This window comes from Cottoperca gobio, chromosome 17 (assembly GCF_900634415.1).
Source record: "Cottoperca gobio chromosome 17, fCotGob3.1, whole genome shotgun sequence".
Taxonomy (NCBI): Eukaryota; Metazoa; Chordata; class Actinopteri; order Perciformes; family Bovichtidae; genus Cottoperca; species Cottoperca gobio.
Genome location: NC_041371.1, coordinates 11,544,351 through 11,685,864, shown reverse-complemented (window position 1 = coordinate 11,685,864; position 141,514 = coordinate 11,544,351). Strand labels below are relative to the sequence as shown.

General features: G+C 38.6%; 12 protein-coding genes across 18 annotated transcripts; 3 read left to right on the top strand and 9 right to left on the bottom strand.

Moving 5' to 3' along the window:
• Positions 1–1,723: 1,723 nt before the first annotated feature.
• On the bottom strand, positions 1,724–6,672 carry LOC115021978 (zinc finger protein 484-like). The gene is made up of 5 exons (XM_029452738.1): positions 6,259–6,672; positions 4,678–4,771; positions 4,470–4,587; positions 4,168–4,384; positions 1,724–3,881 (listed from the first exon to the last, which is right to left on the bottom strand). The coding sequence occupies exons 1-5, from the start codon at positions 6,535–6,537 to the stop codon at positions 2,553–2,555; spliced, it is 2,037 nt and encodes a 678-aa protein (XP_029308598.1). The 5' UTR covers positions 6,538–6,672; the 3' UTR covers positions 1,724–2,552.
• A 7,360-nt stretch (positions 6,673–14,032) lies between these two features.
• LOC115021976 (angiomotin-like 2a) lies at positions 14,033–20,901 on the bottom strand. Its single transcript, XM_029452736.1, has 10 exons — positions 20,715–20,901; positions 19,368–20,171; positions 18,756–18,924; positions 17,113–17,257; positions 16,930–17,019; positions 15,944–16,239; positions 15,665–15,840; positions 15,255–15,553; positions 14,916–15,047; positions 14,033–14,442 (listed from the first exon to the last, which is right to left on the bottom strand). Exons 2-10 carry the CDS (start codon positions 20,084–20,086, stop codon positions 14,357–14,359), a joined length of 2,112 nt encoding a protein of 703 aa, XP_029308596.1. The 5' UTR covers positions 20,087–20,171; positions 20,715–20,901; the 3' UTR covers positions 14,033–14,356.
• A 16,658-nt stretch (positions 20,902–37,559) lies between these two features.
• On the bottom strand, positions 37,560–45,172 carry aire (autoimmune regulator). Of its 5 annotated transcripts, XM_029452763.1 has the most exons (13): positions 44,756–45,172; positions 44,323–44,497; positions 43,824–43,970; positions 43,677–43,742; positions 43,467–43,589; positions 43,052–43,185; positions 42,822–42,943; positions 42,651–42,717; positions 42,368–42,505; positions 42,113–42,234; positions 41,200–41,281; positions 40,966–41,049; positions 37,560–39,908 (listed from the first exon to the last, which is right to left on the bottom strand). In XM_029452763.1, the coding sequence occupies exons 1-13, from the start codon at positions 44,945–44,947 to the stop codon at positions 39,828–39,830; spliced, it is 1,533 nt and encodes a 510-aa protein (XP_029308623.1). In that variant the 5' UTR covers positions 44,948–45,172; the 3' UTR covers positions 37,560–39,827. The 5 variants fall into 5 exon arrangements, with proteins under 5 accessions (XP_029308623.1, XP_029308619.1, XP_029308620.1 ...); XM_029452759.1 differs by lacking the exon at positions 44,756–45,172 and having other exon boundaries at positions 37,560–39,911; positions 40,957–41,049; positions 44,323–44,555; XM_029452760.1 differs by lacking the exon at positions 44,756–45,172 and having other exon boundaries at positions 40,957–41,049; positions 44,323–44,555.
• A 2,798-nt stretch (positions 45,173–47,970) lies between these two features.
• Positions 47,971–55,122, bottom strand: LOC115022003 (ras-related protein Rab-6B-like). Its single transcript, XM_029452783.1, has 8 exons — positions 54,930–55,122; positions 52,277–52,335; positions 51,514–51,567; positions 51,004–51,109; positions 50,713–50,824; positions 50,463–50,556; positions 49,910–49,976; positions 47,971–49,025 (listed from the first exon to the last, which is right to left on the bottom strand). The coding sequence occupies exons 1-8, from the start codon at positions 54,997–54,999 to the stop codon at positions 48,961–48,963; spliced, it is 627 nt and encodes a 208-aa protein (XP_029308643.1). The 5' UTR covers positions 55,000–55,122; the 3' UTR covers positions 47,971–48,960.
• Positions 55,123–55,910: 788 nt separating this feature from the next.
• LOC115022336 (espin-like protein) lies at positions 55,911–59,784 on the bottom strand. The gene is made up of 5 exons (XM_029453305.1): positions 59,620–59,784; positions 59,224–59,356; positions 58,832–58,950; positions 57,878–58,057; positions 55,911–57,575 (listed from the first exon to the last, which is right to left on the bottom strand). The coding sequence occupies exons 1-5, from the start codon at positions 59,782–59,784 to the stop codon at positions 55,977–55,979; spliced, it is 2,196 nt and encodes a 731-aa protein (XP_029309165.1). The 3' UTR covers positions 55,911–55,976.
• Positions 59,785–65,418: 5,634 nt separating this feature from the next.
• Positions 65,419–93,575, bottom strand: kif1ab (kinesin family member 1Ab). The gene is given in 50 exon segments (XM_029452712.1): positions 65,419–69,359; positions 69,695–69,813; positions 69,916–70,108; positions 70,384–70,503; positions 71,217–71,326; positions 72,436–72,507; positions 72,610–72,798; positions 73,337–73,482; positions 73,608–73,669; positions 73,794–73,927; positions 74,069–74,183; positions 74,329–74,352; positions 74,650–74,755; positions 74,864–74,948; positions 75,241–75,307; positions 75,480–75,588; positions 75,749–75,804; positions 75,918–76,036; positions 76,144–76,234; positions 76,734–76,917; positions 77,092–77,227; positions 77,399–77,484; positions 79,970–80,088; positions 80,210–80,347; positions 80,750–80,928; positions 81,662–81,810; positions 81,917–82,007; positions 82,125–82,197; positions 82,279–82,459; positions 82,996–83,079; positions 83,207–83,313; positions 83,406–83,485; positions 83,577–83,652; positions 84,143–84,222; positions 84,433–84,563; positions 85,732–85,770; positions 85,971–86,113; positions 86,483–86,561; positions 86,743–86,821; positions 86,934–86,951; positions 87,044–87,109; positions 87,233–87,310; positions 87,661–87,772; positions 87,941–88,119; positions 88,469–88,537; positions 88,652–88,774; positions 88,776–88,832; positions 89,071–89,144; positions 91,833–92,011; positions 93,198–93,575. Coding segments are annotated over 49 exon segments (5,091 nt in total). The 5' UTR covers positions 91,939–92,011; positions 93,198–93,575; the 3' UTR covers positions 65,419–69,301.
• A 3,621-nt stretch (positions 93,576–97,196) lies between these two features.
• On the top strand, positions 97,197–101,976 carry agxtb (alanine--glyoxylate and serine--pyruvate aminotransferase b). Its single transcript, XM_029452765.1, has 11 exons — positions 97,197–97,472; positions 97,970–98,162; positions 98,815–98,879; positions 99,051–99,151; positions 99,260–99,330; positions 99,777–99,861; positions 99,975–100,073; positions 100,235–100,304; positions 100,842–100,937; positions 101,114–101,242; positions 101,620–101,976. Exons 1-11 carry the CDS (start codon positions 97,197–97,199, stop codon positions 101,725–101,727), a joined length of 1,293 nt encoding a protein of 430 aa, XP_029308625.1. The 3' UTR covers positions 101,728–101,976.
• A 123-nt stretch (positions 101,977–102,099) lies between these two features.
• On the top strand, positions 102,100–105,695 carry thap4 (THAP domain containing 4). Its single transcript, XM_029452785.1, has 5 exons — positions 102,100–102,255; positions 103,810–103,963; positions 104,130–104,239; positions 104,774–104,877; positions 105,028–105,695. The coding sequence occupies exons 1-5, from the start codon at positions 102,231–102,233 to the stop codon at positions 105,142–105,144; spliced, it is 510 nt and encodes a 169-aa protein (XP_029308645.1). The 5' UTR covers positions 102,100–102,230; the 3' UTR covers positions 105,145–105,695.
• Positions 105,696–105,994: 299 nt separating this feature from the next.
• On the bottom strand, positions 105,995–115,383 carry LOC115022001 (bcl-2-related ovarian killer protein homolog B-like). Of its 3 annotated transcripts, none has more exons than XM_029452781.1 (5): positions 115,037–115,383; positions 114,186–114,469; positions 112,181–112,309; positions 107,791–107,954; positions 105,995–106,952 (listed from the first exon to the last, which is right to left on the bottom strand). In XM_029452781.1, the coding sequence occupies exons 2-5, from the start codon at positions 114,406–114,408 to the stop codon at positions 106,827–106,829; spliced, it is 642 nt and encodes a 213-aa protein (XP_029308641.1). In that variant the 5' UTR covers positions 114,409–114,469; positions 115,037–115,383; the 3' UTR covers positions 105,995–106,826. The 3 variants fall into 3 exon arrangements, with proteins under 3 accessions (XP_029308641.1, XP_029308640.1, XP_029308642.1); XM_029452780.1 differs by having other exon boundaries at positions 114,186–114,450; positions 115,037–115,382; XM_029452782.1 differs by having other exon boundaries at positions 114,186–114,427; positions 115,037–115,382.
• An 11,574-nt stretch (positions 115,384–126,957) lies between these two features.
• On the top strand, positions 126,958–131,016 carry elovl1a (ELOVL fatty acid elongase 1a). Its single transcript, XM_029452771.1, has 8 exons — positions 126,958–127,310; positions 128,058–128,151; positions 128,416–128,606; positions 128,724–128,804; positions 129,203–129,259; positions 129,375–129,480; positions 129,710–129,849; positions 129,991–131,016. The coding sequence occupies exons 2-8, from the start codon at positions 128,091–128,093 to the stop codon at positions 130,297–130,299; spliced, it is 945 nt and encodes a 314-aa protein (XP_029308631.1). The 5' UTR covers positions 126,958–127,310; positions 128,058–128,090; the 3' UTR covers positions 130,300–131,016.
• A 455-nt stretch (positions 131,017–131,471) lies between these two features.
• On the bottom strand, positions 131,472–135,684 carry LOC115021983 (cell division cycle protein 20 homolog). Its single transcript, XM_029452752.1, is given in 12 exon segments — positions 131,472–131,946; positions 132,175–132,292; positions 132,436–132,561; positions 133,319–133,547; positions 133,636–133,730; positions 133,835–133,993; positions 133,995–134,032; positions 134,261–134,386; positions 134,480–134,576; positions 134,666–134,808; positions 134,904–135,118; positions 135,542–135,684. Coding segments are annotated over 11 exon segments (1,503 nt in total). The 5' UTR covers positions 135,097–135,118; positions 135,542–135,684; the 3' UTR covers positions 131,472–131,767.
• Positions 135,685–137,049: 1,365 nt separating this feature from the next.
• LOC115021998 (uncharacterized) lies at positions 137,050–141,242 on the bottom strand. The gene is made up of 6 exons (XM_029452777.1): positions 140,952–141,242; positions 139,740–139,922; positions 139,398–139,655; positions 138,581–138,679; positions 138,261–138,278; positions 137,050–137,851 (listed from the first exon to the last, which is right to left on the bottom strand). Exons 1-6 carry the CDS (start codon positions 141,028–141,030, stop codon positions 137,766–137,768), a joined length of 723 nt encoding a protein of 240 aa, XP_029308637.1. The 5' UTR covers positions 141,031–141,242; the 3' UTR covers positions 137,050–137,765.
• Positions 141,243–141,514: the final 272 nt, after the last annotated feature.

The window sequence follows — 141,514 nt, the reverse complement described above, 5'->3', positions numbered from 1 at the left end:
AGCTAGTGAAGACAATCCTCTACCAAAAGATGCATTACACAATTATAATTGAGCAAAACGTTTAAAACAAAATACCTCCAAGCAACAGAAAAGTCTGCCACACAGCGTACCACATACTGTAGTATCCAAACGTATCACCACGTTGCACAAAGTAGCATCTAATTCAATGTTGTCGTTAATGCGGCTAAAGCAAATCTATCTGTAAAAACACCCTCGGGTGGTGCCACAACATCCTGATGGAGAACAGCTTCTCCTAACAGGGACCACAAGTGTTAAAGAGAAAGTGACCTTCCGTAATGATTGACATGAAATTATTACAAGGGAAGACTGCCTTCTCTAGGAGATACATGATACACATTAACATGCCGAGGACTCCACCCAACCTTAACAGCTCTTGGCCACCCAGCCCCTACCCATATATGGGTAGTATGGGTACATAATTTCCTGACTGTATATACTCGTCCCTTATGTTTACATTTACATTATATAATGTAAATGTAAACACATAAGGGACGAGTATATACATTCAGGAAATACATGTTTATTTAAAGTATGTATTACTTGTACAAACATGTTGATGTCTTGTCTTTCAATTGCATATACACATTTTATTCAGTGTGGGAGTCCCTAGCATCTGCAAGGGACTTGTTGTAGACAAAGGTTGCAGACTTTGCCTGCCTCAAGGCTAGCTGAAGTCTACATTATTTTTGGCGCAAAGCATTGACATCTTTCCCTCAGCTTTGGTCACTTGGTCTGTCTCCGACACAGTTCTTGTCACAAATTAAGTCATTGACAGTGTATGTTTTTGTGCCTCTTCGGCGTGGACGATTTTTCATGCTGGCGAACATCGCTTTTTCCGCCGTTTGTAAATCTAAAATCTGAATGGCACATTTTACAAAAAGCACGAGTTTGCCCGACTCTGCTTTTTATTAAATAAAGGAAGTTCTTCACTCATTTGTCTAGTTACTTGCATAAAGTTTTAACTTGTTTGGCAGGTACAACTGCGTCTCCATGTTCACTGTGACTCTCATCATATGTTCTCGTCTTCTTCTGTGTTAGTCTTCCTGTTTTCTTCTTCTGTGTTTACTGGCGGATAACGTTTTACAGCTAAAGTTAAACATAATACTGCCACCTACTTTACACTTTTTTAAATTAGGCCTATTTTTATTATTGAAAGATTAAAAATACGGGATGATTACGGGAAAACATTTAAACGGGAGGACAGCGGGACAGAAGGAAAAATACGGGATAATCCCGGGAAAAACGGGAGGGTTGACAGGTTGAGCCTCCACCTCCACTGGCTATCACATTAAAATGTTGCTTACGTTTTAAAGCAGCAGCATCAATAATGTAATTACAATTATAGGATGTATAATAATATAAACTCTCTAAAAGGGACAATTCTGCCCAACAAGTGTATTTACTTGAAGTATATGTTGATGCTAATACTTTTGTACTTTTAGTTAAGTAAGATTTTGAATGCAGGACTTTTACTTGTAAAAGATTATTCCTACATTGCGGTAATAGAACATTTACTTTTTCCTCATAAAGCAAAAATGTTTTCATGACAGAGTCGATTACTTTTATGTTATCCTATGATACTGTTTGGAAGATAGATCCAGACACGCTGTAATTTAACCCTTTGTAAGTGTATACTGTAATGATCAGTTCAACACATTGCTCGCCTCAGTAGATTTAATGTATATTAAACTGAATGCCGCATTGCAAACATGTATTTACTGTGATCTCCGTTTCCATTGCAAATGATAGCCTACCTTTGGGTAATGTTGTCAATTATTCTGATACCCCTCCTCAAAGGGTAAATAATATGAATCATGATAATAATGCATTGCATTTGTGTAGCGTTTTTCATAACACAAGGCGATTAAGGTATCTACCAGGCAGCAGATAGCACTGATTTAGCCGACTCCCCGCCGGATCTTCAAACTTCCTGTTGCTGCCGTCACACAGGTGAGACCCAGCCGGCCGTGACTCCCGGTGCTGGGATATACGCCTCTGTATCCGAGCCGCCGGAGCGGCTACATGCTCCCCTACCGGGAAGCAGTATTGTTTTGGCGCAAGAGTGGAAATAAAAACACGATTTGTTCGCTCATCTCTGCCGCCCGGACCCAAGCCAATATACAAACGATCAACATGGACCGTACAGCCCCCAGTCACAGTAAACACACAGATATGTAAGCTCCACGTGAAGATTATAAAATATCAGTGTTATTGAGACCGACTCTCAGAGTTTCAGCACTTTGGTCGAATTTGACTGACAGACTTACACACAATCATACACAGTAAATATATCAACACTGTGCTGTAGAATACAAATACCAATATAAAGAATACACTATAATACTCGAATACAATAAACTACAACAACTAAAATACAAACAGGTTAACATACTCAAGTTGTTTTTTAATAACTGATGGTTTTGATGATTGATGAATTTAGATCGTATGGACCTCGTAGTAGAGGTGAAATACTGCCCCCTATGTATTTGGAGCCGGTAGCTCGGAATTACACATTGAACTTTTAAACCAAATTAATTATCTTCTTTAAGATGTGACCTTGGTCTTACCCTACGCTTGCTCTGACTGCTGTACCTCTTTTTGTTTTTTTCTTCTGGGTCAAAATCAGAGTCACTATCAGGATGCTTTAGGCTTCCCCTTCTGCTCATTGTGTGCTTTTTCGCCTTCTTGCTGCTCTCCTCTTCTTCCTCCTCTTCCTCCTCTGCTGAATCAAAGGATGTGTCGCTGTCACTCGGCTCGTCCTCACTTTCTTCGTCACTACACTGTGTTCTCTTTAAATTCGGAGCTCTTCCAGTCTTGGTGTTTGAACACTGGCCTTCCACTAAGTTGCCTGATTCGTAGCTCTTGGGCCTTCCTATGGGTCTACCTGTGCTTCTCCCTTTCTTTTTATTTCTATATATTTTCTCCTTCTGCACCTCCTCTTCTATGTCCTGTTCTTCTTCTACATTGTCAAGCCTGGAATCATCTGCACCTCTCTTCTTTCCATCACCCTCAGCATCACCAGCCCTTTTGCTGATCTTTTTTTTCTTCTGTTGGCGTCCAGAGCTTGATGAGTGGTAACGCTGATAATGACTCTTCAAGCTCACGTTGTGATTGAAGCTTTTGTCGCAGTGCCGACACTTAAAAGGCCTCTCCCCTGTGTGCAGGCGCATGTGGGACTTCAGGTGGCTCGCCTGGCTGAATCCACGTTGGCACACTGAACACTTAAACGGCTTCACTCCTGTGTGCACAGCTAAGTGTCTCTGGAGAGAAAGTGGCCAGAGGAATTCAATCCCACAAATGGGACATTTTAACTGCCGGGGGCCTCTGTGATCCTCCAGGTGGATTCTGCGTTGCTTATTTGTGGCAAATGTCTCCGAACAGTCGGGACATTTGTAGGGTTTCCCTTCAGTTAGGTGGATCTGCTCGTGAGTGATTTTTCCCACCTTTGTTTTGAATGTAACGCAGCAGTATTTGCACTGATACTCATAGTTTCCATCGTGGATTCGGCTGTGAGTATTTAGAGCAGTCTCACTAACACATCTCTTACCACAAATATTGCAAGGATAGGGTTTGATTTTATGCTCACATGTGTGATGCTTCTGTTTATTGAAAAACATCCCACACTCTGTGCAGAGCTGACTGTGTGGAGGGTAATCATCTTCTTCCTCTTCCTCTTCGGTTTCCTCCTCAGGTTTCTTTTCAAGCACTCTGGCATGATAAAAACCCTTCACCGGCCTCCAATCCTCGCCTGAATCCATGTCCCCCTGCTCACTGGAGTCAGCCGAGGGATCACTCTCCTCATCAACAACAGCAACGATCTCAGGGACTCCAGTGATATGGGTGTCATCTGTTGGCACAGCCTGTGAAACAATGACAAGAATGTGTATATGAGTAAAATGAAACATATTTTGAACCTGTACAGCAGACTATTTTAAATGTAGCTATAAAACAAGAAACAGATGACACATTATGAGTTATAATTCTAAATAAACCGTCTATAAAAATCATTTTTTATTTCTTATGCTCCCATCAGTGTGTCTGGATACGTTGTAGTATGTATATATATATATATATATATATATATATATATATATATATATATATATATATATATATATATATATATTGTGACTGTTCAAGTCCTACCTGTTGGGTCTCTGTTGTTACTTCTACAACTTCTGTCAGATGTTGATCTTCAGCTGTGGAGACTCTGGCATTGACTTGGCTTTTCCATTGGTTCCTGTAGTCACACTGAAGGCAATGTTGGTTCAAGATGATGAGCACCCCATGGATAGCCTTCTCTATCTGAAGTATACAGCCACATAACGGGCATTTGCTGCTAAACAACTGGAGGAGTGCAGTTCTAAAAATCAATGTAAATGAAATATTAAAACACCAACCTGATGTAAAAAGTAGCCAAAGTAAGCAGAACAGTTAAGAAAACTTACTTATCTGTGTCTAAATCAAAATTCTTATTTTCTGGTCGCTGCATCGGGTCATAAACAGATATAAAAGCATCTGAAGTTGAACATGAGTCGCCTCTTGTCAGTGGACTTCCTTGGGCAGCTGCAAATTAAGTGTAAAGTGTGAGAAAATCATTCGCTTTACCTCATTTTTATTAACAATTTTTCTTTATAATTAAAAAAAATAATTTACCCATTGAAGTCGGTCCTGACTCTTCAGAAAAGTAAGTTGGACCATCACAAAGTTGATCAGGCGGACAAGCAGAATCTGTGGTTTCCTCAGGCTCCTACACAAAGTAACAAAAGCAAAACACAATACATTAGACACTGAGTCTTGTCCATATTACGGAACCATATGTTTTGATTTGACATTAAAAAATGTATAGGAGCTTTGTGTGCACTGAATATACAATGTGTTTAATTACCACCTCGATGGCTACATTAGCAGGTATATGTGGACGGTGTGATATCACAGTATCACAATGTGGATATCACAAGATGTGGATTACCACTATTAGCTAGTTTGCTTATGAAAAAATGTGGATCTGCACCTCTTTCATATTGAGTACGTAAAAGGAGAGGACGTTTCTGTTGCTAAGAGTTTACTGTGTTGATATTATGCTTGTTCAAGATGTGCAGGACATCCTACTGTACTTTTACTACCTACTGTATCGCTCTGACTAATGATTCTCAAATTTGTGTCTCCGAGGGAATAAACCAATTATTTGCAATATAAACATAGAAAATGCTTACAGCATAAATGCCTAACTTGTACATCTCTCTTATTTGTGTTTTTTCGGTTACAGAGAGAAAAGATTCTTCCTTGACAATAAAATCAGTACTTTTGTAATCCTGCTTTGTTAGTGTGTCTTAACTTCATTTGATAAACAAGTAAATGCCTACTTGTCTATCTGGGGGAAAATATGAAAAAGTATTGTACATTTACTGTACTTAGGAAATCATACTCTTCACTGAACTGTTTTTCTATTGTTATTATTAATCACTTATTTTCATTTATGTATTTATTTAGCAAACAAATATGTCTATTGTTGAAAGCAACTTTTGAGTATTTGACTCAAGTGATAGTGAAATCCATGCACTTAGTTTAGGGTTTATGTATGCAAACAAAGATGTACGTATGTCAAATGTAGGATGCAGCATTAGGTGATAATGTTTAATTGAGATAGAGCTTAGTGATACTCAACTTTTGGCATGTAAGTTGGATGTAAATAAGAGTGCATAGAACGCATCAAATAGACTTCCCCAGATATAGGGCACTGTGCACATAATGTCAGGGCTGTAGAGAGGGACAGATATGCCAGTTTTGTATGATGGGATTAAACTTTGTGTAATGATGACCTTACGGGATATGTAAAGTGCAGTAGAATCAGACGGTGAGTAAGACAATTATTCCATGATGGAAATGATTCCAGCTATGTTAAAAGTTGTATAAACTCTTTCAAATGTAACCAAAGCATTTACAACTAAAATACAAATGATGGTATTTTAAAATATCTGACTCATTTACCGTATAGGTCTAGAGTCAATTGTGTCAATTTAATTTAATTAACATGTTAAGTTAACAAGTCAGCTAATTTTCATTTATGAATTTCAAAGAAAGCTGAGTTATGGACCTTTTGATGTTTAGTCATTAATGTTCGTTTGTTTATTAATTAACTGGGCCCTGGCATCCTGTCATTTTGTATAAGTGACCCCTGGGTAAAGCAAGGTGAGTATCTTCGGCCTCTGGTTACAGCTGTCAAAGCAGACTCACCACACATGTTGGGCTCTCCAGATGTTCCTGTGACCGGAGACACAGTGATGGGACAGCACTGGGCTTTAACGTTAGCTCGCTCGGTGTCAGGTTGTCAAAACAATCATCTCTAAAGTGTTCGCTACACATTGTAATATCCGTCCAGGACGATTCTTTAAATCGCTGTTTATTGACTGTAGCGAGAAACTGAACCCACTCCAGTCTCCTCTCCGGATCCTCCGGTAACTTGAACCGTTGCGCACTGCGACGCCATGAGTCACATCCGACGACCGAACACATCCTGGAGTTAAGTTCTGTCCTTACAGCTCTTACCGTGGACGGGAAGCGTTTTTAATGCTCGTAAAGAGTGTAACACGAACGGGATGAACTATCTTCCAACCTCTACAACTGCACTAAGCTAATTTGACTAGCCGTTATTGCTACGATAGCAGACAGTGGCGAGGTGGGCGGGGTTTTACCGACAGACACGCACGGTTTGTTGTCAAGCGTACACAGTGTAGCATCGATGTCTTTCAGTCACGATGTTCACTAACAGGGGTCTCTAAAAACCTAGCTGACCCAAAGTGACGGTTTCCTAGTTATAGAAGGCTTTTGTGTTTTGGGAAGTGAAATCGGCCAGATGAATTTGTTCTAGGTATGTGCATCTGTGTCTGTGTGTCTTTAAAGTGACTGACTGGAAATATGCGAAACAAATTCATGAAGAATGAGAAGCCTTGGTCAAACTTGAATACTTCACTTGCACTTACACATACATAGAACGTGTGTGTGTATGTATGTATGTATGTATGTATGTATGTATGTATGTGTGTGTGTGTGTGTGTGTGTACAGTATATGTGTGTGTTAGTGAGTGTGTGTGTGTGTATGTATGTGTGTAGCTATATATATATATATATATATGTGTGTATGTATGTATGTATGTATGTATGTATGTATGTATGTATGTATGTATGTATGTATGTATGTATGTGTGTTTGTGTATGTATGTGTGTGTACAGTATATGTGTGTGTGTTAGTGAGTGTGTATGTATGTATGTATGTATGTATGTATGTGTGTTTGAGTATGTATGTGTGTTTGAGTATGTATGTGTTTGTGTATGTATGTGTGTGTATATATATGCCTGTGTAGGTATGTGTGTGTATGTGTGTCTGTGTATGTATATATGTATTTGTGTGTACTCAGTTAAGATAACACATTTAAAATTATGTTCCTAAAATAGTACTGTGCTTTTGTAAACTGTTTTATGTTATAACTAATAAAGTTTTGTATCAGAGTACTGTTGAGATCAAGTTTCACAATATGTGTGTGTGTGTGTGTGTGTGTGTGTGTGTGTGTGTGTGTGTGTGTGTGTGTGTGTGTGTGTGTGTGTGTGTGTGTGTGTGTGTGTGTGTGTGTATAATTAAGTATGAATGTATGTGTGTGGTTGAGGATGTATGCAGGCCCATCTGAAGGCATCGTACTAAAAGTTTCAAAACCAGCTGATAAGGTCTAGTAAGTGTCCAGCAGGTGGCGCTGCATCACAAGTTATGTACTATGATCTTGACTGTTGCAAGCCAGGAGTTAATGTCGTGGTCTATGGTAGTGATATAGTGATATACGTAGGTCTACTGTATATTGAACATCACTTATTGTTCGGAAGTAAAACATTTGGGTAACTGGCTTTTTTGTTTAATATTGCCAGACTATGGGATTTAGAACTATAGGCAAATATAAAAGGCTTTACTCTATAAACTTTATTTAATCAGAATAGCTGTAAAATAATACACGATTTTGAATAAAAATAATAAATAAAAATATAAAAACATGATATGAAGTAACATTTTGATAAATAATAAAAATGAGTAATGAAAATAGACATTACTCCGTTAAGATAACACCTTTAAAATCATGTTCTTAAAAGAGTACTGTGCTTTGTAAACTGTTTTATGTTATAACTAATAAAGTTTTGTATCAGAGTACTGTTGAGATCAAGTTTCACAATCTAGACACTGCATTGGCTTCACTGTTTCTTTTAGTCACCTGGCTATCACATAACTACTCCTACTCTGTTAAAATTCACCAAACACACACTAAACCCCCCTGAGTTCCCCAGTCATACATTCCGTGTGTGTGTGTGTGTGTGTGTGTGTGTGTGTGTGTGTGTGTGTGTGTGTGTGTGTAAAGCAGTTAACAGATCTAAAACCCCAAGTCAAAGAACACATGTTTTCCAGGATGTGGAGCACATACTGTAGCTACAGTGCATGCCTCATGTGTTGTGTAAATCTGTAAATGTAAAAAATCCTTAAGAGTCACAGAATTCAGTCTTTTAACTATATAATGTCTGTTGTGGTCAGGAGTCCTAAACATGCCCATTTTTTGATACATTGTGCATATTGTATATGTCCATTAATGTAAGTTTCTTAAATGTTTTTGATGCAGGTGATTTCAACGGATAGAATGACAAAATATATAAGGAGAGTGTGAAGATTAGAAAAAACATATGGCCTAATTTTAAACGCCTCAGTGAAATTACTTTTAAATGTAACATTAACTTTTAAATCATTGTGTAGAGCTGCTGGAACCTTTAGCACACCTGCTTTCTTTTAAACATCGATATCCGTAGATATCCTGGCTTTACATCTTATAAAACTGGTGAGAGAAGTATTCAGATCATTTACTTAAGTTAAAGTACTAATACACCACTGTGAAAATACTGCTTTCAAAACCTTGAGTAAAAGCATGTAAGTTTTATCAGCAAAATGTACTAAAACTATAAAAAGTACTCATTGTGCAGTCAAATGTTCCATGTCAAAATTGAACTATTATATGTAATGTTTTAGGATTCTTATTACCACTGCATTAATGTGCACGTTGCATTTTATTGCTGTAGATGTTGACGATTGTGCTCATTTTAATCCCTTTATATACTGTTGGGTAGTTTAATCTACAGCAATATTCTATAAGAATATGAACAAAAATACTCTAAATAAGTACAAGTACCTTGAATTTGTACTTACGTTCAGTACTTGAGTAAATGTACTTAGTTACATTCCACCACTGATAATACATATTGGCTAAAATGTGTGCTCAGAGTCATGTCTGTATGGGTTTAAACATTTGGCCCCTGAACAAACAGGTTTGCCACTTAAAACTGAAGCGCTTGCAGCAGGTTCGTGTAGCAGGTGGTGACAAGTCACTCTCCCGTGTCCCTCTAGATATGAGAGCACCAATGTCCGAAAACATGCAAGGGCTTTACGACAAGAGAAAGAAATGATAGGGCTTTGTGGATTGACTTAATTTCCCGTAGGGTGTTGGGAGGATGTCTGCTTTCTGTGTATCTGACAAGTTGTTCCATGTGTCCAAAAATCAGAGCTCCATATTTCTGCCCTGAGGAGGCCAGTCGATCAATATTTCATCACACGGACTCAACATTAGAGCAGCAATAATTAGCCGACTAATCGATTAATAGGTCAACAGAAAAATAATTGGTACGATCTTGATAATCGATTAAAGTCATTTTTCCTAAAAAGGCTAAAAATGCCATTTTCAGCCTCTCAATTATGACGATTTTTTCCTTTTTTCTGTTTTGTATCATATCAAAGTGAATACCAGGCGCCCATAACTCATTTGGTAAAGCAGCTGCCTCATGTACTAAGGCTGAGTCCTCACCGCAGCAGTGCGGGGTCCGACCTGCAGCCCTTTGCTGCAGGTCGTCCCCCACTCTCTCTCCCCCTTGTCTGTGTTTGCCTGCCCTATAGGCTATAGTAAAGGGAACATTGCCAAAAATAGACTAGACTAAGTGATTAATCGATTAATTTAGAAAAAAAATCAGCAGATTAATCGATAACAAAAATAATTGTTTGTTGCAGCTCTATTCAACATTCAATTGTATCCTTGTGTTTGTTTGTATGTATATTCTTGTGCTATGTAGTGTTTGGCCTCATTCAGATATTAATTCATAGATATTAATTACCATAGTAATGTGAGTGGGGAACAATCTGCATTTCAAAAACCTCTCTCTTTACTCTCTTACTTTGATATCATCATTCACCATCAGCATATTTGCTGAATGTGCTGGAACTTCAAAGGTTGATGCTTAGAAGGAATGTGCTGTTAAACTGTAAACATTAGGATGGGGGCAATAAACCCGTCAGTTCACACAAACACCCAGTGTGAGAAGATCATTTCCACGGTTTACACAGCAACAAACCCATCCCTTTCATGAGGATCGCGGTCAATTTGAAATTCCCATATGACTTGAGCCATAGAAAGGAGGGAAGACTTTTGCAAAAAGTGAAGAAAATGTAATTTTCTACGATCTTTGAGCTCAACAGGAATTTGACCCCTGACTCCCATTTATGTTCTCTCCTCCTTCATCATATCAATTCTGGGAAAGAGAGAGAGCTGCAGTCGAAACATGTCAGCTGCCTTTCACATTCACAGAGGAATGTTGGCGAGTCTTCACAATGTTGTCAGTCAGTACGCCAGATAAGAGCTCTAAGTTCATAAATAAGATTGATGGCATTTCACATACCACCAGTTCCTGCTCTGTGTTTTCCCATACAAGCATCCGCACTATCTCACCAACTCATATCCTCTCTGCCCAAGTCCAGGCATGCTTAGGTGTTAACATTTTGCCCATTGAATTATCCAACCGCACTACAGCGGGATACATTCAAACATCTTTGCTTGTGCAGGTGTGAAAAAGATTGGAAATGTTTTTCAAAGCTGGCACAGAAAATTCACATTAATGGATAACTTCAAAAGGTTGTGTATTGGCCTCAGGATGCCACTCAATTACTTTAAATCAGGAGCCTTTAGAACGGATTAGTGATGTAATATGTATATATATATATATATATATATATATATATATATATATATATATATATATATATATATATTTATATATATATATATGATATGTTTCATTATTTGAATACTGGATTAAAAGCTCCTTTACTAATTTCAACCCAACACAGTCACATTTCAGCATTTAAGCACTTTTCTATTGTATTCTTGAGATGTTTTGATGCTCAGCTTCAATCCCACTGAGCTTTTGTGGATGTGTACACGACTACTCTAGCCCATGTTTTATTATGTCTGAACCGAAGTAACACTAAGAAATTGTGATGTAGTATAAGAGAGACATTCCACTGTTTTATTTTCTCACTCCACGGGGAGTTCAGAGCACCAAATCAGCACCTCTGGAGCTGGTGAGATTCAGTGTCGTGCTCAAGGACACTTCAGCATAAAGAATGTTTTGCACAACTGGTGGATTGTAAAAACAGCAAAACAGTGATGAAAATAAGGTCCAGGACTTTATTGTTCGATGGCTGACAAAGTCTGATATGTTGTATTGGTACCACTTTCCAATGAGGAGCCCTTTATGAAGGGTTTATAGGTTGTGATGATTACATTTCTTATCAGTTACAAACATTAATAAGAGCACATTTTGGTCAGCCGCCATTTGAAAAAGGTATAAATGTTGGTAATTAATTAATCAATGCGCATGGATTTCTAATTTTGTAATAAGTCATCGATTCTGTGCAGATGTAAGTGTAAATAAGTTGTTGATCATATTTCTAGCCTTTTTCTAGTTTTCACTACCTGGCAACCCAAAGTGTTTTCTTATTAATGGCTTATAACTGATCTATATAGCAATGGTTAATTAGTTTAACCCAAATACACTAGTTGTATCCAGGGTGCCTGTTAGAACGTGGTACTGTTGTATTTTATGAAAATATAAAATATTTCAATAAACTGAAACAACCAAGATGGCCGAAAACATTTTCTGAATAGAGCAAGTGAGTACAAGAAGTTTAGAGTGATGTGTTTTCATTTTAATAAACCAATCCCAGCTCCTGCAGGTTAAATGAGTCTCACTACTGCTTATTGCTCCACTCATTTATTACATTTAAATGTGTAAAATCTTTTCTACCACAGCCTTCTTTTGTATTTTGCACACAGTAGGATGACAGGTGAAACATGTGACTGGACACTGATGACACCATAACGTTCATTGTTATTCTCATTGTCCTGCTGCATTGTGAGGTCTCATTGTCAACCGGCTCAAACTGGTACAAGTCGATATCAGTGGCTCTGGTGTGTGTGTGTGTGTGTGTGTGTGTGTGTGTGTGTGTGTGTGTGTGTGTGTGTGTGTGTGTGAGAGAGAGAAAGACCCATCCTGAAACAGACACCACTTAACAGAGCTCTCCCTCCTCTCATCTTCATATCCAATGGCACGTCCTGAAATAGTTCATAAACACCTCTGGGCGTGAGTTCAAATGGAGGCAATAAAAGCATTTATGAATGCAGCACATGTTAGCTAAGGTGGATGGAGGCGCAGAGGAATTTCAAAAGGCATTAGCGACTAATCTGGGAGAAACCTGTCTTTGTCACTTATTGGGTTACGTGTCCCTATGAGAATGTGATCTATGTCAAGCATGCTCTTCATGGCAAGAAGAGAACAAGAGAGCAGGCCACCCGAGAAAGTTGAACCCAAAAGAATGCAGCTCTGGTATTCATTAATGAAGAGCTCTCTTCTCTGTGGTGGAACGAGAGGACAGGAATGAGGAGATAGGGTGACAATGTGAGAGAGAGAAGGGAGTGAAACAGTAAGACAACATTTACCAGAATAACTGAGGGTTTTTTAAAACAATTTTGAGCATATTTGTGATAATTCTTTAGGTCAACAAATAGAAAATATCAAAAATGTTACCCCCAATAGCAAAATCCTATGTAAATGAAACATTGAGCCATTTAATGTATATTAGAATATTTTATTGCTTTATGAAATGTTGCATGAATTCAACTGTAAAAACCTTCATATTGTTTGAAGTTCACAGAAATGTCTGTTTGAAGTCAACACTTGGTTGGTTGTGTACAGCTTGACATGACCGTGATTGTCGACACATAACTTACAACAAACATACATAAAACTTTTTGGCATCCTGCTCAAAGCACTATCATTTCTAAAATAACAATACAAACATCTGTATAAAATATAATAATAATAATAATAATAATAATAATAATAATAATAATAATAATAAAAATAATAATAATAATTAACCTGTTTGTTAGTTCAAAGCTCACAGTAAACAAAAAACCAACACGGTGTAGTTTTCAACTTTTATCCCACAATGGTGACCGAACCAGCAGAATCACCGCATCAGGAAACACACTCACATACTGTAATCACACATGCAAACATACTTTGAGGAGGAAAAGTCATCGGAAAAACAGACGATGAAATCAACACCATGATGCAACACCCTTTCAAAATTACAAACGACACCATGTCTGTTTCAGTTTGTCTTTTATATATTATGCATCTCACTGTTCACACACCTGTGAGCCTCTGCAGAACCAGCTACTCGGGCTTCAGCGATATGGACAGTGAGAACATTTAAAATCAGCAGTGTTTTATGTGTTATAAGCTTAAATTATTGAACAAAGGGAAGCCTTCCAAACAGATAAGATCTATGTGATGGGAATGAGGTTACTCAGATTGACTTTTGTTTTGCAGAGGAGGGGAATGGAGGTCACATAGATAACCTTTTATTGAATATTTATCTAGAAGAGCATGAGGCTTAAGTTAATATTTGGGGAATGTGGAAACCAGATAAGATAAATATGTAGCTTCTTAATTCACTGGGTTGGGAGAGGAGATAAAAGGGGGTAATAAAGGGGGAAAAGCAGCAATTATATATAATATATATATATATATATATATATATATATATATATATATATATATATATATATATATATATATATATTATATATAATATATATATTATATATTTTGGCATACACTCTCTGAGAACATGTTGCCCTATTACAATCCACAATACTGTCCAAGTACCTCAGAAGATTAATCTTTTCTCTCCCCGCAGGGCAGGCTGCCTGCAGCTGTCCAGCTTAGAGAGAGGGAGAGAGTCAGAGCACAGCTCTGTCTCTAAAAATGTGAAAACGGTCCTTTTTTTTCGTGCGTTGGCCTCTTTCCACGACATTCTTGCATCCAATATTTAATCCACTCTTTATTCAAAGACTTGCACTCTTCACAGATTCTCAGAATTGTTTTTTTCCTCATTCAAAATCCACCTCTCGGTTCTTTAAATGAAGATTTCCACTGCCTCTGACTCCAGCTCATCCAGGCCTCTGAAGGGGTTTAATAGAAACTTCTTAGGCGCTGCCTTGTCTGGGAAAGAAAGAGAGAATGAATAATTATATAAATGCTTTAAGGCTAAAATTGTGGAAAAATGTCCCAGATACAGCTCAGCTATCAATGACTAAAGGTTAACAGAGATTTTCCACACTCAAACAGACCACTCTGGTAAATATGCTCAGTCAACAGATCCACATTATTTCCTAACCGTGCACATTCCTCAAAGCCCACATTATGAACCATGACCTGGACAGATGGTATCTGATTGGCTGGTTAAGCAGCAGCGTGGTTAATCAATCTGAACGTCCATGAAGCCGAGGTCCAAAACTCCTTTCATGAAGAGTGTATTTAAATGCTGTGTGTGTGAGTGTGTTGTGTAGCGGAGTCTGAGCTTGTGAAGGCTTGTTTATTCATGTGTGCAAATCATTTATCACTCAACTTTTATACTGGAAGCATCATTGGCCTCGTAAACAAACTCACTCATGCATATTTGATAGATCACTCACCACTGTTGAGCTTAGTTGTGCTGGCAGCCTCTTTGGCCTTCGTCCTCTCCACCTGCCGTTCTAGCGTTCCAGGTTCAGACTGAGCGGAGAACTGACGGTTTGGCAAAGTCTGATCATCTGAGAGACTCTTACCTAAAAGACAAAAGTATCTGTCAGCTGTGCATTAAACTCTCATTGATTGCAGAGATTGTTATTCATGAAAAATCTTTTTAGTAGCATGCACTAGATGAGAAGTGTATTTGAATGGAATATACACTGTGTTTGTAATGTAAGAGATACAGTAGGCTGCTTAGCCTTAACCAAATTAATTATTAAAAAAGGCAACATTATGCTCCTCACCTCGACTCCTTGTGTTGCTATTGGCGGTGTTGATGGAGGGGGTGGAGGAGGCTGGTCGGAGAGGTGCCCCCGCTGTATTCAGGAGGTTTGTGTGGGGACTCTGTTCGTCCCTCCGCCCTTGGTCCTGATGCAGCCGCTGGTTGAGGATCTTGATCACAGCGTCTTTTTCCAAGATCTGAGCGTAAAGAGCGCGGATCCTGTTCTCCATCTCCTGATTCCTGTAGTCGGCAACTGGCAGGTCCTCATTGAAGCTGTTGTTCGAGGAGTGGCAAGGCGAGTGGTTAATGATGGTGGTGTCTCTGTAAAAGAAAAGACAATGTCCAGGGCTTAACTTAAATTCAAATGAGCTGGAAAAACTTGTGTAGATAGGATGTCCTGGTAATTTCCAAGCAAAATTCAATGATCTTTACCTCTGGGCAGCGGCAGTGGCAGCCACCTCCATCGCAAATTGCCTCATGGTGCTCTCTTCCAGGTATTTCTGCTCCCAGCGCACCATGTCGGCCTCGAGGGCCAGGATTCGCTCCTCACGCTCATGCAGGCGCTCTTGGAGGGAGCTCATGGTCACTCCTGGTGGCTGGGACTGCCTCTGAGGTGGAGGAAGAGAGGGTTTGAACCATATGGCAAGGAATACTAAAACTACTACAACAGAAATCAGGATTTTTAAAGTTTTCCTAGGACTGGATATTTACCTGTTGTGCCCTCAGACTTCTCAGCTCCTGCTCTAGTCGCGTCCTCAGCTTCATCTCCAGGGTCTCCCTCTTCTCACAGGTGGACTGTAGCTGAGCCAGCGCACTCTGAAGTCTCTCCACCTTCTCTACATAAGCCCTCTTCCTCCTCAACTCATCCTCAAGCTGGCGACCTCGACCACGAGCGGTGTCCAGGGCCTCCTCCAGTCGCTTCGCCCTGAGGTTCTGCTCCTCCGCTGTGGATCGCAAACGCTCCAGCTCCCGCTCCACACGCTCCCGCTCAAAGTTCTGCTCCTCATCTGAAGCAAAGGAGAAGCGAAGGTCGTCTGTTTAATTGCATGTTTGATGAATGGGGACACGATCATTAAATAGTAGTGTGGACACAAGGGCTATGAGAGGAAATGTGAAATTATTCCCATTCTGCCCGGGGTTCTTTCTCAAACACATATGAGCATCAATCCATAATTTCTCCCCCCCGAGTCCAACCACAGTAATAAGTACCAGAGTTGCTACATGGTGGCCGGTGTTCTTCATTTAGCGAAGCACTTCTGGAATGCTGAGAGGAAGAAGGCGGAGGAAGGGGGAGAAAGCCGCCCTATCCCTTTGACCCACATAGCACAGAGCATTCCTCATAAAGGCCATACAAACACCACCACTCTGCTTGAGTCCAGTTCCTTAAACAGACAACATAAATCACACTAACAACAGGTGGGGGAACCTCATTTCCACCACATCCACTGCTGCTCTGTGATTTAGAGTCCGCTCGTTTCCCTTTGCAAAGAGGTGCGTGGATTGAATTCCCTATTATTAAGCCTTCTCACCAAATAAGCCGAAGTTATGCAAGTGAAATTCCTGCATGCAGGATGCCCTTCGCTACAAAAAGGGCCCCATGCTATGCTACAATCCGATCTAATCAAGCATGTTGATTACAAAGGAGGATGTAACAGAGAGCCGGGGAGGAGTCTAGCCAAACACAATGACATACTTACTTTGTTCAAGGAGTTTCGCCATGATGTGCTGGTTGTGGTCTGCAGCTTCTACTTCTTTTGCAACATGCGTTCTGGCATTCTCCAAGTTTTCTGTATTGCAAAAAAGTTTTAGAATTAGACTACATTTTTAACTGGGTCTTATATTATGGTAGATGTGCTATTTTGTATGTTTGTCATCAATACCTCTAAGGTCTCTGTTGAAGTCCTGCAGCCTCCTGATCTCAGCCACTAGTCGCTTCCTCAGTGTCTGCTCCAGGTTTTCCCTCTTACAGCTGCCCTGCATCAGTGTCTCATAGGCTTCGGAAATACGCTGGATCTCCTGCTCCAACTGAAAAAGGGAAGGAAAGGGAGAAAAGAAGAGGAGATGGGGGAGGATTGGAGGAAAGGAACACAGAAAAGGAGATGGTTGAGAAGAGAATTCTTTTGGTTAACCTACTTCACATGCCAGGGAGGAGCTGGAATGTTGAATCATGTTGTTACAGTACATAGATAAACATATAGATTCAATATGGGTACATATAGTACTGTGTGTATACAGTACACAGTGTGTGTGTGTGTGTGTGTGTGTGTGTGTGTGTGTGTGTGTGTGTGTGTGTGTGTGTGTGTGTGTGTGTGTGTGTGTGTGTGTGTGTGTGTGTATGTGGTATAATTCTGAGAAGGAATTCAAGCCCGCACCACTCCCTGTGAGACTGATTTATATCTACATTCCTGAGGGCTGATAGCTCTAGTTCCAGGTGTGTGAGCGTACACGTACACAACACACCGCAAAGCACAAGTGAACATGCACACACACACACACACACACACACAGAGAGGTCTGGGAAGACTGCCAGCAGAGGGAAGGTGTGCATGCCTGTGCCTGGGTTGTGGAAACGGCAAAGAAAACCCACCATTATAGCAGTCACACAGGCATGTTTACTCAGGGCTGCGGCCTGACGGAGAAAACTTTCCAACCCCAGCAATTATCATTCTTTAAGACTGAGACAAGGCAATTGCCATGTGACATAACTCCAGCGGAGTAAGAAGTGGATTTTACAAAGATCGGCTGTGGTGTCAAATGTCTCTGAAGCTGTTGTTCCACCATGTTGAACAAGAAAATGTACTAATTTTAGGCCTCTTTGTTAGAGAGTCAATATGGAAAGTTTAACAAAAAATTAGGGCAGGAAAAAAGAAGAGAGAAAAGTGGAAGAGGTGCTGTTTTGTGAAAAAACAAAAGAGACCTTTCACTTTTTACACAGCAGCCCACCACCTGCCGTGGACCCCCACCCCACCCCCATCAGCTGTGTGCGCGGGTCACAACCCGATCGACTGCTGTCTGACAAGCCCTAGATTACTCTGAAAATCTATGGCCTCTTTGGAACTAAAGCACGCACACACACACACTCTCTCTCTGGCCTCCACAAGGTCAGCTCCACAATGAAGGGAGTGTGTAAACACAGTAGCAGGCTGTGACCTCTGTTTGTGCCTCGGTGGTATGTAAGGTAGCAGCTGCTGATCTCATCTGTCCCGTCCAGATGAGGGAGTGTGCCGGGAGTTGGACGTCGGGGAGACAACTGTTTACTGGGGTTGTGTTTCATAGACAGGTGGTTGAGATGGAGGATGATGTCTGGCTGGTCAGCGACTAAATAACTTTGGAGCAGGTCCCTCTGAAATTGAGTCATGTTGTGACAACCCCGAGTTTAATGTGTAAAGTGAAACTCCCCTAAATCAAACGTAAAGCTAGCTTGAGTTTGGGTATTATTGTCTCTTTAACAAGATCTGCGAGTGATGTCAGCTGCAATAACTAATGAAAATATGATTTTATCTAATGGATTTCCTCTCCTTACCTTCTGAATGCGGCCAGTCTTCTCCCTGTGTACTTCCAGCTCTTGCCTCAGCCTCTCATTCTCCATCAGCAGCAGCTCCACCTCGTTGGGCTCCTCCAAGCCAGCAGGTGGCAGGCTGGCGAATGTGCTGTAGCATGGGACTTCAGCTGGCTGACCAGACTGAACATACCTATGAGAGAGATATTGCTGAGTAAATAAACAAACTCGTATCTTGATTGTGCATCTTAATCAAAACGTTTAGGTCGGCCAGCTAAAGATAAAACTGTATTTTTGATCAAGGCATGTGAAATATCACTCTATTCCCGTCTATCAGCGAGCAGACAAGTTGACTCCAGTGGCTGTAAAGAATGTCAAAGCCTATATGAGGAACATACTTTCGTAAAAAGCATCCCAGGCAACACAAGCATGTGAAACTATCCTGTTCCACTATGCCAGGCATTACAAACACCTAAAGGGTTGGACTTGTTCTCCTCTTAAATATTTCAAGAAGCAAATCGGTACGTAGGCTACAGTGTGACTCACATTGATAAGTATGTGTTTACGCATGTGAAACACAATGAGGAGGTGAAAAAAACATGCACACACACACAATCATCTGGGTTGTTTTTGTACCTGTGCTGCTGTGCTTGCACCGGCTCCTGGACCTGATGAGGGATAAATCCGTGGCCCTGTATGGGGGCTGAGTACTCTGGAGGTGGGCTGCGTTTGTCCAGGCTCTGTCTCGGACTCTGGAGGACTTGCGGTGCGTAGTAAGGAAGCTCAGGATAGCTGTGAGAGGTGCTCTTGATGGCCTCTGCTTTAGCAGCTGCATCATTCCTCTCCAGAGATATCTGCATGCAATGCTCACTGAGTGAGCGCACATGGCTGCACTTCAGCTCCATCAGGTCTGCCTCTTCGTGGAAGGCCCCCTCATGCAGGAGCCCCTCATGGAGCTGCCTGATGGGGCCTGTAGGGGCCCAGTGAGAGGCCAGATACTGAGAGTGCACCTTGGCCTGCTCGTAGGTTGGCAACTCCTCACCATGTAGCTGGTAGAGCTGGTAGCCACTTTCTGAGTGATGGTAGTCACCCTGGTGCTCCTGGCCCTGGGGCTCCTGCCTTGCAGAGAGCTGAGGGAACGGAGGCTCCTCCTGTGTGAGACTCTCCAAAGACGAGCGTGGGCTCCTGCCCATGTCGCCTCCACTGCTGGGTCCACTGTTGCTTCCACTGCCTCCACGCAGGGCCTGCTGCTGGATGGCTAATAAGGTGCGGGTGTCTGTGGGGTTTCCATAGCGCAGCTGCTCCTGGATGAGCCGGTGCAGGACCGTGCCAGACGGCTCTTCAGTGGACGACATAATGCTTTGTGTACGTTGTTATCTTCTCTAAAGACCTGTTGAGCTCGTTTGTATTTTGAGAATATTTAAATAAATCAGCTGGAACCTGAAACAGAGCAAAATGAGAGAATACAGTACAATCAGTCAAACATATATAACAAGGGACAACTGATAAATACATAGCACTCAAAGTCACACACAGAAGAAAGGCTGTGTTTGAAGCCGGTAGGCCTTGGCAATAACAACAACACTTGCAACACTGACTTTATTATGATGGAAAATCATATTTCCAATGTTTTAGCTCGAGTATAGTATGAAAACATCGTAGCCTTGAGTCTACTTTACCAACAGCGACAACACAGAAATGTGGAGACATTGTCCACAGCAGGCAAAAAAAAAAAGCATGTGCCAAAAATTCCAATCTCACGGGGGAGCAAAAGCGCACAAAACCGCATTTTAAAATAGCTTCATCTTTGTTCTTTTTCCACAACTGTCGTCTTTAAATCACCGTAAATCGCTTTTAAATACCTCACAACACACTACAATCTCAAAAGATCAAACCAGAAGTTAATACGAAGCTACTTTATTCATGTTTGTGATCGTTTTTTTCTGTTGCTGTAAAGGGAGAGACAAAAGTCGCTCTTCTTACCAGCTCACGCTCTCATCATAACGAAACGGTGTTCTCGATGTCGAAGTAAAAAATTCAGAGTAATTCCACTATTTCCATGAGTTTTTTCGAGTCAAATGTGTCTCATGTTCCTCCCCCCGGACGGGCTGCCGCGGTCCTCTCTCGCTGTGAAATGATTGTGGAGAGAGCAGGCGGCGATAATAAGTAACCGAGGAGGGACTGAGGTCGGTATGCCAGGAATGTAAAACGCGAGGTCCCTCTGGGATCAAAAGCGTAAAACCACACGGGAGGGGGAGGCTGCAATGCGCTTTAGAATTACCAATGAGGAGTTAAAAAGAAGTTTAGGACAGAGCATTTGAGCTTTGAGAATAAATGAAATAATGCTCAATGAAACGTAACATATCTGTCTTGTTTTCTGGCACACAATCTCCTTCCTTGCACTATTTGTGTTGCTCTGATGAACACACTCAGTGGTGGAAGAAGTATTCAGATCATTTAATTCAGTAAAAGTTGGAATATCACATTTTAAAAAACAAGTAAAAGTTCTGCATTGAACATTTGACTTTAGTCAAAGTTTAGAAGAATCAGTAAAAACATGTAAAAGTCCTCAACATGCAAAATGCCCCCTATTAAAGCTATATGATTCGTTGGATCATTATTATTGGAACATCTATTAATATTTGAAAACATTACAATTAATCAGATTTTAGAAACTGACTTTATATTTTGCATGTAACATCTTAGTAACTATTAAATAAACAAAGTAGAGTAAAAACAATAACAATTACAATAATTTCCCTTTATGTATAGTAAGGTCAATAAAGTGTTAGCTTGGACATTTATCATCAATATTATGACTTTAATACTGTAGTTGTAGTTCATGTTTAATCAACCACAATGTTTCATATTTTATGAACTGATCACATGTTTTACATGTAAAATCTTACAAATCTTGTAAAATGTAGTGTAATGTATTTCTCTAAATGATACTTGTTTAAATGTACTTAAGTGTCTCTCTAATGTGTTGTGTGTGACAGATAGATGAAGAGTGAGCTCTACCACTCTGACCTTTGCACTCCTAAATGTGGTTGCTTGTAGTTTTGGTGTCCTAGTGGAATTCAAGCAACTGCAGGACACGAGTAAAACGTCTTCTTGTCTGTGAAAGTGTGTTGAGGCTGTGCATGCCTTAATGGTGTGTGTGTCCCTGCATGGTGTGTGGCAGCTGTCCACTGAGGTCTGCATGTGCCCCATTACTACCAACACAGTGGCTCTTTGTACCCAACATCACACTACATGGTGCAGAGCAGAGCCTGGAGAATGCCACACATGGGCACAAATCTCAAACATGCAGAGGTCGTCCTCCTGCTGAGACCAGGTTTCACACAGAATCACAACATGTATGCATGGCTGGAGGATAGTTAACCCTCCTTCCATTCACATATTAAGTAATTTCATTCACTGATTCACAACCAGGGGGTACTTCTACAGTTGCCAGGGGGTACATTGAACATTTGGGAGTAGCTCAAAAATAAATCAGCTATAACACATGAACACCATGTGTAAGAGTGTGTGAAAACTTTTTAGCAAGTGAGCAGAGAAATTGAAACACATAGTCTACCTAAAAGTAACGGCTAAATGGTTGAAATAGCTAAATGTAATGGTTAAATGGTTAACAATTAGATAGCTTAAAAGTAACAGCTAACTAGGTCGCTAAATGTAATACCGAAATGTCTGAAATAGCTAAAAGCAGGGTGCACACGCCTTCATAAACATTAAATTCAAGGACTTTCCAGGCCTCTCAAATTCCCCTAACTCCGGCATAGTTTGAGACACGGATCAAGTTCATTGCGTAAACTTTTATTGATTTGCTGCAGGCTCTGCATCGAGCCATATGGATGTCCCGTGGATCTTCAACAAGCCAGTCTTTGTAAATGTTTGCTGAGCCACAAGTCCTGGAATTAAAATGTTCCAGGCATAACTGAAGGTTAGCTTAATGTTAGCTTAATGTTAGCTTAATGTTAGCTTTCTCGCTTGCTTGAAGCTGTTTAACCTGCATCAATCGACTTAAATCAAAGAACTTCAATTTCTATACATAAAATATGTAAATTCAAGTACTTTCAATTAACCATGTTTATTTATGTCCATTTTTTTAAAACTTTCAAGGCCATGATTTTTCCCTCTTAAATTCACAAGCTTTCCAGGATTTCAAGGACCCATGGGAACCATGTAAAAGTAATAGATGAATAGTTCAAATAGTTAGCTGAAAACTTATGGATAAATGGTTGGAACTACGAACTTAATCTGCCACTCTGAGTGGTTGGTATATGAATGAGACCAAACAGCTCTTATCAATGTTAGTTCAATTGTATGAAAAAGTATTGTAATACTATCCACTTTTATATCATTGGTAGTTAATATCCAGTTTATTATAATCAAATGAACATATTTTCAACATGACGGGCAGTAGTGTTGATTAATACTTGAGTTCAACTGAAGGTGTTTGTAGGGGGTGCGTCTGACTAAAAAGGTTGGGAGCCAAATATTTAATTGGTCATACAGTTCAAATTCCTTCTTCATGTTCTCCAGATGATAAAACACCCAACACTGTGGAACATCCAATATTGTTTCCTTGAAGATATACACTTCCCGCCTCAAGGGAGAAAATAAATCTTTATGACAGGCTTTATTTCTGTGCAAGCCAAAAGACAAGACGGAGCTATTTATTACTCGCTTCAACCTAATAGCTATATTGAGGACTTTAGACAGGGACTCTGACTTTTACTGTGGGCCCTTTAAATATCAGAGATTTTAGTCATAACAGACTCATCATGTATTTGGGCAGTGGAGGGAGAGAAAGAAAGCAACAAACAGGGAGGCTTACAGATGCTATCATGCTTCTGCATAATCCACATTTTCCATCCGGACAGCAGATGCAAACACACGCAAACTGAATCGGGGTAGAAACGGGTGAAATCAAAGCACAACAGTCATTGATTGTTGTGCTGTATGTGGCCACTTGCCTCGGGCCTATTATCTCATTAAACCTAAAAATCTATAAAGCCAATGAATTGGTGTTGAACTGACAATGGTATGTGCCCATATCATTTCTTTGGCCCCTTCCTCCTTAATTAAACACACACACACACACACACACACACACACACACACACACACACACACACACACACTCACACATTCCCGTCATGTTTCAGATGCTGCATACTCTTAAACGGGCTCCTTTTAAAAAAAAACATGCAGACACTGCGTCTCTGTGGGCGGCACTCACATGGAGGCGACTGGTCAGCAAAGTGGAACATGTTTGCATTTCCCCTTCAGATCCACAGCAGCACAGTCTCCACCTTTTTAAAAGTCTGGTCATGTCATTTAACACCACCTCACGACTTCCTCTACTCCCTGCGTGTGTGTGTGTGTGTGTGTGTGTGTGTGTGTGTGTGTGTGTGTGTGTGTGTGTGTGTGTGTGTGTCTCTGCTGGTGGACAACGCCTCTGGCAGTTTTGTCCTCCATTGTGCCGCACTTCCTGTGAACTTCCAAAGGAATGCAAGGCTGACCCTTTGAAAATTATGGACGCTTTCAAAAAGTCATTACAGGAGATGAACATCTAAAATGGCGTGCCACAAAAATTCCTCAGTGACTGTCTGTAGACGACCCCAAAGCAGACAGAACTCACATTTCATGAGTTATTCCTTGTTTGTGCAAAGCAGAGTGGCTTGGAGTAAAATAAAACAAAATTGTGTAAAATCAAAATGCTCTTGAGGTTTTGGTGGAAACATGAGCACAAATGAGGCAACAGTGAGAGTCGTTAAACTACCAGTTACACAATTGGAAACAGTCTGAGTCTAAATTTACTCGTCTGAGCCGCATTAAAGTCAGTATAAAAATGTCTTTGTCAAAGGGAGGGAGGCAGGAAGACACAATGTGCGTGTGTGTGTGTGTGCGTGTGTGTGTGTGTGTGTGTGTGTGTGTGTGTGTGTGTGTGTGTGTGTGTGAGAGCCCTTAAAGGTACAAACTACTATTTCTGTTTTTGTAAATAAGCTCTTTGATAAATGTTTATTGATTTAAAATTCATAGATGTGCCTCCAGTACAAAGTTGAAATAAATGAATATGATCAAATATTACAACACATGATGTTGTGCCTACTGCACATTTAGTTGTATGTATTGTACAATATGTATTTTCTGTGAATTTCAAGAAAGTTATGAAGTTTCACTGTCATGCAGTTCAATATTTAAAAGTCCAATCTGACGCTTTTCCAAAAGGCTCCCAGGTTTATGTATGTGTTGTAAATAATGAACTCATCACTCATGTTTGGACTTGCACGCTCTGTATTTTCTACTTCCTCACTTTCAAAACACATCCTTCAGGCCCACTAAACGGGAATGAACACATCCGGCCTTTATGTACAACCCAGAAACAAATCCGTCTTTCTTAACATATTGTAAAAGGGCTTCATTAATGAATTAATATTTACCAATTGATTAACGGATTGATTGTGAAAAATAAAGTTGCACCGAAATACTTTTGTATCCTTTATCCTTCAAATGCCAACACACGTGTAAAATACAGCACTGTAACTGACGCTTTAACAGTTTTACATTTTTGAGCTTTCAACTGTACAAACTTCACACTTCAACTTCACACCTCCCAGAGTGAATTAGAAAATACAGACCATAAATATAGTGCTGTAATTCTCCACTTAGTCAACCTTTATGTCAAAATAGATTCAAAATTGATTTGGAATATAGCCTCTTTGAAATTATATATTTATTGTAACACTCTCCCTTCATTCTACATATGCATACGTTTACTACAATGTTTACATTCAGTTTATTCATTTGTAATCATTGTCTAATTTATATTACTTTAATTTACATTTTATTTATGCTATATTTTATACCTTATTTTAACTTGGACTATTTTATGTTAGAGTCGTATTTGTTTTTTGCTCGTGTGATCTTGTCTTTTCTCTTTTCTACACGTATTTAATTAGCATTGTTGGAGGGATCCCAAGACTGTCATTGCCAATGACTGCTTCTCTGTAATTGTTGTGCATATGATATATACAGAATTTGAACTTGATGCTTTTAGTACATATTAAATAAGAATAATACTTTCAACGGTACCATGAAACAATCCTTACATCTAAATTAAGTTTTCCTCCTAACCAAAGATAATTTGCTGCAGTTGAGGCTTCACATGTAACGATATGTATAGAAACGTGACGATGATAGCCGTCACTTTTCTGTCATTTAAGAGCTGCTGTTGTTTAACCACTTCAAGATATTGTAAAACAATAGGCTTGTAACAAATATAACCTACAGCACATTGTAATTAGGATCTATTTTATGTATTCTACTCTGAGATGGTTTAAAAATGAGCTAGAGGCTCATATATCATGAAACATGATATGGGCTGAAGGCTGTTTAGATAACTGATCATATAAAAGAGAGATTTGCCCTGGTGTTAAACTGAAGACCAAGATGTTTGACTCTTTTAATCTCTCTCTGTTTCTTTTTGTTCCGTCATGCACTTCAAAGTAGATTACTTTGGACTCAGGGATGATCTGAGAGTGACGGTATCTGGCTTGACAACAGTTAAAGGGACTGGATAGAACAGGACGTATGTTACAGTGTCGGGTCGTGTGGGAAAGAATGACACAGAATAGCAGACAAGGTCATCTGATACGGCAGGATTGGTGAGGAATGTAACTGATAGTGTTGCAAGGAGTGGGATGGATTCCTCTCGTTGGCTCTCACATCCATGGACGGCTTCCTCATTCACACAGTGCACAAAAGACGAGGACAAGGTGCGCTGCGCTCGAGCGGTATCCTGTTCTCAGGAAACCACTGACGACGAGCTTCCCATGTATTCGTATTTCTCAACGGCCGGGGCTGTGATGCCAGGGTTGATTTCAAGATGAAATTGTGTCGAGGCAAGTAGGCAAAGCATGATCTAACCTAATTCCTCTGTTAAGACACCTGTGAAAAAAAAATTGTCCATTGGTTACATGTTTGTTTAGTCGGCAAATCTTTGCATGTTGAAGCAGGTCGAACTACATTCAAGGGAATTTCCAGACGTTCATAGCAAACAGACTTCAGACATGAGTCACAAGAGATGAATCTGTTATTGGTGCAAAACAGATGTGTAGTGCAGTCAAAGAGGGCAGGTTTAGTTGTGTTGCCTTCCATAGCTGATTATAAGATGAAAGTAATCAATCCGTCGCCCCAAAAATTGCATTTTGAGTAACGAGCTTATTCGCTTTTTTTGCAGAGTTAATGAGAAGATCGCTCTTGTGTCTGTTCCGTAAATTGAAGGGACTGCCAGCCATCGGTTAGCTTATCTCAGCAGGAAGACTGGAAACAGAACAATACAGCACATAACCCTCCAGTGAAACCACAACAAAAATATTTTGGGTCAAAGTGCTTCTTGGACTCAAATAGTTTGTTTGAGGTGCTCTTCGGATTAGGATACATGCAGAAAAGAAAATACAAAGAAAACTCTCTTTTTAAAGAATTCAAATCCCTTTATTGTGATGGCATAAAGACAAACTCCGACACGTTTTGACCTCAGGCAAGAAAGCAAACAAGCCTATTTCCCAAAATATCAACCTATTCTTTTAACACTACTCAGAAATATTACAATGTACAACTTACAAGAGTAGTACAAAATAAATGCCATGATTTAAAAATTGATCCCCATGTTCAGGTGTGTTTTCATAGAGACCACATGCACCCAACCCCATCTGCCTGCAGAACCGGAAAATCCACATTTTTCTCCTCAGTCATGATATCTGAGAAGTATTCTTGTGTGTTGTGCTTTGCTGCGTGGAAGTCAGTGTTACCAGCATCCGAAAGCCAAAAGAAGACCAACATAAGATGAGCTCCATTTGAGAGAAATCTTACAACGCTGTAATAAACCCGTTGACCTGTGTTGGCAAGTGAATGACTGTAACATTAAACAACACAACACAGTGCGGTCTCACAAGTCACCTGTACAACACAGAGGTGCGAGCTAATTAGAGCAGATATTCAACAAAAATGGAGAGCAAAGATGTCAGATACTACACAATACATGCATGGAAATACTGCTTTATGTTCTGGTTTTTCAGCCATTAAACATGTCCCGTGACACTAGCCACCCACTCCTTTAATCCATTGTTGGGCGGTTGTAAATGTGACATTTTGGTGGACCAAAACAAAGAAAAAAGATTGTGAGTTTTCAAAGGCAGAAAGCTCCCAGATCTGGTGCACTAATAGTTGAGGTATTCATCACAACGCTGTTCTACGTAGATTTTATGGGTATGTTGTTGGGTTGTTGGTTATTGGGTGATTAAACACGTACATGTTGCAACTTTAACACATGAGATTTACATGTTGACATCTCCATGGCTACTTTACTGTTTCTTTTTTGTCTCGAAACACTCAGAATATTTGGCTTCTGCTCTCAGACGTATTACTCATACAGTGCTGAGGGCAAATAGCTGAGTGTCACTGTAATGATGTTCCCTTTTCCATTTTCTTCCCATCTGCTTATTTCTCCAGCCTCGTTTCTGTCAGTTCTCTTTGCGTTAACACAGTGTAGCTTTAAGTTAACTGTATTTCTGGTATGTGTGACAGGAACATTGACAAGTCAAGTGTCAAGATAAAAACAAGTCATAAAGTTGTACAACAAAAGCTATCTGCCACAGGGCTAGCAGCCAGACTTTGTTCCAGTTTTCTAGGTCCACTTAAGTCTCAGTCATCCCATTCATCAGAGCGAAACTGCACCAAACGGTGCACCGTTACTCTGTGGCTCCCAGGCCCTTTATAAATACCAGCCCAAGCTGCCCTTTAGAGGTGTGAAATCATATTTGCAGCGTTCGGCCCCGGAGACAACATGCCTACTGCAGACAAATGACACAGCAACAAGCCGTGACACCCTGTCCTAAAACAGCCTTCCACCCCAGCGGTCGGCTGCCTCCTGGGAGGTCACCAGAATGCCAGTCATTCATTCGGGCCCCAGCATGTGTGCCCCCAGCAAATAGCTGTGCTCCTTTGCTGCTGAGGCTGCACATAGCATGTGATCTGATGGCTGGCTTTGGCCAGCGGTACCGTGGAAAGAGAGAGAGGGGGCTCTGTGTCTGTATACGGGCTCAGCAGCTCTGAAAACGTACCAGGGGCTTTCCATGGTCCAGAAGCAATGAGGGGAATGTGGGCTGGGATGGTGAGTGGGGGGTGAGGTGTGTGTGTGTGTGTTAGGGTGAGAGCACAGGTAGGTAGGTTATGTATGTAGTAGACTGGAGAGGGGTTGCAGGAGGTTGATAAGCCCCCAACTCTAAAATAAGCAGGAAATGTGATTATGACATTACAGTTTACAGTTTTCTGGTATGTATTACTGTGTAGATCAGGGGTCACCAACCTTTTTGATACTGAGAGCTACTTCAAGGGTACTGAATAATACGAAGGGCTACTTGTTTGATACAAACTTCCTGAATAATGATAATATTATCATTAATAATCATAATAAATATTCATATATGTGAAGAGACTGTCTGATCACATGTTAATGTTCATTATTGCTCACAATGATTATTAACAAGGATTTACCATGGTAGGAAACTGGTAGGAAAATGTTCTCAATCTATTTAAACATTTGAAAGTCAGAGTTATCACATCTGATATTTTTGTAAATAACTTTATTGACAGTTTTGTATGAATGAGAACATTTGTAGCATTTTGTTCAAAATCACACCAGTTATATTTTAGTACAAAGTATCACTTCTGTAAAACAAATAAGGAAATCATTAACTGTCACATCTTCAAATCATATCCTGTTTGTACAAACACTAACTTTGTAACATCAGGAGAGTGGAGATCACATCAGAACCTTTCTTCTCATCTTTGAACAGTGTTATTATTAACCATCATTGCACCTTTCAAGACCTCTCCATCCGAAAAGGCTTTCTTGTTCTTAAAAATGTGTAGCTCTAAGTGTAGCTTCCGTTGCTTTGTGTGACTTGTTCACCGGCCTGGTGAACAGAGATGCTGCTGCCCAAAGCTGCTTTAACTCTCGGCTTGTTCTGCCCGCAGTGCTGCAGCTGGTAGTTAATTATATTAGTTAGCATGGTAGCTTTGTAACACGTACTGAAGTGTCTCCACAATGTGCCGCTTTGCCGTCGCCCCGCAAATGACACATACACACTTTTCTTTCACTGTTGTAAAAACGAATTCTTCCTCCCAATCATTGTGAAAATAGTTAGTTTTCTTTCGCTTTTCTGCCATGTTTAGCGTAAAAAATCGTAGCTAGACAGAGCTTCATGGTGACTAGTACTATTTTTAGAACATGCCCTGCTGGCGACTCACGTGGTCCTTGCGGGCGACAAAGTGCCCGGGGGCACCACGTTGGCTACTCCTGGTATAGATGTATTTCCAAAAGCAGGGAAAGCATGTTCTCAATGTATGACATGTCAGAAGTTTAAAGAGACTATCAGAGTGTTTTTTGTGTGAGTTGCTGAGTGTTGGAGATATTGGTCTTATAACACTCTGCCTTCTCTAGTACATTTCAAATACTCAACAGCAATGTCTCTTTCCAGAAGTTATGACCCAGTGACTAAAGATAATCTACACACATTATTGTGAGAAGTTTCATGTAGGCAGGCCCGGAAACACCAAGCTGACATGAGGCCTTTGTCTTGGCCAAAGAGACGCCCTTTAACACATCACAACGACTACAGCCATCAGCCAACAAGCACGTACATACAACATGCTGAAACTGGTAGGGCCGAAAAAATGCCCACAGTGCGGCCGACAGACACTCACCGACGTCCAATAATGGCTTGGTGTGTCACGGCCTTAAGGAAGTGTGCATCTACTCATGGAAGGCATTAGCTAGCTCACCCGAACAGTTGAAGAGGAGGTCATTAAGGTTAACATCTCCCGCTGTCACAAGCCTCTCGTCCATCGCAGACATCTCTGCGGCCGATATCTCCAACACTGTGGACCTCACACCAAAACAATCTAGATTGATAAATAGCACAACACGGGTTTTGTGTGAACTGTGCCTTTGTTTGAATTTTAATCTGCTGATGAAACATCAAGCTATTTTATATTATGTTTTTTTCCAGTCACTGCTCTGCTTTTTCCACTCCTTCAACAGTCATACTGAAGTTATGCAATATCACATGGATATATTGTGCAATATTACACACCAAGCCATCAAACTCTGTTCACTCCACAAACTTGACATAAACTTAGACTTAAAATGATGAGGTTTCTGCGTAAGTGGCGAAACTTAACAAAAGCACACGTGTCTGTACACGAGAGTTCACTGAATGGTTTGATGAGGAATACATTTATGTAAATCACACGCTATGGCCTTCAGTTACCAAATATAAACCTAACTGTACACCTATGGGATGTGTTGGACAGTAAGACAGAGCTCTCTACCATCCACCGTTAACAACACACCATATCAGGAAATATCTTTTGGAAGAATTGTGTTGTTTTTATTAAATCGTCTCAATTACTTCAACAACCCTTATTCCATCTTTAAGTTATAATGCTCGTATCTTAGTGTGCATACATGTATGTACTGTATGTACCTGTGGAATTATTTTAGAATAATACTTTTGAATAATGGGACTTGGATGTATTTACTTAATGTTATTATTGATTTTAGCTCAATACGAGAGCCCAAACTGTACATTGGCATGGCCGATACTATAGACCAGGGGCGGCGCACAGCATAAAAGAAAGGTGAAATGAATGGACTGCATCTTAAAAAATTTTGCTGAGGTTATGAGTTCAATAATTAGTATGGCCCTCAAAGGATGTTGTAAAAAATAAAATGGCCCTTGATAGGAAAAAGGTTCCCACCCCTGCTGTAGACTCATGTTGGCTCTAATGGGATTTCAAGGTGTTTGTCACATATCTTAACTTGATTGACACTGGGAAGTAGTTTTTGTCCTTAAAGGACACCTTTAACACTTACACACATACCACAACACTTTTTATCTTCAAATATGTAACTCCCTCTGTGGCAGCTTGTTCTTCTGCTTGACTTACTGTAAGTCTATTGTGCAAACCAAACCGTTTCTAAAAGTGTCAACTGTAAAAATCCATTATCTTACGAATGACTCGCAGCTTTGGTGTTGCTGCCAGTAACTGATGATGATTCAGCTGTGAGATATGTTAATGGTTGCAACTGAAAGCCTGGATGTGTCTGCTGACACACAAAGACACTATTGTGTTGACTAAAAGAAGGGCATTGTCTTATTATGCACAGACTCTATTTCTAGTCTATTTTCAAGGCTAGGGGGTAAAGCCAGGGGGAAATATCTATTCTGAGACTAATTCCAATAGCTAATAATACTGGACATTAAAGTTAATGAAAAGTCACGTTGTGCATTGATCCAGAGAGATAAAGTCAGTGGATCAGCTGTGTCTGCGCTGTGTAGTTAATGTTGTTGCAAAACAGCAGGAATCAGTGACATGCTTTCAATGTTGACAGAATATCATTACATATCTCTCAATTCACCAGTTGTTTTCAATGTGTGTCACTAATCTGGCATCATCATTTGACCGAAAACATTTATTCATTACAACACAACTGACCAAAACGTTCTTCAACGTTCAAATGTTTTTGTACCTAAGCCAAGCGACGATGACTAACAACTGTAAGAACTGAATATTTGACATTTTGAAGTGACACTTGAGAAGATATACGATCAGCTTCAGCGTTATCTGATCTAATATCTTTTTAAAGCCATACGTGTCCAACAAAGTGACACGGCCTCAGTTACATTACGTTTGTTGCACTAGCTTGAAATTATTCAGAATGAAGCCGTTTAATGTGAGGAAATCATTGTGACATTATTACACAGTAAAATGACCTTATGTCAACTTAAGAGGCAGGGTTATGAAGTTTCGGTCATCATGATGTAGGGATGAGAAAATAAAATGTTTGTCATAAAAATATAGAGATTGACATGTTTAACGGTGACTCAAATTCTCAATTTGGTTTTGATTACATTGTTTCATAGTCATTGATTTCAGGTGTTTTACGTTGAATAGCGTTTGAGGATTTAAAGCAGCTATAGTTGATTTATTTTATGGTTACTTTTTTGGGGGCAGCGGAACAAACTGAAAATACAACACTGTCATGTTATTATGACTTCATGAAGATAATATGGTGAACATGTAAGCAAATGCACCCAGCAGACACGGAGCAACATTATCGTGTTTCTGGCCACCGGACCAATGTGAGTCCAATATTCACTTTCTTTTAGTTCTGTTTTAGTCTCTAGTCTTTCATTTTCTTTTTTGTTTGTTGTTTGGTGCTGTGAAAGTAGATTGGGCCTACAGTTGGCTTTTAGAGTTTTCTTCATGGAAACTTTTGGAAACGAGGTTGATGTTTAATTACACTAATTAAATAGTTCTCAAAGTATGGGGCGCAGTGGCATGTCAGGTGGGGCGTGTGACCGGGCAGAAAATGTGATGTGGAACTGATGTGCTGAGGTCTATTTCGAAGCGAAACATGAACAAATTGTTTCACAATAGCAGTGGTGTTTATTCAGACAGACAGTCTGTACCTTTACAGAATTGACAGGGGCGAAAAGAAAAACAAGTAACGCTTCCGAGTCGAAGACAACATGCTCAGCTGATGATAAACAAAAGAAAATATGAGGAAGCCTATCTTATTCTTGGTTTCACAGTGAATTCAGTGGGAGATGAGGAGGCACCAGCATATAAATATGTCCAGAAAAACTGGAAACCCTTAACACCCCAGTCACGCCAATAAAACAAAGGTAGTTTGATAAAGTTTAGGTGGAAGTTGGGGTTTCTATTTGCATTAAAAAATATATATTCCTCTATAGGGAACAGAAACAGTTTGAGAACCACTGCACTAAACCGACAGTTAAGCAGCAGGCCGTAAAAATAAAACAATGATCAGAAATATTTTAAAACATTCTGAGGAGCTGAGGAGAAATGCAGGAAATGCTCTTCTTACGTTATATGAAGTCATTTGATCTGCCGGTCATTATTGCAGCACTTTCCTCCTCTTACACATAAAAAGTTGAATTCGTAATAAAACACAATTCTCACTTCAATACACTCAAACACAGCTTTCTGGTATGACCTGGAGCTTTTGGCGGCTAATGTTAGCTAATATAAGCTAATTTTAAGTACATATTGCTCTATAACACACATTATTTTACTTTATTGCTCTTCTCTACTTGTGTTACTGTTACGATAGCCAACAGCCAGAGGTCAGATAGTCACATGACATGAAATTTGTTGACGTTAGACGTTAGATTTTTACACCAATGACTCGTGACTTTACTTGTACTTGAGCCTTTTGACTTATTACTTAAACTTGATACCTTCGCCCAAAGCACAAAGATTTCAAAAACTATCCGGTAGTCAACAAAAAGAAATTGCAGTATTCAAAACGTGGGGGTTGAAATTGGTGAAAAGTTTCATGACTTGGTCCCACCTCTGCTAGCTTTAGCATAATACCATAATTGTCACTTGTTCACGCTGTCAAGTACAAGTTATACAGTCTGGCTTTAAATACTGTGTTTGAAGAAACTTCACTAGATTAAACCTCCATAAAATGATATGATCAAATGAGATTTTCAGTATGAAAAAGAATGACAAGCATCTGCTGTACTGAAATGTACCTGCGTCACTACTGTCCAAAGTTTTCAGAGGAATGTTCAACATCTGCTAGCCTCCATTCCTTTTCATATAATTCTCGCTGGGGACAGGGCAGTGATCACAGGAGGTGCTGTTAGCGCTGCTGTCCCAAAGGAAGAATGCAAACACCAGAGAAGCTCTTCCAAGAATTCCCAGTTGAGGATCTTTCTGGAATGTCCTAACGAGGTTTCTCCGCTGTGTTTACAGTTCCAGCCCGATGGCAACCCTGCAATCTGCCCTGCCAGCGTATCATTATCTGGCCTCCTCTCGGGGCTCAGAGAGAGTTAGAGGAGTTCTCTTCTCCCTAAGCAGAGGTTTACATGTTTGTCTTCCTCTTGCTGTTCAGAGCAATATGGTGAGCTCTGAAGACAGAGGCGACCACAGACAGTGACTTCATGAGTTTTAATAAATTGCTGTCCAATTAGTGAGATGTCTAGACAAATAGCTAGATGCTGGGGAGCCGCTGTCATGTCACATTAATCTTTCACGTCGTGGTTACTCAGTCTCTTAGTTCTTGTCTGTGTGGTGAAAAAGAAAAGGCATTTATTCATTGTAAAGACAAGAAAAGGGATTATTGTTTTTGACTTGTGCCTCATGTTAGGTTGTAGATTGAGCATCGCTCAAACCAGGAAGGCAAACTTACCCTGACATTTTACTAAAAGTGGAAACTTCATGTCAGGAGGGAGAAGAGGCTAAATGTTTCTTGGCAGAATGAGAAAAGCATGTGACACAGCTGTGTTGGTGGTGTTGTGGTGTGTGTGTGTGTGTGTGTGTGTGTGTGTGTGTGTGTGTGTGTATGTGTGTGTGTGTGTGTGTGTGTGTGTGTGTGTGTGTGTGTGTGTGTGTGTGTGTGTGTGTGTGTGTGTGTGTATGTGTGTGTGTGTGTGTGAGAGAGAGAGAGAGAGAGCGTTGGCAGTGTGTTCACCCCTCGCTCACAGTATGCTCTGATGTACTTCAGTGAGATCAGAAACGCAAATAAGAACTCAGACCTTATTGACTTCAGACCTTTCTTATGTAACGCAGGAATGTTGGACCTGGACCATCTCACCAGATCCAAACATTGCAAAGGAAAGGGTTTACATTTTAAAATATGTTATGTTATCTCTTCTATAAAGCAGGTACACTTTAAAATGTATTGTAATCAAAGAAACTTTCAATAAAGGTAACGTTTTTGTTTTATTTAGATTCCCTTAGAGGTGTTGATAAAAAAAAGTACTCAGATCCTTAACTTAAAGTAAAATGACCAATTACACAATACAGAAATACTCCATTACAAGTATAAAAAAAACCTACAAAAGTATTATGTACAAAATATACAAAAGTTAAAGTATTCACTTTGACAGCTTAATACAGTATTGGATAGTTTAATGTAAAACAATGCATTATATTTTATGAATGGATAATATTGTCTGCAATATAAGTATAGCTGTTAGATAAATGAATGGTGGTTCTTAGTATTTCTGTTTACAGGTGTTGGAAAATACTACTGCATAGGATTTTTAAAAGTATTTATTTATTAAGCCTTCTGTGACGCCAGAGGCAGCACTGAGACAAAACAATGACTCAAAAGCCTGTATCTTACAAAAGATAGCTCAATATTATCTCCTCTTTAAGTAATCAATAAAGCAACTCAACACCTAACCAGCAAGTGGCTTAGATATCGCTTTCCATCGATGTCTTTTGAGAGCAATACAAGTCCTATATTCTCTGTATGAGGGGGCAATAGAAATACACCCTCAGGTGACTGCTTTGTAGAATAATATGTGAAAAAAAACAGGTTTCCACAGGCGGGGTTTTACATTTCACATACTTGAACACAATCTGTGCAATATGTTTGTTACATTTGTAACCTTTGAATATTCAAACTAGCATAATTGCATGAATAAACACAAATAACAGTTTAGTTGTACTGGAAACAACTTCCAAAGTTTCTTTCAGTGCCATGTGCTCGTATTACTAAGTGGTTTAGAGAAGTAACACTTTCTGCTCTGAAACCTGTGCCAAGACAATGGAGGGCCTCTCGTTTCCTGCCCACAACAATAGTATGAACAAAAAGAGTAAGGTCCTGACTGGAAGTGCAGGCTTCACCTCTCTAGAAACCCTCAGACCATCGGATGCTCAGCAGGAACACAAACTGGACGGCTGCCCACACTTATGAAGTGCCAAAAAATGTGAAGGATGGGTGCCCAAAGCGTGGGAATTTCACCTATTACAGTTTTCCAAAGGATTCCAGGCCTGTGACCAACAGAGTCGTAACAGGATGTGTGTATGTGTATGTTTGAGGAATTTGACCTTCACACTGATACAGAAAAGTGGGTGTTTATATGCGTCTTACTAATATTATTTTAACGCTCGGTTTCTCACTTTCCAAACATGAAACTGTCATCTGAGAAACACTCAGTCCCCCAAAATAAATACTAAAATATTTATTCATCAGACTGATGAAACAGTGAGAAATGTTAAGAGATTAAGACTAAGCATGTGTTGTGTTTTTTAGTACCAATTACCACATTCAAAATCAGTTTTTTCAAGTCTTTAAAGGAGTAGTTTGTCACTTTGGCAAATTTTCCATTTTTACTTGTTAATTTGTGGGCTTTAGAGGAGCTGTAGGAGGGTTCTGTTACCATTGGACAGAGTCAGGCTCGCTGTTTCCCCGTTTCCAGTCTTATGCTAAGATAAGCAAACCGGCTGCTGGCTTCATGTTTATTCAACTCTTGGCAAGAAAGTGAGAGGGCATATTTCCCAAAATGTCAAACTATTTCTTCAAAACAGCATCAGGTGAACTAGATAGCCGAGGTTTTACGCAACGCATTACTAATACTCTTGATAGTTTTTGCGACATGTCTGTCCTTATTAGACATCATAAGGAATGCAGTGTGGCGAGAAATAAGATATGCAAGATAAGAGAGAAGATGTGTTGCAACAGCAGTAAGCAAGAATCAGTCCTACAACAAAGTACAATACATACTTTGGAGTAAAACCAAATGTCTATGTGATTATACACAAGATATTTTGGACTCAGACTTCTAAATGCTAGATGTGTGATAACTGTGTAAATGGATAAAGTGACCATTGAATGTTTTGTTTTTGAATTTGTTTTCATAAGATCAGCGAGAAGCGCCAGTGCACAGGATGTTTTTTTGCAGAAAAAGAGTCATGCAGCAGGTATAAGATCTTTTACTTTAATAACATTTGCAATACAAGAACGGCAAAATACTCCATTGCAAGTTAAAGTCCTGCATTTATAATTATACTTTAATAGAAGTACAAAGGAATAAGGAGAGAAATGTTCCAAAGTAAAAGTACTTCTGCAAAGACAACAGAGTGTTGCTATTGTTATTACTGATGCATCAATATGTTTACAGCATTTTAAGTCTGAAAATCCAATAATTCTCACTGAAATGTAATAAAGTAAAACACAAAGGAACATTCAGTGGACATTCTCAAGTACAGCAGAGTCCAAGCATCTCAAAAGGTCACTTATGTGAAGAACTTGAGTACCTTTTATATCTTTCCAGCACTGGTCTGAGTAAAGATAATCTACATTAAAACAGTACATGACCCGTAAAATGTATTTATGTTTGAAATAGTCATGACTAATTCATTTTGGTTCTCAATAAGCACAAATGTTGTTTTGTGAAAGAAAATACTTCCTCTTATCACATTGTGATGGTTTCTTCAGTTCAGTAAAGTACTGCAGAATAAATGACGTTTCACTACATCAAACACAGATGGATGCCACCTAGTGGTGAGAAGGTGTTTGCCTCTTTTTCCTTCTGAAAAGAGAGGGAGTTTTTCCATGTGGTCTCTCATGTGGTATGCAACTAGATCCAGGAGAAAGCTGCATGATGGTAAAGCAGGAGTCATCAGTAAATGCAGTTATGCAAATGATACCCCTCATTATGACTGCAATTTGGATTGTGGCAGTGCTAACTTTGACACCACCTTATGTCAGATGTATTATTCTCAGTGCATTAAATATTTTTAAATCATTCTCCTTCGTATCTTATAATCGAAGAAAATGGTTATCTCTCTGTCAGTGATGTTGCTTTTCCTGCAGGGACACAAGAGCCCTCAAGTATGCAGGAAGTTTCATGAGCCATTTAGAAAGTGGATTCATAAACAAACAAACAGAAGAACGCACGCATGCATGCATTCACGCACGCACGCATGCACGCACGCACGCACACTCCTCTGTTTTGGGCCTGTAGGAGCTGAGAGCCATGGCAACCAAATACAGAGGGGAGAAAAATCTCCCTGGCCGGTCTCCATCCCTCTGGCAGTCATGCTAAAACTCTTGAATCCCATGACAAAAACAACATTCCACATCTAAGTGATAGTCTTCAAGGAATTCCTGTTAAACAGAGGCATTTCTCAGCTTGCATACCTCATCGTATTGAAACCATCTGGTGTAACGTGTGAATGTGAATTCATCTGCAGATCCACACAGCGAGAGCGACATTTATATGTCTTTGTGCACACATGTGGAAGTTTGCATTGTCTGTTTTATTTGCCCTGATGAGACACTGATGTCCACTGACATTAGTGTGCTACAGCCTGGGTCCTGATCTCAAACTGTTAACCAGTGAGTATATTAACTCCTCCAACACTGCTTTCCTCAAGATAAACACTTTCACACACACACACACACACACGCGTGAAAACAGCTAAGACACAAGAAAAATACATAAATGATTCACTGGTTTTCCAGGGTGACAGAAGTAGAATAATGGCAGTTTGTTAGGTCAAGTTGGCAAAAGTTATCAAGAGATGTTCACGGCTCACTGCCAGCCCTCCCACATCAGTGCTGACCCCATGTCCTACACAGTTAGTCATGTTGTGATGCTGCACAAAGCAGGAGGAGAATTTGGATGTCTTGTAGAATAGGATGGGGTGAAGACAAGGATCGTCAGAAAAACCTAAAGTTGCTCCAACTTCACAATGTGCAAGAATTACAGCAATGCTGGATTACCACCCGGGTAAAGCAGGCAACCCCAGTGCCACATAAAGGTCAGGTTCACTGCATGCAAAGTTAGTTTTAGTCATTTGATTAATGGAAAACTTAAGTACAATATTAATTAAAGCATGTCCTGCATAATTAGCAAATATTTTCTGTAGAGGGCTCATAAAAGTGCTCTAGTTTTATTCTTGTTTTACTTATTTCAGTTCATACATAGATCACATGGTGCAAATACAATTCTGTTTAGTAAAAGTTTTATGCTGGTTGCACTGAACTTAATGGGAGCAGTCACAGTCATCTGAGCACATTCTTTACAATCTGTACTTTGAAAATATGTTTTTACATTTAAAATATGAAAACAAGTTAAAATATTAAAACAAATAATACCATGTAATGAGCTATGTTCATGTAATCATTGTTACTGTGCAGTATAACTTCAAACTGTGAGAGCTCATACATGAGTGCAGGTCATCTCTCTGTCACTGGAAGCATCCCGGGGAGTCTGGAAGAGGCCGAGAGATGTTGTGGAAAGCCCACTGCAAGATACTGTCAATGGATCCCTGCTGAGATAGAAAGACAGAAACACACACAGCAGGATCAATCGCTGAACAACAGACTGAGTCCTGGTGACATCAAGTGTAAAACATGTATGACACAGTATGATGTCAGTGACAACGATGATATCACACGGCAACAATCTTTACCAGATTATTACTGCTGTTATCGGATTATATCATGTTATGTTTAGTTTTAGGTCACTCTGGCAGCACATACACATTTCCTCGATGTAGATTTGAGTGGAGTCAACTGAAGAGTGCAACCGGGAAACAAAATTAAATATTTCCTGGATCTGATCATCTTAAATTTGTAAATGTGTTAGAGCAGGGGTGTCAAACATGCGGCCCAGGGGAGGACTTTGCAAAGTGTAAAGATTAGTTGTTTTGATCATAAAGTAAAATACTGTTCCAGTTACCCGTGACAAAATGTTTTGTGCCTTTGTAGAGACACTGTGATCTGTAAGTTGTAACGCACATGTGTAAATGATTAACTAATATTATTGTTGAAATTGTACTTTTTGTTCTTAAGAAATTTCAGGTTGTTCATAATGTTTTGTAAAAAGATAAAATGTGAACATCTTCAGAATGTACTTTTTTGCACTAAACGAAGGGAGAATTTTGTGTGTTGTGGTTATTTATAGGTTATTATGCTCTGATTTTACTGGTCCGGCCCACTTGAGATCAAATTGTGCTGCATGTGGCCCCTGAACTAAAATGAGTTTGACACCCCTGTGTTAGAGTTATGTATTTGAACAACAACTTTGAAAATGAAAATAAGGATGTGGTGATTATGAGATCCTAGAATGATCTTAATCAGTCTGCTTCTTATAATCATACATTTCCATCTTATTAAGAGTTGATAACATATTGAATATTGATAACAAAAGAGATCTCTTGGTATTATTAGGAAAAAATGTAATGATTAACCATGCCTTCCTGCATGCCACACCGTGAAAACTCATAACTGTGTTCAATTTAGTGCAGCCATCTTGTGTCCATGGCTATATTCATACATCACGTTTACATCTGTGTCACCGACATGTATCCGAACCTCACTCACGTCTCCCAGGAGGGAATCCAGTTCATCTTTATGGAGGACGGGCTCAGGGACGGAGGAGCTGTGATCATAAACTCCTGGGACGAGCTGGACACACACACACACACACACACACACACACACACACACACACACACACACACACACACACACACACACACACAGAAGAGATTACATTCCATCATATTCATTTTATGAAGGTTTATATATCATCTGTACACACACATGTGCAGACACCTGTAAGACTCTGGATGATTCAGCCTCCTTCCCTGCAGAGCTGCCCCAGGGCCGGGAGCAGGACGAGCAGATGGATCTCTCTCTAGCAAACACAAGCACATTGTGAGTCAGTATGGATGTGTGGTGTATGTTACTGTTAATCGATATGTGACTTCCAACGCTACAGAGGAAGAGGTTCTCGCACAGAAGCACTGAGAAAAACAGTAAAATAAGTACACAAGATCCTCACCTGGATTTACAATGGTTTTATTTGTAATTTGTATCTCTCTGGTAGTATTTAGTAAAATCATAGATCTTCATTTACACATGGACGGATTAATGAAATGACCTGCTGGGCCAGAGCCTCTGTTTGAAGTTACTGATAACAATTCTTATGGGAAAGTCACAAAGAGGCACAAAATGTCCAAAAGGAGACGCAAAACTACCAGAGAGACGCAAAATGACCAAAAACAAAATACAAAAAGACTACAAAGAGATACAAAACTACCACAGAGATGCACAACTACCACAAAGAGAAGCAAAAAGACCACAAAGATGTCTCTGTGGCTCTTGTTCTTACTTGTAGGAAGGGTGGGGGCCCTTTACATGTCTGTGCCCAGGGGCCCATTGTCTGATAATCTGTCTATGAGTATACATTATACGGTACACCCTGCTGCAGCTGTCCATTCACGATCCATTAGTCAACATTAGTGAGATAATGATCATACGCCTAATGCACATTGTTGATCAATACGAATACAAACAGGAACCCACGGGAAGGTCTTTGGCAGTAGGGACGTATGTACACACTGATGCATCGAACACATTGATGCTGAGATTAGGATTTGTCAATCTTGTGGGAGGTATGCAGGTCTCATTATAAGTCTACACCAGATAACAAAGTGATATAAAAAGTGAGCAGTGGATGTCTTACTTGGAGAAGTGACAGTGTACGTGGAAGTGCTGAAAACACTGGAGGCAGTGAGTCAGGTCTCCTCCTTGTAGGTGACAAACACCGCACACCTCCCTCACACTGAGCAGCTCTCCATCTGAACACTGGACACACATTTTATGCATTTTTGTTTTTTCAAGTAGTAGTGACACAAAATGACAAAATTCACAAAAGGGAGTAAAAACAAAGTTATCGTTCAACAAGTGAAACAAAAGCAAAACATCATCAAGTCTTTACCTGGTTTCTGCCACTGAGCTCATTCATAGAAGCTGTGACACTGGTGAGAGACGAGGGTGACAGCGAGGAGAAGAAGGAAACGTCTATGATGGAGTTACTGGAGCTCGTATTTGTAGGCTGCGGATGGGCAATGAGTGACTGTGATGTCAAATATTATGACCTTGATCAGTACTAGAAAATACAGAGCAATTTCCATCACCCTTGTAACTCATTAAGTCGTAAATCAATCATCATTATTTATTATTATTATTAAAATACATATTCCTTTCCTTTCCACACTTACTTGTAAAGGTAGTTGGGCATTCTCTGTTTTTACACTGCCACAGCACCATTCACACCGCCAAGTGCCACTGCAGATTAAAATGTAATGTGACATTAAAACCTTTCAGAGCAAGAGCTGACAAAACAACACACATCGGTGCCAATGTATTGGAAATAAATATAAAATGTTCACCATGGTATAGATGAAAGTGGAGGGTCCAGGCAGGTCAGATGAAAAGCTCGAGGACATCCATCACAACAAATCAGCTCCCCTCCGTCCTTACACACTGCACACTCATCCTCGTTGAATTGAACCTGCACACTCAGAGATTCAGAACATTTAAGACACAAAAGCAAGTACACACACGTTTAAAAGGTAAGACAGGTGACTGTGAATGAGTGGATGCTGAGAGGATCTTCTACCATGCCTTCCGTTGTCTCCCCCTTGTGGTGAAACGTGTTCTTAACAGCGATGGACTTGGATGCTCCATTCACCTCCTCTGACTGACCACAGGAGTAAAACTCCCCACCAACTTGTACACAGTTTCTGGCACTTCCTGTTGAATGACAAATCATTTTTAGAAATGGCAATAGCACCATGCACCGCACCCTCAAACATCAATACTGCTTACATGAACACATCAGTACTTAAGTTCAAATACACGTCATCTATATATCTTGTCTATATTTGCATATTTATCATTATCATATTATCAGTATCATTACGTTCATATTGTGATACTCGGATTAGGTTACTGACAACATTTTTAACAGGTAATTAGAAACTCTATCACATTATTAAAGTAACCCTCACAAGCTTGTTAGGCAGGTTGCTTACCATCAGAGCCAAACATCTGTTTGATATGGCTCTTCTCTGTGGCTTCATGGCTGACTGGCAGCTCAGTGAAGGAGGAAGACAGACTGACTGGTCTCTGGACTGAAGATGACACCGCCTGAACATCTGTGGCAGAACAAGGGTTTTAGTATTATAAAATCTTTATCTATCTATCTTTTTTGTTACATTGTAGAATGATTGATTTGTAATTACTATTTCCAGATGCTGGCTGTGGGGCTGCAGCTTCACTCTTCACTCTGTACAGCCTCACTTTACCCCCTGGAGAAAACATACATTTTTATCATCATCAGGAGCTTTGTTAGAGAACAGAGTCAGAAGAGATGTATTATGGGAAATAACCTGGTCCATTGCTCGTCTTGGCATGATACTGTGGATGCAGATTGTGTGAGTTTTTCTTTCTGTCCTCGTGGCTCCTCTTCTTGATGTGAGGTGTTTTGTGGCCTCCAGAGGATCTATTCTCACCTCTGGAAACTGGAGCATCTCGTTCTGTCAACAAAATGTCAGCAAATGATAAATAATAAAGACTCAACTGTACCGAAAGTACAGGGAGGATAGATAAGAAGAAGTAACTTCCAACCACATGTCTTAACTCTAAACTGTTTAAAATAACAGAATAAGGTTTTATTAGATTTTATTTATGATACATTTGGCTGAAAAATCTCTTAAATAAGAGATTACATCCAGAGGTATAAGGACAATGAACTCATCTGAAACTAAATGTTTGGTAAGTCCTAGAATATTAATTGAAATACTAATATCAAGTTGAAATGATTAAACACACATACTATGAACTATAACATGACAAATATTATTTTGGTGACACTTGAACTTTACACACTCGAGTGCAGGTTGGTGAGCAGCGTCTGCAGCTTTGGGTAGCTGTCCAGGTTGTAGACTTTGGACAAGTTGCTCCAGAAAGCCTGGATGGTGGATCTGCTCTGCTCCAGGACCCAGGACAGGAGGGAGTACATGGCCTTGTGGATCCCTTCTCTGCCCTCCTTCTCCAGAGTGTCCTATGAAAACAACTGAATCTGTCATAATCCAAGTAGGTGTTCCAGGATTATAATCAAATATAAATTACTTTGTAGACCTCAGAGGCATAATGACATTAAATAGTCCTACTTATCATTTAGTCATTACATTGCCTCAGCAAGTGTTCAGTGTTTGATGGTTACACAAATTGCAAATGCTTGTAATCAAAATGGGAAAACTGCTGACATTTCCGATCAAAATGAAAATACTAATTTAGATTTCCTCATTTTTGTTCTTACCTTCAGTAGTTGGTCAGTGATGATGTTTTTGTCTACCAAACCGTAGACGAGAGGGAAAGGGTCATCTACAGCCATAGCAATATCTGTCCGCAGCTCCCTCAGCAGAGAGCGAAGGTTTGTGTCCCGAACCGCTTCCACTCTGGACATGATCCGCTTTGTGTGTAAACGAGAACCAAAGTGATCCGAGATCATACAAGAGGTACTTTGGATGGAAGAGGTGTGTCCTTTTCAGGGAATAATTTATTGCACAGGTGCATCGTTTCCTGCTGATATTTGTTGAATTAATTTTCTCTTAGGGCTGCCTCTAACAATTACTCTCATTATCGATTCATCTGCTAATCATTTTTTACATTAATCAAATAGTCGTTTGGTCTATTAATGTAATAAATAGATATGAAACATGTCCATCCCAGGTTCTCAAAGTCCAAAGTGATATCTTTAAATGTTGTGTTTTGTCAGTCCGAAACCCAAAGATATTTAGTTTAATGTGATATAAAACAGAAAAGCCTGAAAACAGCATAACTTGCCATTTTCTGCAGAAGAAATGGCTCAAACAATTAATCAATTATAAAAAAAGTTGCCGATTATTTTTCTGTCAATCAACAAAACCTTGCAGTTCTAGTGTATATACATTACCATGCATATGAACAACACTGATGCCACTCACTGAGTTTTTCAGAAAGTCCACATTGAAGGTTTTACCCTTGAGGAAATCCAACCAAGGACATGTGTCCACTAACAGCAACAACTGTCTCTGTCCGCTTGTTGACCCTCATGGGGATAGAACGACAGGCTGTCCATCCAGGGGAATACCTGTCCTCTTATATTAAGAGGACTGAGTGTAATGGACTTGAAAATGTCACAGTGACAGTTTCCTTCTTAAAAGGTTCTTTCCACCACAACTTCCCCATAACTATCAGCTTTTCAGACACTGACTCACGCTGGGAGCTCAGAATTAGTGCAATAACTATGACTATATGCAGGAGAAAATGAACACTGTAAACAATTAACTGATTGACAGATTGATTATATGGTTGCTTAATTGTTACGCTCTCAGTCCATTTTTCTCAGTTGCTGTCAGTTGACTAAAAAAAACAGTGTTGCCAAATTGGGTAGTTTTCCACCCAGTTGAGAACTTTTTATTTAATTTTGTTGGTGCAAATTGATTTGAGCAGGTTGGGATAATTTGGGCTACTTTTGGTACCATTTTCCACGTAAAGTTCGGCCATATTCCAATAAAGCGGCCTCATTTGAGTAGTATGATTGTAACAAAGTACACCCATTTATTAGTAAGCGTTATCAGATCAGGGTTTGGGAACCTTTTTCATGTCAAGGGCCTTTTCTTTTTTTTTACAACATCCTTCGAGGGTGATACTAATTATTGAACTCATAACCTCAAGAAAGACACAGCCCATTCATTTCACTTTTCTTATATGCTGTGCAAAAAAGCAACTTTTTTTATCCATGTATCTTTCTGTTTTATCAGAAAACAATCCTTTATTAGTCACACAACGGGGAAATGTATCTTGTCAAAAATAGTCAGCAAAATAACATGTGGTGGAACAGTCTGTTCTTGGTGTGGTGGTCTACCGATCTATCTGTCCATGTTGTTATGTTACGCTCTGCAGAGAGCTGCTTGTTGGGCCAAACTCCACTCGTCATTCAGCTCGTGCAGATTGACATGTTTCGTGTTTCACCGCAAGCGCGTCCGCACAAACTAGGCACACTGGTTTTTTGACATGACGTGACCACGTGATGACACGTTCCGCTCGTGTTGTGTTCAAGGACCCTGACCTTGGCCAGGAAAAACAGTCAATTGCCCGTCTATTGCTGTCTAGATTTTATTTTTGTTTATGAATTACCTCGAGGGCCGGATCAAATGGTCTCGCAGGCCGTATACGGCCCGGAGGCCGGATGTTCCCCACCCCTGCTATAGATGAAAGCTCTTGATAATAGGCAGTATGTGGGAACCTAATTATTCCCAGCCCAGGTTGGTAGCACTCTTTCTCCGACACTTCTCTTGCACTGTAACTGTATCTGTTTCCAAAGCATGAACATTTCAACACAAGATATGTGCATTAATCAAATTATGCTCTAAAGGGGTCAGTTGTCATTTAAATGTCAGTTATGACAAACTGTTGGCTAGAAAATATGCTTATCTGCTAATGTTCTGGACTGTTGTTTTGCAGCAGTGACTTACGTTCAACCAGAGGAGACTCCAGATGTTGGTACCTTTGGAAAAGGCAGGCTAGCTGTTTCCCTATTTTCAGTATTTATGCTAAACTAAGCTAACCATCTCCAGGCTCCAGCTTCATTAACAGGTATGAAAGTGGTATTGACCTGCTCGTCTAACTCTTGGCAAGAAAGCAGAAAGGTTTATTTCCCAAAATGTTAACTGTCTCTGTTTCTTCAGCTTAAGCATTTCAATTGAAGACATTGATTAATTGAATAGGTATCTAACTACTACCTTCTGCCAACTATGAGCAAATGACAACATTACTTGGCAAACAGCCAATTCAAATTGTAGAGGGACAATCTGCTCCACCTGTGTCATCAAATATTAACATCCAAATATAACTAGAGCAGCAAAAGTAAAAGTACTATAATATAGGAGTTTCTTTTTTACTAATCATACTGTGAGTTTCACAAAGTGATCAATAAAGTTTTATCTTAACCTATAGTAATACATGATCAATTATTTCATGATTATATTTTCTATTATTAATCCGAATCTTCAAACTAGCTAAAGCTTTCAGATAAATGTAGTGGAGTAAAAAGTATAATATTTAGTAAGTATAAATGAGCAATACCTCAAAAATATACCCAAGTACAGTACATGTACTTAGTTACTCTCCACCACTGCATACTTCTTATGAGATGATGTGTTGTTAGAGATAACAAAAATAAGATAGCCTATTTAACATGTTCTCACTTAGCGGTAAAACCTTAAATTACAAAAATGCTTCTGCTGTAAACCACAGCCGTCAGTTTTCTGTTTTCTGTCTTTTTTTCTTCTTTTATGAAACTGCTGATGTGGTTAAAGATATACAAACCTGTTTGAGTGAAATCTCATCAAAGCCTTGCCTCTTCTTTTTGTCTTTGTTATTTGTATATTTCCACAGTGACGTAAAACTGTGTGTAAGAAGACATTTTTAGATTCAATTAGTAAAACAGGAAATACAATCCAAGATTAAATAGACCATTTTGCTACCAGGTAAATGTTGATGGTTATGAGAGTGAAGCCCTTTAATCTGTAATTTATTAATCATTAAACATTATTACATTATTCATACTGGTGAACAAGGACCACTTCTACAGAGGGACGTTCACAACATACATATTACATTATTATATACAGTGCAGTGCATTACAGTGGATCGTTATATGTGTATTACCGGGATGAAGGGATGGGGAGACTGGGAAGGACAGAGGGAAGGGGGAAAGGGGGAAAGGGAGAGGAGTGTTTGGATTGGAGGGAAGGGGTGTTGTGATAGTAAGTTGTCTTTTTATTACTTCTTTTTTTTCAACCACAGTACAGTTTGTTCTATAAAAGTTAAACTCATAGAGAGATAGAGTGCCACATTTTCACAGCTACTGTTAGGTGAACCTACTGAAAGTTGACTCTTGTGGGAATATCAAATGAGATACATTTTGTCATGAGATGCTATAGAGAGATGCTATAAAACATTCTAAGATAGTCAACCTCCTTCCAGAGTGCGGAGACCCTGGAGGGAAGGCCAAAGGTCAAAGATCAGATCAACGTGCATGCGTGCTGCAGACATTCAGACGTGTTCGGCCATCGTGAAAAATGGCCGACCCCCCACTATTTCTTCCTCTGTGTTTAGGCATCATTTTTGGTGCTTTCCCTTTTTATATATAAAAAATACAAAACATAACAGCGAAAAGAATTCTGTTGGTTGTCCCGTTTTTCTCCTTTTTAATTTTTTCAAAACTGTTTTTTGTTCGTTTTCATTTCATCATTTGGTTGGGTTTATTTTTTCCTGTTCTCCTCCAGTCACTTACATATTGACAAAGTATACAATATTTTACAACTGAACAAGACTGAAAGATAACATTTGATTTGTCCAATCAGATACAAGGCCCGTATCCTATATCCAATTAGAGAAGTCAACTGGAAGCTAACCAGTAGTAAGCAACACAACAAGCCTATGGTGTGAAGGGAGCTGTCCGATTTCAGCTCTGCATTAACATGAGCACCCGCCCTCGGGGACAGTAGGCTCTGCCGGTTTGTCCAGCTTGATGTCAATCACTGGGAAAAGTCCAGTTAAGGAAAAGTCAGATGGTAAATGAGCGAAAGTAAAATATTATGGCACGACATATGACAGTCAAATGAGTAATGCTTTAAATTACCGCCCGCAAGTTACAGTGTAAATATTTTGTATAACCTTTAATAATCTCATGATATGACAGGACAAAAATATTTTATGATATATGATGATATATATCAGATGGATCTTACTTTGCATCCCAAAACTACATTACTGTTTCACAGTATTTATCAATTTAAAATAATATAAACAGTAATTGTATAGCCACAGCTTAGCCTAATGTTTTGTTCTCAAGCTACAATCATTGGTTTTCCAATTAACACTGTCAGCACGTTTTGCCAATTATTTTGGCTTGTTACCCGGTAATAATATTACTGTAACCCATAACTATTAAATAAATACCCAGTAATTTAAAAAAATACTTAGAGTGTAATTTATGTCTTTATCAATTATTAGGCTGTAATTTAAAGTCAAATGCTAGTTGTATCTATCTTTATATTGTAAAAAGATGACATGAATAGAATATAGTAATTTCATTTAATAGATTTTCATGAATTATTTCTCTTGTATTGATAAGTATCTCTCTTTTCAATCAGACCCTCATCCATCCTCCATCACACAACCTCAGTGTATGTCACTTCCCAGACGACCACTATGTGGTGCTGTAGCTGTGCCTCCACACTACCTTCCTGGCTCTGTGCATTTCCTTTCTATTAAGCAAAAAAGCTTTAATGGCTGATGCTTCAGTAGGCTGGGCGGTCTGTTTGTACTAGCGCCAACAACCACTAAGAGATTAAAAATAAGCTGCCTATTTCTTGGCTGTGTGGCTCTCGGCACCGTGAATCACAGCGGCTGTAAAGGATACTGCCTTCAGGATTTGCATCGTCCAAACTTTCCATTCCAGGTAGGGCTGCTGCAACCCGACGAAACAGCTTGGAGGAGAGGAGGAGGAGAGGAGAAGAGGGAGGGTTAGGGATCATAAAAGTTGAAAAGAAGATGTACATATAGGAGAAAATGAGGGGAGAGCATGCAAGAGAGGATAGCAAGAGTAGGACGGTTGCCTTTGTGAAGATATTATGTGTTTTTTATGTATAGAGTGAATCATTTGATCTCCTAATTAAGTACTAAGTTACAATCCAGTACTGTTTTGTGAAGCTTGCAATCTTCAGTGTGCAGGCTACCTCTCTTTTTCCTTTGTTTGCTACTTTTGCCCTGAACCCACTCACATTGGATGTGCACAATACCTCCTTTCTGCACATTTTCCACTACACTTGTTACGACTTTTTTACATATTAACACACATTTTCTCTATTCTGGATGGTGACTCAATCACCTTGGAGGGACACAGGAATGGCAGAAAGGCTGGGAGCAACTGACAGCCAAAATACTGTGAAATGTGGTGAAACTGCAGGGATCACCTGTTTGACATTGCAGCCTGTCTTGGCACTGGTCTCGATGAACATGACGTTCAGCTCTTTGGCTCTCTGCTCTCCTTCCTCGATCATGATTTGCCTGCAGGAAAATCAGGCCACACTCAGCATCACGACGTCGAAGCATAATTTATTCAGTACTGACATGTTGCTTTTAACGACACGCTTTCTGCTCCGTTAACAAAATATCTTCATGTCAAAGACTACATTAGCTAAATATTGTATATGACATATTTACCTCTTCTCTTCCAGGTCTGTTTTGTTGCCGACTAGCATGATGATGACGTCACTACCTCTCTCTGTCCTGACGTCATCGATCCATTTGCAGGTCTGCTGGAATGAGTTCACATCTGCGTAGACCAGACACTTACTTTAAATCAAGTCTTTTCTGTGCTAACAGTGTTAAAATCCCTTGTACAAATAGAGCTTCTTTACTGTATTATTATGTATTTCAGACAAAACGACAGATCAAGAGCATAGCAGTACAATGCATACAAGCTCATTGGTAAATTAGCAGCTTGCTGCTCACTTGTAATGTCATAGACAACCACAGCTACTGTAGAGTCTCGAATGTAGCTGGGGATGAGACTCCTGAAACGCTCCTGCCCAGCAGTATCCCACAGCTGCAGCCTTACCTGCATTTACACACATAGACACAAATACACAGACACACACACACACAAACACACACACACACACAAACCTTCAACAACATCATACTACACACAGACTATACAGATGTAAGGCCTTGATGTAAATACACCAAAGGGATAAGCCAGTATCAACTTGTATTATTAAAGAAATAATATTAATACTAGCTGAAGTAGTTGATCCACGGGAAAGGCTTTGACTTCTTAGACCTTGAAAATCCAAAACAATTACTAGCAGAAATAACCTTAACATAATCGTGTTAGTCTGTGAAAACAGTTGTAAGCCAAACAAATCAAAGATTAGTGTACAAAAACATGAATTCATCTTTACATGTGTAAAGATCTTCATATGTTTACTTGAATGTTAAATGACAATAAAGGCTTCCTACTGTTCGGTCTTCCAGGTACATTGTCTTTGATAGGAAGTCTATTCCAATGGTTGCCTGCGGTGGAGAAAGAACAAAAATCATTAGTATTAGCCAGACTTTAAAAGCTAAATGGCTCCATGCACGATCTGTTGTTTCGAGCAGATTGACCGTTGTTTAAATGAAGGACAACACAAAGAGCTGTTCAGCTAAAAAAACTAAAAAAACTGCCAATAACCACTGAAATTGAATCGGACTGAAAAACTAATATAATTTGTATTACCCTCAGGGCTCAATCATTCAGACTTGTTATGTAGCTAACTGCTAAGAAAGACAAGGGACACAATAATCTGTATTCTCTTTTTAAGAGCCTTGCATTGCATTACGAACATTTCCTTTTGATAATTGTAGTGACAACATTCAAATTAACTTAACTTATATAGACCCTGATTTGTAATGTGTAATGTGTGTTTCAATCAGGCATTTTTGGGCATTATTCAGTTGTTTGTCGGTCACTATAATACCAAAGAAGGCTTAATATATTGTAGACCTATAGTGTGATAAATCCCATTATTCCATTTATTCAAATCTAACATCACAGGACTTTTGGTATTGAAATTGTTTAGAAATAATGGCAAAAAATAGATAAGCTTATCCAAGGACACCACTGTCACCTCTTAAGTACAGTTATTGACCTGATCCAGTCATCATATCGTGCATTATATTCTTCTATATACATTTCTATGTGTTCTGATCTTTTTGGTTCTGCGTCTGGTCCGAGTCTCACCTGATACGTGTTGTCGAAACTGTCATACATGAATCTAGTGATGAGAGATGTTTTCCCCACTAGAACAGAGAACAGAGGTTGATTTTTAGTTAGGTGTTAGTTCAGATGATAAAGAATCAAGATCATGAATACACAGATTCCTGAATAAATTCAACAGAATGATATAACATTTACTGTCCACTGTATTTGTTGGTGTGACAGAATTCACTTAAATGACAAAATGTGCAATATACCATTCAACCACTGCCATTGTAACATCACGATCGAAAGAAGGAAAATGTCTATTTCAATATTAGAATATGACATGAAGAGTTGAAACCATTAAAAGAAAAACCATAAGTCATCTTATGTACCTTAGAACAAAATCTGCCTCATAATTCGATATAATGTCAACAACTGTCCTTTTCCAAATATGAAAGAAAAGGGCCCCAAAAATCCTCAAAAATATACCAATAATTCAATTAAAATTATCTGAAGTTAATTAACATCTGTGATAATTAATCAAGGAGTAACTTGAAATTCATCAAATAAATTATCTTCCATGACAACAAAATACAATTCATTATGAAGTAAATAATTAACAAATATGATTCTACATTTTCTGTTCTAAAAATTCATTTAAAAGACATAGAAATTAGTATCAGTATATATCAATGATTAGGTGAAAGCAAAAGCAACTTAACATTTCACACTGCTGAAGAAGATGTTTAAATGTTCTTCAATATCAAATCAATGTGAAAGAAATGTGTGGCGAAAAAGAATGTCAATAATGAGAAACTACCTAATGGAGCTTTTTATGACTGCAACTAAAATTGTTTTAATGAAATAATCTATCAACCATTAATTTGGTTATTCAATTAATAATTTAGTCATAAAATTGCCTGTTAAAAATCGGCCAAGGTGACGAATTCGAACGTGTTGTTTTGTCTGATCAACAAGTGAAAAGTTAACAATAATACAAAACAGAGAAAAGCAGGAAATCCTCACATTGGAGAAGCTGCACGCTCACAGTATTTGACAGTTTTGTCCAATTTAATGATTGAAACATTGATTATCAAATTACTTTTATTATTAATATAGTATGATGGTTTGTGTTGTTTTGTATGTATTTTCTTTTTGAATGCAGATTAGGCTTTTAATGCTCTGGTATGTGGCATTGGTCCATGCTATAAACGTATATAAATGTCCCTATAAATAAACGGTTATATATTACATTTTAAAAATAGTTGTCGATATATTTTCTGTTAACCAACGGATCGATTGAATGAATAATTGTTTCTCTTTTATTCTATATTCTTTCTTTTATTGTGATGAAGAAAGAACAATTAGGAAAAGAGAAGTTGTGTCCAAAAAATGATCCACGATCACTAAAAATGTACAAGGCCATCCTTAAGCAGACAGACACATAACCCTTATGTAGCAGCGTTCATAATGGAGGACCAAGGTGAGCCTTGTGAGCTGGATTCTTATTTACATCCCACCCAGCACCATCTTTAGCACCATTTTACATCACATCTACAACATGAGTGAGGACTGGACTTTTCCAGCAGGCCCCGGACTCTCATGCAGAGTCTCTCTATGCAGACATCAGTAGTTTTGAAGCCAGCGATGGGCAGTGGCCACACCAGGCCTCGATTCAGCACCGTGGACAGCAACATTGCAGTGCAGGCCACACAAACACACACACACACAGGGAGGCTTGTAGTCGACACACAGCCTCCTCATAGACATGCAGTACACACACTGGAGCATCACAATGTAAGACACAAACACCAGTAAAGCTGTTGTCATATTAAGCCTATTTGTGTTTATTCTGCTGCTGTATTTTATGGGATATGAGCTCCTCCTGCCACTCTGGATGTCTGATGTCTGAACACGTATTCAGGCAGCTTTACAGCGCTAAACCATTATCGATCAGCACCTCCCGAATTTGTGCCATCACATTAAATCACACACAGTCATTCCCCACCCTAAATAAAACTATTTTTGAATAAACAGTATAATGTTGTGGTATTGTCAAGATCGTTTTTATTTCATTATGTATGGGACCGAACCGGAGACTGCGAGGTTTCGAGATGCTACAGACATCGCCAGCCTAGGGTGTGTCCCTAACTGACACATGGGGGACTGTTTATTCATCTTCTCTAAATCAAATCTAAAAAACCCTGAGATGGAGAAAAACATTACACACTGTCATGTAGTGGAATAAATGATTGTTCATGTTAGAAATAAGAGATGTGAAGGAAATAAAGCGGTTATCTGGAAACAGGCTGAGCATATTTTGTCGGTCACTGCAGCACATCAAAACATCTGAATTCATATCGCCTGCTATGATGCGAGTTATGACAATTTGCGACAGCTAAACAATCCTCAAGGATAATTAGTACAATTAGCAGTGAGTGGTCGTGATGGTAATAGTTAATCCAAGGGTGACATTTATATGCATGCGAGGTTTTTTTCTCCTTCGGTTAATCAGATTTTCTACAGTCAACGATTGTGCCAAGAGATACATGGTCATCAAATTACCCAAAGCCAGTCACATCCTTTAGATTCAGCAAAAACTTTAAAATCAACAAGGATAACATACATGGCCTTCTACGCATGTATAGCATTAGGGCAGGACAACACCAAACATCCCCAAGATCTGACTCACCGCTCTGCTCTCCCAAAAATACGAGTTTAAATTTCCTCAGGGGGTTCCCTAAATCTCCTCCAGCTGACATGGTGGCAGATAAAGAGCTCAACTTGGATTATTTTAAATGTTCTTATCGCTAGGCGTCTCCTCCGTTGTGGGTGCGCAGGGGGATCCTCCTCTCCTCACAGAATGATGGGAATGCAGCTCAACATCCTCCTGTCAATTTAGGGAGCTTGTGCGCATGCGCGACCTATTTCAATCCGTCACCTTTCTGTAGGAAACCATACGAAACTATGTTTTTTATGTAGATATAAGATTATAAAAACATGCATGGCTGTTATATAAAGGTACATGACGGTTTAGTACATTACATTTTAAGTCAGTTGTATATTTATTCAGGTACTGTACTTTCTTAAGTGATTGTACCTTAATTAGTATCTAATAAAACGTGATGAACACTATATAAAGTATTTAAAATTAGAGCTGAAATTATTAGTTGTTTAATTGATTAGTCGATCAACAAAAAATGTATCTGCAACTAATTGTTTATATAATAAAAAAGAAAAAAAAAGAAAAAAAAACATTCCCAGCATTTTCATCTTCTAAAATGAAATGTGAGGAAATGTGAGCTTTTGTTTGTCATATTTTGATAGTAAACTGAATATATTTGGGTATCTTTTATGATATACTTCATCTTTTCAAGCCCCTTGAAGTGGCAATAGAGTGCTAACACATTATAAGAATACTCTGAGATCTTAATGAAGTCATTGAATTGTAAACAACGATTTCTGTGGTAGTGCTGTCGGATTACAAAAATGATATCATAAATGGAATGGTGTTTGCAGTAAATGGATGTAAAGAAAATGTTATGCATAACTTGGATGCCTTTGTTTTTCAGTGATTGGGATGTAAACAACTAATAACTGTAATTATAAATTAAGTTTGTTAAATAATAATGCATCAATAATTCTAAACAGAATTTTATTCAGCTCCCGTCAGTTAACCAAAAATAAACACACCAACATGTCATCATTTTGTGCAAAAATTTCAAATAAAACCTTAATACTAATGTGCAAATTCAAACAGCTCTGCCTCCTTCTCCTTCCAGAAAGCAAAGCTGCGGTCAATATATTTACAAATGTCTTCGTTGTTGAAGCAAGAGAAGTTTGTGTCACTGCCACACTCTTCTGGAGTTGCAGTTTGAACTATAACTTTGGGTACGAGTCTGGAATCTGGCAACAATGATGGCGATGGACAGTGACACGGTCTCGAGTCCCCAAAGAAGCGAACTTTGATGTCCTCGAAGCCGTCGCTCCACTGTCGACTCCCAGCCTGGATTTCCTTGAGAACAGCCTTGTGGAAGTCCCTCACCATCTCCCAGGAGAAACAGCCTACATGGTCAAAGACCTCGAAGCAGAGTAGATGTCTCATCTTCCTCTCCTCCGATGACAGCTCTTGCTCTAGGATGTGGAAGTATCCCAGCATGAAGAGGTCAAGGGTCAAGCTGTCGTGGGTCACTGCAACACCATCCACGTCTGGCAGGAATTGCTCTGGGCAGAAGGTTACTCGAGGGGGTGGATTTTGTGAGGAGGACGACAAACAGGACTTTTGTGAATCTTTGAGACCTACTTTATTCCTCCAGGAGTTTAGCATCTTGTCCACAGCACATCGTTGTTGGCAGAATTGAAACATGGAGGTGATTTTCTGTTGGGGCAATGCTCCTGTCACTCTCCCTGACAGTGCTTCCTGTCCCTGTCTCCGTCTCGCTGCTCTCACTGAAATAGCATATGCAGATTTCTTCCAGTGGCTCAGGAACAGCACCACGATACGCTCTTTCCTTAAGCTAGTAGTCTCCATTATAGGTATAAGGTTTTTAGGAGGATCGCAGTGGCTCAACTCGCAGCTGAGGCCTGTGTTGGCATTCTGGTTGTTTAATTCTGGAGCTCCAAACATTACCTGGCCTCCTTTCATAACGCCAGCGAAGGGATAAATGCCCCCAATCTGACCTTCAAAGTTGGATCTGAGGTTTCTGACCGACACCCCAGACTGCTGGATCTCCCTCTCCACCCTCTCCCTCCGTGCTCTGCTATAGCTGTTGGTCTCCAATCGATGGCTAAAAGCGGACGCCATCCCTATGTGAGGAATCCTACATCCACTAAAGGTCTCTTCATGTGCTGTCACCGTCTCTTGGCCCTGTTCCGGCAATCCTTGGCCTAAATCAATTCCTAAACTATTGCTTACCCCCTGCAAACCCCTCATCTCCTCCATCATGCCTTCCACTATCCTCCTCTCTCCCCCCTCTTCTGTGGTTTGCGTCAGATTAGCCACCAGCAGCGACATACTCTTAACAATCTCTGAGACACGACTGCACCACATTGGCAAAGCGAGGGGCATTTTCCCCTCTGCGTCCATCTTTTGTAGAACCTCTTTGTTAATGGAGATGTTCACGATTGGATCAGGTAAAATGGACCGCAGCTCCTCGGTCAGCCTGGTCAGCTCCAGCTCATAGGCCTGGCAGCGCTTCTGCAGGGAAACAGATTCGATCTGCTGCTGCAGATACACGAGGTCATCCTCTGTTAAGAGCTCCCCAAAGGGCCCCAAGACTGCGTTGTGGGTTTGGGAGTACTTCCAGCTGTCCACTGGCATGTAGTCATTAGGCATGTCCTGTTAGAGGTACAAATAAATATTTAGCAAACAATCCTGAGAGATGATTTTGTCAAAGGACTAATTTAACATTTTAAATTGTTCTCTTTCCTGGTGCATGTTAAACGAGAAAATTAAAACCATTCTGTTTGTCCATTCAATATGAAGCTTCTTAGTTTGAGAACCATTAATCTAAATAGTCTCTACCTCTTGTAATCCTGTCACATATGATTGTGTACACAGATTTGTGCTCATGCATACATATACAATTACATACATCACCTACAGACTCACACACAGCCCATAAAAGTACACATGCGTACCTGTCTCCTCTGATCCTCCTCATCCTGCAGCCTGACCTGCAGCTGCCGCACCATCACCTGTCGTTTCCACTCTGCTATGGGGCGGCCGGCTTCATCGTGAGTGGGCACCAGGGAGTCGATGTCAGCCAGGATCACATCGACGATTGGTACCTCGTCCATCAGCTCATCACTGTCAAGCTTCTGCTCAACCATGTAAGACAGTCAGAGTGTCAGTGGTATAGTCGGATTAGCCAAAATAACAACACAAGTCTATTTTCTGACACTCTTTATGTCCTCTGATGAATTACCTAAGTGACCATCAACTGTGCACCAGTGGGTCCTAAAAGTCATGCAAAATTCTGTAAATATATACTGTATATTAAAAATAAAACAGTATAAATGTAACCCTAACACCCATGGTTCATCCACACAGGTGTCATCACTTAGCTTTGATACACCTTTGTCATTCTTATTTATTCATGAACTTCGATGACCTCACGTATTTCCCAGCACAGCTCCATCCAACTACACACTGAGCCAAGGCCTAATTAACTATTTGCTACACCCTCCCCTACAACAGTGATTGTCCAATTATAGCTCAGTTATCCTAGCTATGCATGCCCCATCAGTCAAGCTTTGGGTTTTTCAACATGTCGAGTGGTGTGCAAGGGGGGGTATCATGTATGTAGCCATCAAGTGCATAACTAAGATGCTTTTACTGGGTTATTGTTTTAAAATATGACACCTGGAAACATCAGAGATTGAGTTGTCAACCAACTCACAGAGCTAGCGTTAATTAGCTAGCTTGGCAGAAGTAGTGCAGGGCCTTTAATACGTGAAGATTCATATTATGGTGCATTTTTTGCAGCAGAACAAACTTCAGACCACAACATCTAATGTTCCACTCATGTAGAGAACACTTTAATGTTATTTTGTGCACTTATTACAGAGTTTATGTTTATCTGGAAGGCTCACCGTTTGTCCAGTGAAGACGGCAGTGAAGCCAGCGTGCTTCAGAGACTTAATAGACTTCATGTGGGACATCAGGGTGAGATCCCTCTCTGGAGGCTTCAGATAGCTGAACGATGTCACCACTGTAACATAATAAAGGCCAAGTGTCAACAATTCAGTTTTAAAAAGATTCAAAATGTTTTTGTTGTTGTTGTTGTTCACTTTCAGTTGTACATAATGACATTGTGGAAATGCTACGTCACGGACAGTTATCCGTTGTATATATGTTATTAGAGACATTCTTATTGACAATTATCTGTATCTAATTTCAGGAATATCTCTCACATTTTTGAGTGATTAATAAAGATTCTTCAAAAACGAGATTCTTCTTCAGAAATGGTCTCTTTGTTAATCACCTGAGGAGGCCACCTGCACATTCTGCATGGAGCCTGTGTTGTATTTCTTTGAAATGGCAGCAGGGGTCAGAGAGGAACAGGTCACAGGAAGTGGGGAAGGGTGTCGAGGCAGGGGGAGCACCTCCTTCACTGGCTGCTGGACACACACACACAGAACAGGGGTGAGCCATGCTTCAATGACAGTTCAACCTTGTTTTCCTCACAGTGCTTTTATTTCAGGCTGTTCTCTTTCACTGTTTGTACTTATATAGACTACCTACGAAAAGTAGTGCACTATAATTTGTATATCATCCACGTGAGCCAGGACATGCAGGGCTGCCTCTAAGGAAGTCAGGTGATATAGTATAGGGGTGGATGAATGGGTCAAAAGAATAAAGGGCTTTCACACAGGTGTACATTATTTGATATTTCCTCGCTCCTCGATCCTTGCTTGAACCGGAAGTCGTTCTGGTGGGCTATCTTGAAGACCTTCCCAAAGCTCCGAGGAGCGAGGAGTGAGGATGCACGAGAGCAGCCTTCACGGAAGTATTTTACCAGCAGACACGCCCCCTTACTGGACATCAGTTTTTGATTGGACGCTGCAGCTGATCAGCTACTGATACATTTCCACATCACTCGAGTTTCATACCCCAGTTTAAACAGATTAAACTCAAGTGCATCTTTGTTTTTATTATTGTATTTGTTTTCTGATTAACCATATAGTTAAACATCTGTTAATTGTTGGCCTAAACAACAAAACGGACCACGGATAACTTTCTTCATTAAAATAAATATTTTTCTTTTCATGATCTGTTATTTCTCCCATCAACTTTTATTATGAATACAATTACATTTAGAGAGAGTCGAAGAGTCTGTCTGTCTGTCTGTCTGCAAGAAACCCTTTTGACATCTATATTTTTATTTATCGTCGTCTCCATTCAGTCACATGTGAAGCTGAACATTCCTGAGCGTGAGGTTTGATACGAATTACGTATTTTCCCTAAAACATTAAGCCTAATAAAAAAAATGTCCAGTGTTCAAAATAAACCATAATCACATTGTGGGTTATTAAATAATGAGTTCACCATCAGAATATCAAATAATAATAATGCATAATTTTTATTCACGTGTTTGTTAGACAGGTACCAGGCTGCTGCTGCTGCTTTGGCAGTGATAACTGTGTGCCTTTGTTAATATAAGCAAAGTGCACGTGTGGGCACAAACTCCATCAAAAGTCTCTACAGATGTTGAAGCAGACTGACAGCTGATCAGCTGTGATCGCCGACATCAGAAGCAGACGTCCCTTAATGTGACGCTTCAAAGGAAAGGACGTCTCATTTCTCTAAAACCACATTTCCTCGTGTCCTCTCTCCTCGCGTGGTTTACTCTCCATGCCTCTCCTATGGGAGGGATTAAGACGCAAGTGAGGGAAACGGATGCAATTTAAGAGATTTAGCATGTACCCCCGACCGCTGTGCGTGTCCCGTGTCCCATGTGAAGCCAAAAGTCAACGTTAAATTATGTTTGTTAGAAAACGTACGTATGTTGAGCTAGTTAAGTCCAAAGTAACAGACTTACTTGTTTAAAACCAAACCACGATCGTTTCCTAAACCTAACAAAGTAGTTGTGTTGCATTAACAGGTTCTGCACTGCAGGGTGTTGCGCATGCTCACTGATCGCTTGTGTTGCTGTAGGAGAACTCACAAAAAAACCGTTTTGTAAGATATCATATGAAACGTTGATACGCTGTTTATTAATATGTTGATGTTTTGTGATGTGTGTAACTGACCCTGTTATCAGAACATCATTATCATTATCAGCTTGTTTTCTCCAAGGAGCTCCAGTGATTCATGTTTGCTTTGGTGCCTACTTTGCTCATCCCTGTTAACAGTAGCCTATAGGAAGGTCAGTGATGAATAAGAATGCTAATCTTATAAAGTATATTTATTTCTGTGATATTTTTTATGTAATGAAGTCTTTTTTATATATGCATTTCCTTTTTTGAGTTTTAGCACTCTTCAGAGTTCAGCAGATATTTTTGTAGGCATTGGTTTGAATCTTTTTCTAACACGCTTCCCTTGGGATGCTGAATACATTTTGACCTGTCATAAGCACAGGTGTAGCAGGTAATATTAATTATGACTCCTTTCCAGCAATTAGTGATGTTATTAGATACACCTGTGATTGGCACATTAAAGTCTCCTACTGTTATTTACTGTTATCTACACTAATGATCGGTCACCTTGCTGTTCTCCATGTTGGCTCTGTTCATTCACAGTTCGGACTTCTTAAAGCAGCAGGAGCTCCTCTTTCTGAAAAGTGACAACAAGAATAACAACATTTGATAACAACTAGATAAAGTGGGCAAAAGAGGACCCCTCCTGGAGAGAAATGTGACACACAGCGTCACACAGCAGTGAGTATAAATGATTTCAAAGTAATCTTCTAAGAGACCGAGACCTCCTTGATGCCACACATGCGCCATGTAAAGAACACAGGCTGCAGCTCGTAGTACTTCTTCAAAAACAAGAAGTGGTGAAACAGGAGCCTGGTCAGCGAAGGTAGCGTAGCCCACACAGAGTGCAGGAGAAAGTGTGTTAGCGTTTGGAGAGACATGATATCCTGCTTCAGGTAACCTTCCTTATTCACAGGACTTTCTCATAAGCTCCGCGCCATTCAGTAGCCTAAATACTACATGGACAATTACAGTGTTTCTCCCAATTAGATGCACACGTAAGAAGTCAGATGCTTAGCTTTGTAAATTGTTTTGTGCACAACATCGATTATTACCATTTGTAAAGATTTAATTTTAAGTACATTTATATTCTGATATCTTCATGACTGGGAAAAGCTTGAAATATATTTAGTGTTTTTACATGCAAAATGCATTGTATTTACTGCTTTTACCAATCTAATGCAGTCAATGGTTTGCAATATACTTAAATTAAAACGTTGTCATTTTTCATGTTGTTTGTCTGCAACACATCGTCGTTGATGCCCATCTTAGTCAGGATACTCTTGAAAAAGAGATTTAATTTGATCTCAGTTAAGCATGGCTGATTAAACGAAGGTTAAAATTTCAATAATAACATAATTACGTGTGTTTTTATTTAAAAGAAAGAAGAGTTTCACTCTGCAATTACATAAATTAAAAATTCTGTTATTTTTTGTCATATTCCAATATATCAAGTTTTGTTTTTACATAAGTTCTATAGCTCTTAATTTTTCATTCAAAATCTGGTATTATATATGTATATATATATATATAAATGCATACAGTATGCATGCAGTACTTACAATATATCCAGAAACTGTGGACTCACCAACAATGTGACAGTGAATGAATGCAAGGAGGTTTCGAAGAATTATAGAAAAATATGACTATAATGAAAAACAGACAAATATTATGGCATAAAATCCAGAAGGTGTTGTCTCTTTACTCTGGAGCAGCCAATAAAAAGTCAGACCAAGGAGCGGCATCACCTGGACCCAAACCTCAGACGGGGGCCCTTCTTAGTGTGCATAATTAAAGAAGTGGGATAGGGTGACTGCACCTGGAAGTATAGAACAAAAGCTTTGTGAATGTATGTAGGAGACGACATACTGTAGGCCGGTGGGGTGTGTGTGTGTGTGTGTGTGTGTGTGTGTGTGTGTGTGTGTGTGTGTGTGTGTGTGTGTGTGTGTGTGTGTGTGTGTGTGTGTGGACACCTCCTCACATTGTTCACATTTTCTCACTTGATGAAAGTCAATATCCACGGTTGCAGCCAAGTTATTGACTTCTTGTGGCACACACATTTGGCTTTGGAGCAATATAGAGTTTTGTATTTTTGCGTAAGTATATCAATTATTATATATTATTAATTATTCTGCCACCAGCAGTTGGTTTCAGTTGAACATGTTGCTATAACAACCCCTACCGGCACAGTTCCATAGCAGTTAAGCTAACATTGTTACATCCACCATTTTGTCAGATTCGTGGCCAAGCATATATCGACACACTTCTTTTATCTACTCCTCGTTGGAGCATTAATGTAATGGAGACCAAAGGCTCCAGAGGGGACACCACTGCATGTATTTGTATGTTTGCGAGATTAATTACTGTATTGCACTTGTTTCGTGGACTTAATGTTGATCTTTCACTGGTGATTTATTTTGTTTTTTCCTGGCATGAGAGACAATCCAACTAATTTTACAGTAAGTGGGAATCCCCATTGGGCTGGCTGGCTAACCTGTCTTCACCACGCTGGCTAACTGCAGAATCTTTTACTGAACCAAAATAGTTTTTGTGTCGGTCCATGGGAAGAAATAAACAGTGGTTGTATGTATTGATTTAATGATTTTATTCCGCCGCCCACCATGGTGAGCGAGGGGAATTTGCCTCTAGTGAAACAGGCGAGCTCACAGACGGACTGCTGTCTCTGCAGATTACGCTTCACTCAATGCAACAAAAATAGACTTAAAGCGTAAAAAGAAATGTTGGGCCAACCTCACAGAGTCAGTGTGGATTGGTATATTTAATTCAAATGTATCTCTACATACGCACGAGTGAAGGACGTAAATTAGTCTGAACCTTTTTTAAATCCAGTTTCCTTGTTACTGTATAATGTTGGAGTCTGATATGTTGGAGAAAGATTGTTGATATTTGAACTCAACGTCCCAAACAAATACTCCCTTCCAGATATACCCGGCCCTTTCGCTCTCACTGTCTTTATACATCCATGGCCTTCCCCCTGTCCTGTGCACAAGCACCAGCGCCCACTGTTGCTGATTGGCTGAACTAGTTGTGTGACTCGGTCCGTTCCACTTTGTTTGTTTCCCATTACAGAGCCAAGCCTGTGTTTGAACCCCGTTTATATTTCAGCGCGCACACAGATCGAACAGCTAGTGGACCGTGAGGAGATATTCTCTGAAATTGACAAAAACATTATTGGATTAGAATCACTGACTGCACCTTTAATTTATTAAACAAAATGTTGGATTAAATCTTTTTTTAGGTATTTTATTATTTTCTCATTTGTAATCACTATAATTGAATTTGTTGTCTACACTTGCCTTCAGGGAATAGTTTGAAGGCCAGCTGCTGCCTTCAACGTTTACTGGAAGTGTGTTAAGCTCCCTGCATAGCTCTTCACCTACTGTACAGTACAAACATATTGAGGGCATGATTTAAATATTTAACATTCATTACACACAAAAGACCTAAAGATATCTTACCTAACTTAGTGTGCATCAATAGTGTACTGTAACCTCAGTGCCTGAGTCACTCAACCTTTGTGTGGAGTCCAGTATTTCTGCCTCTGTTATAAAGGGGATTAGTCTGACTGGCCCTGCTGCAGCTGAGCACATGGTGAGTACATAATCAATAATGGAGGGCCGCAAAAACGCAGAACAACAGTCTCACACAGGCGTGCACAAGTGTTCACCCTGAGCAAAAGTACAAACTGTTATGCAACAGACATGAGAAAAGCATGATGTTGTTATCTTTATTATAGGTTGTTCCATCAGCAAGAACACTGTCCTCTTGGGGTCATGTTTATTTTCCCTCTTTGCATGCTTAACCTGATGAGACTGGGCACTAGACCTTATCACGTGTCAACCAGAAAACATAATGTGGCTGTACAGAAGTCACATAATGTGAGGGTAAATACATCAGGCTTCTTTCTGCCTCTGCCTGTAAAAAGACTTTTAAACCATTCATATTTAAGTGACGAAAGGCTGTTAGATATGCTGATATCAATATTTAAAGACATGTTTAAGACTCGGCTTTGAATGATAATTTGTGTCTGATATGGACTATTTCGTGAACGTGGTTAATCTGGCACGTAACCTTCTAGAATAAAACATGTTAATCAAGTTCTCATTGAAAGGGAGAAATTAATGCAGGATCAAGATTGTATTTAGGAATTCAATACCTGATTTTCATAATACTGTCATGGGAAAAGACCTCCCATTCTTCAAATTCCTCAGTCAAACTAATATAAACATTTAATTTGGCGGTTTAAACTTTCTATTGGAAAATAGAATAGAAATACTGTTATTAATACTGTTGTTATTTGTATTACTTACCTTTAAGAAATATGACCAACACACTTACAGCCTGTATTTATTTCTGGATTATAGTTTTTTGCTTGGAGCTGTCCATAAGGGTCTCACATACTGTGTAAGGATAAACAACAAACATCGATAAAGACAACAAACAAACACATCACACTCAGATGTTGCATAAATTTCAACACTCATTTATTTTATTCACCGTATTTTTTTTCTTGACAACTTTTGTTACGTGTCCACAGACATGAGAAAGAACTCCAGACAACTCAAAAGCTAAACGTGAGCACTGAGATTAAGACTTCATCACAGGCTGAGACCCGTGTCTGCTTCCGTCAGGCAGCTCAGAGCAAGAGTGGCAAACCTGGGATCATCTACTCGGTCCACCATCGCCACCACACACACACTGAGCTGAAATGTGCAAAACTGATCCCTGATCAGCACTCTCAACTCTGGGGTGACGCTTGACGAAGCAGCAGGCCAGTTATTCTTATTCATCATGGTATACAGAGGAAGAGAGAGTTAATATCATCCGTGTGACGAGACCCAAAACAGAAAAATCTCCATTTATATACAAGACAGAGCCAAAAGGAAGGTTTCCAGTTAGTCATACAAGGATCATGAATGACAATACTTTACAAGCAGCACTTCAGGGGGGGAAAGCTGTTGTCATTAGCAAGCGGTAAGGCAGGAGAGAGGGACAGAGTACAGCAGAAGATAAGTGGACCTGCATGCTTTGATCCAGAGCTATGACAGTTAAAAAGCAGCCAAATATAAATTAATCAACTCATTTATCTCTCAACAATTATTGGCCAGTGCACTAAAACTGTCTCACAAAGTGTTTTTTTTATTTTTAAACATAATACCTTTGAACTATTGGGACTGGAAGCAATGCAAGTCATCTGCCAGTTATACATAACAAAAAAAATAAAATCTATGCAATTTGGTGCAGTGTTGTTGGTGGTTTCGTTGCTGAAGCAAAGATGGCACAGTTTCAGAATCTAATCTTCTCCCTTCCGTATATGGTCGTAATATCTTTTTCAAACACAAACCAGTATTTTCCATACATTCATAAAACATCATCATACGAAATCATATTAAATAAAGATGCCTTGTGCATAAGTGCAATATACTTTCAGAACATAATCTATCCTTCTAAACTTTAGAAATAAAATGTTTCATTTGTCTTCTGTTCCAGCAGACAACATACAGAATATATATCTTTAAGCATTTTATAATACAAATAAAGTTCATTATACCAAAATGACCCAGAAATAAATTCTGTAATTTAGGAAATAAAGTCTGTAAAAATTACAGATAGAACATTATTTTCAGAGAGGCCACAGGTAGCTACAAATCTAAAGATAAATGTGAAATATAACCTTTCATTACTCATATTTTGTACAGAGCTTTTAAGACTTGAGGCTGCATTGCTCAGCAGGTTGGTTGGCCTGTGGCGTACAGTCCTGGAAACTTTCCGTTATCTGTTTATAAGTCAGGTTTAACAAAATAATTATCATAACCAGTCAAAGAAGAAACAACAGGAAAATAAGAAAGACAAAATGGTTTGCTGACCATGTCTTTGATAGAGATTTAGAAAAGAAGAAGGTGAAAAAAGATGCAGATAATATCCCTTTAAATGCAAATAATACAATAGAAATTGATAATAATGTCCATCTCCAAGTATTTTTAGTTACCTTTTTCCTTCCACTTACAATATCGATCTCAAACCAACATTTGGGGGTCATCTTGGTATAAAATAAAATAACATACAGCCGGTAAAAGCAACTAGAAATCATCCCTGGACATAAAAAAAACACCAAGCCAATCTGTACTAGTTTCTGACACAAGCATCAAGCTGTCAAATATCTAGCAGCTACAGTACAAAAGCTAAGAGGGGGGGGATTGCTTTTAAATGCAACATTTACAGTTAATGATAATGAGATGCACGCTGTACTGTTACAGGCTATACCAACATACTATATAGCGTCATTGATTATATTCACTCTCCAAAACATTGACATAGATCATCAATATAAAAAAAAAAAGAAAAGATTCACAGCATCTACTTTTACTCTACATAAAAGCTCAACCTTGGACACACGTAACTTTAGTGTTGATGTGAAAGACAACGATGAAGGAGGGAGAGAAGAAAAACAGGTGAAGAAAGGGAGGCACTAACTGGTGCATGGACAACGCTCCTGCCCACTCAAAGCAACTGCCTTCAACAGAGTACAGGTCCATCGTCAAATACAACTTCTAGCTACTAGAGACTTAAATAGTAAACTTATTTACTCTGCTGGCCCATAACAGACAGAATTAGTGCTTATTTTGATCAAAGTTAAACTACCTATTCATACAGAACAGTTGTCCCCCTGGTGTATTTAGCATGTAAAACATCTTAGGTTAATTGAAATATAATTGATAAGTTTGAATAAGTAGTTTAACAATTTGGGAAATATGCTTATTTGCTTTCTTGCCAATAGTTACACTTGGAGGTTATGCATATAGCCATGCTACACTTCAGTGTGGGGATTGTAAATGGACTGCATTTATATAATCCATTGTGTCTTCGCAAGGATGGTGCACTCGGGTTTGTCCTGAGAAGACGGTTAGCTTAGCGTAGCATTAAAGACATAAAGACTGATTTAAGTTGAAGGCAAACTAAATCTGGCTACCAGCACCTTTAAAGCTTGATAATTTACATATTATATCTTATTTGTATCTTTGTTTGTCCTGTAAATCGCCAAGAAATCTCAACTTTTTACACTCATTAGCGAGATATAACGTGTTATTAGTGAGCTTTAGAGGTGCCGGTAGGCGAATTTTGTTCCAGTATTAATGCTAAACTAAGCTAACCGGCTGCTGGCTGTAGCTTCATATCAACTGTATCAATCTTGTAATGTAACTCTCGGCAAGAAAGAAATTAAGTGTTTTTCCCAAAATTTCAAACTATTTCTTTTATATTCTAGAGTTCTGCTAACACAGCAGCACAGTGGGCAATTATTTGAAACAATTGAAACAAGAACATAATGCTTTGGTTAAAACAACTGAGAAAATGATACAATACATTAACTCAATAAAAGACAATAAAGTGCCATGCAACAAAACTGGTCAGTGGTCCTGTCACAAATAAATAACAGTGCAGAAAACCTACAATAGCAACAATAAATAACATTATACTTCATGGTTCTATATGCACAAGGGATTATTCCTTTTTAAAAAAAAGAAGAAGAAGCACATAACGAGAACAAGGCAAGGACATGAGTTCTCTCTCCTGATGATGGATTATTTTTGCCTTAATCTAGCCAACGAACTCAGTTTTCATGGAGTCAGTGAGAAACAAACAACAACACAGGAACAAAAACGTACCCTTTTATCCTAACAAATCCCACATGCTACTTCAATGTTAAAATGACTATCTGAAACCTCTGCAGTGAAACAAATCTCTATGCTGGAGAACACCAAGCCAGTCCAAACTGAGGTAATGTACAGTATATGACGGATATATGTGGAGCGATCATCCCTGCACTTAACACACATCAACAAAGACCAACATCCGGTTTGATGTTTGCAATTTCCCCCTTCACCTGATGACGTTTATTAGAAATACATGAATGGCGGATTTAAAACTGGGACTTATTGTCATTTATAATGAATGAAGGAGGGACTGACCACTTACTAACTCTCTACAGGGAACTAGTGGCCTCACAGATGACAGATTTCTACATGAAAGCTAATCAAAACTCGTCCCAATGCCCAGCAGAGGTAAGTTTATTTACGGGTTTGGGTGATAAGTTTGTCTTATGTTTCTTCTAAAGGTCAGGTGGGAGCACATCATGCAGGATTTGAGTTGGCGACAGTTTTGTTGGGTTTCAGGAGGAGGGATCGAGTGATGTTTGGAACTGGTCGTCATATAGAACATTATTTAAGTGGTTTTATGTATACGTTTGCTTATATGGTGTATGTTCATTAAAACAGGATGCTGAGTGGAGCTTTTGGATTGTATTGTTTTGTTTGTTTGTTGTTTTCCACCAGGCAAGTTCACCTCTCACATCCTCAGAGCGGACGGGGCCGACTGGACCGACTTTCTCCGGGAGAGCTTTGACCTGAGGAGAGAAAAAAAGGGGAAGTAAGACTAAAGAGATACAGTACCTTGAAGTCGTAGGTAATGCTTTATTTTGCAGGTCATGTAAGTTCCTAATAATTTAGGAATAATTCAATTATAATTCAAATAAAGAACCGTTACAATAATTTACAGTTACATCTCAGTTTCTTTCTATATTAACATTAAACTAAATGACCTGTTAAAGTGATATCGCAGTTATATATAAAACGTGTAAGACCAACATAAAAGGGCTGATCTGTGTTTTAAACGCTGTTTTAAACTGTTTCTTTATAATGGTTGTGTGGCTTTTCCCTTTACAGTCTCCCCACCACTCACCTGATGGTGCCGGCTAACAGAGGGTTAAAAGCGTACAGCCAGTCGTGCATCTCTTTGTCATTGGTGGCCTGCAGCAGAATCCCACGATGCTCAGTGCACACAGTAAACGTGTTGGGAGTCTGGAGACATGAGATTACTTAAGTTTATTCAGGTTCACTGCGTTACTATTTATTAATTTATCTCAAAATCAATGTTACTATTGAGCTGAAGCTCGGCCTTACCCGCAGTAAGGTCTGTTTGTCTTCACTGTATTCCACCTTCGCAGACGACAGGTTGATGACAGCTCTCTCCACGCTGTCCCTCTCGCTGCGGTACAGGTAGACGTAGGGCCTGCGCACCACCACGAAACGCTTCACCCAGCCGCTGGTGTGGGGCTCCAGGAAGTGCAGGTAACCCTTCTTTGACACAATAGGGCTGCAGACGATGAAATAAAAACATATGTAAAAAAAAAAAAAATGGAAGAATCTTCACGACAACCTTTATTGAATAATGCTTGTTCCCCAAATGTTTGCAGTTTACAAATAAATGAACTTTATTCACAGAGACTCAAAATCAAGTATTGTGTGTGTGTGTGTGTGTGTGTGTGTGTGTGTGTGTGTGTGTGTGTGTGTGTGTGTGTGTGTGTGTGTGTGTGTGTGTGTGTGTGTGTGTGTGTGTGTGTGTGTGTGTGTGTGTGTGTGTGGTCTGACCTGACACGAATCTCCTGTATGTCTGGAACAAAGGTGCATCCTCTGAGAGCTTTCTTTCTGTCCACCGGGCTGTACGGGTCCAGATCTGGAGTCGAAGCTCCTGAACTGGGATCAGTGTGTCTACACGACATAAACAAAATGTTCATAATGTGAAAAAAGGAACATTCATTTGACAGCTGTGTTACTTAGCAGATTAAGATTTTTAATACAAAACAATTTTGTAAAATATGATATATGGTCAGAGGTTAAACTACACAGTATCGAAAGTAGTAACAATCGGCTCCATGTTGATCTGCTGCAATATTAAAATACTACTTACATGTTATTGCATCAGCAATAATATTTCCAATATGTTATACATGATAATAAAACACTCTGAAAAGGAGCTAATCTGCTTAATGAGTACTTTTGACACTATAATTCTATTTTGCTGATCACACTTCTGTACTTTTACTTGAGTAAGATTTTGAATACTTCTCTCACCACTGCCAACTTCTCATGTTGATGTTTGTTGTATGATTATATAACCAATTGATACATTTAGCATATAAAAAGCATATTTGAAACACCTATGAGGGTATCCTACTTTTCCTAGGAAAATAATTGTGAGGCAGCAACAACAATGTTATCTTTTGGTAAATGAAAGATACAATTCTGTATTTTAGTGCAAAGTCATCTTCTGTCAAAGAAGTCACCGTAATCAAAATACATTTGCAAATGATCCGGTATCACTTGAATGTAACTGGAGCTAAATGTTCTTGAAGTTGCAACACAATAAAAGACCAATAAGCCGTATAAAACTGACTGACGAGTAGCAGCATGTGGTTACGTACCTAATGTCATAATTTCCCTCGACCAGTGAAGGGCAGGTAGAGGACGGAGTGAGCGTGCTCAGTCCAGACGTGGACGAGTCTCTCATTAGTGACGCGGACATCTCGGAAAGCTAAAACAAACACAGCCACACACACAGAAACACATTCACAACAAATCATGCATGGAGAAGCACACACACACGACAAGAGGGACAAATACAGATACAGACAAAACATACCAGCAAACAATTAAGCACGGACAACACAGACATGCATTCAGAGAACAATTCATTCAGAATATTTGTCATTTTCTAGCAATGTATTGTAGAACCATCTCTGTACCATAATCCTCATTATCTAAGAGCCCCTCGCTGATTAATATGTTAAAGAGGACATGCAGGAGTAACATCGGGTTAGTGGAAGCCTCGCAGGGACTAAAGAGGGGGGACAGTGAGGGATGAAGGAAAAGGAGGAGGAGGAGGGGAAACCTTAAATTATTTTAAAGGTATGAAATATGGATACATGACCTTTGGAATAAAGAGATGTCAATATTATCCTGAAAAACAGTTTCTTATTTGAGTTGAAGCTGTTCTACTGAGTGGTTATATAGTGCTGCAGGAATGAGTTTGCATTTCAGCACTTCCGGTTCCCTTGTCTCAAGTCAATAGGTTTCTTTTAATGTGTTTTTGATTAGATGCCTGAAATAAAGTCTGTGGTTAACACAAGCTTAAGGGATTTTAACGCTTTTTTTACGACATAAAATGCGGCAGTAAATACCCCACTCGTGAATTTTGAAACTTAAGTAACGTGAACATGGTGTAGTTAGTTTATAGCCTAACTACAGCCATTAACTTCTGGTAAATACCTTTATGCTTAAAAAGAAGAAGATTATCTTGCTGAACAAAACGTGTAAGTATCCAAATGTCCAAAATCAATTGGCTTTTTGCCGAGGGAAGAAGGGGCATGCTAACTTCTGAGTTGGCCTACAGACATATATCATCCCTGCAGCACTCTCTAAAGACATAAGGTTAAGACAACAGAGGGATATGAATGGGATGAGGAAGAAAGAAATATAATAAAAGACAGGAAAAACAGAAAGAAAATAAATAATAATGAATGAATACAACGGCAGAGAGTGGGTGAAGTGCGGGGCTTAAGTATTTTGTGACGGTACAGCGGTTAACGCTAAAGGTTCAGAAGGATTAACGGGCCGGGTTAGAGGGCCTAGGCTGGGGCTCACCTTGCTCTCACTGGCACTGCTGCTCACCTGGCTGTACTCCCTGTTGAAGGTGTGCATCAGCAGACGCAGACACTGGAGAGAAAATAAGAGAAAGACAGATAATGTTGAATAAAATCTGTATCCGATCAAAACAATTAAGGTACGTTTCTGGAGGCCTCCGGGACCAGTAGTCACCTTGGCAGCCAGCTCCCTCTGCCTCTGGTTGGGGCTGTCGAGGGAAGGGCTGCTGCCGGGGCTGTGGCTGAAGACGGGACTCTTTGCAAAATCGCTGATGTCGTTGCTCTTGTAGAGCGCATCCTGTCCTGCCAGCAGAGTCGCCTCGAGCTTCTCCCTCAGGAGCAGATAGTGCCTGGTCTTCTCCACCTAAAAACACAAGCACATACAAACGTCAATGGTTGTGACCTTCTGTAGGTTTTTCAGAAGATGATCCACAAATGTTCTCCTTAGCTGAGACTACATGAATGCACCGATGGTTCGCTGCTTTTATCTTCCAAATATCAAATTCCTTCTAAGGTATCTATCAAGTATAGTTTCTGTTTATGGTACATTTGATATTAGGCCGTGCAGCTGCAGAGTCATCCTTCATTTTACACCTATAACAGCTGGTGGTAATAGACATTCACAAGGTTGGGGAGTTATGTCATCATCATTTTTAAACAACAGCTGACAATCTATTTATTCAATGTGGCTTATAATTATTGTCATTATTCTTTGTTGTTTTTTACCAATTGTCTTATTTTTATTATTCTTAATGGTCTCTGTCTGGTTTATCTTTTACTTTCACTTATCATCTATGTCTTTTAAATGTCTAATTGTATTGCCCTTTTTGCCCTTTTTGTATTTTAAAAGACTTTGAGCTACAACTCTTGTATGAAAAGTTCTCTATAGTTAAAAAACTGACCTCCTGCAATAAACTGAGTTTCTCCAGCTCCCACTGGTGATCCAGGATGAGGCTGTCGCTGCGAGGCCTCCATCCAGCCAGGTTCTCCTCTCCTCGGACGTACGCCACCGAGGTGTCCAGCACACGCCTGCGACGACGCTGCATGCCTGAAGAAGAAGAAGAAGAAGAAGAAGATGTTCTGTAAGTACTGTAAATCAAAATACAAACCCTAGTGGAAAAGGAAATGCTTTTGTAATTTTTACTGATTATTTGTATTTTATTTTGTTCCCACCTGGACTTCCATTGTCCGCCACATGGCAGAGGGTGACTTCATACACTCCAGTGACACGGTTACTGAGAAAGAGACATATGAAATGATTTTAACTACCAATTTTATTGAAGACATTTCTTAGATTAAGAGGTTATGAAGTCCAGAATCATTGTAAGATTCAGACTGTACGAATCCTTAAATCTCTACCTCTCAGAGGGTCGGAGGCAGCCAGTGCTGAAGAGGTTTCTGATGGAGCGAGAGGCCGGCAGCTTCGCATCACGGGAATAAAACACCATGCAGAAATCTTTGGTGATCACTGTCGGCTGAGTGCAGTTCTCCATCTAGTTCAAATATATCGAACAAAAACAAATCAGAATGAGAAGAGTTTGATTATAATTCGACTGAATTGTTCTTGGTTTTAAACTAGTATTTTATTATCATTATTAGTTTACAAAGACAGTAGAACACATGTCACTTAGTACCTCTAAATAAGCAGTGAGGGTGATGAAGATCTTCTCCCCATAGGGAGTGACTCTGTTCAGAAGCAGAGAGTTGTGCATGGAGCTGTCCCATGCCGCCTCGAATCGGTAGAAAGTTCTGCAGTGTGAAAACAATTAATCTAGTCATCTATCTAAAGGATTTCTAAAACCAAAAGTGTCAACCTCATAAAATGCATCTGAGCAAATGTTGATATTTTATAAATAATAATTCATACAAAGATTCAAATGATTGTCATTTATACCTATGATCAACTCCCAAGGAGACGCTGGCGTTAGCAAAGGATAAAGAGAAACAGGAAATGAGTTAGAAGCTTTTAACTGCAGCTGTTAAAAGTCCAAACTCAGCAAACCATACTGATCCATGCAAACTCAAAAATGCCTTGAAGCCAAATAATATTTGGTATAAAAGTCATGTTGAAGCAATGTTAAAAAATAAAGGATTTAGGTGTGTTAACAAATTCAAAGAGGAAATTGTTGTTGAATATCAAGTATCAAATTACACGGGAAGGGACAACAATAAATACAAAAACACATTCAGTACATTTAAAATCTAAATTGTATACTTGTCGTTGTGTTTTGGCCAAAAGTATCCAGAAGACAGGATGTTGAGGGAAAGGATGTTGGGGTCTATGATGGTCTCATCAGCCTCCGGTGTGTTTCGAATACGACCTGAAGTCAAACAAGTCGGTGAGAAGAACTTTTACTTTTAAAGATTTCGTCCCACTAAAATCGAACCAACTTGGCCAAAGATGTTTTTGAATCGTCCTGAACACTCACCAATGACCAGCTCCTTCACCTCTTTCCACTCAATATCATTTCCTGTTTCGTGAGCGATGGTTACTGTGATCCTCCTCTGGATGCCCTGTGGAGTCGAGAGAAGATGAACCAGCTTGTTACTGGAGTTCAAGTGGTTAAAACTAAAATATATTCTAGGCTTAGATAAAGGAGCTGATTGGATTGGGTTTGTTGATTCTAATGCATTGTATAACTTTTTCTAGGTTTTGAAACTTTATTAGTACAAGTTCTCTCTCAGATGTTCAAATAATAGATACAGGAATAAAGCGATTTATCCAAAGCTATATCAAAGTATATCATCTATCGATATTGAACACTAAATATGTAATTGGGAAACATGATAGTGTGACATGTCAGACCTGATGTAAGAGGAATGTGCCGTGGCAGGGCATCCCATTTCTGTGGTCAACAACAGCTGGGATGTAGCTGGAGAAAGGGAGAGAATCAAAAACATGAAAAGTTTAATATTCAAATCTTGAACTGGAGATAATTATATCCACAGCAGACACAGAAACAAATATTCATTCTGCATCCAGTGTGATCTACAGTGCTCCTTGCTTTATGGTATTAAAGTGGAAGCCATAAAGACGCGACTCACTCTCCGTTAGCTTCCAGCTCACAGATCTCAAAGAAGACCATGAGGTCGTATTTGGCGTGACACGGTCCTGCGGTGGAGCGAGTCAGAGTGCTGAGCTTTGTGGCCGGCACTGGAGGAACGAAGGAACGAGGAACAGATTAAAATGTGAAACTGAGTCAACCGGCCTGTACTAAACTGAATCCAAGGGAATATCAAATGGAGGCAGAAAAACAGAGCAAGTTGCAGAGATCATATCATTAATAAATAACAACTTTTTAAACACTGCTAACCTGGTTTGGATAAGGGCATCACCCTGGGGAACTGCCTCCTGGAGGGTCTCAGGGGACTAAAAGAAAAGACCAAGAAACCAAACATGAGGAAACTTTATTTTCGTCTAAAACTATCGCGTCACAAATAATCATCAGCTGGTGGAAATTATAGGTCAAATGTCTTCCCGACCTGATCAGGTCTTTGCAGAGCGGAGGGAAGGGCTGTTTCTGATAGTGACCAAACACCTCGAAGACGATGGGCTGAGTCTTGATGTACTCGACGAAGGACTTTGTCACCTCCACTGTGATCTGACAGAGAAGAGGGGAAATTGCAACTCAAACACGGCCTTAAGACAACTGTTTGTAATCAGTGATATTTTTTAATAATAGGTCTGAATGTACTGTTGACTGTTTACATTTTGAACATGGTAGAAGCCCAGCGGAGGTCCTCTGCCCGTGTTCTTCAGCGGCTCAGTGGAGAAAGCTTCGTCATGGCGGTGGATGAAGCTGTAAAAAGAGAATATATTAGACTGACCTCCCTTTGCTCAAAAACATCAGGCTGACCATCACACATACTGATCATTTTAGTAACTGTCACGAACTACAAACATTTACAATCAGTGTACATTATAATACATATTATTGTAAATTAGAAAACATAGTGGATTGAGTTCAGCAGTGAGGACATGTTGTTTTGCATTTAGTAATATCTTTGCAGATGTTTTGGTGCCAAAAACAATTTCACATGAGCTTGTTTGTATGCCAGTTAAAAGGTGTACATGTGCATGCATTAATGTACTATTATTATTTAATAGCAGAAAGTAAAATTGAAAGAATACTTTTACAGATTGTCTTTTTTTTTTTTTCGCATTTGTATTGCACTTTTTTGCACTTATTACACCTTTATTACACCTGACAAAGACAAGAGACATTCAATAAGAAATGTGTAGCAGATATATAATATTATTTACAGGACCCTGGTGGAGGAGACGTGCTTCAAACTCACTTGAACTGGCAGAAGATGTCGGCGTACTCGGCTGAGATGCTGGAGGCCTGTAAGACGGTGACTCTGAAGGTGAAGGTGCTGCCGATCTTCAGGTGGGACAGAACTTTCTCCGGGGAGAGGTCCAGAGGGAGATCCAGACCCAGACCTGAACTCTTCACCGGGCTGGGGGGAGCCTCTAAGATCTCTACGTGGAACAGAAGAAGAAACAGAAACACCGATGTGTTTAGAAAGATTTTCCTATTATTTTAAGAATGGTGTACCATGAACATTAACTGGGTGAATATATTAATATGTGGTGGTTCAACCTAGACCATTGGGCTAGAATGATTTTCAGTGCTTCAATAGGTTTTCACCTCACCTGGACAGGTGTTGTTGTTGACTTCATCTGCAGAGATCCCAATCTCCGGGGTCTGTCCTTCTCCCTCCACGATCCGCAGCTCCTCCTGGGAGGTGTTGGAGTGAGAGAGACCAGCAGGACACGACTCAGTCTGGAACTGGAAGAAGACAGAAAACAATCAGCCTGGATCTCATTTACACCAAACATTAACATTCAAGAACAGAAATACAGAAAGTCCCAACAAGTTGTGCTTCAATTATATGAGACATGTGTTGGTTGTAGAAGACACATTCAGAGAATACCAGAACAAATCACTGGCAGTCTGTACCTTCTCAAACTGTTTGTCTTCAAAGGAGATCTTTGCAGTGCCTGACTGCCGCACACCAGAGCCATAATCAGGGGCCTCCTCATCAGCTGAAGGGAAACAAAGAGACATGACGTTAAATCTTTTATTTAATACAACAACAAAAAAAGAACAGCTACAATGTAGTGCTCATTTCATAACAAAAACTATGAATAATTATGTTGGTCAACAACTATTTTTACCATGACTAAGACGAGACAGCACCGACGTCATTTAACACCAACTGTGACTATGTCAACATGCAATGTTGTTGACGAAAAATACACAAGAATAAAATGCAGTTTAAAAAATTCAAATATTTCCAAAATCTCCTTTGTATTTTAGTTGACCAAGAAAAAAAAGGAGGTGACAAAATATTATAGACAGTTTTATTTATTTTTTCATATCAGGACTACAGCGGCAGCAAACAATGAGCGCAGTCAAGAGGACTCGGAGTTACTTATTTAAGTTAAAGTTAACAATGACAACAGGGTTGGGAAAAGAAACAAAGCAATGTTTTGGCTCAACTAGATTGACTGAATTGTTCAATATAATATGATGAGTCTGACTAAAAAAGACGGAAGTCAACTAAAACGTGACTATAATATAAAACAGGATGAGGTTGACTCCATCCATCCATCCATCCATCCATCCGTCGTCTACCGCTTATCCGGGGTCGTGTCGCGGGGGCAGCAGCTCCAGTAAGGAACCCCAATCTTCCCTTCTCCGGGCCACATCCGCCAGCTCCGACTGGGGGATCCTGAGGCGTTCCCAGGCCAGTGAGGAGATATAATCTCTCCACCGAGTCCTGGGTCTTCCCCGGGGTCTCTTCCCAGCTGGACGTGCCTGGAACACCTCCCTAGGGAGGCGCCCAGGTGGCATCCTTACTAGATGCCCGAACCATCTCAACTGGCTCCTTTCAACGTAAAGGAGTAGCGACTCTACTCAGAGTCTCTCCCGGATGGCTGAGCTTCTCACCCTATCTCTAAGGGAGACACCAGCCACCCGTCTGAGAAAACACATTTCAGCCGCTTGTACCCGTGATCTCGTTCTTTCGGTCATGACCCAGCCTTCATGACCATAGGTGAGGGTAGGAACGAAGATCGACCGGTAGATTGAGAGCTTTGCCTTCTGGATCAGCTCTCTTTTCGTCACAACGGTGCAGTAAAGCAACTGCAGTACCGCCCCCACTGCTCCGATTCTCCGGCCAATCTCTCGCTCCATCGTCCCCTCACTCACGAACAAGACCCCGAGGTACTTGAACTCCTTCACTTGGGGTAAGGGCTCATTCCCTACCCGGAGTAGGCAATCCACCGGTTTCCTGCTGAGAGCTATGGCATCAGATTTCGAGGTGCTGATCCTCATCCCAACCGCTTCACACTCGGCTGTGAACCAATCCAGTGACTGTTGAAGGTCACAGACTGATGATCCTATCAGGACCACATCATCTGCAAAGAGCAGCGATGAGATCCTCAGGCCACCGAACTGCAACCCCTCTCCTCCACGACTACGCCTCGATATCTTGTCCATGAAAATTACAAACAGGATTGGTGATAAAGCGCAGCCCTGGCGGAGGCCAACATTCACTGGGAACGAGTCCGACTTACTGCCGAGTATCCGGACACAACTCTCGCTTTGGACGTACAGGGATTGGATGGCCCTCAGAAGTGACCCCCTCACCCCATACTCCCGCAGCACCTCCCACACAGTATCACCCGGGGGACCCGGTCATACGCCTTCTCCAGATCCACAAAACCCATGTAGACCGGATGGGCGTACTCCCAGGCCCCCTCCAGGAGCCTTGCGAGAGTGAAGAGTTGGTCCGTTGTTCCACGACCAGGACGGAATCCGCATTGTTCCACGACCAGGACGGAATCCGCATTGTTCCTCTTCAATCAGAGGTTCGACTACTGGCAAAACCCTCCTTTCCAGTACTTTGGAGTAGACTTTACCGGGGAGGCTGAGAAGTGTGATACCCCTGTAGTTGGCACACACTCTCTGGTCCCAATTTTTAAATAGGGGAACCACCACCCCAGTCTGCCACCCCCTAGGCACTCTCCCAGACTTCTATGCAATGTTGACGAGGCGTGTCAACCAAGACAGCCCCTCAACACCCAAAGCCTTCACCATTTCTGGACGGATCCCATCAACCCCTGCGGCTTTGCCACTGTGGAGTTGTTTGACTACCTCAGTGACTTCCGTCAGGGAAATTGACGATGGTCCCCGATCAGCTTCCAGCTCTGCCTCTACCATAGAGGGCGTGTTAGTCGGATTCAGGAGTTCCTCAAAGTGCTCCTTTCACTACCTGATAACCTTCTCAGTCAAAGTCAGCAGGGTCCCACCCTTGCTGTACACAGCTTGGATGGTTCCCCGCTTCCCCATCCTGAGGTGCCGGATGGTTTTCCAGAAGCATCTTGGTGCCGACCGAAAGTCCTTCTCCAAGTCAACTAAAACGTGACTATAATATAAAACAGGATGAGGTTGACTACATATGATAAAAAACTAAACAGGAAAAGAATAAGTGCGATAAGACTGATATTCAACCTGTATTCGTACCTGAGATGGCCTGCACAGCCACTCTGAGGAAGCCTTTCACCTCTCCTTTCTCACTGACGATGGCCACGCGATGCACCAGGGGCACCGGGTACAGCAGGTTACTCAGGTACACAAAAGCCCTGAGGAGAAGGGAGGAAGCGATGAGGAGATTTCAGTTTTTAACAAGCATTTATTGAGCAATAAAAGAAAAAGCAGAGTTTTAAATGAATACTACCTCCAGGAGGGAGGGAAGTGACGTACCTGCCGACCAGACGGAACCAGGGGAAGCGGTCGTAGAAGGGGTCGCCTCCGGTCAGAGCTTGGTCGCAGTCCTCTACAGCACTGCTAGGGAGCTCCGCAGCACGGTCGTACATCTCCCTCATCAGGTCCAGCCTCTGCCTGCAGGAGGCAGCATGAAAATAAAAAAACCTTACTAAGGGCCTGCCTATCTATCTATATCTCTATATCTATATATATATATATGTGTGTGTGTGCAAGAATCAAAAATGGATATCAAGACGAAGCTAAAATAAAAACACATATTCTAGTAGATTAAAGGCATTGTTAGAGAATAGTTAGTATTATTGTGGTTCTTTTAAAGCTAATATGGAATATATTCTTTTTTTGCATGTAGCCACGGTTAGTCTTTTTAGTTTGTGCGTATTATATTATATTTTACAATTTTAATCAGCATCAGATGAAAAGGATGTGAACATTTCCATGATTTTATAGGCCTTACATAGACCTTGAACAAGGTCTTTAAGCTTTGTTTTTACTTTTTTTACGACAGAACCACTGTACCTGAGTTTCTCCAGAGTCCAGTAATGTGTGGCTCCGTTCTTTTGATCTTGTACTTCAACGGCGACGATGGTTCGGGGGAAAGGTCGTTTCTCCCTCTCTTTGGCCACACTGGCGGGCAGCAGGTCGGGCGGCAGAGGAGAGTAGAGAGTGTCTGTCAACAAGACGAACTGGAACTGCACCTGTGGACGACGTGAGACAGAAAACATGAGTGATTGCAGGTTTATATCCTCCTGCATTGTATCCGCAGTATTTAGTACTTTTTTAGTACTTTTTTTTTCAGCAGCAGAGAATTGAAAATATAACATACGAGTGCCACTCTTTATGCCATTACACATGCAAGATACATTCCTGAACTACAACAAAAAGAGACTGATAAGTCAGATATTTCTACTGTTGCACAACATCTGAAGTATTTTTTAGCTGCAATATTTATTATTTAAGTATGAATTCAATGTTCTGCTTATTAAAATAAAAAGCTGGGTGAGACTTGACGCAGTGAAGTTTTATTTTGGTCGAGAAAATACTTACATCATACACCTTTATTAAACAGACCTTACATTCAATATGCAGTGCTGTGTAATACATTGTGATGACTCACTGGGCTACAGTAAATCATTGGCCACTGACAGACATTTAATAATGTGCAGTCTGCCTGCAAACTCTTCATACACCGGCGTCACATGAAAATGATGCCAAATTTGCACTTTGAAAAATTATTATTCTCAACAAGTGCGAGAAGGGTATAAAAATGATTTTGAAGGGAACAACAAAAGCCAGAATTGACAAAAACATCTTTATTAAAAAAATCTGCCTTTTGTTTACCTAAAACAAAACTAAAAAAAGCATAAATAATGACACATCATATCTCACAGTGCTGAATAAGAGCATGTTTTACAGTAACAGACATCCCACCTTTTTCTTCAGCTCCACACTGATAGCATTAGCCTCTTTGAGGAAGATGGCGTTGCCCCAGAGCAGATCCCTGAGAGAGGTGAACTGGTAGAAACGCCACTTCCTGAAAGCCCACAGAGCCAACTCGGTCACACGTGACGTCCACGGCACTGAAAGGGCAAGACACATGATATGTGAGTACATTTTGACCAAATAAAAGCCTGATTCAGGTTCAATGATTGTTTTGATGAGTCAGCTAAAAAGTGACAGTATCACCTTCATCTTCAGGCTCCTCTTCTTCCTCAGGAGACTCCAAGTAGCGAGAGTCCACTTGTTTCTGAAGAGCCTCCAGTTTACTCTCGTAGTCCTGAAAGAAAACATATGATACTGATTCTGTATGCAATAAATAACACATTTAATCAGTTAAAAAAAACTCAGAATCAGGCAGCTTAAAAGGTAAATGACTGTAATGCTGTGCACTCACCAGCCTCTGCTGCTCCAACAGGTTACTGGCTTCTTCTCGTTCTTTGCGATATTGATCTTCGAGCTCCTGAAGCCTGAAAGAGATTCAAAACTACAAGTCAGAAAAAAGGGTTTATAATTAAATGTAAACATATAATAACGTATTCTCCACACACCTCTGCTCCATCTCCTGCTTCATGTCGATGCCTTGCTTCTCCAGCAGCTCTCTCTGAGCAAAGGCCCAGTCGACGGGCTCCACCGGCGTCTCAGCGCATGGCGTCCTCTCTCGCTCCAGACGAGCCTGCTCCGGGTCGTTGAAGCGGAACACGTGGCTCTTTCCCATGATGATTCGGTTCCCTAAAAAAAAGTGCACACAAAAACAATAAAAGTTCAAATGCTTTGGCATTATTTACAGAATCAGGGTGTATAAACAAGTTACATTGAATCGTTAAATTACATTTAAGACCAAAAGTGAGATGGAAATACACAACAAAAGTAAACACATTGCTGTCAGATTCAAAACGAACAGTTAGGTAACAGCACAATTCTCTGTACAACACAATATAATTATCAATAGATAATAGTAATACCATGCAGTATTCTTAATTAAGATTAGCCAATCAGAAGATTCTCAGTTGTATCACAGCAATGCATGTGGTTATAAAACAGACACTTACTGCCAACAATAATACATGTAATAAATTGTCCTCCGCAGCAGTGTGCTGTATAAGAGTGCAATACTTGCAATCACACAAACACTTGTTCTGACCTTGGCAATAATAATGTGACACAGACGTTTCTCTTCCTCTCGATACATTTCTGTTTACTTTCTTGGTACAATTGATTTGTTTTACACATTTTTTTAACAAAGTAATATGAAGCTTCACACGTACCAGATCGCAGAACAATGGGAGAGCTCACTCTCTTCCCGTTGACGTACGTCTCTGACCCCTCACATGGCTCCAGGATGACACATTCTGTTCAACAAGATTATTTTATTATTACAACAAAGTATTTAACCCATATCCAATATGGTTATCTTCATTTTGAATACGTGTTTACATTTATTTAACATTTTAATTTTGAAGAGCGCAGCGAGTCTACCTTCTCCCTGAGAGCCCGTGGTGCTGCTAAATGTGCAGTGTTCGTCTCTGATAAAATGGCCGCTGAGAACGATGTCTTGACGAGTCTTGGCATTTTCACTGCCAACCCTGAGGTAAAATGAGGTAATCCAATTGAGATACATTGTCAGAAACAGCACAGTATCTGGATTACATTTTATAATTGAAAAAGAAAACCTTACTTGGTGAGGCCATCTTTGATGTAATACAGCAGACACTCTGACATCAGTGGGTCTTCGTTCAGGTTCACCAGATGAGGCGTCTAAAAGGGGAGTAATGACAAATATGTTTTAGTGTTTGGGCAGATGTTGGAAATATATCAAACTATTGTGCAAAAGTGAGGAGCATCGCACCTTTTTTGGGGAGAAGACGCCCAGAGTGCCTCCATCTTCTCTCATGGCAACACCCATCTCAGCCAGCAGGGCCTCTCTACAGGAAGCATTTACACATGGCTAACATATGGTGCATGTATTCCTACTTTCAAAATCCTCTGGCAATCCAACAACTTAATATATAATTTAAGACAATATGTATGTATGTATGTATATATATATATATATATATATATATATATATATATATATATATATATATATATAGCTCAAGGGTCAAACCATCAAAAATAGTCCATGTAAAAAAAATGAAATAAAACTTTTTTTTTTTTAAAGCACACGCATAAGACTGCATACAATCTAGATAAAGACAAAATACGAAATGTGTCAGAAGAGGCTTATACAACGGACCTCCCCTCAACTTATCGAGAAAAATAAACAATATCAAAAAAGGGGGTGAAAGCTAAGTTAACATAAGCTTTAGGTTAAATATACTGTGTGTATAAATGCACTTGTTTATTGAGGGGATAATAATCTGACTGAATGTTATGAAACCATGAAATCATGCATGAATATGTTTGACGAACCTCTCCATACGGATGGCCTCAGTACGTCGCAGCTTCTCTTCCCATGTCTCATTGAGCTCTGCTATGATTTTCTCAGTTTCCTATTGACAAAATAAAGACAAATATCTAGAAAATTCTACAGATTGGAATTATTCACTTAGCTCAATCTTGGATTCATCACGAGCCTTTTCACCATATTTCTTTGCCTTTTCTTTCATTTTCTCATTCCTGCTTGTAATATTTCTGTCCACAAGCCCATATCTAACCTCCCATCTCTGCATCCTGAACAATTTCATCATCATCCTTCCTACCTTGAGCCTCTCGATGGCCTCTTCACTGGCCGGGCTGAAGATGCGGTCATGGAGGTTGGCGATGGACCCGGCTCGGCTGGACAAGACCGAGAGCGAGGGAGAGGGACTCATTCCTGTCATGGCATTGGACACTGCGGAGAGATCACCCCTTTGATTGACAGCCTGGCGATTATTCACAAAGTTCTTGTAATCGCTCAGGTCTGCCAGAAAGAGAGGCGTTGCATGGAAGTGAGCAAGGAAGAAAAGAAGGAAGGAAGAAAGGAAGGACAGAAGGACGGAAGGACGGAAGGACGGAGCAGACGCCGGGTAATGAAAGAGAGACATCGGGGATTGAGAGAAACACGCAGAAGAACGGATAAAAAGGAAAAAAGTAGGGGCAACAACAGGGAGGAGTACAAAAAAAAGAAGAGAAAGCTCAAATAATGGATCAAAGAAGCAGAGGTCAATTGCTTACCAAAGCCATCGCATAATGAGAGGAAAGAGCAACTCAAATTGATAGAGCACAAAATGCCAAATAGACTGAAAGTTAGAGCTTTTTTTTCTCTGACATTGAAATACACGCAGACACATTCAACAAGCTCGCAAGCATGAGAATGTTATGAGAAATAAAACCAAAAATATATAAATCACTAGAGTGCATAAAGACCAAATACAGCCGGAGGTTTTCTAATGTTGTTATGTTAGGTTTTTGTTTAGCGCAGCCTTTGGTAGCACAGCTCCTGCAGATGCAAGGCCTCTAAGCACCTGACTCATAGCCTCAATTAGCTCCACACACAGAACCAGGATGCAAAAGAGTCCCTCAGCAATCTAAAATGGCGTCCTCTCAGTCAGTCCTTTCTTCCATGATGACTAGTCTCGTGAAACAAGCTTTATGCCAAAGCTGGCTTGGACTCTGTCTGCTTTCCTTTTTTTGCAGAAACAAAGAGTTTGGCGATTCAGATTCTTAATGAACGGCTACAGGATCACAGAGCAAAGCTTCTCAGTGTAAAAGAAAATCCAAGCAAATTTAAAATGTTGTTATCAGGATGAAAGTATTAAGAGGCTGGACATCCCAGATTAAATGAGAGAGAGTAAATCACACATTACCATGGAAACCAGAACTAATGGGGGGAAAAAGGAGGCCATTTTGCAGAATTCTTGAGAAAAGAAGAACTTAATAAAGCAACTACAGAATATTTCTGTGTCACATTTATTCTCTTGGGGTTGTTAGAAAGGTCTCTGGTGTGGTGTAGGAGGAAGGGCGGCTTGGGATTCATTTCCATTAGTTGCAAAGCGCAGGCTTGCTCGAGTTATACACACATTTCAAACCAGCGATGGTGGGGCCGGGGCAGCGATACGCTGATAGGACAGAGGAGAGAAGAGAATGAGTGTGAGAGACACCCACACTCCAAGTTAAACTGTCATCCTCTGTCTTGTTGTTATGTTAAATAAACTGCACAAAGGGTCTCAATTCAGGTTTGTGTGTGTATGTGTGTATGTGTGTATACCCATTCAAGAGCATTTTCTACGAGTGAGCATTGTGTTGGTGCGACACTCACTCTCTATGATGTCTCCCAGCCCCTGAGCAAACAGCAGGTCTCTGAGGCGAGCCACCTCCTCTTTCAGCTCCCGCACCAGACGGTTGTTGGGGTCCTCGTTGATCACAGCGTTACAGCGGATCTGTTTGGCACGATCGGCGTACCTAGAGGGCCGGAGGTCATCTATGTCATGAGGCCACTAAGCTATAAAGCACAATTCCCTTGTCTCTCAATACTGAATTACAATGACCAACTAATGACAACATGAGTTTTAGATGAGAAGGAAGCTACTGTGGGTTTTACAGCGGAGGAAAAAACAATGCATTTGTTAGGATACTACACAGTCATTGCAAAATGCAAAAATGGCAGCAGGCATTTGCAAGGGTCCACAAATAATGCGACATTCTATAGGTTAAACATTTGGTATAATTGGGACATAATCTTCAAAATATTATTTCTAGGGGAAAATGCCTGAATAAATGATCTTATAAAAAATGAAGAAAAAAAAAAAAGGTTATTGAGATTTGTCTCACCGGAGGGTACTGAGGGTCTCATCATAATTAATATCAGCAGGGCTGAGGGCAGCCACCATGGCTGTACGAGAGTTTCCTCCTAAAAAGACAGGAAGTGAGACAATAAGTAAACTGACACAGAAAATAAAAGTATTTTATTTTGGTAAAAGCTACAGTTTATTCTTATTCTTATTCTTATTCTTATTCTTATTCTTATTATTATTATTATTATTATTATTATTATTATTATTATTAGTAGTAGTAGTAGTATGTGTGCATACCCAAATTCTCCCTCAGCAGCCAAGTCAGAACTGAATCTCTGTAGGGAATGAAACACTCCACCTTCTTCTTTTTCTTGTTCTGTACACAAAATAAACACAATTTTTTTCTCTAATCGGAAGATATATACAGTATATGTATTTCTTTTTATCAATATTGTATATATATTTAGTTTCAAATTAGTATTACTGACCTTGTTTGGTACCGAGTCCTGCTAGTGGAAGAGAAATATCAGCATTTGTTATTTTGACAACATAAAATAAGAATTTGTATCTGTATATGTTTATGTGTGAAAAAAGATACCTGTTCAGCCAGAGCAGAAATAACTTTTCCCAGTGTAGTCAGGGATTTGTTGATGTTTGCTCCTTCCTGCAAATAAGTATTCAGCATTTGTCCATCTATTCGTACATTTAAATGTTTTAATATTGCGGAAAAACAATCATTATAAAATGTGTTTCTATCTCCTCCATAAAACCCACATCCTCCTCTCACCTTCAGTCTGGTTCCTTTAGCTCCGGTGGAGTCGGCTCTCTCGCTGCCAGCCAGGTCCACCAGGCTGATCTTGCTGACCTGTCGTGATACAAAACAATTTCAAAATAAGATGCTCTGTATAAAAAAAGATCAAACATCCTCAGATAACATACTTCACCTGAAACTTCCTGTGGGAGAACATGTGTTACATGTGGTTATCAATCAATACCACACACATTCATCAGATAATAACATCACCACAGACGGCCTCCACTCAGGTCCTAAAAGGCAATACAATTATTTTGTAGCATCTCTGAGGCTGCCGTGGTGAAACAAGAACAATAAAACTATTCCTCTTATTGATTTGTTTGTCTAAGAAGCAGAAAAGCATCATGTCTTTCAGTCACACGGGGAGCTTTCTAAGGGAAGACTGAGCTTGTTGTCAGTACCTTTTCTGATGTGTTCTCCGAATCCATGTCGTGTTTCTTCTGCGTGAAGATGATGTTGAAGACGGCGTGGGAGCGGCTGCTGGTCTCGTTCATGTTGGTAGCAGCCACAGTCCTGAAAAAAGATTTAAAAAATAATGTTATGTGCATATTACTGATACATTATCTGCTCCATCCACTGATTAATTTATTTACACATCCCTCATCTGCGCATCTTTTCAATTCATTCGAACATGTAGTAATCTGAAAAGTCTGTCAATGTCAGTCAGCCTCGCTCTGTTACCTGGCTTTGTTTCCAGAGTCCATCAGGTCCTGGATGTCGTTGTATGAGGTGACGGCTAGTTTGGAAAGATCTTCAACGTAGGGTCCCATCAGAGGGTGCTCTCTGACACGCAGGTTTCCTTTGTTCTTGGGATTGAGCAGGTCACGCACACGCTCGCAGTAGATCTCCATGTAACTCACCTGGAGGAGGCACAGAGTCGGTTGTGTTGTAAAATGTATTTGTTAGTTATAAATCGGTTATCATTACTACTTGGTAGCTCCTGGGACAATAAAATATTTTGAAAGTGAATTTGCTTCAGATCTGATACGACAATATAATTGAAATAAACACGCTGCTCCTCAGCAATATTTTTAATGTTCATATTATAGACTATACAAGTATTTTGCTTTCACTTATCATTATAAAGTAAATGTTGATTTAATGGCTATAGAAATTGTGAGACACTTTGCATAGAAAAGCCTCCAAAAAAGGTGGAACATGTGGAAAGTAGAATACATGAAAAGTATAGTAGAGTTTGACATCACTCACCTCCACAGAGTAAGACAGGTTGTTGTCGTTATTGGTGCCATTGAACTTGGTGAAAAGGTCCTCACACATCTAACACAAAACAAAGAGTGTCATTGTCGTTGCATCTTTGACATTTAATTCACCATGATTAAAGAGAATTGGATTTTGTGTTTAATTGTTGGTCAGCAGTGCATTCTGGATTACCAGAGGTATGATTCCTTCCTGATCCTGCTCCTGTCGTCCCATCATGGTGTAGCTTTTGCCCGCTCCTGTCTGGCCGTATGCAAATATGCACACGTTGTAGCCTTCAAAGGCATGAAGCAGCATTCTCCTCTCCGATGTCCTTGTACACCTGCAACTGGGACGCAAAGTTGATGTCCTCAGGCTGCAGCGAGAGGGGCAGGGCAGCGGGAATAAAGAGGGAAAGATGAGTTAGACAAGTTAGAATCTTTCACAGTATGAAAATGCACTAATAGACATAAAAAATGCAAACACTTTTTATTCCACCATGAGGTTAAATAATAACATTTAGATCAATATTTTATATCAATTAAGATCATAAATGTTCTTATCTGACAAGTAGTTCATGTATTTAAATCTTAAAGTGATGAAGTGAAACTCACCGTGGTGTGTGACCAGTAAGAATGGTCAAAGTTGAAACTTTTGTTTTCTTTGGGCTGTTTGGGGTTCAGGATCGCTAAAATAGAGCAAAATAGAGGCATCAGAAAACGAGTCAATCTAATGAGCTGCATATTCATTTCAGTCAATTCAGTCAGTTTTAGAAAAGCTGCAGGTTGCAAACTGTGAAAACACTTAAACTCATAACGATTATGAATCTACATCTTTCAATGCAACACTTCTCTCTCACCATTTGTCTTGTTGCACCTCGAGCCTTTATCATGTCCGAACATGCACATATTCAATTTAAATGACTAAATATGTTTAGTCATTTTCCATCATGATCACGTCATTTTGATTTCTGACAGTTTTTCTTGATTGTTTTCATGCATTGTTAGAAAAAGAACGGCAGTTTCAGCGACACAAACACTAAAGCTTTGTTTCCATTATGAAAACAGCAAATGGTTCAAAGGATGTTGTGTTCTCAAAACTCTTATGCCTCTTTATTGGGAACAAGACTGAGAATATTGTGAGCAGAAGACTCTGTCTACACAAACCCCGTTATCTCTGTGATGGTTGAGAAGTGGCAGAACTTTGTGGAAAGAACCAAAAATCATTTAAAGTCAACTTATTGCAATTTACAGTTTGCAGCTAAAGCATCAAATCAATGAAGTGAGACTGAACCGTACTTGAAACTACCAAATTATGTAAAAAGAGGGACCAGCCTGGTGGACTTGTGTTTAAGATTAATGTAAATCTGGCTAGACTGTGATTTCAAAGTCCCTGATTCAATTCCAAATGTTGTTGGTTGCATGTTGTTCCACCACTGTCTACCGGCCACCTCAAAACAACAGCAAAAAACAGAAAGACGTGGCTGTGAAATAATTTGCCCTCTAACTAAGGAGAGAGAAAGAAACACTGTTCAGAGAAGACTTACTACATTACAGTTACTTTTAAAAGCAGCAGTTTAAAATGCACCACTCATCCTTTTTTAAAGAGGGGAGGGGTGACACGCACACAGAATATGAAACAAGAACTGAGCAGGAGCAGCTGCTCTTTCGTCTGTAAACTGAATCCACTGCATCGCCCCCTGAGGACGAGTTCAACATAGCAGCACATTTACATCCTGCTGAAACGTGCACTCAGTCAGCAACAACACAGTGTGACCATCTATCCATAAGCTATACCCGCTTACACTTTAGGTGGCCGTGGGGCCAGAGTGATCATAACGCAGTAAAATATAAGAGGACAACTGTTGGGAACTGTGAACACTCACATACGAGTCATGGGAAGTTAATGAGTTGAAATAATGCAAGTTTGAATCTTTGGCTCTAATGAGGTCATTAAAAACACCGACAGGCACAACAGGCTGGCATACTCCCTCTTTCTCTATCTCTCTCTCTCACACACACACACACACACACACACCACACGCACACACACACACACATATCAGCTGACCCCGCGTCTGGGCTCAACCAGAACAAGGAGGTCTTTTTGGTCCCTGCAGCTCTAAGAGAAGAGCTGCGACGGTCGCTACATCCTACACACACTGGCAGGCTTCAGGACTGACTAACGCTTTTGTTTCCCTCTCTGGCTGCCATGATGCTGCATGCCTCCCTGCCCACTTTTGTTGCTGCAGGGCAAAGCTGCCTACCAGACAAATAGCTGAGGTGAAATGCTGAACTTGGCTCAGTGTAGGTCGCAGGAATATGATCAAAAGAGCAGCAAAATGTCGCTGCATTGCTGGGTTTCACTCTCTAAATGGCATCTAAAGAATTTGTAAATACTTTCAAACTACAGTTGGAGATCTATTTAAGATCTTTTTACTGTAAGAAATGACACCTGAAGGATGTATATTCCCAGTGGCATATTAACAATGCAATATAGGCAAAAGGTTATTATCTTGGCATGTTTACTTTGTAAGCTCTGTAATTCAATGTTTCAGTTACATCGATTTACATCGAAAAAAAGAGAGGAGAGAACAGACTGCAGTATTTTACAGATTATATACAGTATGTGTTACCAGTATATCATATGTCTTCATGCATTCATCCAATCATCCAATCATGTTTGCAGAAAAATTAAATGCTTTCAGCCCACTAATCCCTGAGACGATGTGTGTTTTAAAGATCCCCTTCAGACAAATTAGTCTGCTTTAAATGATTAGCCTATTTATGTCTAGTATAGACTTTCCTCAAACAAAAGTTGTCTTTGTTTTAAATAACAGTAAATTGAATATGTTTGTGTTTTGGACTGTTGGTCAGACAAGGAGTCAAAAGACGTCAACTTGGGCTCTGTGAAATTATATCGGCTGTTTCCAATATAAAATAATCAGCAGATTAAATTGATAAGAATAAATTGTTATCTGCAGCCCTACATGTGTTATACTCAGATTTAAGGTGAGCACAGAGAAACGTTTCCCCTTCAGCAGAGGAATGGGAAAACAGCTTTCTAGTGTCAATCTCTCTGCACAGTGAATATCAAACATCCAAGTGAAGTAACAAAAACTCCAACGTGGCTTTAACCGAAACAGGATGAATACACAATTACAATAATTGAAATTTTAGAGAGGAAAGGTACCGTCTGAACTTTACTTATATTGCTCCCATTACAGTTAAAACAATGCACGTCGGTCCTAATGTCCAGTGTCAGAATCCCATTATTTCATCTCTGAACACATTTTAAACATCGAAGTCCACATCCATCAGATTTAAAATAACTTTTAACTCCAAATATACAAAAGATTCCTTAAATGTATACTCACTTGTGGTGTTTCCTGACATCTGAATGATGCACTTGCTGTCCTTCCCAATCTCTCTGGAGTTGAAGGGTCGGACCCTCACGGCCACCTTCACTGAAGCCGCCGCCATGTTGCAGGAGGGTGTGTGAGTGAGCAGGAGAGCTGAAGATCTGTGTGGCTACACAGACACACACACCTGGCACCTGCAGGGGTAGATGATGAGAGGGCTTTAATACCAAGAGACATGTAGGATACTGACAGTTCAGATGGAAACAGGGCATTTGTTTTGCACTGTGACACATTTCATTGCACTTTTAATAAGATAATATTAAAGGTGTTTTTTAAGAATAAAAATACAGAATTATAAATTATCATCCATGGTCTGTTGTTGTTATTGTAATCAAATATTGAAGACCGGGCCTTGTTAGCCGAACCAAACAGCTGAGACTGACACATATTTTTCATTTTCAGGCAATGAAAAGTCACACAGCTCCTAAAACACACAGACTAAATGGCTCGGACATTATTTGGCAGGAAGATCTTCAGCATCTCTGCTATTCTACAGTAAAATGGCTGCTTACTCTTCGGCCATCATCCCCTGGCCTCATCTATCTAGGCTGAAGGCCTTGTGATGAAACTGTATCTCCCCAAAGAAAATAACACACATTCCAAAATGTCTCGAATCAACTGAGGTGTTTTTCACAGCATCTTTACAATAATAAGCATAATACTACTGTTGTTTCTCCTTAAATACTTTAACGATAGCTTTGATCCTTTTTCTTTCTCTGTTATTGACCAGATCATTCAGGTGATTTTTAACGCTCTAATTGATTCAAGGCAGCACCGCGCACATCCATCTTCTCTACCTCATCGATGAAAAATATCCTCCTGAAAATATTTATAATAGGCCATTATACTGTATGTACATAATGAATACGAGGATGACACACATCCTCAGAATATATGAGAAGACATTTGCGGTAAGGATGTATAAGCCATGTAAATATTGTCTCCTCCATCTTGCTTTGCCTGCCGCACCTCAAAGACAGGCCGCGTAAACATAAACGGCACAAACACCAAATCGTCTAACACTGCGTCAGAAAGGAGATCCGGACACATTATTTGAGCTTAAATGACATGTACAGCTTTTATAGGTCCATATATTTCTCTAATTTATTTAAGGTGTTATTAATATTATTTTGTGTTTGAAGTATTTAAAGACAATTGTTGACAGCGGCGGAATCAAACACCCTGACGCAGCGTCCTTATTTACCGCCTCACACGTACAAAAGGCCTCGACATCACCATCGCACACAAATACTGTCCTCACCAAGGCGTGACACCCATCAGTACCGGGGGAAAAAACGTCTCCGAGGAGCCGTATCTTACCTCAACTCAGACTCGACGACCGCAGAGGGTGAATCCTCTGCCCATTCAAAACAGCGCCCGGATCCTCCGGTGCCTCCTCCTTGAATCTCCTCAGCAGCCTGTATTTCTCTTCGCTCTCTCTGTCCTTGCTCAGCCTACAACCTTTCCTTGGTGCATCCATACATGGAGAATCCGACGGGGAAGGAGAGTCAGCCTCAGCCTCAGCCTCAGCAGCAGCACTGGGTGGGCTGAACGCAGCGTCAATAGAAACTACAGTGAGAGACAGGAGGAGGGAGGAGCAGCGAGGGCCGGATGGATACGCACGAGGATGGGTGCGGGATGCTTCAGCGGCCCGCCGTCAGTCTGTCCGTCAGTCAGTCTGAAAGTAGGGAAAATGGCGGTGCTGCTGTGCCAGGGATGCTGGGAGGCGGGGATGACATCAGCAGCATCAGCAGGCAGCCATGAGGCAGCGCGATGCAGCACAGACACAGCAGAGGGGGAGGAGCGGTCTGGGGATCAACCATAATAAGCCTTAGAGAGAGACATAAGGGGGGAAATATAATATATTTAGAAAAGTGTGACTGTCAGAAAACAAATTGTATCTAAAGTTGAGCTTCTTTGTTTGATTTTTTTTTTAAAATATATATATATATATATATATATATATATATATATATATATATATATATATATATAGGGTATAAATGTAACTAATAGATATCACCATGAATCTGCCCAAGTTACTTACATTAAGGACTTACATTAAGGACATTATTTTTTAATAATTGTTAATTGTTGTTTTCACCATGTTTTTTTAGGAAAACAATCATATATAGATCAGGCTATGATTGATATATGAACAAACCCTCCCTGTAAAAAACCTTCAGAACATAGATAGTAATTAAACTGGAAAGTTTGGTGTATTAAATGCTACAGAAGTGGAGATTTCTGGCTCAGAGTATAAAAAAGAAGCTAATTTTGAGAAAACGGCCTTTAAAGATATGTATAGTCAAATGCCTTACATTTTGCAAGACACTACAGGTGAATAGGGTATCAAAAAAAACTAATAGATGTCCCCATGAAACTTCCTCAGTTGATTACTTACATTAAGCTAATAGACAACGTGTAGTAAAATAAAGCCTTTAAATGTGTATTTTGGATGTTTTCTTTGTCATAGAACCAAAGATTTTCAAACTTTCCATTAATCTGAGCACTTCTAGAGTTTCTCATCCATGTTGCTTTCAAAGATGGATTACCAACTGTAATGAAAGTCTGACAGCTCTGAAACAAGGGAGGAGCGTTGAGATGCGCCAGATAAACACATCTTACTCACTTCTACTAAGTACAATTTATTGAGACATGAATAAACTAAATACAGATGCACTTTCGGAGTTCAACCCAAGAAAGTGGATGTTTACTTGAGAACTGATTACTGATTAACTACTTTTTATTTCCGACAAGTTAAATCATAATCCAGCATGTTAGTTCATACAGAGGGCCCGTTTCTAAACCATCTTTAGTGACAACATGTGGAAATGTTTTATAATTGGTTCAATAATTGCTAATAAGTATGAAGAATTTCAGAAAATGTACTCCCTATGTTTGGTGTTTAATATAAGAAACCAAAAACTCCTGATCCATCCCCTTTCATTCTTATTTACATTTCAGTAAATTAGGTTTTGTATTAAAAAATAAAAGCTTAGTTCTGTCATTTAAACTAGGATAGGAGTGTTTGAATTGGCCATGGCCTTGTACATAAACTGGATGTTTATGGCGTCACCATTGACAGACAGTTTCATGACGCCTCCTCTCTCACTCCCCCCCCCCCCCCCCCCCCTGCTCTGTTTGGGTAGATTTTGAGTGTTTAGTTCAGTGCAAAGGCCAGTATAAGAATAACAGGGAGTCACAATCTGTTTACCAGTGGTGTAATAATTTACCCAGCCAGACTCATAGAGAGGCACCTTCTGGTGATCATGCTGGCTGTGACATAACAGTAAAAAAGGGGGAGCATCCAGAGATTATACTCATTTGCTGACAGAGGGCAAGAAATAAACATGATCTCTTACATTTATGGAGCAAATCTTGTCTTTTGTTTCCCAGTCAGATTGTAGGGAAATGTATCAAATAAAGCAAAACTAAACTTGATCAGAAAATATCTTCGTTAGAGTAAATGTTTGACGTAAATGGTTTGGATCTTAAGTGTCAGTTTGACCTCTTGTAATCTTTCGCATCCTTGAAAACATGATTCCAATGATTGAACAACTCAAGAACGGGCTTTGATATGACATTGATATGATATATAATATGATGTCAAACTAAAAAGTGTTGTGTGATATCAATGTTTTGCTTATTTGGTGACCCACAATAATGCTCACCTTTAGCAGAAGTCATAATTGAGAGTATAAATACTTCTGCTTAATCATCCCTGCTATCTTTTGTTTTGAGAATTAAAAAGACAAAAACAACTCCTGCACCATAAAAAATATGGCTTTTCTGCTGGGGTTGCACAACTCTGTACACACCTGGCACTAAACTTAATCTAGCAAGATACAATCAAGCAGAGCAGCTCAGACACAGGCTGACAACACAATCTGAATTCAATGTGTGTTTCTGCAGTGAGCATATTCCACACAAATCCTACCAAACATCCTGGAAACTTTAGGTTTATCTATCTAACCTGACATCCACTCTGATGTCAAGTGTGAGCTGCCACCTGTCTCAGCTGGATCCGTATTTCTAGAGAACTGAAGTTTAATATTTTATTATACCTACATATCATATAATGTGGGTAAAACATTTAAAACACCAACTTATTGTCTATTTTGCAAGAGCAGCATGTTTAAGTGTTTCTTGTAAAGTAAGATTTAGGTAAACTTTGTTGTGTTTTCATGTTTCAAATTAGATTTTTTTTTACTTTGCACACAATGTATGACATTATATTTTGTGTGCAAAGTAAAAAAAAATCTAATTTGAAACATGAAAACACAACAAAGTTTACCTAAATGTGTGTGTGTGTGTGTGTGTGTGTGTGTGTGTGTGTGTGTGTGTGTGTGTGTGTGTGTGTGTGTGTGTGTGTGTGTGTGTCTTCCTCCTCTGAGCAGATTGGCTCTGAGAGGAGACTCCTCTTTACAAACGCAATGCTGCTGTAACTGAAGGCTCAACAAACCACCTGCATCTGACCAGAACCGGTTCTGAGTGCCTGTTCTGACTTTTCCACAAAAGTTCAACAGTCAAGTGCTATGGGGCTAGAGACTGTGATGAATGAGTCACAAAAACAGTAGCGGTGGATCAAAACTGTAACAAAAGTACCAACAAGCACTGATGAGTCTCTGTGTTGGTGATTTATAAACTACTTACTCTCCATTTCGATTGTTATTTCCACTTGATATATTTCTCTATTTATTGTATCTTACATATTTAAGGGGGCTAGGTTAGTTACTTTTTAGAGTCTTTGGTTAGTCTTTGGGGTTTTGTAGGTTGTAAGTTACTGTATAATATGTGCACATTTTCTTATCAAGACTTATCTTGTTATTCTCTGGGCCCCTGCTCTCAAGCTTCAGATAGGCTGTATTTAACTATGTGTGGATAAACTGACACTAAAATAAAACACTGGTGGACACTTTATTAGCTGAATAAAATAATAATTTCACATTATGATTGTATATTTCAACAGACAGTCTCCTCCTAACAGGGGCTAGGCCTTGATATCCACCAGTTCAGAAGCTTTTTAAGTATTTATTTTAATTTTGAAAGTTTAAAACGTTGTAAAAAACTTGAAATGTTAATGTTGTTGTTGACCACACATCTATTTGGCTACAACACAGATGTTTTATGTTACACTACTTTTACTTGATTTGCCATTATGTCGCTATTGCGAAACCTGAAGTCAAGGGCAGGGTTGGATGTGAGGGGAGGCACACTGCTAACAGGTCAAAGACCTATTTGTTTTAAGTATTCACCTGGCACTCACAGTCAGGTTCAGTCTCTCCGTCCGTGCAGGCTTCTTAGGAACCACCAGTTATGATGCAGCGGGCTTTGTTCAGGCGGAGCGCGCTGCTCGCCCAGCAGGCAGCAGCAGCCCTCGACAGTCCACTGGCCGCGAGGAGCGCGCCTCTGCTGCAGAGACTGGACCGCTCCATGTCCTCTGTCACCATCCCGCCGCCAGCATGCATGCTCCGGCCACTGGAAATTCCACAGCGTTACCTGTTCGGACCGGGACCCTCAAACGTTCCTCCGCGTATATTAGCCGCACAGGGCAGGTCGATAATTGGTCACCTGCATTCAGAAATGTATGAGGTAAACGCTTTGTTTAAAAAAAACTCAGAAAGACTGAGTTAAAGCATATGTTAATTTCTAATTACTTTGAATGTGGGAAATAACAGTTTTACTCAACTACAATTGCAGGCAAGGTGCATTTTGTGTCTTGTAGCTAATCTCAGTCTAGTAAAACGTGTAATAGAGAATAATTACTTTTAGTATAGTATTGTTACATTTAAACTTTGAGCTATAATTCATTTTAGTAGAGTAAAATTGGTTTAATATGTTTTCAACCACTGAAAGGTTTTTTCAGACTAATTTAAACTGCGTTGTTGTACACCAACTATTCAAAATAACAATTGCATTTTCAACTTTTTTTATATTTCATTATAAACAAACCAAATAAAGATTTGGATAGGATGAACGATTAATAGTTTGTGCGCAATTGCGCATGGGCTACGTTGTACACACTTTCTGAAATCACCGAAAGGAATTGTTGACAATAACTGACATTACATTTTGATTGTTTCTCTTAGATCATGAATGACATCAAGCGAGGGATCCAGTACATCTTTCAGACAGAGAACAACATGACTATATCTATGAGCGGCTCCGGACACGCAGCAATGGAGTGTGCAGTGTTCAATACGGTGGAGCCCGGAGAGAGCGTGCTAGTCGGCGTCAACGGAATCTGGGGAGAGCGTGTTGCAGAAATTGCAGAAAGAATGGGTACATCATTACGCACGGTTTTACGCACGCATCCATTGGGTCTCCAAAGAAGATGCACATACGTTTCCACCGATTGTGTATTCTAGCATCACATCATGCATTCACCTATTTGTCTTTCCAGTGGTGTAAAGTGACTAAGTGCATTTACTCAAGTACTATACTAAAGTACAATTTTGAAGTACTCGAGTATTTTCATTTTCAGCTACTTTATACTTCTACTCGACTACAACTCAGAGGCAAATATAAAAATATTTCTCCACTCCATTTATTTTAACAGCTTTAGCTAGTTTTCTAGTTTTCTGATTCATATTAATTGTACGAAACATAATAAACTAATAAATTATGATTTATTATTTAAGATTAAACTACAGCAGTATATAAAGTATTTCAAATGAGCTCCATCTTTACCAGCTGCAATATATAAAAAACACATGAATGCAATTATACTAATATACTATAAATGTAATAATACATTTATATTATTCTGAAATGTGCCATTTGGCATAATGAATACTTTTAAACTTTTACTTGTAACAGAGTATTTCTACACTGTAATATTACTAATTTTGCTGAAGTAAATTATCTGAATACTTCATTCACCTCTGTATTTTTCTATTAATCACAAAGTATCACATTTGCTTTTAATTTTTAGGTGCCAATGTACATAGAATGGTAAAAGCACCTGGAGGATATTTCAGCAATACGGAAATTGAACAGGTAGGCACCCATAACTTACTAAAGCTACAATAAACAACAAAAACAAAACATTCTGTCAGCCCTAAAATTGCATAACTGTCATGTTGAATAAATGCCTGACAAACATAATCAGTTACTCTGTCAGTAACAAGAACACATATGTGATGTACTTCTTTTTACAACCTCTTGTAGGCCATACAGAAACACAAGCCTGTCCTGTTTTTCCTCACACATGGAGAGTCCTCCGCTGGCCTCTGTCACCCGGTAGACGGCATTGGAGACATCTGCAGAAAGTGAGCCTCCTAATGTATCCACCTAAAACACTGCTTACAAAACGGTTTCATATAATTACCCAAATATAATGTCATATTTCTCACTGCTTACTGTCCTATCTCCCGCAGACATAACTGCCTCTTCCTGGTTGACACAGTCGCATCTCTTGGTGCAGCACCCATTTTTATGGACAAACAAAGTAAGACAATGATTTTTATTGTATTTTACACCTTCAAACATTATGTTGGGGGCGCCGTATGAAAAATTGTCCCCAGATTATAAATACAGAATCCTAAAAAAATACATTACAAAACCAATTTCTTTTGGAAAAAGTAATTGCTAGAAACCATTAAAGAAGAACAGCACAACATGAAATGGGAAAAACCTTGCTCTAGTGAAGAGTGGGACTTTATAAAACATTTAATTTGATCTACCTGCCACATGTATATTTCAGTTTATAAATGTATCGGTACCGTCAACCATATTATTAGAATTTCTGAAAGGTAATGTCCAATTGTTTTTTCTCTTTTTTTCGTGATCAGGTCATAGTGTCCAGTTTATGATGTGTTAGTAAGACAATGATTAACCAATAAAATATAATAATCACCATAAGTTAATATAATTTGCCTCTCATTGCGCCCCCAGATATTGACATCCTGTACACTGGTTCTCAGAAGGCTCTGAATGCGCCGCCTGGCACAGCACCAATCTCCTTTAATGACAGAGCATGGTGAGGAGGGAGCTTCTGCACGCATGTGTCCATATACGAGTCCTAGATTGATACAACTGCATAACAAATGAGACCAAACAAGCATCTCTTTGTCTCCCTGTTACCCCTCACAGCCACAAGATGTTTAACAGGAAAACTAAACCCGTATCATACCTCTTTGATATGACACATTTGTCCAACTACTGGGGCTGTGATGGCCAACCAGCCAGACTGTAAGTCCACAACAGCTTCATAACACCTAAACCTGACTTTACTCTGTAAGAGTGACACTAAACAAGATTAAATGTTGTTATTATTTAAGCTTTGAAAAGAAAATACATTTTAGGAGTGTCATTGTGCTGCATATTTAATCACATGTGCTCTGGGTTTTTAGATACCACCACACAGGTCCAGTGTCTGGATTCTTCGCTCTGAGAGAGAGTCTGGCAATTGTTGCCGAGAGGGTAAAGGATTCATTTCACCACTTTGTAGTTAGTATGTATATATATATATATATATATATATATATATATATATTATATTATATATGTGTGTGTGTGTGTGTGTGTGTGTGTGTGTGTGTGTGTATCTTTATTTATGTCATATTTACAACTATAAACATTTACACTATAGTAAGAAAAGAAAAGAAAAATACCCAGCAAACATATACAGCAGACTCTCAACAAAGAACTGAATTAAGTTTTTCATGTCTGAAAAAGAGTAGACAGAAGTGAATACTTATCAAGCCCTAACCTTGTTATATTGTATCAATAAAGCAGTAGTTTAACATAAATATTACAACTTTCAGTCCCAGTGTTCACCATACACACCTCGATCAAATGATCTAAAGAAGCAGTGCTTTCGTTTTTCTAGAAAATGAGCATAGCTCTCTGAATATGCCTCCAACAGTGCAGTAGTTTTGAGTTGGCAGTGTTGGCACAGCCCTGTCTAAAGTCTGGTCTGATTCTAACCTACATTCACCAATCTTTGTCTCCCTCTAGGGGCTGGAGGAATCCTGGAAGAAACACAAGGACGTGGCAGCCTACCTGTACAGAGGACTGGAGGACTTGGGCCTCAAGCTCTTCATCCCTGATAGGGTGAGACAGACAAAAACAGAACAGCATGTTGGGTGTTTAGTGAAGGACAACAAAGACCTTACCTACAAGAGACAAAACAACATCAGTATTACCATTTGTTGCCCTGTATATCATAGCTTTTTAAGATACAGGACTGTTTTTGTTGCACTATAACTCCTTTGTGACATGTTCTGCAGGACCTGAGGCTTCCCTCCGTCACTACCATCGCCATACCTGAAGGCTACAACTGGAGGGAGTTGCTGGCCTACATCTTAAAACACCACCAGATGGAGATGACCGGAGGCCTGGGCCCTTCCATCGGCATGGTGGGTCCCTGCTGGTGTTTTTAACCCTGTACAGTGACACATTTATGCCTTTAACATTGTAGTCATTGTCATCAGCTGACCTATATCCTAGCTATTCTAGATGTAACCATCGGTCTCAGCATCTTAGCAGCAGTGTGTTTCAAAAAGATAATTATTTTCCTGAAAACAAACACTTAACAGGGAGATAATCCAGGTGACAATAATTTGTTCCCATGACAAATAAATGCCACCTTCATTCCCACCATAACACTAATCCAACTAAACATTAAGAACAAACAAGCAAAAGCAATGTCATCAGTTTTGTGTCTTTACTGCTATCTGAGTCACACTGCTGAGTCACTCTGATGCACTGTGCTTTCCACCTCTCTTTTCATTAGGTGATGAGGATCGGATTGATGGGATACAACTGCGAGAAGACTAATGCTGACATGGCACTGTCTGCACTGGCAGACGCTCTCAAGAACTGTAAAAAGAGCAAGGCTTAAGAGACCAGATTCCACTCACCCTGTACTCATTCATTAAGGAATAAACAGTAAATATTAAGTGTCCCCAACATGCCGGCGACCTGAAACAGTGCATAAAGTTCAGGATTATTTTTGTGCTTTTGATGGCAGATATTTTATTAAATATAAGGCCATGTGCCTTTCTTGTATAAGTAGTCTAGTTTTGAAATAAAGGAGCACTTAATGTCTTATATGGTTCCCACTGAGTGCACTGAAAGATGTCAATAAAAAGTGTGCTTTAATTTATCAAACACTTCTCTTGCCTCAATGTGTGATAACAGTAAGTAAGGATTTCAGAAAGAGCTCCAACAGTCTATAAATGTGCGTGACTGTCTGAACTACATTACCCAGGATTCCCTGCAGTGATGGCCGTATATAAAAGTGACTAGAACAACACTGCCGCAGTGTATTTAATGACATTATAGAGCATCTTTGCTTGTACTTCTGCCTGACTTATACTCGCTTGACTGCAGTTTGCTTTATAAATGGCGTGTCCTCTAAATCACACAGGTAGGATGATGGTTACATTTTTATATTAAAAACAAATATTAGAATCAATGTCAACTGAACGCTACTAGCTCCAACGTCGCAGTGACCAAAGGCTGACTTATAGTAACGTTACTTATAATGTATTTAGTAGCTTTTAAGCTGATTATTTGCTGAAAATGATCCAAGTGCAAACGTAAAATGTGTCCTGGAATCTGTAGCCCTTTTGACATCCAACTGAAGCGGACAGTTGACCTTTTGGGGTTTGCATTTAAATAACTGTTAGCTTTAATACGAAAGTAGCTAACTTTAGCTTCTGTGATAGTAAACAAACCACCGGACAGATTTATGTTTGTATGCTGTGACTTTGAAATGTCAAATAATGAGGGCTAAGGTTTGTGATGGGAGAATTAATACTGAAATGTTGACGTGATAAATGCGTGTCGTTTGCAAAGTTGCGATATAAAACATTCACCTTCCTCTGTATTTAGCACAGAATCTTCTTCTTCTGGTTTCTGCCAAATTTCGACCAAACCGTGTTACTACTGCCACCTACTGTTTAATGTAGAGTCTTCTTCTTCTTTGGTTTTAAGGCGGGTTGCAACCAGCATTAAGATGCATTACCGCCATCTACTGTGTTGGCGCGTGGACCAGAATTATCTCTCCCCATAATGAAATAAAGAAAAATGTAATTCTACTGATCCGCTTTGTTTCTTAGACCCTCCCTGCTGCATGAATATACACTAAGTGGCCACTTTATTAGTTTCACGTGTACAATTTATAGCAATTCAATATCTCTGCCATCAATGATACCTTTTACAAAGTGTATACTGTGCAGCATGTGGTGACATTGTCAGGGAAATGTAAAAAATTAAATACTGAGGTATTTCTGATTTAGTCTGTGTGTCCCATATGATGTTTAATGCATAAAATGCAACATAACATGCTTTACATAAAAGAGAATGATAAACTCTAATAACTGAGATTTACAGTTGCACTTTATTCAGAATACAGTAAGTATTTATTTTACTTGAAAGAAATGACTAAACATGCAGTATCTTTTTTTGTTCTCCTAAAATGTTTATTTTTTTCTTTAAGTGTCTTCGAGTTTATGTTTTTCTATGTATTTGTCCTTTTGTTTGTTTGTACTCAGGTCTCTTGCAAATGATATTTAGATTTCTAAGAGATTACCTGATGAAAGGTTATATATCCATAGTCTTGTAAAGAAACATTTTGACATGTGACAGAGATGTAAATGATGCTTTTCCTACTTTGACAACATGTCTGCTTTGAAAAAAGCGTATTGGTTTATTGTGAGAAATGCTTTTTAAATTAAAAAGTTCACTAGTGTCCACTTTATAATATTTTCCACTCGTAAACAGATATTAGTTGCCTCTAATGTCAAATGACTCGTAAGTTGTTCTGTCACATGATTGAAGATTTACTCCCAATTGTATAAAATTCTCTTTTTTGATTGATAGTTCATTCAAACTTCCTGTTAATGTTGAGTAATATCAGTGTCTTTGTGGTATCACCACCTGATATGGAATGTATTTCCTCTGTGTGTTTTACCATCAGCGGAGTTAAACCAAGCCCTCCTCCCTCTCGACTGGCTTCTGGGTACCTGGGAGTCGGATGAACCCGGAGAGGGCTGTTTTGCCTCCATAAAACCTTTCCACTACACAGAGACACTGAACTTCAGCCATGTGGGACAACCAGTCATCAATTTCATGTAGGTAACTCTGTGAGCAATCAGACTTTAAAGATTAACGCCAAACTGTTTCAAGCCTGTTTTACCTTTGACTTACATCATTGATGGTTAAAATACCAGACCAAACCGTGTACTAGCATGTTGACTTCATCTTCAGCTGATTCCTCGCTGTTGCTGTGTTTGACAGGTTCAATGCCTTCCATGCAGACACCCGGAAGCCTCTGCACAGGGAGTGTGGCTTCATTCGAATGCAGCCGGGAGCCAACAGAGTGGCGTTCATCATCGCACAGAACTCAGGTAGTTACATTCATGTCACTGGTGGTACCCTCATTTTTGTTAACCAGGCTCCTGCTTGTATTTCTGGAATATGTTGTAATGTTGAAAGGATCCTTCCAGATGAGCAGAGGCTGGGTATGTACAGGGTTTACTGAGGGAATCAGATGGTTTAATGTGAACATACAAAATGTATTTTGCATTTTTTATGTTTTGATGTGACTCGAGGCCATAGCGGAAGCCATGTATTCCAGACATGATGCAGAAATATGAATACTTGGCAATTACACACCTCTTTTTGTTTGTTTGTGTCACTTTTTGCTGTCTTACGTTTTGTATATTCGGTAATAAATTATTCTCATAAACAGATTACGCTGTTTTAAAACCATATCCAATGTACAATTTAACCTTATTGCTTGGATAAAATATAGATGTTTGTTCCCAGTATAAAATTAAATTGTGTATATGAGAGTTTTTATTGGCTAACTTCCTGTCTTCTCTACACAAAAACACACACATAGACCACATGTTTTGAGTCCAGTGTGTCTTCATGTGCAGGTCTGGTGGAGATTGAGGAGGGAGAACTGACAGCGCAGCAGCTGAACCTGCAGAGCCAGGCGCTGGCCAGAGTCTCCTTCGCCAGAGAGCCGCATGTACAGAAGGTAAAAGTGATTCTCTGACTCATTCATTGTTGATATTAATTACTTCATTAGTTTGCTCAAATCGGTGTGACAGGACTGCCCACACAGTCCACAAAGCATCAACAGAACTTATTTTAATCAATAAAATATTGTTGCGCTCTCGTCTTTCAGATTTCCCGAGTGATTCAGCTCCGACCAGATGGGAGGCTGGAGCAGACAGTTTCCATGGCAACAGACAACCAGCCACTGATGCAGCACTTGCACATCACCTACCGTCGGTCATCTTGACCCAACGGGCTGCCAGGCCTGTTTTACATAGAAATACTTAATCGGTTAAGTCAGATAATCATATAAACAGTTTGGGTTGTTGAGTTCATTGCCATCACCTGGAGAACAGGTCTGAAACTCCACAGGGAAGCTTTAATATAAAAAATTAAAATGTTATATTGCACTTAATGGCCTTGGTTGAGTATGGGTGCTTGTGTTATATTAATATTTATTGACTGGATATTTAATCTTGGAGCTGTAACGCTTATAAAGCACCGATGCATTTATGTTACGTACTGTGTCCTCTTGTCTTAACTTTCATTGCACTATTTTTAGATTGAAAGCTAAAGTAACTGCTGTCCTTCTGGAGTCACTGAGAAGTATTTTAAGTGTACAATTCAGAGTCACACAGAGTTGTTCTTCTACTGGGTGTTATTTGTGGTTATGGTTTAAGACCGTAAACATTACATTAAAGTCATTTCATGTGTTTCAGTTTGGTTTGTCTTGACATGTAACATATAGATGTTCCTATATCGGCTGCACTAAAATAAATTAAAGTTATTTAAACTATTGTTTACTTTGTCTTCATTTATTTTATAATCTTAAGCTTCTTGTTCTGTCCTTGAATTTGAGTTTTCAACATTAATGATATTAAATGTGCCCTTTATTGATGCTCTTGTGCATCAACTATATGATTCTTTAACCAGGTGCCTTTGTCTCTTTTTGTAAGTATTTTGTGGAGCATCGTTTCCCCTTCATTAGAGTTGACAGTCAATGAGGGGGGGGGGAAGGAGGGCTACGACATGCAACAAAGTCCCCGGTCCTGTGTGTGTCGGATCAGTGGGCAGTATCATAACATAATCAACATAAGTACGTGTGAAGATCTTTGTTAAGTTTATTGAAGCTTTTTATAAAAACAAACACTCATTTATAAATTAACACTGAAAGTGACAACCATCAAGCATACCATACAATCATCCTGGAGAGAGATAAATACAAATATTCACAGATTAAAAAAAAGAAATAAATTTCACCAAACTTCGCGGATGCACTTCGTACCATTTTTCGGTCCTTAAGTTCTTTGGCCAAAAACGCCAACATTTCTTGGTCAAATTGCAGCAGAAGGTTTAAATCTATATTTAAATATTTGGGAGGAGACACTGCTTGTGCTTTGGTGAAGTACAATAGTGTAAATCAAAGAAGTGAAAGCAGTTGAAAACAACTTCATTATGTGATAGTAGTCCGTCGCAGACCCAGCCAGCTGAGCGAGTGTGGCTTTCACCTTCATTATTCCTTCAGGAGACGAGCATCAAATCAAAGCATCGAACGATTTTTCTCAGGAGTGCAAACAACCTCACATTCAACCTGAACACCATCACGCATTACAGTCACAACACTGGAGAAGCTTACTGCACCGGTGTAAGCAACGTGAAAGTATGTATAAAGAGGTGGAGTGACACAAACTTGTTTTGTTGCCATTCATGCTCTTAAATATCACAGTTACGACTCTTTGGATGAAGAGCAATCACTTATCCGACACCGAGATGACACAAACACGATGCTGATGAAACACTTGTTGATGGTCATTCAGCGACAGATTGATGTCTGCACGCAGGCATAGCGACCATCTCCAATCCATCTATTATTAATAAGTTTGAGATTTCAATCTCAAAACAATCAACGATGACAACTCCTGCGCTGAGTCATGGTTCCTTCATGATGTACACGTACATTGTAGTGAGGAAGTATTTCAGGGACTCGATGATGGACGACAGCCAGTGGTGCTCAGGGGTGAGATCCTTTTTCACCACACATTTCGTGATCTCTGCCTGATAAAAATATATTTAGAATTTAAAAATTAGACATCAAATATCATTCGAGGAAACCGTTGTGCACTATTCAGGGGGGCGGGGGGGGGGGGGGGGTTGTTTCACCCAAAGATGCAGGAACAAGGCAGCCCTCCAGTGGTAAAAACAAGACATAGCAGGTATATTGTAAATACATTTTGAACTGATGAAGGTGGTAAAAGGAAAGTTAAAGGATAACCAAAGTTATTACAATTCATTCTGAGGGGGGCATAAATGTCATGGCAAAGTTATTATTTCCCCTTTTTTTTTTTTTATTACTGGGGTGCCGCCTTTTTCTGGCTTTGAGAAAACAAAAACATTCCTAGTATGTCTGACTGGCATTTCTAAAAAATAAATATGTCTTATTTGAGCATAACAAAACTAAAGCAAGTGCAGCCATCCCTTTTTACTCTATTTAACCAAGAGAGGGCAATAGAAACCAATTTTACAACTGCAACTCTTTGCATCAGATCTGCCAACAGGAAGCAATGTTATGTTAGGAAGAGCTCAATTTTCAAAGCCATAACTGGGCCTTTCTGAGCGAGCTACTTGTTTTATGCAACTCCCCTCTAAGCAAACGGATCTCCAACCCATAAACAAGATAGCATAATTAGTCATCTAGCTTCAGCAACAGCCGTGTAAAAGACCAGTGCAAGTTCTAAACCCCAGACAAACAACATGCAAGCAGTGCCCCCCCCCCTCTTGCTATTAACGCAGCAACACTAATCATGCAGCAGCATTAATCATATAGAAATAAGAGAAATAAAACATATACGAGAAACATTATTTAGTTAGTGTAAATGGGAAAGATTTCACTTACCCATCCTCCCCGTCTCTTCAGCCAAGGAACCAGAAACTTGCGGACAAACTGGCCCAGACTGTCCACTATGATGTGAACGGTGGTTGGATGTCCGTGTCTGACACAATCCACTGCCAGGGCTCCGGCTACTGCATACATGGATACCACCTTACCCCATGTTACACCTGCAGCGAGAAAAGAACAGACAACACCGGGTTACATGTTATGTCTTTATCTAGGTCTATGGATGGAGAGGCTCGTCACTAATGTGTTGTTAAAAACATGTCCGAATGCAACACTGAATCAATGTCTGGATGGGATTTCTGAAGCAAAGAAATCCCATCCAGACATTGATTCAGTGTTGCATTCACAGAGCAGTTGTTTGATAAGTGAGAAGCAAAAGTATCACCCTTTATCCAGAAGGCCTGAACTTCTATTCTCCACGGTGGAGGAGCAGAATCGATAAACTGCTTTATTTATCCAAACTCCTTTTCCTGTTCTCATGGGTGCCACTTCCAGTCCAAGCATCACATGCCAAGTGTGTGCGTGCGTGCGTGCGTGTGTGTCCTGTCAACTATATCCTATGAATAGATGTTTATGTAATCAGTGACTTTTTTTCTTTTTCTCCTGTTTAGTTGATAATTATTTGACCTTATCTTGTGTTTTTTGCTATGCTCTGAAACTATATAATTTCTTTCTGCCATTTTGAAAAGACAGAAGCTATGTGACCCCCCCCATGTGTGTTCCATCACTAGAAAACCCAGGGTGTGCTTTTCACAGTAAATTAGCACTCAAATAAACTGCACGCAAGGGTGTTTGAAAATAATGGCCTCAGTGTGCCCGGGGGAACAAAAATTGAGATTTCCTGGTTTTAGGACGCTTCTCTTTCCTCAAAGCCTGTTACATATTCTGTGACCTGACATGAAGCATGTGGGGCAGTTGGTGGACCTTGTACTGAAAGAAACTACAAATACCAGGTTTAAGTCAACACACCAGTGTATTTGCGTTAATGTAGCTGATAAGATGTCTTACCAACAAGTTATTAAAGAGGGTGAGATTATGTTGCTTTTTCCTGGAGGGGTATGAACACTGACACAGCTTCTACTGTGTGGAGGTCAACTGGTTCAGAAAATGATTTGCATTCATCACTAAGAAGAAGAAGAAGAAGAAGAGTCATAAAGCTGGAAAAGGAAAATTCTCTGTCATTCTTTATACCTAAACAGTCCAGTCTGGTAATTAATGGCATCCGGCCATTTCTAGGTTCAGTTTCAAGAGCAGCAGGGACTGTTATAAGGACCGCCGGTGATGCGGTGCAAGGCCTAATGGCATTAGTCTTCATAGGCCAGCTCGCATTGTCATGGCTGACCTATAGTGTCGGGGGATAGAACGAGCTCTGGGCAAGCTTAAATGAGATAACTGTCCATGGAAACTGCCAGAGCACGTCACATAACGCTCCCTACTAAGAAGCAGGCCAAGAATAGAGGCAAGATTGTCAGGGATAAAGCTGGAGGAGGGTGGAAAGAGGAAGAACAGAAGTGGGAGGCGGTCGAAGATAGATGGAGGACAGACAAGTAATGTTGATTTTACTGAGGAAGACTTCTGTACAGATGGCCGCTTAACTGCATAAATTCACTGGACTATCATTACTTTGTGGTCATGTTAAGCACTTGGAGGCAGAGTGAGGAATGATAAAAATTTACATAAGTCTTTATAGAACATATTCCGGACGGCAGGAAAAACAAATTCAGATGCATTTTTCTATTTATATCCAGGTTTCAACGCGTCCCAGAAGGCTGGGTCAGCCTGGGTTCACCAGTTTGTTATTCTTCTGGAGGAATCCCACGCTTTTTTCCAAAAATGACATCCTTGTGACGTCTCAACAAGGACCAGTTTAGCCAGGCATGAGAATTACATCAAGCAAATCAATTATTTTTTATCTTTCCTGGAAAAAGGACAAATTTGAATTGCTCGTTACACTTTGGCCAGACCATCTAATCTGTCCCAAAGGCTCATACTGAAGACATAATATCGCACTTTTTATTTAGATACTTAAAAATGTCTACGTATTAAGTGTACAAAGCAGATCTGTTGTCAAGACAACTTAAAACAAGTCCAAGAGCCAGAAACAACAAGTGCAAGAGCCAGCACGTCGAGACCTAACGACACTGGCAAAACTGAATCTCTCTCTCTCTCTCTCAAGGCCAAGACTGAACAAAGACTTAACTATAAACCATTTAATACTTATTTCCTCTTATGTTATTCATTTACAATTCAGTTATGTGACATGAACAGGAAATCACAGGGCTAATCCGAGGCAGTGGGCAGAGCGTAATTTAAAGTTTAGTAAAGTATCTCTAATTAAAAATGCATTTTCGTTCCCTTACCCTACCATGTGGCACATGCCGAATATCAGAGCAACTACCATTGGAAGTTACGGCAAGTTTAGTTGCACATCAGGATAATTCTTTCACAGGCTCATGTCACAAATTTATTATCCATCAAAAATAAAACTCTCTCCCTACTAGGGGTGTAGGAAATATACATTGTGATATAGTGTAAAAGTGTCTGATTAAAACATCTTATTTCCTTAATTTGTTTGCATCTCTTATTTACTTAGTTTGTTAATCTAAAGAAGCAAACCTTTTTTATTCAAACTAATATAGGCAAATGTTAATTCCTTTGCTCAGATCGCATTTAAAGTAGTACTATGATGTTTGATGTTACAGGGACTGTAACTGTGTTTTGAATGCAAATACAGATCCCACTGTTTTGATGCATAAGAAGTTATTTTATTTAGATTTTATGCATTTATTTAAAAAGGTTCAGCGTGTAGTTCCGAGACACCTGCTCCAAATAAATAGGGGGCAGTATTTCACCTCTACTACTGGGTACATACAATCGAAAGTTATCAATCATCAAAACAATCAGTTATTAAAAAACAACTATAGTAAGTCAACCTGTTTATATTTTAGTTGTAGTAGCTTGTCATATGTATTGTATTCTAAGTTTTAGAGTATTCTAGTGTATTCTTTATATTGTGTATTGTATTCTACAGCTTTATATATACCTCTGTTCTAGTATACTCCTGTGTAAGCCTGTCAGTCAGTCAGTTTATTAGACCAGACTGCTGAAACTCTGAGAGCCGGTCTACATAACACTGATCTTATAATCTTCACATGGAGCGGCAGCAACAGAAAGTTTTGGCAGACTGCCACTACAGTGACTCCCTATTCGTCCTCGACATTACAGGCCGGAACTGTCAGACTGCTAATTTCAGTAGATATCTCTGCAACACATAGACGTCTTTGACACAACGTCAACACTGTTACCTCTTCATATTCTGTTGATAATGTTAGATCATTGTTTTAAGTTTCAATTCTGGCATATTTTACACGTTGAACCTTTAAAATATGACATATATAACAATATATTGAATCGTAACTGTACCATGATATGCATCGTATCGCCAGATTCTTCCTACTGTTAAAACCTACAGGAAGACATTGAGACCTGATTCAGAACGAAGAGTGGGCAGAAGCGGGTATTGTATAAATAACAATATCTCATTATTTCAACTCGATGAGAATCCATACCCACAAACTATAAACGAATCAGTGTCTAAATTTAGTGATTCTAAAAATCTGTGGGCGCTATTATGTGTTTTTAGATGAAGTCTCACTCCACCTACTTATGATTCACAGCCACTCACTCTCACTAAAAGCACCGCTCAGCCAAAAGAGCCTGATGGAAACTGCAGTCACACCTGTGTAATCACAGTAACGGCCTTCATCAGCAGTCTGAGACTCTGTGGAATTGTAAATCACTTCCTGTGCTGGCTGAGGACCATGGGGCTGTTCGAAATCACATACTAACATTGTTCCTACTGATTATGACGTAACATTTAGTATGTAGTGAGTAGGAGGTGGATTTGGAGTATGTGTGAAATGCTCGGATGTTTACTAGATTAGCAAGAATTAGCTCGTTGGGCATACTCAATGCATTGTGGTTATAATAATGAACTGTCGGATAAAATAATTACATTTGATGGCGAGTGACTTTTAGGTGCAGTTAAGAGGTAGCTCACGTAAAGTTCACTGTAGACAACATGTGCAACTCTAAAATATTATATTATTTAAATTGACCATAGAATAATACTGGAAGAGGGTATGTTGATTTACATTTGTGATAAACTATTTTCATTAGACGATAGCTCTGAAAGCTGATGTCGCGATAGACGTATTGCTTGAGTTTACTGTAGTGTGAAGTCTGCTGGCCTACTTAATCATTCATTTAATAACCAGCACACACACATTGAGTATGTTAGTGTGTGCTTTCAAACACAGCCTACAAGTTTAGTTTGAATAACTCTGCTACATCATCATCATCATCACCTTCAGCAACAGCCGTGTACCTGTTGAGAAGATCTCTGTTGCCACGCCGATGAAGGCATCTGAAACCATGTTCTCCATGGCAACAGAGATGTTGAGCTGCCGTGCCACGTTCCTGTACAAACTGGGCTGTATGCACTCCAGCTCATCGCCTAGGTAACAGGGGGAGAACACAGAAGAAGAAAAGAGAGAAGCATCAAAATTCTGCTTCAAACCAATTATTTACATGCTCTGGGTTAAACAAGCTTTTACACAATCCAACCGTTCAAGCGATTCTAACTATTTACTCTGTTCTGCTGGTGGAGGGTCACTCAGATGTGAGACTGTTAAAAGTAAACGGTCTTAAAAAAGGACATTGGGCACTTTAGCTTCTGTGCTAAGTGAGTCAAGTCCTCCAGACTTCCTCCAGTCATCACTTTGTCCAAGATCTTCTCATACACACAAAGACGTAATCCTTCACTCATCATTTGCCCAAGATCATCATAGCTTTAAATATACAGTATACATTGCAGTATGTGGAAATTAGGGCTGAACGCTTCGGAAAAAACATGTCATTGCGATTATTTTGACTGAAATTTCAAGTTGACCCTCGATATTGGAGGGAATTTTGCATAATTATTCTAATTTTCATTGGAAAAACATATTAAAATGATCATGGTGTGACTTCTTGCGAGGATCTGTACCAAATAAGTTTTTTTAAAGTCTGTAGAATATGATTTGAAGGCCGGAACATCTCCGCAGCACCACAATACTTAGTTCAGTGAAGTATTTTCACACAAATGTTGCACCTTCTGCCATTTGGATATTGCACTCGTCCATATTGCGATTTCGATAAAATTCCGATTAATTGTTCAGCACTAGTGATAAACATCAGTAGTCAAGTCTGAAGTTATTCAGTCTAGTTTCTTATATTTAATTTGAATCCATGTATTCCAGCTCTGTTGGAGTTCATCTCAACTCTCAGCCTATTATTATCTAAAAGTAGATTAGCATCTATTTTTAGACCTCCTGTTAGACTGATTTATTTGAAAGCAATGAATTGATCAATCTGTGATAGATCAGAGAGTGTTTCCAGGTCAACTTCAGTCTTTCATTTTGAAGTCTTCTTAATTTTCTCTAGAAAAACACACAACAAACTTACTTTTGAAGGTTTTTGTAAGTACTGTTACATGGGATTAGCATTTGCCAAGAGAACCCAAACAACCTTTTGCAAAGTCTCAAATCTAATACTTTCATGATTATAAATGATCATTTGTCCTGCTCTGCTTATTTCATTGTACGTTGCAACATTTATTACCTCCACCAAGGAGGTATCTTTTCAGTTCCACCTGTTAGCTTTTAGTACAATATCTCAAAAACATGCCGTCATATTTCAAAAGAACTTTGGTACAGATTTGGATCCAGCTGATAAAAATAAAAAAATTAAGAAAAAAAAGATTTCTTAATAGTTACGAGATGGTGAAAATATTCAAAAGTGCCGGATAATCTCATAAACTTCTGCAATTGACAAACGTGAAAAACATCTGGAACACATATTCCATCACTGTCCATCACTAAGTGCATGTTAAGACCCAACTGGAATATACAGAACATCCAGAACAGATGAAAAATGTGAAGACATTTTGCATTCTTTCTATTAAATAAAATATAAAAAGTCTGGGGTTAAGACAATGACCATATACCAGAATGTCCTCTGACTGAGACCTTTGTTGCATCTCTCCCTCATTTCCTGTCTTCTCTAATGTCTATACAAGGTATAAATACTTTTTTTCTTTTATAAAAAAGGTATATAAATGTCCCCAAAAATACTTAGTAATAAAGTCTGAAGTCTGAATATGCACTTCTGATCTAGTTAAAATAACTATTAAGAAACTATTGGGCCACTTTGTCTTATTTGAGCTCTCATCTACGAGATGAGGTAAAAAGTACACAAGGAAAAACAACCATGGCCTTGAATGTGCATACATGTTGCTATAAGATGTCATGAAGTTCACTGTTTTCTGAGACAGTTCTTCAGGTTTCTCTTACCGAGACAGAGAAGCACCAAAGAAACCTCAGCAAGCGCTGCGTTTGACGGAGAGAGGGTGAGTTCAGTTTTGGACCATCCCAGTCCGTTCTGGTTGAGTCTGGACAGTATGTAGTCTCTGCACAAGGCTTTAGACTGGGTTACCAGCTCCTTCTCAGTCAACGATCGGTCAAACACATCCAGGACTTCTGCAGCAAACACAGAGGACCGCCGCAGGACTTCCATGTCCTCCTGCAGGGGGGATCTGGAACAGAGAGTGTCTGACCTCTTGGGATCAGTGTGTTCTCTTAATCCCAGAGAAACAAAGTTTAACGATGAAGACAATACGGCAGCTGTCTAGACAGAAAACCCTGCTTCAGATAATTAGTTAAATGCATACATTACATCCCTTAATCTGGAAATGTTTCTCTCAGACAGGGTAAGAGACAAAGACACTTTAACTCAACACACTGGTGCAAAAAAAAGTAAGCATCTTCAGTGATGGAATTACTGCTGTTACTGCATACTTGTTTTATATTCAAAAAGGGACTTTGGCTGGATACAGACACTGAGAATTTAACTCAGACCAGAAACTTACATAAGAATATGATGGAGGCGTTATTGTTGTGAGTCACATGGTGGGATAGTCAAGATATTGCTACATTTCTTGGATTATGCAACACCATGCTGATACCACAAGATGACAAGGGAAATATTTTAAAATGACAGCAACAGCCTGATCTTGATTGGAGATTTTGTTTTAAATGCATATTGTATCCGTTGTTCAGTGCAACATGTTGTAAGTAGAACGTTAAAGAGATATCACAATAGATGTATCAATATTTTAGGGTGTTGCATGCAATATTATATTTACCTTCAACGTTGTGTCCACATTGAGATGTCCTCACATATGACAAATGTGGTTTTTCCAATCAATTATTTAGAAAACCTTTCAAACCAGCTCTCTGTAGACGTGTTTTCTAGCCAAAATACCTCGACAGTCACAGAAAAACAGATCGTCTACTCTCAAAAGAAACAGTTTGAGATATTTAAGAAACACTGAGCGAAGTTTTGCCTCAGGTCTCAATCCTCAGAGAGCTCATGGTCTGCTCGGTCCACTTGCTTCCCCGGAAAGTACCGACTGAGCCGAAGGACGCAGTAAAAGGACGCCTACCTGTAGTCCCACCGTCCTATTGGCGCTGAATGGGTACGTTAGTTTCAGAGTTAGGAAGAGCCCGGAGGAGGAGTTTGACGCCTGCTTCTCGCCTCCCAGAAACTAAAAGAGAAAAACCTCGCTACGGCGGACAGAGGGAGCCAAATCAACGGCATCTGTATTTTCATTCACAGATCTGGGTGTATTGATCTGGCATAATGCTCTGAAAGGACCTATTTTTCTTTTCACTTAATAATTTTATTTATTCGTCTGTGTCCATACTCCCTTGTGTCACAATGCTTTAACCTAGACTTTTTAAAGGAATGAAGTCAGGTTTCAAACATTTCACACTTGTGCTATGGGAATGAATGAGTGAGTAATACAAATGGGGTTTCCTGGTACATGTGTAGTTTACAGGTGTAGTCTACAGATGATCTCGTTCACAGAGTGACGTATTCTTTACCGGTGCCAAAAGTGTCACACCGTTAATCCCGTAGCAGATAAATATAGGCCTGCACTTACAGTACTGAGACAAAGTTCATTGTGTTTCAAGATGCTCCTTATACGAAGGTGTGTTATTGTTTTGTTGTTTTATTTGTCACTTTATTTTCATTAAATCAAAATACAATGATTTGGGGGATCCATAGATCTTGTTTTTTGTTATATTTCAAAGTAAAACTCAATTAGCTGTTGATGTTTTAAAAGGTGGTGTTGAAATATTTAATGATGTGTTCTACAACATAAAACAAGGAAAATAAGGTCAGTCCGAGGAGGGAGGCTGTTAAACAATGTAGCCTACCTGTTTTACGGACTCATTTAGAGGCTAATTAATTTCCCTCTATCTAAAAAGTGTGCTATATTATTAATGTGACATGCAAAAAAACTTAATTCTGATATGTGTGTATACCAAAGGCATCAAAGTTATTATGGTTGTTTATTGGAGTAAATTACTGTACTCTTAATACTAAGGGCGTTAACCTTTCTTAGTTAACTAGTTAGGTGTTTGGCCGCTGGGTGTCGCTGTTACTCACTTTACTGTTGAGGTCAACATGGTTTCCTTTCGTTTCGGGGGTTCATTAAAAAAAAAGGAGATATTAACTTTTCTGAACTAATTTGAATATTCTTTTTATTTATGACTAGTTTGTGTCCTGGAACAGATTTAGCTTCTTATTAATATATTTATATAACACAATAACATTTTCAAGCAGTGTTAATGATTAATAGTTTAACTTGTTTTTTTTTTATCATAGTTGATCCTTGTTCTCAATATTACAACAATAGGATTCACACAGATCATGAAAAACAGAGAAACATATTAACCTTAACAATTAAACATTTGCTTTTTCAAGGCGTTTTATTCTGGCAGCAGCAGTGTCTCTTCAAGCTTGTCTGGACTAGAAATGTTCTGCATATATACTGTAATTAATTCAGTTCAAAATCTTTCTGTGACTAAAAGCAAACCAATAATCAGTCTGACTTTGCAACATTGACAACAGGGTAAATTCAGCCTCAGGTCTGTGCATTTTACAGCATTTTTAGGACCGGTTTGCCTTTGACAGTGGTAATGTTTTGTACTTTTCATGCTATGCTTTCTTATACTGAACATAATGACACATTATTATATAGCCACTGAGGTTAAACCTACAATATTTGTTTTGGGATGGTCCATCAATTATTAAGTCGACACTTAAAACACCATCCAAATACTTCTATAATCATAGGCGAGTGCTTCATAAAGTCCAGAATTAATTAATTCATATAAATTAAAATTTACAAAACAGTCATGTAACTATAACAAAGCACAGTGTCTGAGACATTGGTGTTTCAATGTTTGGCATGTTAATGTGTTTCTAACTGATCCTGGTAAAAGAAAAGTGTGGCTCTAAAAGTCAACCTCGCCCTCTTTTGAGTCAGTATTCATATTAATTTGTTCATTCAAGAAACCTGAACGTTTAAATGTGAACACAATTAACCCTGTTCCTAGGTTGTATAACAGGTTGTAAACAATCTAATTAGTAAGTATGAGTTCAATTAATTGTTTTAAATGTTTTTGGTCAGATAGGTTGTTTAAATTATTTAGTTTAGTTTAGTCTAGTTTAGTTTAGTTTAGTTTAGTTTAGTCTAGTTTAGTTTAGTTTAGTTTAGTCTAGTCTAGTCTAGTCTAGTTTAGTTTAGTTTAGTCTAGTTTAGTTTAGTTTAGACTAGTTTAGTTTAGTTTAGATTAGATTAGTTTAGTTTAGTTTAGTTTAGTCTAGTTTAGTCTAGTCTAGTTTAGTTTAGTTTAGTTTAGTTTAGTTTAGTCTAGTCTAGTCTAGTTTAGTTTAGTTTAGTTTAATTTAGTCTAGTCTAGTCTAGTTTAGTTTAGTCTAGTTTAGTTTAGTTTAGTTTAGATTAGATTAGATTAGTTTAGTTTAGTTTAGTTTAGTTTAGATTAGATTAGATTAGATTAGTTTAGTTTAGTCTAGTTTAGTTTAGTTTAGTTTAGCCTAGTTTAGTTTAGTTTAGTTTAGTTTAGATTAGATTAGATTAGTTTAGTTTAGTTTAGTCTAGTTTAGTTTAGTTTAGTTTAGTTTAGTCTAGTTTAGTCTAGTCTAGTCTAGTCTAGTCTAGTCTAGTTTAGTTTAGTTTAGTTTAGTCTAGTTTAGTTTAGTTTAGTCTAGTTTAGTTTAGTCTAGTTTAGTTTAGCTTAGTTTAGTTTAGTTTAGTTTAGTTTAGTTTAGATTAGATTAGTTTAGTTTAGTTTAGTCTAGTTTAGTTTAGTTTAGTTTAGTTTAGTTTAGTCTAGTTTAGTCTAGTCTAGTCTAGTCTAGTCTAGTTTAGTTTAGTTTAGTTTAGTCTAGTCTAGTTTAGTTTAGTCTAGTTTAGTTTAGTCTAGTTTAGTTTAGTTTAGTTTAGTTTAGTTTAGTTTAGATTAGATTAGTTTAGTTTAGTCTAGTTTAGTTTAGTTTAGTTAGTTTAGTTTAGTTAGTTTAGTTTAGTTTAGATTAGATTAGTTTAGTTTAGTCTAGTCTAGTTTAGTTTAGTTTAGTTTAGTTTAGATTAGATTAGTTTAGTTTAGTTTAGTTTAGATTAGATTAGTTTAGTTTAGTTTAGTTAGTCTAGTCTAGTTAGTTTAGTTTAGTTTAGTTTAGTTTAGTCTAGTTTAGTCTAGTCTAGTCTAGTTTAGTTTAGTTTAGTTTAGTTTAGTCTAGTTTAGTTTAGTCTAGTTTAGTTTAGTCTAGTTTAGTTTAGTTTAGTTTAGTTTAGATTAGATTAGATTAGTTTAGTTTAGTTTAGTCTAGTTTAGTTTAGTTTAGTTAGTTTAGTTTAGTCTAGTTTAGTCTAGTCTAGTTTAGTTTAGTTTAGTTTAGTTTAGTCTAGTTTAGTTTAGTTTAGTTTAGTCTAGTTTAGTTTAGTCTAGTTTAGTTTAGTTTAGTTTAGTTAGATTAGATTAGTTTAGTCTAGTTTAGTTTAGTTTAGTTTAGTTTAGATTAGATTAGTTTAGTTTAGTCTAGTCTAGTCTAGTTTAGTTTAGTTTAGTTTAGATTAGATTAGATTAGTTTAGTTTAGTTTAGTATAGTTTAGTCTAGTTTAGTTTAGTTTAGTTTAGTTTAGTTTAGTTTAGATTAGATTAGATTAGTTTAGTTTAGTTTAGTTTAGTTTAGTATAGTCTAGTTTAGTCTAGTCTAGTTTAGTTTAGTTTAGTTTAGTTTAGTCTAGTTTAGTTTAGTTTAGTTTAGTCTAGTCTAGTCTAGTCTAGTTTAGTCTAGTTTAGTTAGTTTAGTTTAGTTTAGTTTAGATTAGATTAGTTTAGTTTAGTCTAGTTTAGTTTAGTTTAGTTTAGTTTAGTTTAGATTAGATTAGATTAGATTAGATTAGTTTAGTTTAGTTTAGTCTAGTCTAGTTTAGTTTAGTTTAGCCTAGTTTAGTTTAGTTTAGTTTAGTTTAGTTTAGATTAGATTAGTTAGTTTAGTTAGTTTAGTTTAGTTTAGTTTAGTTTAGTTTAGTCTAGTTTAGTTTAGTTTAGCCTAGTTTAGTTTAGTTTAGTTTAGTTAGTTTAGATTAGATTAGTTTAGTTTAGTTTAGTTTAGTCTAGTTTAGTTTAGTCTAGTTTAGTCTAGTCTAGTCTAGTGTAGTTTAGTTTAGTTTAGTTTAGTTTAGTTTAGTCTAGTTTAGTTTAGTTTAGTTTAGTCTAGTTTAGTTTAGTTTAGTTTAGTTTAGTCTAGTTTAGTCTAGTCTAGTCTAGTGTAGTTTAGTTCAGTTTAGTTTAGTCTAGTTTAGTTTAGTTTAGTTTAGTCTAGTTCAGTTTAGTTTAGTTTAGTTTAGTCTAGTTTAGTTTAGTTTAGTTTAGTTTAGATTAGTTAGTTTAGTTTAGTTTAGTTTAGATTAGTTTAGTTTAGTTTAGTCTAGTCTAGTTTAGTTTAGTCTAGTCTAGTCTAGTTTAGTTTAGTTTAGTTTAGTCTAGTTAGTTTAGTTTAGTTTAGTTTAGTTTTAGTTTAGTAGTTAGTTTAGTTTAGTTTAGTTTAGTTTAGTCTAGTCTATTCTAGTTTAGTTTAGTTTAGTTTAGTCTAGTTTAGTTTAGTTTAGTTTATTTTAGGTTAGTTTAGTTTAGTTTAGTTTAGTTTAGATTAGTTTAGTTTAGTCTAGTCTAGTTTAGTTTAGTCTAGTCTAGTCTAGTCTAGTTTAGTTTTAGTTTAGTCTAGTTTAGTTTAGTTTAATTTAATTTAGTTTAGTTTAGTTTAGTTTAGTTTAGTTTAGTTTAGTTTAGTTTAGTTTAGCCTAGTCTAGTCTAGTCTAGTTTAGTTTAGTTTAGTTTAGTTTAGTTTAGATTAGATTAGATTAGTTTAGTTTAGTATAGTTTAGTTTAGTCTAGTTTAGTTTAGTTTAGTTTAGTTTAGTCTAGTTTAGTTTAGTTTAGTTTAGATTAGTTTAGTTTAGTTTAGTTTAGTCTAGTCTAGTCTAGTCTAGTTTAGTTTAGTTTAGTTTAGTTTAGTCTAGTCTAGTCTATTCTAGTTTAGTTTAGTTTAGTTTAGTTTAGTCTAGTTTAGTCTAGTCTAGTTTAGTTTAGTTTAGTTTAGTTTTAGTCTAGTTTAGTTTAGTTTAGATTAGTTTAGTTTAGTTTAGTTTAGTTTAGTTTAGTTTAGTTTAGTTTAGTCTAGTCTAGTCTAGATTAGTTTAGTTTAGTTTAGTCTAGTTTAGTCTAGTCTAGTCTAGTCTAGTCTAGTTTAGTTTAATTTAGTCTAGTCTAGTCTAGTTTAGTTTAGTTTAGATTAGTCTAGTTAGTTTAGTTTAGTTTAGTTTAGATTAGTTTAGTTTAGTTAGTTTAGTTTAGTTTAGTTTAGTTAATTTAGTCTAGTCTAGTCTAGTCTAGTCTAGTTTAGTCTAGTTTAGTTTAGTTTAGTCTCGTTTAGTTTAGTTTAGTCTAGTTTAGTTTAGTTTAGTTTAGTTTAGTTTAGTTTAGTTTAGATTAGATTAGATTAGATTAGTTTAGTTTAGTTTAGTTTAATTTAGTTTAGTCTAGTCTAGTCTAGTTTAGTTTAGTCTAGTTTAGTTTAGTTTAGTTTAGTTTAGTTTAGTTTAATTTAGTTTAGTCTAGTCTAGTCTAGTCTAGTTTAGTTTAGTTTAGTTTAGTCTAGTCTGGTTTAGTTTAGTCTAGTTTAGTTTAGTTTAGTTTAGTTTAGTGTCTAGTTTAGTTTAGTTTAGTTTAGTTTAGTTTAGTTTAGTTTAGTTTAGTATAGTTTAGATTAGTTTAGTCTAGTCTAGTTTAGTTTAGTTTAGTTTAGTCTAGTCTAGTTTAGTTTAGTTTAGTTTAGTTTAGTTTAGATTAGATTAGTTTAGTTTAGTCTAGTTTAGTTTAGTTTAGTTTAGTTTAGTTTAGTTTAGATTAGATTAGATTAGTTTAGTTTAGTTTAGTTTAGTGTCTAGTTTAGTTTAGTATAGTTTAGTTAGTTTAGTTAGTTTAGTTTAGTTTAGTTTAGATTAGTTTAGTTTAGTTTAGTTTAGTTAGTTAGTCTAGTTTAGTTTAGTTTAGTTTAGTTTAGTTTAGTCTAGTCTAGTCTAGTTTAGTTTAGTTTAGATTAGATTAGATTAGATTAGATTAGATTAGATTATATTAGTTTAGTTTAGTTTAGTTTAGTTTAGTCTATTCTAGTTTAGTTTAGTTTAGTTTAGTTTAGTTTAATTTAGTCTAGTCTAGTTTAGTTTAGTTTAGTCTAGTTTAGTCTAGTCTAGTCTAGTCTAGTTTAGTTTAGTTTAGTTTAGATTAGTTTAGTTTAGTTTAGTTTAGTTTAGTTTAGTATAGTTTAGTTTAGTCTAGTTTAGTTTAGTTTAGTCTAGTTTAGTTTAGATTAGATTAGTTTTGTTTAGTTTAGTCTAGTCTAGTCTAGTCTAGTTTAGTTTAGTCTAGTCTAGTTTAGTTTAGTTTAGTCTAGTTTAGTCTAGTCTAGTCTAGTCTAGTCTAGTCTAGTTTAGTTTAGTTTAGTTTAGATTAGTTTAGTTTAGTTTAGTTTAGTATAGTTTAGTTTAGTTTAGTTTAGTCTAGTTTAGTTCAGTTTAGTTTAGATTAGATTAGATTAGATTAGATTAGATTAGTTTAGTTTAGTTTAGTTTAGTTTAGTGTAGTCTAGTCTAGTCTAGTTTAGTTTAGTTTAATTTAGTTTAGTCTAGTCTAGTCTAGTATAGTTTAGTTTAGTCTAGTCTATTTTAGTTTAGTTTAGATTAGATTAGTTTAGTTTAGTTTAGTTTAGTTTAGTTTAGTTTAGTTTAGTTTAGTCTAGTTTAGTTTAGTTTAGTTTAGTCTAGTCTAGTTAGTTTAGTTTAGTTTAGTTTAGTTTAATTTAGTCTAGTCTAGTCTAGTCTAGTCTAGTATAGTTTAGTTTAGTCTAGTCTAGTCTAGTTTAGTTTAGTTTAGATTAGTTTAGTTTAGTTTAGTTTAGTTTAGTTTAGTCTAGTCTAGTCTAGTTTAGTTTAGTTTAGATTAGATTAGTTTAGTTTAGTCTAGTCTAGTTTAGTTTAGTTTAGTTTAGATTAGATTAGATTAGATTAGATTAGATTAGATTAGATTAGTTTAGTTTAGTTTAGTTTAGTCTAGTTTAGTTTAGTTTAGTTTAGTTTAGTCTAGTTTAGTTTAGATTAGATTAGATTAGTTTAGTTTAGTTTAGTTTAGTCTAGTCTAGTTTAGTTTAGTCTAGTCTAGTCTAGTCTAGTCTAGTCTAGTCTAGTTTAGTTAGTTTAGTTTAGTATAGTTTAGTTTAGTTTAGTTTAGTTTAGTTTAGTTTAGTCTAGTTTAGTTTAGTCTAGTCTAGTTTAATTTAGTTTAGTTTAGTTTAGTTTAGTCTAGTTTAGTTTAGTTTAGTTTAGATTAGATTAGATTGGATTAGATTAGATTAGATTAGATTAGATTAGTTTAGTTTAGTTTAGCCTATTCTAGTTTAGTTAGTTTAGTTTAGTTTAGTTTAGTTTAGTTTAATTTAGTCTAGTCTAGTTTAGTTTAGTTTAGTCTAGTTTAGTCTAGTCTAGTCTAGTCTAGTCTAGTCTAGTTTAGTTTAGTTTAGTTTAGATTAGTTTAGTTTAGTTTAGTTTAGTATAGTTTAGTTTAGTCTCGTTTAGTTTAGTTTAGTTTAGTTTAGTTTAGTCTAGTTTAGTTTAGATTAGATTAGTTTAGTTTAGTTTAGTTTAGTCTAGTCTAGTCTAGTCTAGTTTAGTTTAGTCTAGTCTAGTCTAGTTTAGTTTAGTTTAGTCTAGTTTAGTCTAGTCTAGTCTAGTCTAGTTTAGTTTAGTTTAGTTTAGATTAGTTTAGTTTAGTTTAGTTTAGTTTAGTATAGTTTAGTTTAGTTTAGTTTAGATTAGATTATATTAGATTAGTTTAGTTTAGTTTAGTTTAGTTTAGTTTAGTTTAGTTTAGTCTAGTCTAGTTTAGTTTAGTTTAGTTTAATTTAGTTTAGTCTAGTCTAGTCTAGTCCAGTCTAGTTTAGTCTAGTCTAGTCTAGTTTAGTTTAGTTTAGTTTAGTTTAGTTTAATTTAGTTTAGTCTAGTCTAGTCTAGTCTAGTTTAGTTTAGTTTAGTTTAGTCTAGTCTGGTTTAGTTTAGTCTAGTTTAGTTTAGTTTAGTTTAGTTTAGTTTAGTTTAGTATAGTTTAGATTAGTTTAGTTTAGTTTAGTTTAGTCTAGTTTAGTTTAGTTTAGTTTAGTCTAGTTTAGTTTAGTCTAGTCTAGTTTAGTTTAGTTTAGTCTAGTTTAGTTTAGTTTAGTTTAGTTTAGTTTAGATTAGATTAGTTTAGTTTAGTTTAGTTTAGTCTAGTTTAGTTTAGTTTAGTCTAGTTTAGTCTAGTCTAGTCTAGTCTAGTCTAGTCTAGTTTAGTTTAGTTTAGTTTAGTTTAGTTTAGATTAGTTTAGTTTAGTTTAGTTTAGTATAGTTTAGTTTAGTCTCGTTTAGTTTAGTTTAGTTTAGTTTAGTTTAGTCTAGTTTAGTTTAGATTAGATTAGTTTAGTTTAGTTTAGTCTAGTCTAGTCTAGTCTAGTTTAGTTTAGTCTAGTCTAGTCTAGTTTAGTTTAGTTAGTCTAGTTTAGTCTAGTCTAGTCTAGTCTAGTTTAGTTTAGTTTAGTTTAGATTAGTTTAGTTTAGTTTAGTTTAGTTTAGTATAGTTTAGTTTAGTTTAGTTTAGATTAGATTATATTAGATTATATTAGTTTAGTTTAGTTTAGTTTAGTTTAGTTTAGTCTAGTCTAGTTTAGTTTAGTTTAGTTTAATTTAGTTTAGTCTAGTCTAGTCTAGTCTAGTCTAGTTTAGTCTAGTCTAGTCTAGTTTAGTTTAGTTTAGTTTAGTTTAGTTTAGTTTAGTTTAATTTAGTTTAGTCTAGTCTAGTCTAGTCTAGTTTAGTTTAGTTTAGTTTAGTCTAGTCTGGTTTAGTTTAGTCTAGTTTAGTTTAGTTTAGTTTAGTTTAGTTTAGTTTAGTATAGTTTAGATTAGTTTAGTTTAGTTTAGTTTAGTTTAGTCTAGTTTAGTTTAGTTTAGTTTAGTCTAGTTTAGTTTAGTCTAGTCTAGTTTAGTTTAGTTTAGTCTAGTTTAGTTTAGTTTAGTTTAGTTTAGTTTAGTTTAGTTAGATTAGATTAGTTTAGTTTAGTTTAGTTTAGTCTAGTTTAGTTTAGTTTAGTTTAGTTTAGTTTAGTTTAGTTTAGATTAGATTAGTTTAGTTTAGTTTAGTTTAGTTTAGTGTCTAGTTTAGTTTAGTATAGTTTAGTTTAGTTTAGTTTAGTTTAGTTTAGATTAGTTTAGTCTAGTTTAGTTTAGTCTAGTCTAGTTTAGTTTAGTTTAGTTTAGTTTAGTTTAGTTTAGTCTAGTCTAGTTTAGTTTAGTTTAGTTTAGTTTAGATTAGATTAGTTTAGTTTAGTTTAGTCTAGTTTAGTTTAGTTTAGTTTAGTTTAGTTTAGTTTAGTTTAGATTAGATTAGATTAGATTAGTTTAGTTTAGTTTAGTTTAGTCTAGTTTAGTTTAGTCTAGTTTAGTTTAGATTAGATTAGTTTAGTTTAGTTTAGTTTAGTTTAGTTTAGTTTAGTCTAGTCTAGTCTAGTTTAGTTTAGTTTAGTTTAGTTTAGTTTAGTCTAGTTTAGTCTAGTCTAGTCTAGTCTAGTTTAGTTTAGTTTAGTTTAGATTAGTTTAGTTTAGTTTAGTTTAGTATAGTTTAGTTTAGTTTAGTCTAGTTTAGTTTAGTTTAGTTTAGTTTAGTTTAGATTAGATTAGATTAGATTACTTTAGTTTAGTTTAGTTTAGTTTAGTCTAGTCTAGTCTAGTTTAGTTTAGTCTAGTTTAGTTTAGTTTAGTTTAGTTTAGTTTAGTTTAGTTTAGTTTAGTTTAGCTTAGTTTAGATTAGTTTAGTTTAGTCTAATTTCATTTAGTGTAGTTTAGTTTAGTTTAGTTTAGTTTAGTTTAGATTAGATTAGATTAGTTTAGTTTAGTCATCTTATTTTAAAATGTATATCTTTACATGTCTTGCAATGAATGAAACTTAGCTGGTTGCTAAGTGTACTACCATACTATGAAACACAATATTTGGCACAATAGACAACACTGATAACCTCTCGTGGAATCTAGATGTGTCTCATTTCAAACAACAGAACAGCTGTCACTGAAAGGTGGATTTACAAGCTTTGGTGACTCTTGTGTTTAGCAATCTTAACTGCTATTTCATAAACTATTGCATTGTACGTCCACATTCATGTTCACTCAGCTCAAGCTCAGCCTACGACACCCAGAGGCATCTTTTCTGTCACATTTTTCACAATTGGCTCATTGAGGACAACCCGGTATGTCTCAAGGCTGCTGTCTGTTCTCTGGTTATGCATTTGGGCAGAAAACTATGGGCCACGGACAATGTCATGCTGTTTTGTTGTTTGTTAGTTTCTATGTGATCAATTCTATTCGGCAAAACCTCGACTTGAGTAAATGTGAAACGGTCACAAATCCAAGAAGAACAGAGAGTGTGTTGTAGTGTGTACTAATATGGCAGCAAGGAAAAACAGCTGATTGTGTGGTTCGAGACAATGATACCAACTCTCATTCAGTGTGCAAAACATTGACACACGTTTCAGTCATGCTAACTGTTTCTATCCAGATCCATGCAGCTTCTCCTTTGCAGAAACCCTTGTTGTGTAAACAGCAGCATCTCCCTCTTTAGAGATCAATGAGTGAAACTGAACTGGTGAATATGTTAATATGGAAGTTTCTCTTCCATTTAAGATTTCGGTGATCTGAGGTAAGTAAGACTGAGAGCCACACCTTCAAGTGACCATTCAGTAGCCACTGGTCAAGTTTTAGGACTTCTTTAAAAACATATACCACCAAGTAATGTTGCCCCCACAAATTACTTTGTAAAAAAGTGAGGCATTTGTTTTAACTCCAAATATTTAACTTAATTTAATTTAATTTAATTTAATTTTCATTTGTGTGCATACGTCACAAATTTAAGGATTTAATGTCTGTGGCTTTTATGCATACACTTCATTTAATATCCACCATGTGCCAAACTGTCAAACAATATGTAAACAGCGATTACTCCTCTGCCTCCCTCCCTCCCTTCTCTCCCTCCATTTCTCCCATTCTTTCTCTCATGCAGAGATTCCTTTCATTCCAGCCAGCCTTGAAGTCTATCGTACGAGTTGGGGAGTACATTTCGAACTACATCCAGGCCTCACGCCATGCCCGGTGCTCATGAAACAGGTAAAACCAGAAACACAGTAAGCTTGTCATAGCAGCAAGGGTTGGACGGGTACCTAGCCTCTAAGACACAGCACAGGAAGGGATGGGCACCTCAACAAGTTACGTTAGGTTCGCAAACGTATGATATCTGATTTCACCTTTAGCCTAAATCAAGTTTGACGTGCATTATCTAAACTATTCAGACATTTTTTTTAATGTTAACTAACTTTATTAGTCAATAATTGTGTCATCTTTCACATAAAGTAAAAATGTTTTAACCCACATTTGCTTATGAACTGGTTAACTGGAGCATCTTTAATTTAAACTATTCATATATTATAAAAGTTAACTTGTAACTTTTTGTAACGTTTCTTTAACCAAGGCCTGTAACTCACTGACCCCATCCCCTTCCACACTATTGATGAAACAGTCCAATCACAAAGAGGCTAAGTGAGGATATGAAGGTGGGGCTAAGCACTGAAACAGGGTGTGGTCCTGAAACTAGCGAGGTCTGCAGTAGTGCCCTGGTGTTTAAATTGACTGGCTGACTGACAGTCCCATAGTTAGCTCTATCTCTTGCTTATTTTCCATTTCTTATCTGTAAAACTTTCAGCTCTTTTTGGATTTTCTGTAAAAAGCATAGACATTTTAGGACAGCTGGAGGCTACCACCCACGGAAAATATCTCTGCATGTATCTGGTTTTCACCTGATCCCCTCTCACTGCTGCTGCTGATCTGTTTGATTCTCTGGATTGAGTGCTACCTGCTCTGGCTGTGTAGCTGCTTCTCTTACACACAGGAGTGAGTGCTGAGGACTCAACTGGTGAGTCACTTGATACTAATACAACTGCAAGTATTTTAGCAGTTTCAGAGGTCTGAGATTTGTGCTTGTGCTGCTCCTGTGAAAGTGTTCATTGGGTTTCTTTTTAATTCATCATGGTTAGACTGACAGATGCGCCTTCCATTTTATAGTTCAATACGGTTTGTCTGGACTACAAAACATTAATCCTGCTGCTTTAAATAAAGTATGCTGTGTAGTCTTCCTCCCTGGAAATCCTAGATCAGCCCATATCTTGATAACTCAGGAGGCTGGCTGTAAGTTCTTTGCCTCACCTGTTTGACTTGATCTGTTAGTCAGCAAGAGAGTATTTCATTGTCTCTATGTTGACAGCAGATCTCATATTTCACAATCCTTTCATAAAACATTCATAGATTTCTTTTCTCTTTTTAATTGAATCAATGTTTCCTTTTTCATTTATTGAACAGAATGAAGCTTTTCCTTTTTTGTTTTAACTGAAGCACATTTTGTGCTAAAACGGTGAGGATTTGTATCTGACATGCTACATTTTTGATAAGGCAGTGAAATGAGGTCCTAAAATAGATTTCTCTGTGAAATGTTTCAACACAAAGGCACTCGGGGGTGTCTGATGAGCCTGTGCATCTCCTGTTTGTTCAGTCTGTGGGGAAAGCCGGTGGACAGGTCGCTTTGTCGCTCACCTGCCCAACAGATCTCACTTTTCGCCTGGCTTCATCTCCTGGTTTCTGACTGTTTGTGTCTTCTTTTTTTCAGTGGTTTTAATAGGACAACGAACAAGGAGTCACCATGCTGCAAACAGCCATATCACTCTATTCAAAATTCAACAATTTTATAGAATTGAGGACTGGTAAGTGTCTTTGTCTGTGTTACAGATTTATACCTCTGATTTTGTTAAGATATAAGTGAGTAACTGCTGATCTCACAGCATAATAATAAAAACTCTGTGTTTATAAAACTAAAGTTTGAAAAAGGCACTGTTTTTTAAAATACTCCCTGACTCTACCCAAAACTTAGAATAAACTGCATTTACATTTGACCCAGATATTTGTGTGTGTGTGTTTATTACTGACATGCCGATCCAATGAGAAATGTGTGTTTTTGTGCTCCCCAGATGACCGAATCAAAGGGTATCCCCTCATGCAGGGCCCCATAAAGATGAACGTCATCCTGTTGGCCTATGTCTTCTTCTCGATGTACGTTGGGCCTCGCCTAATGGCAAACCGCAAGCCCCTCCGTCTCAACACAGCCATGATTGTCTACAACCTCAGCATGATTTTACTAAATGCCTTCATTGTGTATGAGGTAAAGAAAACTATTAGCAAATTGATTTATTTGCTAAATAAAATCCATGTTTCTTCACAAACCAGAGTGCTTGTGAAATGTTAATAAGAGCTGCTGATGTGTTTTTTTTACATCTAGTTCATGATGTCTGGATGGGGCACCACTTACACGTGGAAATGTGACCTTGCTGACACCTCAACCACTCCGCAGGCTTTTCGGGTAAGCCAGTGAACTGTATCTTTTGTCTCCATATGAAAGGACCTTTCACTCCCTGTTGTGTCCTAAAAAACTAACAATGTATTCTGACTTTTAGGGTAGTATGGAAGACTCTTAGGGCCAGGCATAAGGGAAAAAATGAGGGTGAAGATGTTTTTGTTTTGCATTTCCAGAGTAAGATTGAAATGTTGAGAATAAACGTAGAGCTTTTGAGAGTAAATCAACTACTAGCGTTAGTGCATATACAGAACGTTGGATTATAATCTTCAACTTTACAAAATAAATCTTCCTCCCCTCATCTTTTTCCTTAAGCCTGGCTCTACTCTTCTGTAGGTTAGGACTTTTCGGAAGGCTGAAAAAATACATTAGTGTCCTAATTTTTCTTCTTTTCCTTCCCCCAGATGATTCGAGTGTGTTGGTTGTTTTATATTTCAAAATACCTCGAACTCCTTGACACAGTAAGGACATTTTCATCTCTTCAAACATTTTCTTTTGCCTTTTTTTTTCTTTTTCTTGTTACTTTTTGATCTTTTGTGCATGTAAACTTTAGCTTGTTGTACTTTTTTATTTGAGGTATTCTTTGTGCTGAGGAAGAAACAAAGCCAGATCACATTTCTCCACGTATTCCATCACTCCTTCATGCCCTGGACGTGGTGGTGGGGCATCACCCTGACTCCAGGTGAGGTTTACTTAGCATTATATCAACGTAAAACATGTTATACATATAATGCATAAACAAGGGATTTTAGCCCTAGAAATAGCTTAAAACCTCCTCAAATTACAGATTGTCATTTCACTGCTTTACATCCAAAGAAATGAAAGTACAAGGCCAAAACAATAAATTGGGGACAGCGGTGTACAGTTGTACAAAAATGTCTAATTAAACTTATTGTTTTCTCCCTTTTAAGCTGCAGGAATGGGCTGCTTTCATGCCATGGTGAATGCAACAGTCCATGTTATCATGTACTTCTACTACCTACTCTCTGCTGCAGGACCTCGCTTCCACAAATACCTGTGGTGGAAGAAGTACATGACCGCCATTCAGCTTGTATGTTCTTTAATAATAATAATAATAATAATAATAATAATAATAATAATAATAATAATAATAATAATAATAACATTTTACAATTAACTGCTCTAGAATGAGATTTTTAATAACAATCTGTCATTTTCTGTTTTTTTACAGACACAGTTTGTTATCGTCTCAGTTCACATCAGCCAGTACTACTTCATGGAAACGTGTGACTACCAGATTCCCATGTGTATCCACCTGGTTTGGATGTATGGCATCTTCTTCTTCCTCCTCTTCTCCAACTTTTGGATACAGGCCTACATAAAGGGAAAGCGGCTTCCTGCCGCAGAGGACAAGCCAAAACAGAACGGCTCAATCCGTGAACCGATCACTGCGGTGGCCAATGGGAAACACCTGGAGAATGGGAATGGCCACCACCACACCAACGGCAAAATCCTCATGGTCAAAGTAAAGGACATCTGACATAGTGACTCTGGAAATGAGGAGGCATACAAGAAGTCTTCATAGAGCTACCTTGAAAGTGTCATTCAGCTTTCATATCTAGTAGCATATTGGAATGGTGCAAATTTCAATGTTACTTTATATTTTCTATACAAATCTAGTCTTTCTTATGCACATTTGTGTTGATGGTGATCTCTACTTGCCACATTGTGTGTGTTAGTTGTTGTGAAAACTATTAACTGTGATGAACACTGTATGAAGATTGGTGCTCATTTTGTCACTGATGGTATTCTTCAACTCAGGCTTGGCCCGCACAAGCTTGACCTACACTGTTTGGCTGGCACGTTGTTGCTTGGGAGGAGCGCACAGTTGCCACTGAAGACCAGCGCATATAAATAACTGCTACAAAGCTTTTGTTGTAAATGTCAAATATTTAGTTCTGTTTTTATTTATCTTTTGAAATAAAATAATTTTTTTTTAGATAAAGGTCTGTGTCATTTTGGAAGCAGTTATGGTGTGCTTTTTTTTAACATACCACACCTCAATTTTAAGAATTGTGGAAAATAAATGTTATACTGTATATTACAGTATTTGTGCATTTAGCAATTTTGCATAGTCAATGGTACTAATCATTGAGTTTTGCATCATTGTATAGTCTATAAGCACTATTCATGTAGTTGAAACGTTCCATTAAATTTGAACAAGATTTTTATAAAAGTGCTGTTTCTGAATATCACTGCAGAATGTATATGGTGTTTTTACTGTTGTACATAACGTGCTGTGAAGACTGCCTTGGCTTTTTAACATTTGCCCAAAATAAAAATGGATGTTTGTATCCAACAGCTGTTATTCAATGTTCAGTAGATTCACTTGGTTCTGACATGCAGAAATAATTTTACCTAAAGTGAATAACTTCATTTAAACTTCTACATGAATTGGCTAAGAGCAAGAACAAATGAGCTAGGTTTTATTTTTAAACATTTACTCAAATCTGAGTTCCAAAAGAAATTGAATTATTCAGCTGCTGAAGTGAGTGAAAACATCCATCTCAACTAACCTGCAAACTGTCTCCATTCATTAGTGTACACACACACACACGAGATGAAATGTTTGGCAGGTGTCAAAATGAGGCACTAGTGTAGATTGTGAAATTTGCAGCATGGTGATTAATAAAATGATAACTGACAATCACATATGGTAATCAAACCATTTATTTATAGCCCAGCCCACTTTATACAATACATCTGGAATATAAAATGAAATCTAAGTGAAGGTCATAAATACATCTTCTGCTTAAACAGACACTAAAAAGAGTTGTACTTCACATTAGCAGACCTGTATAAACAATTGAGACCAACAACCCACTACACAACAGCAGTAAGTCATCAGTGGCAGCTAAAACACTGGGTAATTTTATTGTGGATTAAATAAAAACATTTGCACATAACTTGTTTGGTGTAGACCAAAAAAAAAAAAAACTCTAAGCATTTCATCTGATTAACTGGTTAATGACACCGCTAGTTGATTTGGCCAGCCTCTCTTTGGCCTTCTTCTTAATAGGATCCACTTCAAAGCTCTTCCACAGACGGATAGTCTCGTCTCCAGCAACAGTCGCAATAGTAGAGAAGTCTGGGCTCAGAATCAAACTGAGAACTCGGTCCTCGTGGCCTGAAACGTAATATTAATGTTTAGACCAGCAGAAAGCATGAGGTCAAAATTCTTATTCCATCTTAAAATAAATGTGAATATTTTGTTTCTTTACATCTATGGACAGTAAACTGAATATCTTTGAGTTGTAGACAAAACAAGAAATTTGGAGGACGACATCTTGGACTTTGCAGCCTTAGTGTGAACAAGCACAGAGTCAAACAGTCCAATACTAAGAAACTAACTTACCGTTGAGCTCTGCAACCCTGGTGAGAGAGGGATACTTCCAGATAACGACATTGTTGTGGGCATATCCATGGGCAGAGACCAACTCCTTGTAGTTGGGTGCAAACACCAGCGATGAGATCTGAAAAGTGAAGTCACCATGTGTGAGATTTGAGAAAAGAAGACTAGTCACCTCAAAGTTAAAATATATTCTTTCAAAAACACAAATGGAGGTACATTTTTTACTAAGAATAAGCATCTAAAGGGTCTAGCCATGGTATGCACCTGGGACTGAGTGTCAAGTGAACTGATGCAGGAGCCACTGTTTACATTCCAGATGCGGATGTGACGGTCACTAGTACCACCTCCAGAGGCGAGGATATTTGGCTGCCACGGACACCAGGCCAAAGCCTAGAATGATAAAACATCCATTGAGTTTCAAGCTTTACACAGTCTATGGAAGAAAATGAACGACAAAACAATATGTACACTTCATCCTGGCACAAAAGAAAACCAATGTTATTGTGCGTAATGATCTAGAAATCTGAAATTCTGTTTGCTAGAAGTATAAAGCTACTATTTTTTATTTCGTGAAGCGAGACTTGATAAATTAGACAATACATAACTTAAGGGAAAGTGTAGTGTTTTTTTAAAATTATTATTAATTCTCTTTTAAACTACCCTCCCCCTACTTTTACAGGACTGCCGTAACGAGCTGCCACAAGGAAAACCGTGGCATCTTACAGAAACTTGGCCTTGCTCAGAGGCTATCCTTACTACTTTAGAAGCAGTGAAATTCAGGAGACTGCCGACTTTGCTGCAGTTTTACAAGCTTGTCGAACTAAGGTGGCTTTCAGGTAGCATAAAAATGCGAAAGGCTCACCTAGAGCCAGAGTTTGTCCATTCTAAGCTGCTGTGGAAACAGGGCGTTTTGTTTGTTTTATAAACACAATATTTTCATGTGATTATACACAAAGTTATGAACATTATATTACATTTCTGCAAATAAATCTCCCTAAATACTAGTGTTTATCAAGAGGGAAATATTAGATTATAGAAAAATATTTTCCTGGTAGGGTGTGGTTCAAGAAATCCCATGGACCATTTTGTTACATTATAATTCATCTTTTCCATTCCCAAAATGTTCCGCATTTGGCAAGCTACTCACCTTGACAGCTCCTTGATGTTCACTCCAGCAGCGGACAGACTGGTTGGCATTGCCCTCCTGCACACGGGGCCATACATACACCGTGTTGTCATTTCCCCCACTGGCCAGGTATCGCCCATCAGGGGACCACTGAAGCCCACACACTTCCTGCGAGTGACCAGTAAGCGTGGTGATGTGGTGGTCTGCCACCCTCACATCATGATGGTGGATGTGTCCTGATCTCGAGCCGCTAGGAGTGAGAGAAACATATTAGAGTCCAACAAACGCACACTACTGGAAGTTTGTCTTCTGTATAAGAAATGAGGAAACAACTGTACCTGGAGAGAACATGGTCATTCCAGCTCAGGCTAACAACTCTAGATGTGTGGCTGGCCATGTTGCGTAGAGACTTCTGTTTGTCAACATCCCACAACTAATGTAAAACAAAAATGTATCAGTAAAAACAAAATAGGAGGCAGATCTTTGATTGCCATGTGTCCTAATGAACTATGGTGGCGTTTTCATCAGTACACTGACCTGAACTTTGCAGTCACTGGTGCCAATAGCGAGGTAGCTTCCCTCTTTGGTCCAGGACAGCGAGCAGATGTAGTCCTCCTCGCGCTCCAACTTCATGAGCAGTGTGATGTCTCCTTGAGTGGCATCCAACAGGTAGACACTGTTATGAAGCGCCACAGCCGAGAACATTTCGACTGCTCCAGTCAAGCAGATTTAAATCTGGAAGAGAGAAAAAAAGACCAAATGAATGCTTGCTAGGTGTGCAGGAGGGCTTAAAGTATGTACAAAATTATTATACTTCGTATAAAGACTAATGTGATCAAAATCCTCAGTGGATTGCTGTGAATCTAAGATATGATAAGTTACGCTTACACTGCTGTAGTCACAGAATAAATTACCATCATGCAAGAATGTTATTAGAAAAAACCTCTGAAGTGTCAGACTTACAGAAATCATTTCGAAGGTCCGGAGCATCCAAGATTCTGTCAGGAGTTGGCGATATGTATCTTGTCTTTTTGACTGAGGCAGGAGTTGCACCCTGACTGTAGAGGACTTTCAAGTTGTTTTGATAGCCTAAGTTAAAGATAAAAGAAAACCAAAATTACCTCACTTTCTATATTCATGCAATATTCTTGCCAAGCACCAAGTTGAGACATCTATCCTTACCTTCTGGAGCATTCAACGGCTTCCCTCCAAGGTGCAGGATCTTTGCATCCTCAATGTTGTAACCATTCAGTGACAAGGACATGGCCTTTTGGCTTTCCTTTAAAAAAGACAAATAATAAATAATAAATATAATAAAACCCTATTTAAGGAAAGGATCATAGGAAACGTATCAAACTAATAACTTACTGATGTTCCTGTTGTATCGGTTGTGTCCAAAGGTTCATTTTCCTTAGCGAGCAGGAAAGTTGCCACATCCATTTGTTTGCCGTTTCTGGTGGGAATGAAGCGGTCGCCTCCCATCTTAGAGGGAGTTTGTTTTTTATTTTTGCCTAAGATTCAAAAGACATGGAGGTTAACATCTGCAGAGCTATAACTACAGAGACTATATTCTCAAGTTGCACGAATATAATGGCGCACACATTACCTGGCGTTTTGTTGGGCGTTTTTGATGATGAACTAAGAGACACATTAGCAGATTTGCCAGGCGACAATCCGTTCAAGGCGGATGTGTTTGAGGAGCTGGCCTTTCTTTGCCACCTCGCCATGGGAGCGTTTGTGATGGGCATATCAAGCTTCAAGATACTGTGGATGTCGTTGTCAAACCCAAACTGCGCCATTTTAGCCAGGTTTTCAAACGAACTGTAATATAAATCAAGGAAAAAATAAAATAAGCTGATGTGCACAGTTATAATATTAACGTGTGAACGGGTTGTAGGTCTGTTAATTTATTAGGCTACACATGCTAACACTAGTATTTCAGATGAAACGTTAGCACTAACGTAAACTTCTTTAGCTGCTGACGTGATGAGCCGGAAAACGGTCATTAAAATGCATTTTTAATTAAAACAGGCAGTCGTTTTAAATCAGCTAAACTTATTTTGTATTAATCTAGGTAACTTTATAGCAAATGCCGTTAAAATTGACGTCGTAAACGAACACAAGTTAGCATATACATAAAAGGAGCACATTTAAGCAATAACTCCAGTAGCATTTACAGCTTTAAAAATGTAATTCTCGACAAAAATGGCACTTTAGCAACCTGAAAATAAACAATTATCTCACCTCTTACAGAAAACGTGGAAAACACTGAAGCAAAACTGTTCTTCCTCTCTCGTTTCTTTCTAAATTTTGAATTTCAGGACGGTGACGCTACACGGTTTAATCCCAAAAAGCGCTCCTGTGATTGGTTCGTCCAAGAAGCTGCCGTTATCTCTAGGCATTACTATGACAACTTTACGAATGCGTTAATGTGATTGGTGGAGGAAACCTCCTCCTCAAAAGTATATCGCCATCTATCGGACACATTATGATATTGTGTAGAGAAGGATGTACATTTAAAGACGTATGTCATTGTGTGAAACGTAAACAATAAAAAAAGAGGAAAAACTTTAGAAATCTGAATTTTCTGAAAGAAGATTTGATGTAGGTTGCTTTACTTTAGAATGTCTATTACCAAACGTTTTTATTTCATTATTTGAATCTTGAGAAATAAGATATAAAAGATCCAATTAGTAACCTTTCAACTAAAGTAGACAATAGGCCAAATGTTGTACAAATATTAAATAATGTTTTAGAAAACTCGTTTTATACTAGAATGCTTCTTTAAATGCATATCTGCAATATAACATAGTTGGTGGTGCACACTGCTGCCTTAAATATTCATTGTATTAGACATATACTCTAAGATCCGGAATGAGAATTAATTAAGAATTAAATTACCCCTACTTTGTTCATTCAAAAGAGCCATAATAAACATAACTTGGTGATTAACGGTCAAATTGTGATTGTGGAGTTATCTGATTGGATTAAGAAAATCCAACATAAAGACTAACACATCTGTATCGCAATGAAATTGGTGTCTCGGAGGACTATATGTGTTAGGAAAGCAGGGGGATAGTGGGAGGCAGCTAATACAGCTCTTTATGATTGTGTTAAAGAAAAACAAAAAAAACTTGCTTGACAGAATGAGAATGCATAATTTTCCTTTTTCTGAGACTTCGAACAATAGTTATGCAAATGAATGAATTATGAAATCAAACAAACTTGAAAGTCTGCTGTTTTTCAAAAGTCTATGATCATTGATGAGGTGCGAATGTCCTACTCTTTTCCCGCTGCATAAGCCATCAGTAAGAACCACTTCAGCAATGTCTATATTTGGTCAAATGTTTATGTTGTCACATGTTATACAAGTTCTAATATAATTTACTTTTATGCAACAGTTTGTCTATAGTTGATGTATATTTTGAATAGTGTATAATGCAGTGTATTTTGTTGTTTATGACAGGTGATGGTGCCGTAATGTAGCTTTTAATGTGCATGAGACTAAAGAAACTTGGGGCATTGTTAAACAGCCCACATCATCTCTTCTCCAATATTTTATGAGGCAGAGCATAACACTAAATAAAAATAGTCAGTGTTGCACGGTGTGGTTTCAAGGGCTTTAGGTGTGAAAGGCTGAGGCACAAACCTGTCAACAAATAAAAGGGGGTAAAAAGTGAATTCTTGATTTGTTCTTGAATTAGCATTAAGGTAACCTAACACAGAATGAAAAAAATAATCTGACAATATAATAATAATATAATATAATTTTTATTTAACATTTTATTTAAATTTTACATGAACAAATCATAGGGGCAAACATATAGAAAAGACACAAAGAAATATGAAAACCATAAGGACAGTATCTCAAACCAAACAACACAACACAGTCTTTGGATCACTGGACACACTGACAGTAGTCCATCCAGTGTTTGGCAGAGTTCAGTGTGATTGGTCAAAACTAAAAGCACTTGAGAGCAGGGCTTTATTCACCGATTGTAAGACAAGTTGGGATATTTTTTGTCTTAACTTGCATTAGATACTGTACATGCTTAACATAGAACATATTTATTATACATTTACACATAAATTGTTTACCTGAATAGCTTAGTCCAGAAATGATTAAAATGTCTGCCCTTACAGTTTTTAATTGTGCAAAAAGAAGCTTGTATATTGACTCAGGCAGTCAACATGATTACATTTCTGTGTGTGTTTATATATGTGAATATGCATGCACACATATTAAAAGTATATGGAATAAATGCACCAGAGTAAAGTGTGATAATTACATTAAAGTGCATAACATAATGCAGTCTGGAAACTAGACCACACGTTTGGTTACATTCATGGAGCAATACTGTCTGTACACAGCAGGAAGTGGAAGTGTTAAATCAGTATGTGGACATTCAACCGTGGAAATGGACTAGAAAGCTCAAACGTGGCCCTGTTAACCAGCTGGAGCTTTGAATTACAAGGTACGGTAACCATTGCCTTTTATGTCTGGAGCAGTCTCACTCATGTCCTTGGGGTAATGTATAATTGAGCCAACAACACCTGCAAGGAATGTAAAGAATCCAGATTATTCACAGAAAAAAAGAAACTAAACATAATGAGCTCCGTACTATCACGCAGTGTTCGACATTATTGGATATCACTCCTAATACAATTCGTATTAGCATTAACTGAGTTTTATTTCAGAAGCTATTATCCCTGTGTCACCAGCTGACTTGACAAGTGCAGTCATATTCAGTATGTAATTCAGTAATAAAATGTACTCCGTAATAACAGTGAGGTCATGGTGAGTCAGGATGGACAAAAGATACATTATAAGAACATGCCCATCTAAAGGGTATGTGGTTTTGACTTAATTTAATATTTAACTCTCTATCAATCTTTTCCCAAGACTGTTAACTGAGATGTCTACAGCAACTAAAGAGAAACGTAGGGAATGTTGTTTCCTTACCTCCAGGGTGCCTCAAACCTAGGCAGAGAGTGAGAGAAAGACAAAGCACATGACTATGCTTTATATTTGCCTGTGAGCATGAGACTCCATACCAAAATCATGTGACAACAATATAGCAAAGATATGCTACATATTATGAGGTATTAAATTAAAGCAGAAGTTAAGATTAAACAGTTATTGCCGTTTGCTGACAAAATGCAGCACAAGACTACATTCCATATAATGTTGCAGTATTGGGAGGCTGCTTTTGAATAAGTAGCTGTGATGAAAGACTTGTTTTATTATTATCCAAATGGAAAGGAAAACTCTTATTTACTCACCCTGGTTTTTGAAGAGGATGAGACTGATGATGATTAGTCCTGTAAACACCAGGAGCGCCAAGATTGGGATCAGAAACCTAGGCAAGGGAATCCCTGGAACTACAAAAACAAATACAATTGTAATCTGACTGCATGTCAACAAAACTGGCCACTGTAAAATGTGTGGGTAACTGTATGTTGAGGTGGACTGTTGCCATCACAGAGACAACTAATGTTTTACTTTTGTATAACCCTTTCATTTTTCTAGCTGGTGTCATATGACTTGCAGACAAACAGCATGAGCTGCCTCCACCACCATCAGGCTTTTTTCTCCTGACTTTCAACCCTTGAAATAGTCAAAACTACCAGACACCTGTGTAGTTATGGACCCAGAAAAGTCATTATCTAATAATGTGAATAACTATATCTATAACCAATAACATTGTAGTGAGAATAACAGTGAATGAATTATGTAAAACGGGCCTTACAAAAGTTGCAACTGATCATTCATGTCACAGGCAGAGTGCCTTTATCGTCACACTCATTTCTATGAATGCTACCATCTTCACACTATATTTTGATACTATATGTTTGGCAACTGTAAAATACCACATGATGGATCTGATTTGGACAATCGGCTTTCTCCATAATGGGCTGTCAACTCTGGAGCACATTACCAACTGAAATCAACTAAAAGTAGCAATAGGTATAAACTCTCTGTGCAGCACATCACTTTCATGCTCTGTATGTTGTTAAAGTGTATAGTCGCTATCAAATACAATACATTTAAAATTCAAATCTTCAAAATGTGTTCTCAAAAGCCAGAACAAATATATACCAGACTGCTCCTCAGAAAGCATCAGCTTTGCCATCATCTTGACGCATCCCTCCTGAAGGTGGATCCGCTCCGCCTTTGTGCGCTGCTCTTCCTGCTCCCACAACACTTTAAAGGCCAGTGCTTCCGGTATGTGCGCTGTCCACGTGTCAGTGTGGTCCAGAGTCAGAAACACCTTCCCATCATAGAACACACGGTCAGCCCAGTGCAGCTGAGACCCCTCCAGTATGCATTCACGAGAATGAAGAACAGTGTGGTTCACTAGAATGGAAGATAAAGGCTATTGACAAACATAATATTTGACTCACCGTCACCATCATTACTGGTATATGAGGATTTTCTTACTCAGGCTGGACGTGTGGTTGACACTGATAAGAGTTGGAAGGAGTGTATCAGCTGACATGGTTTGGATAATGCTGTCAAATTCCTGGCTTTTTCCACTAAGAGAGACTCCATTGAGAAGGACTTGCTCTGTGACCTGCAGAGCTCCCACCACTGCCCACTGCTGGACCTGCACTATGATGGTATCTAATGGGGGGGGGGGGGGGGGTAACCAAAACACATACATTAACAGTAAAACATTAAAGAGAATCCAAATGTTCCAGTAGGCTTTAAGCCTCCATAGGAAAGTGTTCATGTAATGAATCAGGAGAAGCAAAATAGACTAAAATGTAATATGTGCAGAAAATAATAAAATGTTAGATTAATCATTTAAAAAAAAGGACTTCTGCATGAATATCTAATTTTGCAAAACATAAATAGATTGTGACTTTAAAACAAAAAGTGAAATCACTGATTCTGATGAATGGTCCTTTGCAGCGTGTTAAAATGTAAATTATTTTTAATGATCTAATGTTGGTCCAAGTTGGTCCACATTAAAGGTTTGGTAGTTTTCACTATGACAATGCATTGCGGAATAAAAAGTAACCTACACTGCGTCACCAGTTGTATCAGGTACACCTGTGCAATCTAATATAAGAGACCTACAAGAAATCGATTTTTTTTTATTTCATGTAATCAAGTGTTTTGTTGACTCTGACAGACATTGACTGATTTAACTGTGATTGCATAAAGTTGGGAGGTGTTTCCAATCATCTGCTCCCTTAGTTGTGTAAATAAGGGGTAGGTGATAGACTAAACTTTCAATTTAACGTAGTACAACACCACAACTAACCCCTCATAACTACCTACTACATAACAACTAACTAACTCATAAATAACCATAGCGACAGTGTCAACAAGAAACTGAGCACTAAACTTCACTACAACTGGATTTATTGCAGGGCTATTCTATTGACATTGTGCAGTTGTATCTGAAAGGCTACTTACTAGTCAGTTGTACAATTACAGTCATTTGAGGAGTAAAACGAAGTAAAACATAAACATTAAATATGAATCTTACCATACTGAATGACTCTAATGCTACTGTAAAGTAAGTGATTGCAAAGGCTAACCAAGATAACCTACATAAACCAGTTTTTCAGACTTGTGTGTTGTTACTCTTTCTTGGTGTGAGATATCCAGGAGGAAAGCAATGCAAACAGACAAGCTTCTTACCTACTGGAACAGGAAAACCCAGTGATGAATCGGATAAAATTAGCACAAAAAGGCCAAGAAAAATGCCAAGAAAGTGCATTTCTAGCGTGACTGGTTGTCCCAGCAATGTTCAACTGTAAAGGAAGGATGAAAGTCTCCGGAGTTAATACCGAGGATTGTTTTAAGCCATTTAAGCGTAACCAACGCACTTAAAATAGACGAGAGCTGAAAACGTTCACAAACACTTCAGACAATCACGGACATCAAAACAACTCTCCTCCACTCCGGTTTCGTTTTTGACAGACTTTTCTTTAAATGTGCATCCTTCTCTCTTCTGATTGGTTCATGTAGCTGGCACGTGGACTGGGGGTTTCACTCCCACAGATTCAGTAGCTATGTTTATATTTTAGCCCTATATTTTAACTTGCGCTTTCTAATGTCTTAGACTCTCATTTTGCTTTGAGATTTGTTGGACGGAGCCTGAGATTCAAGATTTCCATTGCCAACAACTGCTTCACTGTAATTGTGTTGTTCACATGATTATAAAGAACTTGATCATCTTGTCAATAATGAAAGACAACTAA

Coding starts and splice junctions, on each gene's coding strand:
- LOC115021978 (XM_029452738.1), bottom strand. CDS start 6,537: ATGTGTTCGGTCGTCGGATGTGACTCATGGCGTCGCAGTGCGCAACGG. Junction 4,588..4,677: donor GTCAGGACCGACTTCAATGG/GTAAATTATTTT, acceptor CTTAATTTGCAG/CTGCCCAAGGAAGTCCACTG. Junction 3,882..4,167: donor TAACAACAGAGACCCAACAG/GTAGGACTTGAA, acceptor ATTGTTTCACAG/GCTGTGCCAACAGATGACAC.
- LOC115021976 (XM_029452736.1), bottom strand. CDS start 20,086: ATGTCGTCCACTGAAGAGCCGTCTGGCACGGTCCTGCACCGGCTCATC. Junction 17,258..18,755: donor AGACTGGCCGCATTCAGAAG/GTAAGGAGAGGA, acceptor TCCCTTTTTCAG/TTGGAGCAGGAGATCCAGCG. Junction 15,841..15,943: donor GAAGTCTGAGGGCACAACAG/GTAAATATCCAG, acceptor CCTCCACCTCAG/AGGCAGTCCCAGCCACCAGG.
- aire (XM_029452763.1), bottom strand. CDS start 44,947: ATGATCTCGGATCACTTTGGTTCTCGTTTACACACAAAGCGGATCATG. Junction 44,498..44,755: donor TCACTGACCAACTACTGAAG/GTAAGAACAAAA, acceptor TTGTTTTCATAG/GACACTCTGGAGAAGGAGGG. Junction 42,506..42,650: donor ATGCCCAACTACCTTTACAA/GTAAGTGTGGAA, acceptor TTGACATCACAG/TCACTCATTGCCCATCCGCA.
- LOC115022003 (XM_029452783.1), bottom strand. CDS start 54,999: ATGTCAGCTGGAGGAGATTTAGGGAACCCCCTGAGGAAATTTAAACTC. Junction 50,825..51,003: donor GGTTGTCTATGACATTACAA/GTGAGCAGCAAG, acceptor TGGTCTACGCAG/ATGTGAACTCATTCCAGCAG. Junction 49,977..50,462: donor CAGGCTGCAATGTCAAACAG/GTGATCCCTGCA, acceptor CTCTCCTCCAAG/CTGTTTCGTCGGGTTGCAGC.
- LOC115022336 (XM_029453305.1), bottom strand. CDS start 59,784: ATGTCCAGTAAGGGGGCGTGTCTGCTGGTAAAATACTTCCGTGAAGGC. Junction 58,951..59,223: donor TGTGCAGGTGGCCTCCTCAG/GTGATTAACAAA, acceptor ATTATGTTACAG/TGGTGACATCGTTCAGCTAT. Junction 58,058..58,831: donor CCGTCTTCACTGGACAAACG/GTGAGCCTTCCA, acceptor ATGGTTGAGCAG/AAGCTTGACAGTGATGAGCT.
- agxtb (XM_029452765.1), top strand. CDS start 97,197: ATGATGCAGCGGGCTTTGTTCAGGCGGAGCGCGCTGCTCGCCCAGCAG. Junction 98,163..98,814: donor AGAAATTGCAGAAAGAATGG/GTACATCATTAC, acceptor TTTAATTTTTAG/GTGCCAATGTACATAGAATG. Junction 101,243..101,619: donor TGGGCCCTTCCATCGGCATG/GTGGGTCCCTGC, acceptor TCTTTTCATTAG/GTGATGAGGATCGGATTGAT.
- thap4 (XM_029452785.1), top strand. CDS start 102,231: ATGGCGTGTCCTCTAAATCACACAG. Junction 102,256..103,809: donor GTGTCCTCTAAATCACACAG/GTAGGATGATGG, acceptor TTTTACCATCAG/CGGAGTTAAACCAAGCCCTC. Junction 104,878..105,027: donor GAGAGCCGCATGTACAGAAG/GTAAAAGTGATT, acceptor CTCGTCTTTCAG/ATTTCCCGAGTGATTCAGCT.
- LOC115022001 (XM_029452781.1), bottom strand. CDS start 114,408: ATGGAAGTCCTGCGGCGGTCCTCTGTGTTTGCTGCAGAAGTCCTGGAT. Junction 107,955..112,180: donor AACAGAGATCTTCTCAACAG/GTACACGGCTGT, acceptor TTCTCGCTGCAG/GTGTAACATGGGGTAAGGTG. Junction 106,953..107,790: donor TGAAGAGACGGGGAGGATGG/GTAAGTGAAATC, acceptor TATTTTTATCAG/GCAGAGATCACGAAATGTGT.
- elovl1a (XM_029452771.1), top strand. CDS start 128,091: ATGCTGCAAACAGCCATATCACTCTATTCAAAATTCAACAATTTTATA. Junction 129,481..129,709: donor GGGCATCACCCTGACTCCAG/GTGAGGTTTACT, acceptor CTCCCTTTTAAG/CTGCAGGAATGGGCTGCTTT. Junction 129,850..129,990: donor ACATGACCGCCATTCAGCTT/GTATGTTCTTTA, acceptor GTTTTTTTACAG/ACACAGTTTGTTATCGTCTC.
- LOC115021998 (XM_029452777.1), bottom strand. CDS start 141,030: ATGCACTTTCTTGGCATTTTTCTTGGCCTTTTTGTGCTAATTTTATCC. Junction 139,923..140,951: donor GGGTTTTCCTGTTCCAGTAG/GTAAGAAGCTTG, acceptor CCCCCCCATTAG/ATACCATCATAGTGCAGGTC. Junction 138,680..139,397: donor GCTTTCTGAGGAGCAGTCTG/GTATATATTTGT, acceptor TTGTTTTTGTAG/TTCCAGGGATTCCCTTGCCT.